Source organism: Maylandia zebra, linkage group LG5 (assembly GCF_041146795.1).
Source record: "Maylandia zebra isolate NMK-2024a linkage group LG5, Mzebra_GT3a, whole genome shotgun sequence".
NCBI classification, from domain to species: domain Eukaryota; kingdom Metazoa; phylum Chordata; class Actinopteri; order Cichliformes; family Cichlidae; genus Maylandia; species Maylandia zebra.
The window spans coordinates 10,843,430-10,987,608 of NC_135171.1; the positions used below are offsets into that span (position 1 = coordinate 10,843,430).

General features: G+C 42.3%; 4 protein-coding genes across 11 annotated transcripts; 2 read left to right on the top strand and 2 right to left on the bottom strand.

Moving 5' to 3' along the window:
* Nucleotides 1-334: 334 nt before the first annotated feature.
* On the bottom strand, nt 335-8,181 carry ppp4r2b (protein phosphatase 4, regulatory subunit 2b). The gene is made up of 9 exons (XM_004567409.3): nt 8,012-8,181; nt 7,291-7,372; nt 5,352-5,522; nt 4,298-4,391; nt 4,179-4,216; nt 3,992-4,066; nt 3,762-3,902; nt 3,373-3,677; nt 335-1,779 (listed from the first exon to the last, which is right to left on the bottom strand). The coding sequence occupies exons 1-9, from the start codon at nt 8,043-8,045 to the stop codon at nt 1,409-1,411; spliced, it is 1,311 nt and encodes a 436-aa protein (XP_004567466.3). The 5' UTR covers nt 8,046-8,181; the 3' UTR covers nt 335-1,408.
* Nucleotides 8,182-11,063: 2,882 nt separating this feature from the next.
* gxylt2 (glucoside xylosyltransferase 2) lies at nt 11,064-28,867 on the bottom strand. The gene is made up of 7 exons (XM_004567407.3): nt 28,423-28,867; nt 20,317-20,515; nt 17,726-17,857; nt 15,235-15,486; nt 14,783-14,906; nt 13,792-13,964; nt 11,064-12,258 (listed from the first exon to the last, which is right to left on the bottom strand). Exons 1-7 carry the CDS (start codon nt 28,707-28,709, stop codon nt 12,082-12,084), a joined length of 1,344 nt encoding a protein of 447 aa, XP_004567464.2. The 5' UTR covers nt 28,710-28,867; the 3' UTR covers nt 11,064-12,081.
* Nucleotides 26,677-75,415, top strand: shq1 (SHQ1, H/ACA ribonucleoprotein assembly factor). Of its 8 annotated transcripts, none has more exons than XM_012923597.5 (13): nt 26,677-26,696; nt 30,757-30,923; nt 31,058-31,122; nt 35,651-35,779; nt 35,896-36,056; nt 36,131-36,243; nt 36,332-36,429; nt 42,802-42,959; nt 43,053-43,139; nt 43,458-43,511; nt 56,081-56,204; nt 64,199-64,319; nt 74,203-75,415. In XM_012923597.5, the coding sequence occupies exons 2-13, from the start codon at nt 30,781-30,783 to the stop codon at nt 74,840-74,842; spliced, it is 1,893 nt and encodes a 630-aa protein (XP_012779051.3). In that variant the 5' UTR covers nt 26,677-26,696; nt 30,757-30,780; the 3' UTR covers nt 74,843-75,415. The 8 variants fall into 8 exon arrangements, with proteins under 8 accessions (XP_012779051.3, XP_012779049.3, XP_012779047.3 ...); XM_012923595.3 differs by lacking the exon at nt 26,677-26,696 and adding an exon at nt 28,523-28,654; XM_012923593.3 differs by lacking the exon at nt 26,677-26,696 and adding an exon at nt 28,902-28,920.
* Nucleotides 75,416-103,362: 27,947 nt separating this feature from the next.
* Nucleotides 103,363-122,297, top strand: rybpb (RING1 and YY1 binding protein b). The gene is made up of 5 exons (XM_004567406.2): nt 103,363-103,540; nt 104,152-104,277; nt 118,155-118,460; nt 118,549-118,647; nt 118,980-122,297. The coding sequence occupies exons 1-5, from the start codon at nt 103,515-103,517 to the stop codon at nt 119,227-119,229; spliced, it is 807 nt and encodes a 268-aa protein (XP_004567463.1). The 5' UTR covers nt 103,363-103,514; the 3' UTR covers nt 119,230-122,297.
* Nucleotides 122,298-144,179: the final 21,882 nt, after the last annotated feature.

A 144,179-nucleotide genomic window follows, 5' to 3' on the forward strand; every position in this document is an offset into this window, starting at 1 on the left:
AGGATTTGCTTAACCAACTTATCACCAACACTCTGTGGCAATCTAAGCCATAGGTAGCAACTTCATTATTAAAAGGGCTGTAAAGCCGACAAGGATTCAGACAGAAATAATATACGGACAGTGTTAAGTCCAAATATTACACAACCATTTAGTGGGCTGGACTTCCTGCTCATTCACAAATGAGCACGCACACACACCCAAACTGGACCCTGGAAAGAACTCGCCCCTAAATTAACTAAAGCCATCAAATATATGCTTGTTGTTCACATCATCTACATATTCCTAAATAATTAATGCACAACATGAATGGTTAAGTGAGCAAGACCACCAACCATAAAAATGTTAACATTTATTGCTGTTTCTGAATACCCCATTGAAAGCAAAAGCATTCAGAGTATACACAGAAATTGTACAATTAGATATGGTTTCACAAAGGCAGTGAACACATACTGTATTACAATCTACAAAAAAATCTACTTTACAGAAATTTAAAATTCTAAATATCAAAAAGTACAGCTGCAGAAACAAGTGTAGAACTGGAACCAGAAAACTGCTCTGGATATCGGTTGGTGAAACAACATGGTGACATCACAATACAAAGAAAGCATCTGATCTTTGTACTTACAGCTGGTATTTGGAAACTACAACTGGCAGACGAAACTAAACAAAAAACAAATATACGTCAAAATAACTCATTGAAATGATCATAAATTATGTTGGTTTTATGCATCCGAAATATCATTTTACAAAGGACGCCTCTACAAGGTAGACCGTCATAGTACTGTTCAGTAGGATTGGTAGTGTATCAATGGGGGTGGGTTAAACAGGACACGGGGGGGGGGGGGGGGGGGGATCTCACATCTCTGGTGGAACACACGTTGGTTAGTTGGTTGCCATAGTTTAGGTCAGGAACAGATTTGCTGGTTTGTTTAGCTTACATGTGAAATTCTTAAATAATGAAGATCTGATGCAGCTCTGTTCTGACCCTGGCAGTGTGCTACACTACGGTTAAAGATTACCAATCCTGTAATAATGTCAAAATGGCTGGAGTGAGTGGCATTAAACAACCAGACCACCACAGAACTCAAACAACCCCAGTGAAAGAGACAAAAACAAAAACACAGCTGCAGAAACCAACCCCTTTTAGGGGAAACTTAAAAGCAAACTTAAAAACAGAAGAGAGGAAGATCAATAAAATATTCCAGTTAAAAAGAAGGAAAAGAAAAAAAAATTTTGGGATGCCCACATCAGTGCCAGGTAGCCATTTTGGAGGAGTGTCCAAAGCGTAACGAGGCGTTCTTCTTGTGTTTGAGGTGCTGTCCTCGTTCCCAGTGACAGTCAAGCTGGAGTCAAGGACAAGCTGGTTTATGGTCACACATGGCTGCAAAGGGAGGGGGAGGCTCTCAGTCTAGTCCTGCTCCATAGGCTCCTCGGTGTTCCCAGTGTTTAAGATGGCACTTCCCATATCGCCCTCTGTAGGAGGTTCACTTGTACTGCTGGAGGGAGTGAGAGCTACATCTTCACTGGCCGCTTCTGCTCTCTCCTCTATGCTACAGCTGCTATCGCTGCTGCTACTGCTGCTGATGACTGGGTCACTGTTGCTCTCCTCACTGTCTCTGCTGGTCTCGGGGCTTTCCAGGTCGCCTGTGGGTGCCTGCTGCTCTGTCTGATCCATGTCGCTGCCCTCATCCTCTGAGCCACACGGCACTTCCCTCTCGGCCTGCTCGGCCTCCTGGCCCGAGTCTGCACATGCATCGGCCGCCGTGCTGCTAGTTGGTTCTGTAAAAAGTGAAAAAGAGCAGAGGAAAAACTAAATCAAAAGTAGCTCCAGAGGGGGAGGGATGCACGCGATCCCAACATTACACTGGCGAGTACAGTATGAAGATATTTACAGAAAGAAAATTATATATTCTTGAGAATTCACTCTCACCTCCAATAATGCTTCTGCATTATAATAAATGAAATGTTACCTTTTGTATCAGTAAATGAACTCTTTATGTGGTTTACATCATTTAAAACTATCCTTTCGTGCCTACAAATAATTCCTTTTTACTTTACTTAACCATCTGTTCAGGTCTTGCTCTACGAGTACACATGCAGAGGTATTTGTAGGCCACTCTGGTCTAAACTACGTAATGCAAGAACCACAGCCACCACATTGTCATTGCAGTAAAAGGTACTGACAGCATCTTCAGGTATCAGCAGACCTGGCCTCTTAAACCTGGATTATATTGTGCTGAGAATACAGCTGGAGACCCAACGGCCAAGTGGTCATTCGTATTATACTCGTTTGATATCTGCTTGAAGTCCGATGCCTGGATTGTAATGCAAGTTCACCACAAAAAAAAAAAAAAAAAACAACAACAACAACAGGCACAGAGACGTCTGCATGAATCCTTTTGCTAACTGCGTAATGACGACATTTACACCAGTGGAACTCGCAGACTTGCGGGTGCAGAGTAATCCCTGCTTCATCGTTAACAAATCCAGCACCACTCGGCCCTCAGCTCGGCTGTCCCTCTCTTCTGCCAGCTGCCCAAATTACACACACTGTGCATCAAATTATATGGTATTAATAGGACATGGGGTCAGTTTTATTTTCAACGCTATTCCTTAGTTAACTAGTTAAACTACAGCTTACATCAATGTAGTGACAATTTGTGAAACTGGACTGGAAACTGGTTACAATCTATATCAATTCCTCAGTCATGATGTTGAATATTGGGCAGTAAAGTCACACTTTACACAGAAAGTACTGCTTGAATTGTTCAACAACCAACAAGAGACACCAAAACATGTGTTTGTGAAAAGTACCCTTGAAAATCTAAAAGCCACAAGTTGTCCCTTTATTGAGATCAAAGAAAAAGTACCAGATGTTCACACCTTACGTGTTATAGTTATATATGTCAGAGTTTAAGCAAACTCTGACTTTGATGCTTCATGTTGCAGTGTAAAGTCAGAGCAAGCATGTCATTTGTAAGAAAGTGAGTAGTCTCGCTTTTCTTTTCTTAAAACATAAAAACAATTACTTTTTAACCAAAATAGTGACAAGCTGTTTTGCCGTACCACGACTTGTTCTCCAGGTTCCCTATGGTAAAGTTCTGAAGCATGTTTTTGAACAAGGTAAACTATCACAAAGCATCTGAGCTGTTTCTGTTTTTAAACTCTGCAATCTGATTGTTAACTGGGGTTGGTTTAGTACGCTAGAAACCTGAACAGCCAATACAGCCAGCACATTTGCACAATCGCTTGTATTTTTCATTATCTACGTTTGTAGAGTCAGCTCGACTTTGTAGCCTCAAACTGCTCAGTACTAAATTTATTGCCTTAACGTCCACAACCAATGAACAAACAGCACTGAAGAACACCTACCTTGGTCTTCAGTGGCAGCAGCACTGCTAGAGGCTTCATCCTCCTTATATGCAACCTTTTCTTCTTCTTCTTCTTCTTCTTGGACCATGGCTTCTGCTTCTTTTGAGTGGCAGGTGGCATCTGAAGGCCTCAATGCATCCACCCCATGCTCCTCCTCTTCATCCTCCTCCTCATCTTCTTCCTCTTCATCCTTGCTGAACTTAAGTCTCTTCACCTCTTGCTGTTCAGCTTCCATGTCCTCTTCTGTTTCATCGTGTTTGTTCTTTACCGAGCTTCCCGGGGATCCGCCTGATGCCGAAACCTCACTAAAAATGAAATAAGAAACCAGAGATACACGTGAGACCAGCAGCTTTGATTGCGCTCCTGGTGTGTTAAGAATTCGGACATACCTGGAATCTTTGTCGCCATCTGGGTCCGTGTCAGTGTCTTTGTTGTCTGTGCTGTCTGGCAGACCATTAGCTGTTAGTGAGCTGGCCAGAGAAACTTTCGGTCTGTTCAGTGGTCGTGGAGTTCCTGGACCATTCACTTTCCTATCACAAAAGCAAACCAAAACAAATAAATAAATGAAAATACATATTTATTTTTTTAAATCAGGTCAATAATCTGTCCTCAACACAACCTCTCTGTAAACGCAGATGTACTTCCAGGAGCCATTACTCCATTCATTCTATTCACAGCACTGCATCCATTTTTTCTGCAAAAGCATGAAAGAGAAAAAAATATTAATGCATTATTAAAACCCTCTGCATGGACACTGAATGCAGATAAATATTCTATTAAACTCTAAACTTGAACACATCACTTACTCTGAGATTGGATGGACACAGCTTACCACCATTACGTTCTAGAGGGAAATAAAAATTTCTAAAGTTAATCACAGACATTATTAGTTGAAAAATACCTAACTTTTCTGTTCACGTCTTACCTTCTCCACCCCCCGAAGAAACTTATCTGTTCCTGTATAGTTCCTCTTAGGTTCTGTAAGTAGCTCACACAGGCGCTGGATCGTGAATGGGATTCTACAAATGGAAGCAGAGCAACAGATTCACCATACAGTGACCAGGACAAGTGTCCTTCAGAAGGTCCATGAATCTATTTTATGTGGTTCGTAAGTGGGAAGTCACCAGTTATAAAAATCAACAGGGAAGGACAGATAATATTGAGAAACACTGTTCTGAGCTCTAATAGTCTCCCTTTAAGAAATGAGATTCAACTCGGTGTTGATTGATATACCCCCAAATCACAACAGTCACCTCAAGGTGCTTCATACTGTAGAGTAAAGACCCTATACTAATACAGAGAAAACCCCAGCAATCAGGCAACCCCTTACGAGCAAGTTTTATGGCAACAGCGGGAAGGAAAAGCTCCCTTTAAACAGGAAGAAACCTGTGGCAGAACCAGGCTAAGAGAGGGTCCAGTTGGGCAACCAGTTGAAGAAGAGATGAAGAGAAACAAACTTAGTTGGGTACAGCTCTAGTTGAATCAGGTTTTGAACAATCTTTGTACTCTGCTAATTTAATCTAGTTTTACAGCATGGTTTTTCATCTAGAACTGGTCTTATGTGGTCTAGATGGTGCTGAAGGGTTGGAGGTGGGCTAAATCCCAACTCTGAAAGTAGGTTATAAGTAGTAGCATGGTTCCTTTAACTATAGGTTTAACAGCAAAATTGTGCAAATAACTGAACTAGTTGCTCAGTACACTCATTTATTTAAAGCTGCCAACCACAAATTAACTTGAAATGTATCCAAAATTGATGAATAAAAGTACTGTTGACACACATTATGCAAAATTCTGAAAGAAAGTGCAAACTGACTGGCCTGAAAAGACTTGGGCAATAGGAAATGCTTTCACAACAAGCAAAAAAACACGAAAGAAAGAAAAAGTGTATATGTGCACATATAACACACAGTGTAACCTTGCTTGGCTTCTCTATTGATACCACTTCTGCCTCACGTGTTCCACTTCAGCTCAGTACCCACCCATTGTATCCCTTCACAATCTTTAGAATTCTCTCTTTCATATCTTCAAATGGAACTGACTCCACATTGGGATTTGCAGGACCTCTTTGCTCAGGTGCTGAGGCTCTGAAGTCATCCATCACTTTCTCCAATTTAAACAGGAAGTAGTTCTTAAATTGAGACCATTGAACCCTAAAGGAAATACAGTGAATAATTAGAAACAGGTCAACACACTGGCAGAAGACATGTTAGAAGCTTAAAACAAGTCAAAGTTCAACATTTCCACCACTGTGACAAATGGCAGATAAATTAGAAACTGCAATGTTGTTAAAGTTAACAGACCTATGCTATATGAAAGAAATGGACCCTTCCACTGTATTTTTACAGTCTGAAATCTACCCCACACTTTTGTATTTTTGCGATTATCTAATAAGACCAGGTAATGTCAGATACCACAAATCATTTTGGAAATCAAATGCAATATTTAAAAAAGGGTCATCCATCCATCCATCCATCCATTCGCTTCCGCTTATCCTTTTTCAGGGTCGCGGGGGGCGCTGGAGCCTATCCCAGCTGTCATAGGGCGAAAGGCGGGGTACACCCTGGACAGGTCGCCAGTCTGTCGCAGGGCTAACACATAGGGACAGACAACCATTCACACTCACATTCACTCGCACATTCACACCTAGTGGCAATTTGGATTATCCAATTAACCTATCCCCACAAGCTGCATGTCTTTGGACGGTGGGAGGAAGCCGGAGTACCCGGAGAGAACCCACGCAAACACGGGGAGAACATGCAAACTCCACACAGAAAGACCCCGGCCTGATGGTGGAATTGAACTCAGGACCTTCTTGCTGTGAGGCAACAGTGCTAACCACCGTGCCGCCCAAAAAAGGCAAAAAAAGGTCAAAAAAAGGTCAAAAAAAAAAAAAAAAAAAAAGGAAAGGTCAAACAATTTTTAAAAATGTTAAAAAAAAACAAAACTTTATTGATTACTCTGTGAAAAGAGTAATTTTAACATGGCCTTAAAAACATGTCACCCCTAGACTGAATATGTGTTTATGTGTGTAGTACAATTTTTCCAAGGTTAGGTCTAGCTGCAAAAAAAAAAAAAAAAAAAAGGCATTAGGCAAACACTGTGGTTGATGTTTATCTGTTGTGTCAAATCAGTTTGTACTAACTATAAATGTATGAAAGTTAGATACTCCAAAACATCTTTAGCTTGACACCAAAACTACAACCACACACACTGACTAGCTGCTTCAAATCCCTGCAGAGGGCCCTGGACATCTGACACCTCCGTTTGAAAAAGCTCTTACAACACTTACAAAAAGAAAGCTAGTGGTCATTTTGTGTACACCTCTTGTCATTTGCCACCGTTTCCTCCTGCTGGCTTGAGGGGCTGCTGTCTGCACCAGCATGTGGAATTTCTGGTAGCAGGTCAATGCTGACCCACCACAAACAAACTCACTTCCTATCCCCAAAATACAGGTGAATTCCCATCATAGGTCTTTGTTAGTACCTTAAACTTTTCTCATTACAATATTTTAATAATTGTTCTGTTTACCATTTCCTTTTTAATCACCCAACCCCACGTGTTTATTTGGCCCATTTTCTTTAATCTTATGCCTTATGTAAGAATAACTCACTTAGATTTCAACAGTACTTACTACAGGATACTGCAGTAAGAAACCCTTATGATTTTAAATGATCCAATTATAAAAACACATGTTAACTAATATAACAGCAAATTGAAATTACTTATAGTCATGAAAGCTTTGAGCCACACATACTTTAGGCTGTTATCTCAAGTCCAAAAAGTCTATAAAATGTCATCATACAGGGCCTATTTAAAATGATAACACTTGTGTATTTGTGTGTGTGTGTGAGTGAGAGAGAGAGAGAGTAAGAGAGAGAGCAAAGGGATACAATAAATAGGTCTGTAGTTTTCACCTACATGGCATCGCCAGTTTTGGCGATATGGCATAGAAACTGTTCCAGTAGAGGAGATGGCTCCTTCTTTCCTTTCTTGTCGAAATCTGTTAAGATGAAAAATAAAATAAAAAACCCTGAGTGGCTTAACATGACCATTTAACTAGTGGAGGTGCACAGGCTTTGATTTACCTCAGCTTTCCCAACAGTTTTGATAACTCTGCCAATAAACCTGGATATTTTGTTTACTTTCAGTTATAATCTACTCTAGCCGACACGTAAAAAGCTGGTACCAGATCCCTGAGGAGTCACCCTATCTCGTTAAAGTTATCTATTTACATAACCAGTGTTGCTAATTCGCTGGCTAGCCTAAGTTTAGCATGTTAAGTTAGCCAGAAGACCATAGCCGGCAAATAACTGTACAAAAAGCCGGTGACAGTCGTCATATACTTAATACATATCTGTGAGAATATTATCAGTTACTGAGGGCAAATACATAAGAACTTTACAGTAAATCCAAAGGAATAAGTTGTATTTTCTCGTCGTTCTTTCATGACTAAACCATTTCCGTGAAACCGCTTATAATGCTAGCCTTAGCTAACGCTAGCCTCGAGTATCAGCTAGCTAGCGCCATTAGCGTGAGAGATACAATCCGATCATTTGTTACAAAAGAGTAATCTGGGCCGGACACAAATATCGTGTGGTCTCGGCCGATGAAAGAACAAGAGGAATAAACTGAGTATAACCTCTGAGAGCTTCTTGAAGCGAATCAATTTCCATCACGTCGTTGCCCTCTGTCAGTCTTGTAGATGTAAAAAAAAAAAGCAGACTGGCGGCTAGCTGCAGCTGCTAAGCTACAACCTCACAGACAGGCAAAGAGGAGGAAGCATTTTAATATGGCGCCGTGAGGTCACTGCCTGTTCGCTGAAACACACGGGGGGAGACAAGCGCTCCACTTATGAATGGAGGTGGATTTACACAAACAGACGGAGAAAATGAGACAATGTTTTAAGGGGCGACATTCTTTTAACACAATATCGACTTAAAACAGAATTTATACCAAAACAAATTCATCTTAAACATAAAAAAGTATATCAGAAAAATGTGAACCAAACTTGTAATTTAAATGTCTTTATCAGCACAAGTTTTGGATTTATGCTATCCAATACAATGCATGTGCATTTCTTTTTATTCGTGAAAAAAGGCATGGTTGGCTGAATGCCAATCTATTTGCGTTATGTAACATTATGATATACACATTTAGACGTGGGAAATTCAAGCTCAGCTGTATAATTTTTTAATAACAAGTGAATCAGAATGATTTCTATAAAAGTACACTGAACATAAAAAGATGCTGCATGTGAAATATCGATACATTAAGATGCTATGCACAGATACAATCTGGGACTGAGAGGCACTCATCACCATTTGCATACAGAGAATATTTACAAAGATATTTTTCTGAATCATTAGTTATGATACCTGACAATTTAAAATGTCGATTCTAAATATAGATTTTGTATCTTAAGTTAAATTTAGACTAAATTTAGGAGGGGTGTCAAATTTAGGTTTACCCACTGTGAAGCTGTGAACACATGGACCAGATGTGTATATGTGAGTTTGACAGCTGACATTCTTTAATTAACACCATCCCTGCCAATGACAATATATTCCAGCAATATGTTTTGCATATTCTGGGAGGTCTTGGATGATTACTGATTCATAAGTCAATGGAAGGTTTGAAACAATACTCTGACTGAGAAAAAGTCCATAATTTAAGAAATCCTTGATAATATTGTTTATTGTCTCATATATTCTTCCTACATCCAATTGGTCTATGCACACAATGGCCTCTGTAAATAATTTTCAACATATTGCTTACCATTATATGATTTATTCAAGAATACCAGTTACCATTTACAAAGTATGGGAGGTAAAGAAATATATCCTCATGTAAAAACAAAATAATCTTTATTTCTTTACATATTTGTTAAGGGCCCAGACATGGCATCTCAACTCTTAAGAGAAACTGCCTTTTAAAAAAGAAAAGAAAAAAGATATTTCATCGTGTAGACGCTTGTTTACATATTCAATATAGCCTTCAAGTGTGAAAAAAGGCACATGATAAGCAACAAATCACAATCTACTTTTTTCAGGTTTCTGGAGCCCTGATAAGTGGGTTAAAAGGTCTCCGGGCCTTGAGTTTGACAGACACGATAGAGAGTTAGGTGAGTGTTAGCTTCACTTTCAAATCGCTAAGATTGGGCTGTATTATCATATTTGGATCAAAATATACTGACATCAGATACTTACTGATCTTGTTGAAACAAATCTTCAGTAACCATCGTCTGTACTCTCTCTGTCACCATTTAAAGAATATAATTCATCCCCGTTTATTGTTTCAAACATATTAAAACACAATTGATTATTATGCAGTCATGGTGAAAACAAACAAACACACACAAAAAAGCAACAACAAACATTTGTATTAGGACATAATTAAAACTATCTGGTCTTTAATAGGTCTTAAAATGAGATGAACAACAACACATGACATATTATTATACCGTGTTATTAACAAAAATAAGGCCAAAATGTAGACGCACTGTATAAAAACTAAGGACACCCTTGCTGCTTTCTAGTGGCCAGGTGCTGCTAATGAAATGCATTTGATCATTGATCATCAGCAACCTATATATAAGTTTTGGCAGTTTGCTGGTCTGAGATCAGCAATGTTCTTATAGTAGCAATTGGTGCTCTCCATCAGTCTTGGAAGGGGCCATTTACAAATAATTGTAAGAAAGATTATTTACCAGTGGAAAACATTCATTACAAATACCAGTCTTCCACTGAGTGCACATCCCAAATTCACCCCAAAACAGAATGTGCAATGCTTGGAGGAAGTTAAAAAAACCCAAGCTGTATCTCTACAGGCCTCAGTTAGCATGTTAAATACTAAAGCTCATTGCAGTACAATTAGAAAAAAACACTTGTTTAGTTTTTTTTTCTAATTTTTCTGCAATGAGTTTGTTTGGAATGATTGGCAGGAGAAAGTCTCCTCTCCATAATAAAAACCCCAAAGAAAAACAAGGCAGCACAGCTGATGTTTGGAAGATTGTATCTGAACAAACTATAAGACTTCTGGAACACTGTCTCTTAGACAGATGAGACCAAAGTGGAGGTTTTTGACCACAAGGTACAGCAAACACCAAACAAAGCACCTAATACCAGCTCTCAAGCATGGTGTTGGAGGGGTGATGATTTGGGGTTGTTTTGAAGTCCCAGTCATTGAGCAGACTGTTAACTCCTCTGCATACCAAAGTATTACAGAGTCAAGACCATCTCCAACAACTGAAGCTTAGCCTAAACTGGATCCTGGAACAGGATCAGAGAATGGCTGAAAGAGAAAATAATCAAGGTGTTTTAAATGCCAAGTCAAAGTTCAGACCTGAAACGTACTGAAATTAACAGAAGTGTGCAAACCTCTGAACTGAAGCAACACTGTAATGAAAACTGGGCCATAAGTCCTCCACAACGATGTCGGAGTCGCACAGGAAGTTATTACTGCTACTCAATTTTTTCCACACACGGCTTCTGCCTTTTGGCTTCATTTTTGTTAAATAAACAACACAGAGTGATATGTCACATGTTCCTGTCCTTACTTTAAGACCTGCTCAGAATTAGATACTTTTTTTCCTTTTATGATGTTGTGATGTGTAAAAACCTCAGAACTGACAGATGCGGTACGTTCTTTTCACCAAGACTATATGAGCATAAATGAGGCTAAGGTAAACTCAGGACATTGCATTGTTTTATTAAGAAACACACGCTGAGTGTACAGCTATTCAGTTTCCAGGTTGAATGATTTGATACATTTGGCGCTTTATACCCCTTTAAAAGCAACTTTAAAATATACAGCCCATGCGTTCATCATTGATCACATGGTACGTACACCACACATCAGATTACAGGCTCGGAGACTCTCAAACACACAAATCTACAGCACTTATTTTCTTCTGCCAGGAAAGAAAACGTCAGACATGAATATTCATACGGTACATGATCTGCTGTGGTTTGACACCTTTTTTTTTTTTTCTTCCTTTTTTTCCAAAATCTAGCACTTTTGGTTTTGATTTCAGTCGAGTCGTGTTGTATCTAATGGAGACATATGTGCAACAACAACAACCTTCCAGTCCTAATGTCAAAGTGCATTGTGACATTCAGTATTCAACACAAAAGTCTACATTTCTTCTGCTGTGCTGTGTGTAATACTGTCAGCGGCATTTGGCAACTGCAAAACAGACCACAAACTCATTTACACAGATTCACACTTCAAGTTATTTGCTGATAAAACATTCACAATTTTAGAGGAGTGGTTTATAAATCTACTACTTCAAGGTAGTAACGCTGTCCAAAGTTGACTCTGTGTAGCACATACACATCTCCCTAATGGTTAGGAGGAGAACTTCAAATGCTTGAGAAGAAAAGTAAAAAAAGACAAGACACCTTTGTACAAATCTTGACAAAAACACGGCTTAAATTTGTCTTACACACTTGAGATGAGCTGATACTTTCTAGTTTTCCAACATTCTTATACGTTACATCACTTGTGATGTCAAAATAAAGACGGTTATAAGGCAAACTTATTCGGCGACGTCACTGACCAGCACTGTATGCATAGGGTGATTACTAATTACCAGAGGCTCATAATGTTCATGAGACCCTTATTCCAGAAAGTGTCATGCGCTGAACACTGCAAATGCAGAGCCACCAGTTTCATCTGAGAATCCACAGGGACACCCACTTTCTCCATCAGTTATTTATGTGGCCTGACGTGGCGGACCACTTTGTCCTCAAACACCTTCCTCATTGTCTTTTCGATCTGCTTGAGGAAGACTTGGGGAATCCGACCACAGAGCGTGTTGACCGTCTCCAGGAACTTGGTCTGGATGGGGTAGAAGAGCGACTGGAACATGTTGTCCTCAAAGGGAAACTGCAGAGACGGAGACATCGGCCCATGTCAGTTCCAAACCCAAAGTTTTGTGCGTTTGCGCAGGTTTTTTTTGTTTGATCTAGAACATATCATAGGCTAAATGATATTTACACATTCGGTTGGCAGGGGTGGGGCGGGCCTCGGTATTAATCATAAATTACGACCCTGCTCGTCTTTAAGAGGCTTATCTCAGCAGAGCAGGGGGGGAACCGACTCTGCTGCCGGAGAAAACAAATTCTAATTTTAAACTGACCCAGATTGTTTCATGAGTGCAAGGGGAGAGAATTTGAAATCACAAAATAAATAGTCATAGCTGTTCTTTTTTTCTGAGCTAAACAATGCTGCTACAGAAACAGGTCTACACACACTTATATGTAGAATTGCTCCTTTAGCAGCTTGTTGGGACACATTTTCATTTGCATGACTTCCATTCTGTATTTTAGCAGCTTTATCAGAGCTAAGCAAGTATTCCTCCGATCATGACGCCAAGCTATGCTACAGCTTTCAGGCCTTATTGCAGCACAATGGAAATTTGTACTGAGCAAGTGCATCTACCTGAATGTGTGTTTTGCTCCAATGAATTTGAGGTATTTTCCAACAACTACCCACATGAGCCTGTGGTGGAAGTGCTATGACCTGTCATTGCTTCAGATCAGATTCAGCAACATTATGTGCCCCAAAAATGAGGTCAGCTGATTGCCTGCACATATTGACGGATCATGTGGTTAGCACCGTTGCCTCACAGCAAGAAGGTCCTGAGTTCAATTCCACCATCAGGCCGGGGTGGAGTTTGCATGGGTTCTTTCCTGGTACTCTGGCTTCCTCCCACAGTCCAAAGACATGTAGTTAGTGGGGATAGGTTAATTGGAAAGTGTAAATTGCCCAAAGGTGTAAATGTGAGTGCGAATGGTTGTCTGTGTCTATGTGTTAGCCCTGCGATTCACTATGTCCAGTTACTACTGGACATAGTGTTCCAACAGAGGGCACTGTGCATCACTGCCATACTGAGTCAGTAAAGCTTGATTTATATGTGTGAAATCAACATCCTAACTAATGTAGGAACTGGAAACTCCTTTTAATCCCCACACCACAACCTTAGTTATCAGTTATTTATTAGTTATTAATCATCTCTGGCTCTCTTCCACAGTGTGTCTTTATTCCATTCCTCCCCTCACCCCAACCGGGCGCGGCAGATGGCCGCTCCTTCCTTAGCCAAATTCTGCTGGAGGTGTCTTCCTGTTAAAAGGGAGTTTTTTCTTCCCACTGTTGCTAAAGCTCTTGCTCACAGGGGGTCATTGTTGTTGTTGTTGATTGTTGTTTTTTATTTTTCTGGTTTTCTTTGTATTATTGTAGGGTGTTTACTGTATAATATAAAGCACCTTGAGGCAACTGCTGTTGCGATTTGGCACTATGTAAATAAAACTGAACTGATAACGTTACGTAAGAGGTTGTGGCGTAGGGATAAATGTAATTTAAGATTTCCCTCAGAAGCATAAGTCACACATAACTTTCAGATCCTCCTGGGATACTCACATCATGGATTGCATCATAGACTACTTTAAACGCTGGCTGCTTGTCATCATGATATACGCCACGGTTGCCATGGAGGATGGACACGCCTTCCTCTTCAGCCCCTTTGCAGTTACTACCGTACATACAGTGGTCAGGTCTGTAGTTCCACTGGCATGGAAAGATGAATAGACGCTCTGGAGGGGGGAAACGATGAAATGGTTTATTTCTTAATCAGGTAATTGCATCAATGTGTTTCTTGAAGGGAAAACTAAATATGCATCCAGACATACCAGAAGATTATAGAATAAACAGAGTTGGGAAAATAGATCGTTTTAATGTCAGCACAAAGAACAAAAAACCTGCTTCTGCTGTAATAGAGGAGCTGATCATTGAATTGCATGATAAAAATCAATAGAAAAAGAAACACAAATATTGATTAACTTATTTGTTCTGAACCCTCAATAGTGGTGCATTAGCTTAAAGAACATGAGGTCCTTGATTGGTATGTACGCTACTACCAGGAGAAAAAGTTTCCTCACCAAGAAAAACACAGATCAGAAAAACGCTGATGGACCAACATGAATATATGAATATACTCAGACAGCAGAGAACACAAAGCGCTTAATATACAAAAACAAGACACTCCATTTGGCTCTGAGCAAATGCGAATGATGCCAGCTCTGCTGACGGCTCTGAGCATTTGATGCCTACATCTGGCGGCTGCAGCTGGATCTCAGTCTGCTTTCGCCTGCAGCCACAGCCTTGGTGTTTACACAGCCAGATTCATGAAGCAGACTTTAGCAAAAGTGAAAATAAGATGCAATTTTTGGAAACATGTTGATGGTGAGAAGCTGTTGTTTGGGCTGTCTGCAGACTGGTATTTCAAAGTGCACTCATATGCATGGATAAGCAGTTTGGATTAGGCCTTAAACATAACGTAACATAGTGCAATTAATGCATTTCTTATGTATACAGACAAACACACACACACACTTGAAAAAGGAGCTTGTACCTGGGTTGTAGTGGAAGATGATATTGAGGAGGTCCTGATCTCCCCAGGTGATATGGTTCTTGTATTTCTGGTAGAGTGGATGAAGAAGATCCTCCCAAGACAGGCCAGTAGGGATCATACTGTTCTGAAATACAAGGATTAATAAAAAGAACAGCTTAAGAGGAGCATTAAAAAAAATAAATAAAAAAATCATCAAAGGCGGAGCACATTTACATTCCCGCTTCCATGTGCAATCTGCTGCCAGTATTAGAGCTGTTAAATTGAGTTCTGAGGGCAGAAGTCTGTGATGCTGTCATGGTAATCTGGAAAGCTTTAATCACAGCCCACTCATAGCACTCTGCCTGTCACTTGAGCTCAAGGAAACAGCCCTTCAGAATGCAAATAGGAAATTGCAGCCCACTTTAGCTTTCTACCGATCAGAGTGTGGGGAAATAGTACTGTTTTGACCTTACTTTGAACAGCGTGCTGCGGATCCGTGTGAGATTCATCAGCATGACACCAGAGTTGACGCCCGTGACTCCGTAGAAAGGGTGGCGGGCAAACCGGCTGTACCAGCCAATCTTGGGTACCTCGTGCTCTGGGGCCATCGCTGCCAGCTGCGTCCTGTTGAAGGACTTCAGTAGATTCCAGATATCATCCATAGGGCGCAGAAACAGCACATCAGTGTCCACATAGAGTAAAGAGTCCACGTCCTTCAAGATGACCTGGAAGTACAATTTTAGACGTAAATACAATATTTATGCCAGCGGTCCCCAACCTTTTTTGCACCAACGGACCAGTTTATGTTCGACAATATTTTCACGGACCGGCCTTTAAGGTGTCGCGGATAAATACAACAAAATAAAACCGAAAAAAAGATTTATTCATAACACACGGGAAAAGACCCAGGGAAACCGAGTTAACGATAAAAACGACGGAAAATTACAATAAAAACTGATAAAAACCCTGAAAACCATAAATGTCACACCTGAGCCTCAACTCTCGCGGCCCAGTACCAAACGACTCATGGACCAGTACCAGTCCATGGCCCAGGGGTTGAGGACCGCTGGTTTATGCCACACATTATCAATATGTACTAAAAAAGAATACAGGGAAAATTAACCCCCAAATTCAATTAAATTTTATTTATATAGTACTAAATGCTAACAGCAGTTGCCTCAAAGCACTTTATATTTTAAGTTACAGACCCTACAATAATACAGTTTGTTCGTTTGTCCAGTTGGGCTGGAGGAAAATTACTGTTAGAGCGGTTGCAAAAAGACTTCGGGTCCTTACAGGTACTCCGGTGCAGTGGTTTGTATCATGTATATCTAATAGTCTCCAATTTGTTTATGTATATGGAGAGTCCTCTTCAAACACTGAAGTTAACTATGGAGTACCACAGGGTTCTGTGCTAGGACCACTTCTGTTTACATTATACAGGCTTCTCTTAGGCAGTATCATCAGACGGCACAGCACATATAAATGAATGTCAGTATTAATGAACCCCAACTATCCCAACCAACACGTGAAGATAGCTATTTCCTTCAAAACATACTGTAGTATCTGCTCTGTAGCAGCAAAACAGACTACTGCTTTATTTTTTCCTGGCTCAGCTGACAGGAAGATGCAGAGGAAGAACGCTAAAGAACAAAGTGGAGGATGCAGTGCACAAGTTTTAGTTCTTCAAGAGGAAATCTGGGTTTCATTACACTGCTACAGGAATGTTGCGAAGTCAAGCAACGTTACTTGGAAAAACAATTAAACCAGCACCAATCCAATCTGTACAAACTAGAGTTTACATGGAAGGATAAATGAAACAAAACACAGAACCTGTAAATATTTTTTTTCCTTTAAATACCTCATCCATTTGGATACTGGTAAAGATATGTAGCTGCTTTGACTGACACGTGCTTAAAGAAGATGCTGTAGTTGTGGTTAGACTTGAACCAGAGCTCTCCACAATGTTTTTTATGTTGCTGCCTTTTGAACCTTTTTGCACGGCGACCCTGAGCGGTCAAACGGACTGCAACTTAAGAAAATGTCCATAAAGAGAAAGATGCTAAAAAACTTCATCTTTTTCTCCCCAACAACATCAGTGAGTCCCCTGCTTATTCTAAGCATGTCACAGTGCCATCCTTCGTATGCCAAAATTGCTTCAATTGTGAGGTTTTTATATTGAACTTCCACTGTGCTTTTGAGTCCTTTTTTGCAGCCTTTTCTATTTGTTTTAATGCATTTGACCTCTCAGGGCCACTGTACATTTGAGCAGAATTAATTGACAAATAGTACAGTTTGCTGTGTGTTCCAGCAAACCCTACTAGAGGATTATACAGTGTTGGTGGGTGAAGTCCAGATATGGCAAGTTACGCCTTAACCCCCCCCAAACCTCCCAAAATACAGGAGACATGATGCGGTTATGTCCATACAGTCTGACTCTAGTAATGAGGGAGTTCTACAGCATTAACTGTAACATATATGGAAATATGTGATAACACTGAATCAAGAGGCATGTTCTATTTAATTCAGATTATTGACGAGGCAATAGAAAGGTGCTCAGTAGGTGTTCCTAATAAAGTGAATAGTGAATGTCTATTGATTGCCTTGCAGCAAGACAAAAAAAAAAAAACACCTATTGATCTGCCACATGTTCATTACATGGTAAGAACGCTGACTGTTACTGCAATGAACCGTGTCAGAAAAAGGAAATCAATAGGCGGCATGAGCCTCACTTGATGGAATTACTGGATTTGTTCTCTGGGGAATTCTTATTTGTTACATAATTGCTGCTGAGAAGGTATGAAATCATCAATAAACAAGCCAGTATCTAGCTGTAATCATCCAGTGAAGAGGGTAATAAGATTGTTTAAGTAGAAAAGAGATGGATTAACATTTTTTCTTAACACCGGCTAATGACATTAAGCATGGTGGGGATATTAGGTGAGATAAGTGTGGCAGGCTTACGGGGAGGAAGAGTCTCTGAGCAGCGCAGGGCTTGAAGAGCTTCTTCCACTCGTCAGCGTTTCCCACCGAGAAGGAGATGGAGTAGATTCTGTACTGGAACTTGGCTGCGACAGAGCGAGGCCACTGGTTCAGCTGAAAGTAAAGCAACATGCGGTGTGTTACACCAAAAAAAGCGTCTAACTGACTTTGAGTAAGGCAGGCTGCGTGAGAAAGAGTCAGGATAAACAACAATTAGACTGAAAGCTAATCTCCCTTTTGCTTTTTTCACAGACTTATCAGCTTGTGCAGGTGGCCATTTCAAACAATGAAGTCACGTCTCCGGCTGCTGATTGGCTCTTTTTGGTACGCGTGCAGCAACCAGCTGCTATTTTATTAAAACGCAATAATCTAAACAAGGGAAGGCACCATCTTAAAGCATGGCGAGGTTTGCTGAAGCTCGCGTTATCTGACCAGTTAGGCGTTAAATCTCTCCATAATCACCAGTTCAACAGTTTGGCCCTGGGAAGAGCGAGAGAGACAGAGAGAGCGCCACAAGCAGGAGGAGCATAAGAGATCAAGGGAGGTGAGACTAACCTTTCCTGTGGCTCCTTTCTGGCATATGTGTCACATTATTACAGGCCTCAGCTACCACGACTCCCCCCTCATGGGAATTTTCAACACATGGCAGTGATTCACCGCATACAGGAACGCTGGCTCACGGGGCTTTTAGGATTAAGATTTAAAGTAGGGCTGAACGATATATCGCATTTGCGATAATATCGCGACATGATCAAGTGCAATTTTCTAACCGCAAAGGCTGCGATTATACTGCGATTATATTATACAATTCATGGGCTGCATCCTCCTGAGGCCGCATTTGTAGACCGATTACGTCACAGCGACGCGCCGAAGGCTGTCCAAATTACTACCATATCCCAGAATTCATAGCGCGGCCCAGCCAAACTCCAGTTTCCAGCAATGGCGGCCGCTACTAAGTTTTAAAATTACTCATACTAATCTTTCTGGGTCACAAAATAAACTTTTAACATATTTTCAGGCGAGAAAGTAGTTGTGTAAACATCAAATATCTGCTCGGTTTATCAAGATATCCCATATTTGCAAAAGTGCTTCGACGTTTTCAGAGGCGTCTGCTACCCACCAGCTCGACAGCTAGCCGGGAGCTCGAGGGTTACTGATGCGGCCGAGAGCGGCACAACTCCCGGCACATCATTTTCAGATCACCGCGGAGTTTCGCTGCTCGGGTTAAACGTAATATATAAGTCACTTAGACAACCTAAAAATGTTATTGTTGGGCTTTTTTCAGTGTTTTGTTTGTTCGTGAGTAAATCGGTTTGGCTGAGATTAAAGTTATTAGATTAGATAAAATAAAACTTTATTAATCCCCCGGGTGGGTTCCTCCTTGGTTTTCACACAGCTGACTAAACGTCAAACAGAAAACTTATTAAACAGAAGTATGAGACAGTCGAGAATTTACACCAGTGTCTGGTTATATTTTAGATAGCAAGAAGCAGACGGCCGAGTTTATTAAACTCCACCGAGACAGCGGTGACGCTAATCAGAACTAGACCGTCCAATTTCACGCCTTTAAACTTTAAAGGCGTGTTTGTGTGTGTGTTTATACAATTGCTATTATGTTTGCACTTTATGTGTAATGTTACTGACTGCAGAGATCAGTAAGATGTGTGTATTTTTTATTTATTAGTTTTATTTATTTAATATTATTTTTTAATTGAATGACTGTCTAGTAGTTCACAGATGTCGAAAAACTGAGTGTGGTAAAGCCACTGATTTTTTTTATGTATATTTCTGCAATCTGCACATTGTACTGACTTTCATTTTAATGTTTACACCAGGGTTCCTTGTCAGCACTTTATGCTCAGATGTTTGTAAGCTAAAAATAAACTATTGTGTATGTTCAAATATACTGTTGTGATTGAAGAAGTTAAATAAAAATGTCAGTCATCAATTCATGCATCACCTCATGTCATCATAACAGAGGTCTGTCTTCCAGGAAAGAACAGTTTAAAATTAATGTAATATAGTATTGGCCATACTATATGATGTATTGCTTGTCTTTGTTTAATAATACAGAAGACAAATACCTTAAAAAATAATCGCATAACGCATCGCAATCGCAATATTGGGGCAAAAAAATCGCAATTAGATTATTTTCCATAATCGTTCAGCCCTAATTTAAAGCTGTTTAAAGGTACTTCTGCTGATATTTGTGGCCCATCAATTGAAGCAATGTTAAAAGGCTGTTAGTTACAGTATCAGTGGAACTAATCAAAGTCACGCCAACGCACCTCCGTAAAGGTGACTTTGAGGCGGGGGGAGGCGGAATAACGCAGCGTGTCTCGGTGATATATTACGCCCCGGCCTTGAGATAAAAGGGTACAAGAGTGAGTCTAAGAGAGGCTCCGAGTTACAACTGCTGTGATCTCGGTGTCATCTATTACAAAGAAAGGAGGAGTGTTTAACATGTGCTGTGGTAGCTCAAAAATCAGAGTAAGATCCTGAACAGCAAAGCAGACAGCAAGGTGCATTGAAAATACAGGTTTTTGGCTCAAAACACATTACAGGGTTCTTACCCTTTCTTTAAACTGCAGGGCCAAGGGGTCCTCAGCAAAAATGTGAAACTTGATCTTCTTTAAGCTGAACAGGAGGGCTGACTTTACCATGGTGAGGGTCTCGTTCAGACGGTTCCCACAAGCCACCACGGCCAAATGCATGACGTCCTCCGCCTTGGTGCGCCTGGTTACAGGTCGGGCTACATTACTCCGTGGTTTACTAGAAAAGAGTAAATGTAGAAGATGAAGCACTGGCAGTCTTGTATAAAATAAAAACAATAACACCTCAGTATAATGAAATTACTATATCGAGATCAAAAGCTGGCAGTAATTGCAACAAAAGATGTGCCGGATGTCGAGTTTTTCCTCCACCTAGCTGTCCGTTTTAGATTTCAATGGGCCAAGGCCACACGTTTGGGCGGGGTGGGGGTGTATGTGCTGACAATCACAAACCTTGTTCCCCTCACTCATCGCCAGCAAATTGGCCTGCAAGCTGCAGAGCCTGTGAAGAGCAATTTGTGCTCAACAGATGGACCACAGCACAGTGGAACCAAAACATACACAGAAAAATGAAATTACTGAAACGGACGCCATAATTTCAGACTTCCACAAGAGCTCCAACCCATATGGTCTTTGGAAAGCTGACACCTATATTTATATTTCTTGTAAGCCAACATAAACTGATGGCTTTTGGTTATAACTACACATATATCCCCATGAACACCATTTATGAAAATACCCCAAAATAATATTATACTTAAGCATGACACTTTTTACTTTTTACTTGGTGGGGAAGCCCATAAGTGAATAAACAGATAATAATTATTAAGATAATTCTACGTTTTTTTAACCTTATAAACCCTACGTAATTGTACTGCTAGAACATAGTTCATCACCAAGACAATTTGATGCTAGGTTTTTGTTCAGCAAGATAATATTCACATTTATGCCTTAAAGCAAACGTTGTTGTGATTTGGTGCTGTATAAATTAAAGTAAAAATGTTAAATTTTCAATGAAATATGCAAATGCCAGAAATAAAATGCTAACCTCGAGCTTTAGCGTCACCTCCACTTAGCTCCAGTGTTTAGCATGAAGGCTGCTTCAGCAGTTTGATTTAGCCACACTGGGCATTTAAAAATGTCCTTTATGTTATAGAAAAAAGCATTTTTTTAAATGTCTAAATATTCAGGGCACAATAGGGTCTGTTAACAACAGAGTGGTTTTCTAATATTTCACAAAGAAGATTTGCAAAACCCGACTTTAAAACAAATTTAAAAAAAACAACAACAACAAAACACTGCATATGTAAAATATCAACCCAATTTGAGATTTTTAGATTCATTCTGTCATTTATTTAGTCAGCGAAAGGTTTTTACTAAAGATATTACCGTTTATTTTCTACCAGACTCAATGGCTACCAAGCTAGCTGCACACAAACCACACCAAAAAAAAAAAAAACTTGAGAGACCCACAGTCAAGTGAAAAACAGCGTTTTCAAAAGATGTACTGTGTAGTCCTGTTATAAAGAAAACTAAGTATACCCTCACTGCTTACATAGGAGTTGTTTACATTTGATTAGCAGGTGCTGCTAATCAAATAAATAGCGCGGTGAGCGCCTCTATAAAAGCACAAGTTTTGACAATTTGCTGGGAGCAAACATTCAGATGTGTGTTAAAACAATGGCACAACCTTTCCAGGAGTCCACACTTCAGCAAATTCATCCCAGGCTCAGAGAAAATACAAAAAACCCCAACAAAAAAAACCCAAATTCAGACACTAAAGGCCTTGGTTAACATGTTAGCACATTTATCAAAAGACTGAACAAATCAAGGCAAATGTGAGGCCAACTATCTGACAGCTAAAGCTTGACTGAAATTGGGTCATGCAGTAGGCCGGTGACCCCAAGCACAGCAGCAAATCTACAACTGGCTGAAAAAGAAAAGAATCAAAGTGTTGCAATGTCCCAGTTAAAGTCCAGAGCTCAACCTGACAGACCTAGACTTTAAGAGAGCTGTGCATGAATTAATACCCACAAACTGAACTGAATCAATAATCAAAGCTTTAAAAAAGAAGCTAAGCAATAACATCACACCATATAACGTTTAAGCAAGGTTAGGTTCAGGTGAATGATGCAAGCGTATTGAGTAAAAGGTTGTGATTCCACTTTCCCTTCATTACAGCGTGTTTTGTTTCTATTCCTGCTGTTATCTTTTTAATAGTACCGGCTTCTTACTTCAACAACAAAAACATCATTTGGGATTTATATGGATGACAACAGGAGGAAGTGAAGAATTTAAAAAAAATAACAAGCAGCCATCCTCCTATCGAAATGAAAGGTCAACTATTTTTCTCAGTCATGTTACATGTGCGCCTCAGTATATCATTTAACAAACACCTTCACACACGACTACCTCTGCGACTGGACTTTGCTCTTCCATGTTCAAAGGGAAGGGGGTTCTTTATCGGGTTTAAGCGCTCTCTCTGCAGAGCAGCGCGGCCTAGCCTGCTCTATGATAGGGAAACATTTATGTAATGGGGCAGCCTAAAGTTAAGGTCAACATCATCTATTTTTCTTTTGTGTAAGCACTACATGGGGCCGCTTGTGATAACAATACCTTCAACATGAATGTTGACCTAGCCAAAGAGGAAAAAGTCTGGCACGAATAAAAGAACAAAGAACCTTTTGTTTCAACATATAGCTTTTTTTGCTTGTTTTTTTCTTTGAGGAGGAGAGCTGGGGAAGGCAAAATGGAGAAGACAGTTGTAGAAGACATGCATTTCCTCTGCGTCTGAAACAAGCGGGAGCCTAGCATAAAATGGATAGGAAGGGAGAAGAGTGAAACTCGACAGGTGGGTTGCGGGGCAGTCCTCAAGCGTGACACTTCGTTTTCTGCATGGGTGCGGGACAATGATGAACTGCAGATTAGGATGAACGAGAAGGTGCTGAGAAATCTGTCCGCCACGCTTCAGGGGCTGATGTTCTGTCAAGGTTGTTGAACACACAACCCATTTCCCCACAGAAAAATGCAATCCCTATCCCCTGCAAGGATGCAATCGCGTTGCACTTAGTCATGCAAAATAAATAAAGGCTTTTTTGCATAAACCTGAATGACAAGACAAAAAAAACCCCACATAAAAAATACGTTAATAATGTGTTTGCCACATTAAGCATGGGCTGCTCACATAATGGTTTGTGTCATGGCACCGCTCCTCACATCTGGAAGCAGTCAAAAAGCACAGACGAGGTACAAAAGGACTTGAATTCCTTATCGGCTGCATAGCAGGCACAAGAGGAACCCTTCGCCTACAAAAGCACCACCACCGACCCTTTCAAAGCACGCAAGGAGAGGAAAAAGGCAGCGCCTCTAGAGATAAAAGAAAAATGTACAAGCGATGTCCCAGAGAACACCTTGAAGACATTTAATTAATCCGAATGTAACTCTGTTTGGTGGACTTCTGACCGATGTGTTCGCATTGGTTTGAAGAAGCCCGTCTCAAGTGGTTAAACAGAATTCAGCTGATTAAAGTTGAGACTATACGACAGAGAGTGCCAGAGCTACTTCTCGGGGCTGATCCGCTGGATTCTTTGCTTGAATGTTATTCAGCTGGGGCACAAGAGAAAACAGAAGAAAACCTCAGATCGCATGTGACCACTCATGAACAATCACTGACGCAGCTGCCACAAGAATCTGGTTTTATGTGTTCATTTCAGCTGCCCTCTCAGAACATTTGCATTCATCAGCATGCTGAGCCGAACGTGCTAAAATAAACATGCAACGTGTCAGCGCAGTTCTTAAACGACCAAAACGCGCTGACTCAGGCCGGAGATATTCACTTTCACAAACTCTAAAACCCAGTAAGAGATTCATCAGAGAGGCCGATGCAAAGAAACCCGAACAGAGAGCGGCACGCACGCACTGCTGCCATCATCATATCCTCTTTTCTGTGTCCACCACAAACCTTGACCAAGTTCTCTAAAGTTAAATTGCAAATGCAAATCAAAGTATTATACAGCAGTAGGATGCACTGGTACTAAATATGGACATTTCTAATAGATTAAAAAAAAAGTGGGGACATTGGGACTGTGATGTGATTCCCACACATAGACGGTTAAAAAGAAGGAAACGGCTTCTGGGTCTGAAAACTGAAGCCACCTCACAAATGTCTAATAACCAAAATGGCAAGATGGTTGCAAAAGGTGGTTGAAAAAGGACTTGGGGTCCTCGGATTGATGTCTGTAAACAGTAAGTTGCTTATTTCATGCCATACTGAATCTTCTTCTTCATATTTTATGAACCACGTGTTTGATATAGCTAAGATTTTATGCCAAATGCACTCCATGACACAACCCTCTCCATTTATCTCTGCTTTGGACTGGTACTAAAAGTACACTGCCATTCTGCCTAATCATGTTTTATATACGCGCCTACATGCAGGTCAAATGCGTAGAACACCAAAGGCGGAAGAGAGCAGAACTTGTAGGCGTTTGTGTGCATGGAGGCAAGTTTTAATGCAAGCCTGCACCTTCAGACTCAAGATACGAAGGATCATACCAATGGTTTATCATCTGAAAATCAAAATGCAAAGGACAGAAACAACATGGCTGGCATCTGGATAAAACGTCACACTCTTCCTCCTCACCTCAAGCCTCATCTCCTGAACTGAAGTCGGGGCTCTAACACACGAAAACGACAGTTATTGTCAGCAGATTGGACATGTGACCGTTCCATCTCCGAGCAGCTGACGTTAAGTCGGCTAAATAACAAAAACAGCTTGATTACAACTGTTTGATTACATTCTCATACTGTGTGAGTTCTTGAAGTTTCCAAGTCCAGCAATGTTAGACCCACGAACGCCAGCTAACAGCAGCTAACACTGACAAAAACACCAGCGCTTACTGACAGAAAACGTTGAGGATATCCTCAACATCAGTATATCTGTCAGTGCACAGAAGCGAGCTTCGCTGACTCCTCGACTCCTTTTACCTCCTCCAGACTAAAAGGGCTCACTAAAGAGTAATGGTGATCCTACTGTAGCTACGACTACGCTCTGTAATCTATGGACGTCTAATGGTGAGATTTTCCACACTGCACTAAACGTTGGAAATACACATCTTGTCCCTGGCCTATAGCTTCAGGAGATGAGGTGGTAGTGATAGATATGTCATGGGTATGCTGCTGCTTCCTTCAGCAGAGTGATACGGCTGATGGATGTTAGTGGAGAGTTTAGCAAATGAGTGTTTGGTGAGATCTTTACAGCAGGTATCTCCATCTCATATCAGAACATCCCAGATCTTTAAGCATATATGAAATGTTTATTTAACTTTTACCAGTAAGAGAAACCAGTGGTATATAAGAACCAAAAAAGCACCACGCAAACACCTCTTTTACAGTGATAACAACCATCAAACACCAGCATGGTAAGTTCCTATGCCATGACTGCCTGTGTATCATACACCCCTGCAGCTCAAAGACACTTTGGAAATGAAGTGAAAGTGGGAACTACCACAAAAATCCATTTTTCTAACTTTGGCATGTGTAAATGCGATTAACAGCGTAGTCAGTCATGAAAATAAATGCAAATGCGGGGTTGACATTAAAAGATAAAGGACTTTCTGTGAAAGCTGGAATGTGCACACGAAAACTTCCAAAAATGAGTTGAATACACCAATCACCACCTCCCTGAGCCCAAAGTGACATCTTCAAATAGCTTTATTGAGTTGTGTAAAGGTATAAAAGATTTTTTTCCCTATAATGTCAAGCTGCCAGAAACGAATACAAAGCAAACATCTGGCATCAGAGTCCTACTCATCCCAGTAGATCAAAGTTTTTGCAGCTTGGCTGATCAATGAATCAGCTTAGTGCTCAGTAAATGCTTCTATTATTAATCATTTATTATCTTTATTTTTGTTGTTGCTGTCAAGTTCAAAGCTATGACTTTCAAACCCAGCTCTTTACAGATGAGGGATTTTACCCAGCCCCACGCTATCTTTCTGCCTCAGAATGACTCATTTACTGGCAATTTAAAAGTGAGTTAGCCAAACTAAAAGAGAAGCAAAACTCCCTCCGATGAGGCTCACACAAGCACCCTCTCCAGCCACGTCGGCTGCACAGGCAAGCAGGGAGATTTCAAAAACCACTCCGAGCTGAGTGAGTGCTCAGTCATGCAAGATGACATTTTTATAGCTATGCATAATGCCACCGCGAGGCAGTGACTTCTTTACTGGGAAGAATGCTGCTTAGCTATATCTGAAGTGACAGGGCAGGGGATTTGTTTCGACACAGAGTATCAACACCAGTCTCACCCTGCAGATTCACGCTTTAACGCAGTGCAACAAAGCATCTGGAACACACGCTGACGGTAATGAAGACGTCAGAGTGACGGAACGGGAAAGTTACAGGTAAGGATCGTAAGTCACAGAGCCTGGACCTAAACCCTAATTCTGTTTTTAATTAAGCTGAGGGTGGGGAGCACATTAACCAATCACGCTCTGTTTAAAAAATCGTAAAAAAAAAAAAAGGAAAAACACTTCACATTTTGGGTGTGTGGACCTCGCAAGCGTTGGGCGTTTGAAGTGATAAAGACAACAACGCATTATAGCCTCCAGTACGTGTGGGTTGGGGCGACATAGAGGATGTTCTTCGCTATTTTTGGCCACAGGAAACGGTGTGATGTGTCAAGAGGAAATTATATGATTAGGAAAAAAAAAAAGGCATGTTTGTCTAATAAGAAAGCTGCACAGGAAATCTGTTCAGCGGTTCAGACTCGCAAACAAAGGGAGAGATACAAGTTATGAAGCATGGATTGAACAGACAGTTGTAATAAAAGAGAGTGTTAACTTAACTCTCCGTTTGTGTCGTTATGATTCACTATCAGAGCTTTACAGTCTGCAAAGTGTGTCTGCAGACCTGAAAACGACTCCCAATTGTTCCCAGTCCTCTGGTCTGATACTCTCAGCTTGAGCAATGAGACAAAACAAAGTTGTTTTTTTAGAGGTTCTGGCAAAGATGCTCAGTGCTCTTCCCCTAATCGCAGCAGTCAGTCTTGAGCATTTTCCAACCTGTTCGTGTTTGTTTAATGGCCACCGGTGACCCCTTCCACCCCATCTTCCTTATCAGCGTGCAGCACACATGGAGGAGCGTGGTTTCTGCAAAGACGCAAAGGTCCTTTCACGGCGTAACGCCTTGATGGCGTTTATCTGCCGAACAGTGTCCCCAACCTTGAGTACGGCTATGGAGTGGAATACATATTACAGCAGCCTGCCAGCGTGGGTAATCTCCACGGCCACATAGTGGCCATTATGGCACAGCTGGCATGCAAGACAGGAGGAAATGCAAGGCTGAAATTAGAAAGCTGGAAGACAAAATGCCCTCAATCTTAAACACAAATAGCAGCTGCCGATATCTGAGATACTGCCACGGTGCTGATTTATTCAGGTCATCTGTCTTTGTGGCAGCTTCTTTGTAACGAACAAAAATAAAAATCACACCTGATAAGCTTTTCTGTAAATAGTTCTAGCAGACTACTTCCCATAATGTCTGACTCATGTTCAAGTGAAACCAAATGGGAGCCCGAGCTGCTCCGTACACAGTAGCAGCCTTTATGAAGTGCACTTTGTGTCTTTCAAGGTGACCTTTTACCCCCTTTAACACCAACAGAGGACTGAGACCATGCCCTGCTTTCACACATAATAAGGCACAAATGATCGAGATGTTGAGCTCACGTGACAATTCATCACCCTGTTGTGCTTTGTGTTTGATCTCCTCTTTGCAAATACTGACAACACTTCCACCTAACCACATCAGTCAAGCTCTCTGGCCATATTTCAGCCACATACTTGAGAAACTCATGTTTGCAACAGCGAAAAGCAGCCCAGCAGATGCATGATGGGGTGTCCCTTAAAAGATCTGGCTTTTGTGAAGCCTGCGTCCTTGAGCACAACGTAGGCAGTTTGATAGATGAGGATAAGGCTCACTCAAAGCACGATTATAACCCGACACCCTCACTTTGAAACTTCCCAGAGGCTAGGAAAGATGGGGATGAGAAAGCGGAGACGTTCATTTAGGGAGAGCCTTGAGGAAATCGGCTCTTAAACGGAAACACCCCCCACCCCCCTCACTCCTCACCTCTTTGCATTCACGCTGGCCCCTCTACTAATTGGTCTCCCCTGTTTTCGTCCCTTAAGAGGCTCTTCCGGACGCACGCCGACTCCTGCGGGCGATTTCCTCCGAAACTTTGCAACAACGTTGTGCTCGAGCTGGGAGGGCGACTGGGAAGAGCTGCTGTCCTCCTCCGGCTCCTCTCCAACTTCTTTCAACAGCGGATCATCCGCGGCGTTGCCCCCCAAAAAGTACAAAAGTAAGAAAACTCCAAAACACACGGCGATCACAACTACTTTGCAGTGGATCCGCATGGTGAGAGCAACTTGTTGCGGTTGGAAGAGGCGGTCGGGACTGCGCTCATGTCTGCGGCGGAGGGAGGGCAGCGCGAGCTGACATTTTCTTACCGCTCCCCGCTCGCATTTTTCCGCAGATGATGATGGAGAGCGGAGTGCTGCTTCTCATCGTCCATAGAGGATTATACGGCGGAGGCGTGGCTTCCCCAGCCTTGCCGTAATGATTGAAGTAATAGCGCCACACGATAGTTCGACCAGACCGAAAGTATCTGAAATGTTTGTCTGTTTTATTACGCCACAGCTTACCTTCCCAAGGCAATGCTAATGCTTATGCTTAAATCTTAATGAATGCAATAGATTAACGATGGTGTCAGACTAGCTGCTGATTTGGCCATGGGAGTAATTTCATTCAGGGGATGCGAATTTTCAGCGAATTTAACTCGCTGTGCTACACTAGAACTGAGGGTTAAATATTCAATTTAAAGATTCGTGCTGCTCTCTTTCTTGTGTATGATCGGCAGAATCCTTGTCTTTGTGTTCGTTATTTATGTATTTATTTTACATAGACATTTAATGTAAAACCATTAATGAAAGTTAAATCAGCTCTGACTTTGGGTTTCACAGATCCTGTATTTAAAACCACGCTTAGCTAAAAGTGCTTCAGATGACTGGGGATAGAAGAGGACAAACAAAAATGATCTGCTAGAATACTTACAAGTTTGCATTGACAAGGGAGTGTTTCTCTTTGTGTCACACCACCTACAGTGGAGGCTTTCATCATGTCCAAAATTAAGGGAATGAAAAATAGATAAACATGTGCGTCACTTAATAATAATGTAACTGCTTATTATTATTATTTATTTTAATATTTGAAATAATAATATTAATTAAAGTATCAAGAGTGGCTAAATGTCCTCATTGTCCCCAATTTCAGCATATATCTACTAATATATAAGTTATAAGTTATAAATGATTTTAAATAAATTGATTATTATGTCATCTTCTGATAAAACCTTAGATTTTTCATTTCAACTGTTGACAGTAATGATTTTTTAAAATCAGCACTTTTTAACTGCCGTTTTCAACTCTGTATTACGGTAAAAGATGGACGCCACATCAAAGAGCTGCCAGCACTGCTTTTTGGGATAAGTCACAGTATTTGGGGTGAGTGTGGCTGCGTGTTAACTTTTTTTCAACATGCGTTGTATCAGCGATTTACTTGAACGTATTCGCAAGTCAATTTTCAATAAATACAGCAGATTAAAAGTCGTGTTGTAGCGGCTAGTACTGCTGCGTGCTACAGCAGCCCCAGACATGTGTTAGCTTGCTATACAGGCTAGTAGCATGCTAACCACGAGCGGAACTTCGTTTAAAAATTTGTCAAAATTGTTTGGCATAAAGATTATCAACACCGCACTCGCCTCTTTGACTACCACTTAATGTCGCGTAATTGTTATGGTGTGAGGTTAAATTCGGGCAGTTAGAAAGCTAATAAACAACAAGTTTTTGAATAAAAAAATGTTTATTGTTTATACACTGTATGTACATACCCAATTCATAATTTCGCTCTTAGACTGCGGTAATGTCACGTTAATGAATTGCTTACAGATGATTAAGAAATGAATTTCAGCTGTCACACCGGCGACAAGTTTTTCATTCCAGCTTCAAGAACATGATAAGGCAAAATGTAGAGATCTCACGTGTTTGCCAAAAAGCAGTACCAGTTTAAATGTCCAGATTTCTTTAACGTAGTTTGGTGTGATACTGCGTCTAGGCGACCGAAAACATGAAGGAGGACTTAAAAGCTAGCATTAAGCCACCATAAAGACCCCTTTTGTAAGTTACTAAAGATACAAGAAGCTGCCCGTTATGTTTGACGTGACCTGTGTTGGCAGTTTTCACCGTCAGTGGGACGTACGTGGTCTGGTCACGTGGTCAGCAACATTTAATAGAGTTATCCACCAGGTGGCATGCTATAATCAGCTGCCCCGTGTTAACACGGTCGGGCATGCATTCCTATACAGTGAAATTGACGCTTATGTCATTTCTGTAATTTATGCTGCAGAGCAGTATTACATCATCATTCAAGATGATAACGCCTGCGTTTGACCTGAGCCAAGAGCCTGACCACCTGATCCTCAGCATCCGTGTGCCCTACACCAGAACGTCAGACTTTGACCTTTACATTGATGGAACAGATTTAAAGTTTTTTGCAAAGCCCTACTTTCTGAGGTGAGTTAAGCAATGTACAGTTAATTGTTTCAAATGGCACCACCTACACCGCGCCTAAATTAATATTCAGAGTGTTTGTTTGTTTTTTTAATCGCAATGTTGAACTTAAAAGGGACATGATATTTGATTTTCAGGCTAACTCTTCCTGGAAGAATTATAGAGGATGGAAGGGAAAAGGCAAAGTTCGACATAGATAAAGGTAGGTCGCACGGCATTAACAGTATGAGGCAAATCAAAAGCTTGCTTGGGTGTTTTAGCTGCTTTAATTGGGTACCAGAGGACCACCTCCCCCTTTGTAAAGTTCCTGCTTGTGAATGTCTCTCACTCTGCAATGAATAAAATATCAGCACTCGATGAGGCAAGAGGGGGAAAAAGCAACTGTTGTCTTTTCCATTGTTTAAAAAAAAAAAGCTTCTTGTTAAAAAAAAAACATGCAACATTTCTTTTCAGTATCAAACATCTAACCTGCTGATATTAACCACTGAATTATACCATAATTTCCAATAATCCAGAAACTGAATAGGAGCTGCGAGGAGGATTCGTAGACTGAATGACGATTCAGACACAAGACCTCTGGTATGAAACACAGTGTCCCTGTGTGGAGGGATACACAGAGTGTTTCAAGTACTTGGGAGAACCTGTCACTGTCCCGTTGCACATATTCACTTGTTATATGGCCCTGTTTTTCTTTTTGTAGGAGCCTGGCTGTGTGTTTGGGTGCTTTGTCAGGCTGCAGATTTTATTTGTGACCAATTAACTGCTTTCCAAGTTTAGCTGGGATAATGTTAGCTCATAACCAGCTGTTGTTGTTTAGCTGGCTTGTTGTCAGCTGTCTGGAGACAGGAGGGTCGCACGTCTAATCTGCTGACAATAAAAAAACAAAAAAAAAAAACTGCAGTAATATTGGGAATACATAAGCACGGTTTTATGTGTTTCAGCCCGACTTCCGTTCAGGACATGAGGCTTGAGGTGAGGAGGAAGAGGCTGTGGTAGAGATGAATGAGAGAGACATGATGAGAAAGAGATGATGAAAATATGCACAGATAGATGTTAAATGGTCATGTATAGCTTGAAATGGATACTTTTCATTTAAAGATCACAAATAACTTCTGAGTCATACTATGATTGTGGCCGGTGTATAGCTACATACATAAAATGCGATTAAATGGAACGGCGGTGTCCATCCTGCCCACTGTATGCGAGATGTTGGGGCAGCACGTTAGCTTTATGGATTCTTTCTAAGTTTATTAAAAGGCATCAGTTTGCTGGAAGATGTAATAATGCACGAATCAATGTATAAAAAAAACCAAGAAAAACTTACTGAACCTTTAAGATATTCACCATGGGGAATGAAATATCAAAGCAAAAATGTGGCAGCAGCATGCTATGAAATGTCTGTTTGAGGTGTCTATGTGAACACAACTTACAAGTGGTACTTTTGGTAAATGCTAAGGTTGTAGACTGTATTATGTATGTACATAGTTTACTACAGCCATGCTTTCTTTGCATTTACTGGCCTTACAGAGCCTTAGACCCTAATCAAGACTTGTGGAAATCTGAAATAAATTGAGGTGCACACATCCTGGTTGTCTGTGTGAGTTTTGTTTACCTTTGCAAAGGGGTCAGACAAAAGTACAGACAGCATGACAGCAGTCTGCATGTTTCTGACAAAGAGGGATTGTAGCCGTAGAATATTTGTAGACACAGGCTATCTGTCTGCCATGGTCACAGAATACATTCAGAACGTCGTGTACAAAAGATAACTTTTAGAAAATGTGTGATGTATCTGAAAGATAACATGGAGACAGAATAAGGCAGTATGGAGCTTTTCATTCAGCAAGGTCAGCTTGACACAGAAGTAGTGGTCTTACGATTTTTTTATTGGAGACATAGTTGGTAACACGACGTCTGTAGTTAATTCAGGATGTGATTTCTTTGTTTCTGCTTCAGAATGTGAGCGCACTTAAGGGGTTTTGACACATTGTTTGACCCTTCTGTCATGTATTTGCTTTACCCCTTTAGTGTGATTGTTTTTTAAGGATAACTCAGAAATTTGAGCAGAAGAAGAGGCTGGATTCAACATATAATCACAGACACAGTTCTAATTTAACATGGAAAACGTGGGAGTGATTGTCTTAATGTTCCCAGGGAAATGTTGTTTTGGTTTTATTGCTTGAGCAGTGGTGTTTCATGCATTAGAGCTCAGAAAGCCTCATTTAAACACGTTATGAATATGCAATTTTTCCTGTCAGCTGAGATCTAGATCACTTTTAGAACATGTGATTCTGTGACAATGTGGCACTTCCTGTAGATTTTAAACCGAACCTCTGTGTTCAGCACACGTTACCTTGTTAATCTTTTTAGGTGGAAAAAATGAGATTCACAGTATAAATGTTCTTGCTTTAAACCTGCTGGCTCTCTGGGGACTTTGCTGTGTGGAGTCTTCCTCCCACAGCCCAAAGACATGCATGCTAGTTTAGTCGGTGAGTCTAAAGTGGCTGTAGGTGTGGCCATGAGTCCGCCTCGCTGTGTTAGCCTTGTGATGACTGAGCAGACAGACCTCACATCTTGTGCTGTGACAGCTGGGATAGGCTCTGACCTTCTCCTCTCTGCATCTCCTTTTAATGACTCCAGATTGGGTGAAGAAGGGTGTTAAGTGGATATCAAAAATAACATTTTTTTCATACTTTAGAAAACCAATTTTGTTTATGTTTGATTGTATTTGGACTTCATGGCATATTGTGACAAAATTATTGCTGTGTTTGCTTCACATGATGTTGGTGATGATGTTGCACTGTCACAGTTCCAGTAGCAGTCACCGATTGTACCTCGGGGGCATCTCCCCTTTATGCTTCAGTCATTCGATAAATGGTAAATTAGCCTTAGCTGGTCATGTTATTTTATCCCATTTAAATGGATGCTGGAGCCATGTTTAATGTCATAATGATTACAGAGTGCAGGAAGCTCTGTTGCACTGACTGTGACAGCTCATGTGGGATTTTCTTTAACTCTTTAATGAGCAAATCATAATGCTTATGAGTGTGATGTTGACTACTTCCCATCGCTGTGGTCTGTCTTTGACGTTCCCTTGCCCATAATCAGTCATAATGAAGCCGTCTTTACGCAGACATCTGCCTTATGGACTCTGACACCTCGTTGCCTGTCTGTCAGCATGGCCCCAGTTAACACGCAGCGTCCAAATAAGCCTGTAACATCTGCTAATAAAGCTCCGCTAATGAGTGTCCTTGTTTAGACTTATAATGAGCAATCATTAAGATCCCTCTTCCGGGCTCTCCATTCTGCAAGGCCTGCAACTCGAGCAATTAGTCATCTCCCATTGTAAAGCACTTCAAAGCCCTAACGCTTGGGTGTATTGAAAGTTTATGAGGTCTTTAGGCAACCATCAGATTATCTCTGCGTCGTTGCCAAGCCGTTCAAATCATCAATCATGTGTTGCCTATTTAGTTTTAATAGCGGTTCTGTGAAGCAGCTCCTGGAGTATGAGGCACGGTGCGGACAGATGGCCTGGTTGATCAGCAATGGTTTGTTGTAGAAACATGCATGGAATCATTGACTTCAGTAATCCATGATTTGAGTTGGATTTGATGCTGTATGGTATCAGGTATTTGTCATGTTGTTATGTAGGACTTAAGATCTTCTCTGATATTTATTGTGGTGTCTCTTTTAAAATGTCTGTGATCTAAATTCTCATCTAAAAGTTACCCCAGCGCAGTGTGAAGTCTAAAAGCAGCTTTGTTTGGCTCATCAGCAGTCGCACACACTCAGTCTAAAATGTTATGAAATGCAGGAAAGCAAGTAAATACTCATTTGAGGAATGCTAATTATCTAGCTTTGCGGGTCAGCTAATCATAGCTACAATTTTAATCATTCCTTATTATGATTTATTTTTTTCCCCAAAGGAAACTGCAGGTTTTGAAAAATCTTAAAAAAACATTGAATTAAGGTACAGAACAGTCTCTCTCAGCCTGGGTAGGGAGTAGTGTCGGTTGGAAAACAGTTTTTGTGTCTGGCTGGAGGCTGTTTAGATGTTGTGTACTTCTTGTGATCTAAAGTATGGAGACATTGGACTGTGTGGGCAGTGGCTGCCTTTCCACTGCAGGGTGGGAAAAACAGTCTGCTTGCTGCGACTGTGGAGCCCTACTCAGTGAGTATTTCAGGCATGCTAACAAGTACATACCCCACAGTAGGTGCTTTTTCCTACAGCGGCGGTTCAAGCAGCTGAAACAAGCTACGTATTTCCTACCCCTTTCACACACTCTGCCAGATGCTGGGGGGGGGGGTCTCTGCTCGCCAGGAGGGTCGTGAGGTCAATGTATGTGCAGGTGCATCTTTGCGTTTTGGGTATTGGGTGGTTCTTGGGTACCTGGAGCCCTTGGACCCTGATCTCTGTTCACACCAGGGAGGGAGGCCCCTAATGGAGTCGGCTGCACATTGCCTCTGGGACTAACACCTCTTGGCGCCCTTTTAGGTCCTCCCTCCTTCTCCTGGTGGGATGGGTGCACAGATATCGCAGAGATGTGTGGTCTTAGGTCTCCAGTCCTCTTGCATCATGGATGGTGCAGTCCTCTCAGATCTATTTCTGTCTGCCTCTGGCTCCTGGGGGGTGTTATTGCTGCTTCCCGCCTTCATTTTCAAGTACATTTCATGACAAAGACACACACAATACATTAAACATGTGATCTCTTACACGTGCTATGTTGCTATAGGTCTTTTCACTCTTTGGGTCCCTAAGGAGACACCGGGAGAGCACTTCGAAGGTCTTCAGATGCTAACAAGTCTCCTCGCCCCAAAGGGCTCCCGTTCAGCCAAACCATTGGTGGAGGAAGTGAGTACTGGTAAGTCATTTATTCATTTGCTTACCTCGCTTGTCCAGACAGTGTTCAGTTTGTGCACACGGGTGGAAAAGATGGCATACAATCTACAATGTGGTGGCTTTTTATCATTTCTAAAGAGTGCAGTGAAAGGGTGGGAGATAATGAAGACGAAGATGAAGAAGACTTTGATTGGCAAGTTGAGCAGGAGATTTACACGGAGAAGTCTGAGGAAGAGCTGAGAGCCCTGCAGAAATACGGCTTTGGCAATCAGAGGTGTGGAGTATTTGCCCGACTGCAGGTAAGATCCATGGATAGATGAAGGTGCGTTACAGATTTGGACTTTAACTCACCCGTGCTGTAAATGTTCTTCAGAAAGAGCTCAGTGACGTGATCGACATCAAGAACCCAGAAGGAACATCAGCAGCAGAGAGGAGGCAGGCTCGGCTGGAGGCAGAAGCATCAGCCTTCTCTACTGACCATTACCTGTAAGTTTAACAAGGCTAAAAACCTCTCAGGTAAAGCATCTTTAATCCTCTTCTGTTTTTACTCAGTTATAGCTGCGTGTAATTGCAGGGCTGATTGGTTTGAGGATGGTGAGATAAAGGGGCTGCTGAAGTTTAGGCCATGGTGGACAAAGCTGAGCCCTTCTTCAGAGCAAGAGGGCGAATCTGGTGAGTTTATGTCATCATCTAAATCTGTTTAATTACTGTTGTTGAGATAAGTCTCTGCTTTGGCTGTTTCTAAAAAGGAGACATAAATTAATAAGATAAACGTGCTGTAATAAGAAGCATTGGGTGACAAAGTACTCATGTCAGCAAGTAAATCTCCTGCCTTTGAATCAAACTAAAGTAAAGGAACACGTGCATTACTCACTAAATGCACTTAAAAGTATTAAAGAAAGATGACTTGCTCTTGAGAACATGGCATGATACTGTTATGGAAAATGTTAAAATGTTCTTACTGATACATAACGATGTGTCAGCAGCGTTTCAGGATTGTAGCTGGATGACACACAGTGTTTTTTGTCTACTGTAGAGAAAGTCCTGCCACACAGATTTGTTTACATTTGTCTTTTTAATGTTAGATTTATTGTAAAATATGACAAAACCAGAGTTTTTAGTTGGATCAGGATCAATAATCCCACTAACAAATCCTGCAGATCTGTTGTGATTGGCCCACATTGGACATTTTTCTGTGATTGGTCCAAAGTCACAAATTTCATTTTTACATGGTGTGAAAGGAAACGAAGTTGGAAAATAAACCAGTAAAAGTCCCAGTTTTGTCACTGTACGGAAGTTTAACTATATATTTAATACTTGAGATATCTTAAGGCAAGGAACAGAGGTGGAGTTTTAACAGTTTCTATCACTCAGCCATACGATGCTGATGGGGTATTGTCATCACCGTGCAGAGTGGGCGGACGCATAAGTTTGTGAATGCGATAACTCAAGAACGAGGAACATAGGAGTTTGAAACTGATACCATAGGTATGTTGACTAAAGGTCACAGACTGGTTTGAATCTCAGTGTGAGACCCCTGCTCTAGGAGATGTAGTAGAGTGGAAAGGTAAAAAAACATTAAACTGAAATACTCTGCATAGTAAAATCTGAGTACTTTAAAACTGAACCTGCATGTGCATTTTAAATAAGTACTGAAAGTATCATGTTAATGTTTTCAGTTACTTTCCATCACTGATCTAGAAACACTCAGACCTGATACCCAATGTTTTGTAGTAGTTTAGTGTGCTGTAATGTGTTTGCAAGGTAATCATGAGCAACTCACATCTGCATTTTTACATATGCAGTGCATGCTTTACCGCCCTCAGTCTGCATCCTTTATGTCCAATTACTTAAAACAATGTCACACACATTCTGTGACCTGAATGCGGATCATTCATCAAGCTATTGGAACAGCAGCAAAGTAATTACTGAATGCTACCAGGAGGTGGCATGACATTTCAAAAATAAAGAGAGCAATCGTGCATTGTTTATTATATAAGTTTAACCTCTCACTGATCATTTTCCCATTCGCTGTATTTTAAATCGTCTCCCCAGTACTTCTGCGGATTGAATCAGGGCGAAAAAGAGTGTTACTGCTGAGCTTGTCAGACACTGACAGTATATGAAATCCTAAAGGACGCACAAGTCTCTGCAGCGGGCCCTTCTAACAGAAGGACAGACCTCAGCTTGTGCTCCCTGCTAAAAGTGCCGCGGGGCACTTGAACAGGAAAGACACTTGTCATTATGAAGGATTGAACTTGGACTTTCCCTAATCTCTCCATCCGTCTGCTGCCTGCTGACTAATTTAAACTATCATTTTTTTTCTCCTTTCTCAACATTTCCCGTCTGCTTACATTAATAGTCTATGAATTTGGTTTGAGAAGAGTTGCTTGTTGTCCGGAGGGGTCCCGGTTTCCTCTCTTTGTTCAGCCACTTCCACGGGAGTGATAGCTTGTGAACCCTAGCACTCTGAGAGACCGTGTAATTGTGCCATCCAGCCTCACTAACAGTCTGCTAATTCCAGACCTTTCACTGCGGCTCACAGCTACAGCCTGTGTGCAGTGAATGGATGTTGTACGCTTAAGGGAGGATTTAGATTAAACAGATAGCAGCGTTGCTGGAGGGAGTGCTGCCGGCCGTGCTTTTACCAGCGCTGACGAGCAGCCATCAGTCAGCGCGGCAAAAGCCATTAGCCTCATCTTGGAGTTTAGCCTCTGACGAACATTACGGTTCACTGTAGCTCCGCCGGCTCCCTCTCCTCATTCTGCATTCTAAGACAGAGTGGCTCAGTCGGGAGCCTGGGCGTAGATAAATGGGCCAAATTAAACTTAATGGCTTGATTGACAGCTCGAATAGCATTAGCCTCAGCCGAGTGTGAAGAATGGCGTCAGTCAGGAGATTTAAGCAGCTTGCCGTCAAATCTTGAAAGCGTGCTCATGATTTTAACTGTTTGCCATATTTTTCAAACGGAGATCTCCAATTCCTCTATCTGGGTTTACTAGACACCCCCCCCCCCCCCCCCCCCCCTCGCTTCTGCTAAGCCTGATATATATATATATATATATATATATATATATGTATGTATATATGTGTCACCTGACAGATGGATGTGGACCCAAGTGCTAATGAAGTAGAAAACAAGAAAACCGGCCCCTTTGTGCTCTCCAGTGTCAGGGCCAGCGTGCTGACAGGCCACAGCTGTCCACTGGAGGCCTGTATTAACGCACTGGTCCAGCTTAAATGCTCCTGACAGCTTGGCCTCTCTCTCTCTACCTGACACTCTTTGTGTCTTTGTTATGGCTAGATGTAGAAACCGGACCTGTGACCAGCTTAGATGGTCTTCTGCTGATTTAGGCCGCAACACTGCTCACGTCTGAACAGACTGATCATTAAATGTCCCTTTGATTCGATCTTTGACATCATCACAGTGTGAGTGCGCAAAATTAACCGACTCTCGTATGCACGGTCAAACTTTGACCTCTAGCATTTGTGTGATTCTGAGCATTTTCCAGCCCTCAGCAGTATTTTCACCAGGCATATTTGCTCCATGCCATCCGGCCATCTGGACCTGTAGAGAGCAGTGACGAGCCAGGCTTCCGTTCCAACAGGAGGATTTAGGTCAGAAATTAATTTGCAATCAGCAGAGGCCCTCATAGGCTGTGTGCTAATACCCACTAGAATCGACTGGCTCCGTAGTGGAGATGAATGAACGTGGCGGTGGGTAAATCGGGTACGCGGAGTTAATAGAAAATATATCAGCAGCATGAAGCTGCTGGGTCTGTGCTGAAGGAGAGAGAGGCTGCTTTGTTTTTCCTCAAGTGCTCACGCATCCTTGCATTTGCACGCACGCATGTGTTTGAGCGACACAGATGCGCATTCACTTAGATAGCTGTTACTTAAGCTAGTGAGTCACTTTGGTGTTTCATATTTATAGCTTCTCCCCTTATCTCGGTGCCTGTACGGTTACGTTAAAAGCGCACATGCACGCAGATCTTTGTGTCTGAGCTCTCCCTCTGCAGCTACACTGACGAGGGACTCGGGTAGTGTCTGCAGGGAGCTGAAACCTGACGTAATGCAGCAGGAATCTCCTTCGCAGCACAGCCAAGTTCCCACTGCAGCCAAGGAGATCACTCTGAAGCGCTGCCTGTGCGTGTGTGTCTGTGTGTGTTTGTGTGTGTCTGTGTATATCAAATGTGTTTGTGTGTGTGCATTTGCTCCAGCCAGCACACACCTTGCACACCAAGGGCTCGGAGCAGGGACTCTCTTTTTCTCATGCAGAGAGAGGGATTGCTTTCAGCTGTTTAATAAGCTGCTTGGTGGGGGGAGTTGGAGTTACAGCATGTTGCCGCAGACATTCAGCATGCCTTTCAATACTGAATGATCGCAGATCGCTTAAAATGGGATTGAAGTCTGTTTGTGTCGCCCCATTAGGCTTGCCACAGATCCCCATTAAGCAGATGTCTCTTTCAAAAGACAACAGTTAGCGAATTTGCAGAGAGAAAGGAAGCTGAGGTTTGGAGATATTTTCATGTTACAGAGCTCCAATTTTTCTTAATGCAAAGCCACTTTGAAACACGCACAGTACTAATAACATCAGCTCTGCTAATTTAGCTTATTTAATATGGGCCTATTTGTCCTATTTTGCTTCTGCTTTTCAACACAGAATCTAATCAACAATCACGCCACAGCCATGGACTGGGCAACAGTCAAAATGTGTGTGTGAGAAAACAGCGTGCAAACCTTCAGTCTGGGTTTCATCCGAAGACACCGTCACAGATGACAGATTCTTTTTCTCTTGTATAACCTGTGCACAGTTATTAGGCATGTCGTATTTTGGGGGATTAATTTGATTATCAGCAACTACAGCGCTCGCGATCAATCCAAAACGTTACATAAAGTCAAACCTGATTATTTAAGACAGTAAAAGTTTTGGCTTTTGTAGAGAATATCTGTGTGTATGTGAATGTTGGGCAGTTATTGGTGTTTAGAATTATTGTGCAACTAAATTACATTTTACAACTACATTCCACAAAGAAAGGACATGAGATTTTGGATATGTTGGATGTGAAATTGTCATATAGCATTGCAATTTTGCGAAAAATGTATCCTCAGAAAATGCATGAGAAAAAAATGAAGTCGACATCAAGCCATCGTGAGCTGGTCCTGATGTTTCCGAAGGAAAAAAGGAAGAAATGGAGATTCTGGATTCATTTATTTGTCGCAAGAAAGCAGCAGCATGGAGAATTTCACTGTTTGATCCAGGAGTCGAAGCTTTCGTGCATATTTCAGGATGTCAGTCTGAGCTCTTGCTGGTAGAGTTGGGACCACATTTGTGGAAGTGGAGAAATGCGTTCGGAGAGAAAGAGATCGACCCGGAGCAGCGTCTAGCCATATGCTTGAGGTAAAATAGTTATTTTACTGTGGAAAAACGTGGTTGGTGTGAACGCCCGCGTTGACTCTAAACTCTAAATTTACAAATAAACATTTAAAACAACATCTGTGACCAGTATAGCAACCCTTTTTTTTCTGTTTTTTTCCAGTCATCAGCCTTCCATTCATAAAGCCTGTCAGTTCTCGATAGGATTTTAGGTGAGGTGAGGCAGGGGACTGTGTCATTATTCTTTCATCTTTTTGCGATGGAGCATTGTCCTCCATAAAAACCACTCTCTTCTTGACAGATTCAGATCTTTTCCTGCACCTGCTTGAAGACGGTGTCTTCTAAAAACTGGCAGTAGTTTGTGAGCTGATTTTGAGGCGATCTTTAATCCAAAAGGTCGATTTTAATGACACCAAGATGTACCAGTACCCTACCTCCACCTTGCTGGCATCTGGCGGAGCTCTGTGCCTGTTACTGATACTGATCTGGCCTTTCAAGAATGATTCTCATTTCTTCAGTCCATAAAACCCTTTACAAAAATCTGTCTTCAGATATTTCTTGGCGCAGTCTTGATATTTTAACTTAACTTGGTCAGTGGTGGGAAGGTTTCAGTCTTGGACATGAACTAGAGCTGACCAATTCACACCACGAGCCACTGCTGTTTATATTGTTAGGATTTGGAAGCTACACATTGAAACTGATGATATAGTCAAAATGCTTACTTGCCTTATAATTGTGCGCACAGCGTTTATGCAACGAGACATAACTGTATATCAGTTTGCGGTAGGAAGACTATGACTTTTCTTGCCCTGACACAGTGGATGTAGTAAGACAGGGAGAGGAAAATCCATTTGATGCAGTCGTTTTGTTGTGTGGATTCTGGGATTTGAGGAGGTGGACAATGGTTCCTGCTTGTTAAGACTATCATTTGCTCTTGCTGTCCGATCTTTTTGAGTGGCACACTACACTGTGATTTTTATTTTTATTTTTTTTTGGTTAATAAAAATGGAAATCTAATCCAGCATCATCTGAATAAGAATAAATAAGACGGGTGTTTTAGTTTTCATTGACATATTCTCACACACAGCTGGACTGTAATCTCCAGTATTTCGGCGACGTGCTATGTCTATCACGGACGTGCGGTAGTGTGTGTATTTTATTTTCTCTTAAAATGCGTCAGGATTGGTCACAAATCTGTCCATATTTAACCCTACCTCACGTCTCATTGTAATTCAAAGGCTCTCTTTTGTGTGTTCAACACGACTACAACACGAGGTTAGCAAAATGGCATGCAGCTCATATTTATCCGGCTTAGTGTGGACATAATCTTAAAGACTTACTGCACTAAACCTATTTTTATTAAGCTGTTTATCCCTGCAGTGAGACTATGTGCCTCACCTCGATGCGTGCTGGTTTCAGTATGTATTTGATGTGAAAAATCGTTAATTTGCGTCTTTGACTTGTGGCCGAGGAGCTTTCTTAAATGATGTGTCTGTTGACTGTTTGTAAAGTCATTTACTGACAGTACGTTGCAGGGAGCTTACCTGTGAGAAGGAGCCTAACCACTGTGACCTCTTCTCACACCCACAGCTGGATTCTTTTTGTCTGCGCATTAAAAACTAGACTGCTTCGTGTGTTTTGACTGTCTAATCTTTGGTCTCGTGCAGCTGTACCGTTCACTGATGATGAGAAAGAGCAGCTGAGGAAATTCACCAACCGCTCCTACCTGCTGGACAAGGCGTCTCGTTACCAAGCGTGGCTAAGCCTCGTGGACATCCTGCTGGCTTACACCTACGAAGTGCGCTCGACGGAGGGGGAACACAATGTGAGTGTGTGTGTAGATATGTGTGAAGAGGAAACTCCTCCTGAGCAGCACTTATCCTTGGATAACAAAGCCCTCTATCCTCACATCCTTTAGACCGCCTTCCATTTTGTTCAGAGCCTTAAGAGATTACCAGCAGATCCTAAAGCTCAGTCCAGGTCTCCCTGTGTCACTTCACTAAAGGTAGCTGCTGCAGCAAGGCGAGAGGAACAAATCTGATTGCCTTGTTAAACCATGTGGTAAATATTTGATACAGCCTTAATGTTGAATTAAATCTCAGCTATGAAAACAAAATCTGTCATAGGTGAATATTTTAATTCCACTCGGTATTATAATGTGGAGCCTCCCCCCACTTTATTTCCAATGGTTCGTAGCCTGCTCTTTACAGAACTCTGAGCATCTGCTTCGCTGTGGTGCTTTCACTTTATTTCAGTGGATGTTCTTGTAGCGTTTCTTGTCTGTTATTGCACCGATGACAAGTTTCTCTCTTCTTCCCTGGAGGTGGAAACACCGTGGACTATCAGAAAACTCAGTGGGACTCTGTGCTGGCTGGAGGTGAGTGAATTATAACGCAGCAAGAAGCACTTCAAGAGCGCAAACCTTCACCAAGACAACTCACTCTCTGGCCTGTATTCATTTTTGAGGGAACAGTATTTATTTTGTATGTATTCATTTTATTTTCTTTGTTTGTTTGTTTTCTTTAAATGCACTTTAAGAAGTTTGCAGTGCAGTAAAAACCAGAGCAGGGCTTTTCTTATTTAGCCTGTTGAAACCCATTTCATATATTTGATGAAGTTGGCAGATGTGAAACGTTGAAAATGAGCTCAAAGGTTAATGTGATATGTAGAATCCCCGTATATCATTCTCTATATGCTCTCAATGCAAACAATGGCAGTAGGAATAGCTTTATATAGCTCTATGTAGCGTTATTATCACTTTGACCTTCAGATCACACCTTGACCTTGAAGGAGAGGTCAGAGGTCACGCTCTATATGTTGACGATACCACACCACACTTCTGATTTATAAGGCCTTTTGTCAATTTCCCACCAATAAATCATGAAGTTGACCTTGGAGACCTCGGTTGCTGTAAGCTAAATTTTGTTGGGTTGCTAACATGACTCCACTCTGCACCCCTACAAAGTTGCATCAGAGTTCATTCAAAACCTTTTGAGCTGTCGTGTTCACAGACAGAACGATTGGTTTTGAGATGTATGCGGTGCAACCTTCAACCGACCGCTGGACTCAACCCCAGTACTTTTTTGTTGTGCTAACCGCTGCGCCTCTATGCTACCCACACCCTCGAGAAGCACCGCATGCATTTGTTACACAACGACTGTCTGTAGCAGTAACAGTTGCTTCAAGGTGCTGTATGTTGTAAGTAAAGACCTGACAATAATACAGAGAAAACCCCAATCATCAGACCACCTAAAATGAGCAAGCACTTGGCGACAGTGGAAAGGAAAAACTCCCTTTTAACAGGAAGACACACTAGCAGAACCAGAAGAGGGGCCTGAAAGCTAAAGGCTCTGACTCCCATTCTACTTTAAAACTCAAGTAAGCCCACAGTCCAAGAACAAAGCGGCAGAAATCATGGCACAACTGTATTTCAGGTTAGGGCTGTTCGATATAACGATATATATATTGGATGACGATATAAAAACGTCTATCGTTTCATTTTACGCTATCGTTTGTTTCGTGGTGTCGCAAAATAAACTGTTTACGGCAATATTTTTTCATCGTTCTGATGGTCACTGTAGTGGCTATATTAATTTCTTAAAGTTCTCTCTTTCTCTTATATTTAATATAACCACACTACGGACGGACAAGCACCTGTTTTTATGCGTTGTCATTAGCAACAACGACGGTAACACCATCGCGTGTCCGCTTGTTTATGTTCCATGTAAACCTTTCACAATAAAGCTCAAGATCCTGTTGAGACTTTTCAAAATAAACTGAATCACGTGAAAGAGCAGATTATTTACGGATGAGAAGTAAAAAAGAGCCGCCAGGTGCTAAAAAATAAACCTTAGACTCAAACGCTAGAACAGGCTTTTCCCCGCAGCACGCCGTGTAATAAATACTCACAAAGAAAACGGCGGCCTTTACAACTTATGTCTTAAAATGTATTGTTTCATGCATCGGTTAAAACACTCGACTCCAGGTACATGACACGCACCTGGAAACGCTTCCCGCAAGTCGAGCTGCCCGAGATTCACAGAATTTACAGAAAACGTTACATTTTTGTGATTTATATCGTTATCGGGATGATAGATGTCTTATATCGGGATATGAGATTTTGGTCATATCGCACAGCCCTATTTCAGCTGCTATTTGTAGCTGTGTCTTTGACCAGCGGTCCCCAACCTGCATTGGGCCATGGACCGGTTTAATGTCAGACAATATTTTCACAGACCGGTCCTTTAAGGTGTCGTGGATAAATACAGCAAAATAAAATGATACGACCAAGACAAAAACTGTGGTATTTGTAAATATAATAATAAACGTGAATTCACTGTGTAACCGGTCCATGGCACAATAAAGGTTGGGGACCGCTGGTAACTTTTATCAGCAGAGTCCTCCTGAAATGCACCAACCACATTGAGAGTAACATCCTCCTCTCTGCCCCATAATGCTCTCTGGTCGCTATGGTAACGCTATGGTAAGTTAATAATGGCATTGAAGTTTTCTTGCAAACCCTCCTCCTGGAAAGTCAAGTGTTAAGAAAAAAGAAGTGACAGGCCAACCTTGTCTGGCATTTTCTGCAGTCTTTGTAAAACGATTAAATAAATAAATAAAATGCTGTGCCTGTATTGAACCACAGGCTGTTGTTGAAACAACACAATTTGGATATAACTAAGAACGCCATAAATAAATATAAAAGTTTAGCTCCTCTTGTTATCCTCTCAGGCTTGTAGCTCCGCAGCAGCTACTGTCTGGTGGGTAGGCTGGATGTGGTAAAAAGTAATTAGACTCTTGAGGGGAATGTCAAATGCATCTGCGAGTCTGTTGCATATAAAGTTTCACTTTGTGTAAATATATTGATACCCTGGCTGATTTTTCTTTTCTTCTTCTTCTTTTTTTTTGCCTTTTCCGTTACTGATATTTGCACTGAAGTAAACAGAGCGGGCCCAGGCTCCATCTATCTGTCAAACCAGAGGCATTTACTACAGCAGCAACAGGCGCTCCCAGCTGAAATTCTGAGTGTGTGTGATCTGTCTTCTACTGTCTGCTCTCACAACCTGCCATGAGACCATCGCTTTAGTGTACAGAGGGTGTTTGAACAGCATCAGACACAGGAGTCTAAGTTGTCTAAATTGAAAATCTCCATCCAGTCTGTTGTTTTCTGACAAGTTTGCTCTTCACATTGACACCGCAAAACAGCAGTGAGTGCATGGCAGGGTTTTAATAGCTTTGCAATTTTCATTAGTTTTTATTTTTATTTAGTTTTGACTTCAGATTTTCAATTTTATATCAGTTTTAATTAGTTTTTACCAATTGTTTGCTAGTTTAGTTTGTATTTTTTTTGAAAATCCTTAGTTTCAGTTTAGTTTTGATTAGTTTCAGTTATAGTTTTAGTTGTTTGCAATAATTAAGTGTAACAAAATCCCAGTTTCATCATATCAGTCATTCTCTTCTGCTTATCCTTGGTATGTTGCTATTCCAGCTACCATACCCTGCACCCTGCACAGGTCGCCTGTCTGTCGCAGGGCTAACACGCAGAGACAGACAACTCACATTCCCACCTATGGGTTCTTTAAACAAATAAATAAATAAATAAAGGCAGATGAACAACCATTGATACCAGGCAACTATAAAATGTATATCTTGGCCCCAATGAGACTATTAACTCTTGCAGCACCAGGTGTTTGTAATTTTGGTTCAAGTGAATTGATAAACTTTTTGAAGGCAATTGACTCACACAGTTATGTAGATATCCCCATCCTGTTGTCTCGGGATGCATCACGCTGCCTTGTTAGCGTCTGTTTCTGGGGATGAGGGTTGAGTGTGCTCCCTTACCTTCTCAAGGTAAGCTAGGTTAGCCTTCTTGTGTGAGCTTTTCAAGTGCACTTTAAGGTTTGTGGGATTTTTTTCCCTTTAGAAATGTCCCTCATAATTCGTCTCTTTCCACTACAAGACACTTGCTTTATCCAAAACACAGTCATATTCAAAGTAATCCCAAATTGGACTCTGGCGCTTTCTCCCGACTTTTCCTGACATGATTCTGCGCGTGGTCGGAGCAGCGACACAGACTACTCGACTAACGTACTGCCACCTGCTGGCATAATGAGACACGGCAAGAAAAAAAATCTGGAAACTAAACTTCATTTTCACTCTATTGTATGACACGCACACATCAATGAAAACTAAACACATTTTTGCTATAAATTCAGTTAATTTTAGTTAGTTTTGTGAACACTCATTACAGTTTTAGTTAGTTTTGCTTTTTTTATTTTATTTTTATTTCCGTTAACGAAAATGTTTTTTCACTTCTAGTTTTCGGTATTTCGTTAGTTTTCGTTAACGATAATAACCTTGGTGCATGGTCCCTGACAACCCAGCTCGGCCATGTTTGGGCAGAAATTCCATTTGCTGTATTTTGCGTCATGCAGTTACACCACAGTTAGTTATGTTGCTTTCTGGGCTACATTATCATATAAAGTATTTCTGTGAAATTGTGCAAATTCTAGATGTCTTTGTCTGTGTGCAGTTTAGACTTCACAAGTATGATATAGTACAATACTCTGTTAACCACTGATTCTTGATCAGACTGATAAAGTCATTAGAGAAATGCAAAATGGTTTTGACTCATTTGGCTTGTTTAAAGGAACCGGTTCACTGAGAAGTGTGCATAGATTTGCTGAGTAAATCCTGACCTGAAACAGATATGCTTGCTTCAGAGCTTTCACATTTTACTCAGCACTGTTATCCAGATTACACATTAACGCCGCTTCTTGGAACAAGATCAAGTATTTTGTTGTGCAATATATTGTCAAATGGGAAGAGGTGGAAGTGACCAAAAAGCCTCTTCTGTGAGGAGTCATTTTGAAGGTATAGTTATGGGTGCACACAAGTTAGTGTACTCCTAGTGCCTGGATAAATAGGGGAGGTTGTTTCAGGAACGGCATTTGGTGTGAGATCTTTGCTGAATCAAGCATGTGGATCATCTGAAATGAGATTTCAATACCGGATTGGTTGAGGCTTGGTAGGTGCTGCTGGAAACTGTGCTACTGGATGTGGCTGAAGACAGCCAAGAGGAAGAGGAAATGGGGAAGGCACAGCTAGGTTGGCTTTGACACCTTTTCATAAGTGACCCGCTTTTTCGAAATTTTAAGAAATGAAAGTCAAAAAGCATTTCAGGTCATATTAATAAACTGCTAGTACATACGCCTCCCATGATTATAGGACCAGTTTCTTGTCTGTGTGTTGAACTAGCTTTAGATTAGACACCAGTGCCACGTGAAGGAAGGCGCTTAACAATGACACAGAGAGACTGTGGACATACTTATATTGCTGCATGCAGCTACCTTGTTTCACCTCATCTCATTACTCAACGTGAGACTATTCCTTTGCAGTTTCAGTGATAGGTTTATTCATTCACTGAAATGCAAAGAAACCATTGTGCTGAGATGGCAGAGATCATTCCACGGAAAAGGGAAGTCTACTTACTCTTTTTTTCAGCGCACTTAACATTAGTGTGACTGCAAACAGGCGGCAAATCGTGGTTGTTTGGCTTAGATGTGGGCCGTGCTGAAGTTCATTTGTTTATTACAACATTATTACAACATCGCTAACACAAACCTTGAACTGGCTTCTTATTAACAACCAGCAACTATTTTACTAGTAGAGCCCGTTCAAGGAGACACTAACCAGTGTCTTTGCAGCTGCAGATATGCTTTAAATGCAGATACTCATAACATTACTGTGTTCCAAAGGGGACGTCTAGAAGGATGCACTGCTGTTTCTGAGACTGTTCCTGTTTAAAACATGGCTGTTGTGCATAACGAGAAGATTGCGGGTTGCAGCTTTCTTGCAACAGTTCTTCCAAATAACAGTGACTGAAGTCACTCGCCACAGGAAACTAGAGACAAAAAAAAAAGTAAAATGGAAACCTGTTCCGTTGACTTTACAAGAACCAGTTTGAATTTTTAGATCATCACAGCGATCAAGTTTTTGGAAAAAGTTGGAATTTTTTTTTTTTTTTTTTTGCATCCGTTTAGGTGTGTTGTTTCAAACTTTGTATGGCTCAAAGTAGGGTTGGGTTTAAACGTTGTTATATGGGGGTGAGAGCTTCATCAGTCAGTGCCCTCAGAAAGACACTCTAGGGGAAATGCCCACTCTCACTCAGCAACACATGAGCCAAGTTTGAAGTAGATTGAATAAATGTTTGTCGAGACTGGTAAATTATTAGTTAGATTACCAACAGTTGTTATTGTGTTAGCTTTGTTTGGCATTTTGGTTTGAATAAAGCGATATCCATCCATCCATCCATTCACTTCCGTTTGTCCTTTTCAGGGTCGCGGGGGGGTGCTGGAGCCTATCCCAGCTGTCATAGGGCGAGAGGCGGGGTACACCCACATTCACACCTATGGGCAATTTAGATTTTTCAATTAACCTATCCCCCGTAAAGTGATATCGATTCAGTAAATCCTGAATCGATTTTTTTTTACAAATGTATTTTGCCAGAAACACCAGAATCTCAGGTTAAACTCACAAAAAGACATAAAAATGGACACAAAAAGCCCCACGGCATGTACATGGACATGCCGTCAGGGCTGAAAGGTTGTCTCTCTCCAACCAAAATTGACTGAACCAGCAGCAAAAGAAAATCAAAACTGCGCTTCACATTCGAGAAACATCTTCATTAGTTCCCTCTTACTTTTGCTGTTTTGTTTCCACCATGATAAAATCACACTTCCTGCACAGCTCTCTCGCTCTCTCTGTACGTCAAGAGCAGTTTCTAATCAAAAATCTGTTTTCTGCATTATTTGCTTATTACGCACCAGTCTACCGTTGTGTGCAGCTATGTTGGCCGCACCATTTTGTTTTTTTACAAAATTACTCCTTAAAAGAGAACAATTTCTGCTGTTCAATACTGAAGAAATTTAAACTTTTTAAAATTCTGCCAAATTACAAAACACTTGGCTGTGTCTCTAATAAACCTTTGTAACTTTGCTCTGCTCCATTTCAGCAGCATCAGGTAATGTTGATTCATGGTTTTTGATCTACTGCAGAATATTTTTAAGGTGGTTATCTGCTATAAAAAGCCAGGCCAGGAAAATCTCCTTCATGTTTTATCCTCAGTTACTTTGACACAAAGACATCTGCTGTGATGCTCACACCTCTGATGAAGTCTCACAGTGTCAGCTTTGTTTTTATACATAGATATAAAAATATGGATATGTAGTGAGAAATGATCAGAATTATTATATTTCTGACTGTCTGAGTCAAAACTGAAACGAATCAAATCGGGACCTTGTGAATCAGAATTGAGTTTTAGAAATCGGTGGTAATATCCAGCCTTACTAAATACCCACAAGCCACTTCTTATTGTTGCCACAGAGAGTAAGTTTAAAAGTTTGTCATTACATTTGAGAACAAAACAACAACACCAAAGAGGTATATAATATAAGTTCTACACAGCCAGGTTTTCTTTGCATTAGCTGGTTTGACAAATCCTAAAACCCCAGGTGGAGATAAATGGTACCACAACAGTGGCTATCAATGTTAAGTCTGGCTCCTTGGTTCTGGCTCTGTGTGCACTCACATAAAAAAATAACTCTTCCTCTATATAAAAATGGTCCCTATAATTGCAGCCCACTCAGACAAGTTATGATGATGTATGATCATATGACAATGATAAGAAAATGGTGATTGAAAATCTCTAAAGAATGTAAAAAGTATAATGGAAAAATACACTGCAGTTCCAGCAGATTAGAGTACGTTTATGCTGTCCCACAACAATGTGACACTTCACTCAGTATTTTTTAGTAAGATATGGCTTAACAGCTTGCACATATAAAACACATTCCCCCTGCAGATAATCTGTAACACACTTAAAACCTGCTGTAAATAAAAGAATCAGTGACAACGGGATACTTTTAAGACGGTTTTAACTAAAACTCAGAACATAACCTGGTCCCGACCTGGTTATATCCTCACCGTGGTGATTTAACCAGATGAATAGAGAGCCATTCTATTAAAAGACTCAGCGTAGCTCACAAAAAACTTAATCTGACCTCACAGTACACCCCTCAGGGCAAAGTGAATAGCATATTTTAGTTTCTGTCCACCATTAACAGGACACATGACTAGATTTAAAGACGGGACTCTGTTTCTTGCTGAAACGTTGTTGAAGTCCACACTAAATTGTAGTTGGTTTGTACTTTGGATTAGAGGTGGGCGATATATCAAAAATACTCGATGTATCACAGGTTTTTCCACATATGATGGTCAAAATGGCTTTACCGTAACCATCGAGTATAAATTGCCATGGCAGTATTAAGTAGAGATGGACCGATCCGATATTACGTATCGGTATCGGTCCGATACTGACCTAAATTACTGGATCGGATATCGGAGAAAAATAAAAAATGTAATCCGATCCATTAAATATCACGAAAGCACCTCACAAAACTTGCAACACGCCGTAACTCACCTCAGAACGTTAGCACGTCGGAGCAGTATGCATCACGTGATAGAGCGGCTGTGGCATGCGGGACCTGTCGGTGGTCTGGATAGCTTCGCTAGCAACCCGGCATTTCATCTCCGACAAAGTTATCCCGAGAGAAGTAAAGCCAGTGTGTAAGTCCATCTCTGAATGTTTGTAAAGCATTCCTGCGTTAAGCTTACCAAACGATATATGGAGCGACTGCCTCTTCTGGCTGCTACTTCAATCATGAAACTGCTTAATGATCAGCTGATCGGCTTTTCTGTCGCGAGTCCGTCTCTCTGGTTTGTTTTTGGCCCACTTTGCACCAGAAAGAGGAAACCAGCGGCTGAACAACAGCAGCACGTTTAAGCTTGATCAGCTGTTGTTAGAATTTATTTAATATTACTTTCTACTCGAGGATCTTTTTCTACGTAGCTGACGGCTGGTAACTGTGCAGGGGCGGATCTAGCAAAGTTTAGCCAGGGGGGCCGATAGGGCATGAACAGGGAAAAGGGGGCACAAAGACATACTTTTCTTTCTTATTCTCATTTAAAATGTCTAGCTTTTAATAAATAATTATATATAGTAACTATTAAGTCTAATATACCCTAGTAAGCTATAGTACTTTTTCCTTTGGGAAGGTACCATCTGTGCAGTCTGCAATTTTGTTGAAGAAAGATGTTGAATCTATTTAATATTTCTTGAAAAAGAATTGATTTCTGTGCATTTTTTTTTTTCACAATGCATCAAATTAAGGTTGATTACGTCGATTAAGCATCATGAGGGGTGGTTCCCTATTTTTTATTTATTTATTTTTGTTGTTGCTGGGAGTTGGAACCCTATTAGTTAGGTTGCTTAATATTTACGCTAAGTACTCTTTAAAATACCAGAATAGGGAGGATGGTGTAGGTTTAAGTTTATTAGATTGATCAGTATTGCTGAACTATGAAATTTTTTTTTTTTGCATACAGGTATAACAGAATAGCTTTAGTGTAGTTGTTGTTTTAAACTTGAGTATGAACTTATACAAAATGCAGCAAGATATTCTAAAAAACAGTTTTGTTGATTAAAAGAACACTATATCGGATTCATATCGGTATCGGCAGATATCCAAATTTATGGTATCGGTATCGGACATAAAAAAGTGGTATCTGCCATCTCTAGTATTAAGCTGTCTCCATGTAATTCACTGTGAGGTTTTATTTTCTCCCACATTAATGCATCATTAATCACCCCCTCCCAACTGGAAAATTTCTACCTGGCACACTGCGCTGAGTGTGTGTGTGTATGTATGTATGTATGTATATATATATATATATATATATATATATATATATATATATATATATATATATATATATATATATATATATATATATATATATATATATATATATATATATATATATATATGAATGACCAGATTGGGAGGTTATTTAAACATATTGTGATATATTTCGTGTATCGCGATATAGCCAAAAAAATATCATCATATTAGATTTTCCTCATATCGTCCAGCTGCTCTTTGGATTATTTTCTTTTGAGCTCTTAAAATTTTTCCACCACTAATCAACAATCAGAACTCCTAAATTGTCACTTACATTGCCAATGGAGGGAAGAAAAATGCAACTTTATTTTAAAGTTACAGAGTGGAAGGATGTTATCTCAGTTGTCCAACACTACAGAGATAAAGTCACATTTTTGAGGAGGTGCACATCTGCTCCACTGTTATCCCTTCACACACAGCTATAAATCAAGCTTAAACCTCGACTGACAGTTGCTGCTACACACCCCGAGAGCTGCTCAGTCATTGTTATTGCGCATAGGGCCTGTGGGTTGTTCTTGCCAGTTGTCTCGCACTTAGGGCAACATGCTTCTATCCTACATCTGCCAAAACAGATGATTCACTTGAATATACGATCCTTCATTAACGCTAGGGACACACTACACTGCACATGTGGTTAAAGGGTCCCAGAGGGCATTTGACTGTTTAGTGAGTGACGGGATCCCAGAGCGTCCTCATTAGGCTTCAGGCACGCACACATGATTACCACTTGTGATCAAAATGCAGTTCTAAACAAGTCTTGTGGGGGTTCTTGGAGGCGTTTGGGAGCCTAGACCTAGACCATGGTTTGAGAGGAAGTAGTTTCCCTGTTGTGCTGACAGGGAAGCACAGAACAGTCTTCACCTGCACGACAGCCCTTTGCTGCTCGTCAGTCAGTCAGTAGAGCTGTCAGCTCCCATTGAGGGGCCACCTCACTCAGTCTCCCCCTCCTCCACCACTTCCTCGCTCTGTTCTGCTCTACAATGGATTCCTCTCCGTTAGAGCTGGGCGATATGAGATTTTTTCATATCACGATATGTTTTTTTCATTTCAGGCGATAACGATATCTATCACGATATAAGCCAAATAACTATTTGTAAGATTTAAATGTGCCGTTGCTCACAAGTAAAATGTGAAATAATCAGCAGCTTGTTTTTATTTAAATATTTATTTCCCATAATAAGTTCAACAGGGTAGATGTACTTAAGGAACATGAGACTTTTTCAGATAAATAAAGACAAATATTGCAAACTACACAAAAGGCAGCCGCTAAAGCGTTTAAGTTTCAAAATAGAACAAATGAAACAGACTAAATTGTCAATTCCACTTAGAAACAAAATATTAATTCTAAAAATAAATCTTAGTTTGTTTTACAGAAGAACAGACAAAACTGACTAACTTTTGTCAATATCAAATAAACTGAGAACTAAAAGGAAATTCTCAATCTCTCCTTGTTGTATAGCTTAGCTTTTCAAACAGTTTTAACAGTTACTTTAGTCTGACAAAAGCCGAATGACGAATTAGCGCTTCCAGTCAGAGACTGAGGCTACGTCCACACGTACACGGGTATTTTTGAAAACGGAGATTTTCCGTTTTCATTTTAAAAAATAATCCCGTCCACACATAAAGGCAGAAATGAAGGAAAACGCTGCTATGAACATGCCAAAGCAGCAGGTGGCGCTAGATTCCTAACCGTGCAGAAATGTTGGCCAATCAGAAGTCTAGAAGCCTCGGTGGGAAAAAGTAAACAAAGCTGGGGCATAGAAGCAGAACCGAGTCGTATGTGTGGAGGGACAGTAACTGTGTGTATATGTAAGCATTTAAACACTGCAGAGAGTAGAATTAACAGTATTGTAGAAATTCATTTCACCGAAACAATAACGTGGCGCACAGTGTGACGCATGCACCAGTTTATTGTATTTCCAGACTTGCTTTCGGCACAATTTACAGTGCACGCTACTCTGTTTTTTGTCAGACTTGAAATAGCCGAAATACCTTCACACTACGGAACTTCTATGGCTCTTCCGTTCGACAATCTCTCCGGCATTGGAACCATCATCTGTTTTCTCTTCGGTCACGCTCGGTTGATTTTTCTAGTCGGCACACTCATTTCCTCCATTACCCGCTGGCTGCTTCCCAAACAAACACACGTGCGGCTTGGCACTTGTGCTGTACGTAACAAGTCACGCGACGTGATGCTGCGGCTGTGATTGGTTCGGCTCTGCGCTACTTAATTTGGATTGGCTGACCTTTTTTTTTTTTTTTTTTTTTTTTTATTTTTTTTATTTTTTTTTTTTTTAAAGAGGACAAGAGAGGCGAGGTCTATCGCGATAGTTTAATTTCTCTATCGAGTAAAAGTTATATCGCGATACATATCGTTATCGTTCTATCGCCCAGCTCTACTCTCCGTCTCTGACTGCCTGTCTATCTGTGTGTCACTGCTGATACAGCTCTGCTGCCTCACTCCATTCTGCTGTCTGCTATCTTTTTTTAATGCTCTGACTTGACTCGCTCTCTCTTTCCTCGCTTATGTCAAACATTCCTCTTTCCCTGCCACCTTATCCCACCTCCCCACCCCCCATCTGCTGCCTGTTTATTTGTCCTCAGTCGACTGTGCTGGTGTGACTGTGAGTCCCCCCCCCCCCCCGCGGCTGCAGCAGACCTTATTTACACTCTTGCTAAACAAGCCCAAGGGAAAGCATGATCCCCAATGACATGCACTTGCAAGCTTGCAATACATCCTTAACAAGCCACAAAGAAAAAAAACGAGGGAATTTGAGGGTGGGGGTGGGGGGGGGGGGGGTGATAAAAATCTCTCGTTCTGTCTCCAGGCCATGTCCATTAGTGCAGAGAACATCAGAGAGTGATAGCAGTGATTAAAGAGAGGCAGCAATTAACAGTCCAGGGCTGTGGAGGTGTTTAAGAGTTGCAAGCCTCTATTTTGCCAGCTCTATAAATGAGTAGTTGTTAGGAGTAATTACAGAACCATCAACTGCAGTTCTCACCAACAAGGGCCAGTGTTCAGTCTAAGAATAAGAGGGGATGGAAAAACCTCAAGCCCTTTCAGCCAATTGCATCTTTGTTTCCCTTTCTGTGCTCTGGCTCTGTGCAGGATACTCTTACAAATGTCTTGTTCTCTTTCCTGCAGACATACAGCTCCCTGCAAGAGGTCCTGGTGTCATTTGGACGGAGGGTTTTGTGCTACCCGCTCTACAGACACTTTTCGTTGGTCTCTCTTGCGATTCATGACACGGCTAAAATTCTGCATTCAGGTGAGACACGCTTACCAGACCTACACCGGCAACACGCACACATATGCACAAAAGCTCATAAAGACCATTATTACCTCTGCAGACTGGTAGTGACCCTTTGACATCTGCCACATGATCTGCAGTGTTCTTTGTGGGTTTTGTGGTTTTGAGTTAAAACTAGAAGCTAAATCAACTCTAATTTCTTTCCACTGTGAACACGGGATCTTGGCTAATTAGTGTTAATTGATTCTGCCCACCCCGTGGTTTCTGCAGAGCAGCGCTTTCATATGTAAATGGTTTTAGCGTGTGCAGTCAGAGTCTGCTGCGCGTCCGTAGCCTGTAGGATGCTGCTCGATCGAGAGTGCGTGCTGCTGAAAAGGCAGCCTGATAGCCAGCGTGCTTTGCATGGAGTATTGTTTAGCAGAAGCAGCCTGCCACTGATGGAAAGTAGCCCATGAGAAGACAGCAGCGAGTGTTTGAAAATGATATTCCTCCAGCTACGCGAGAGAGCGAGAGTGGCCGGGCTCCCACCCCCTCAGGGAGCGAAATGTGGATTAGAGGAAAACGGACTGTTGACTTTGATATCTCAAAGCTGCACGTAATCTTTAAATCAAAAGCCCCCGCAGACAGCTGAGAGTCAGCAGTGTAAACATACTCAGGATGTGTGAGGGCTAAGATTATCCAGCTTGTGATGATTTTAACACTAGCAAACGACAGAAAATTAAAGGCCTTTTAAGCCCCAGATTAGCATTTCCTCGCCTCATTAAGTAGGAAGATGAGTTGATCAGGAGAGCCAGAGAAACAGCAGTTAGACTCGCTCTTTCCTTTCTGTCTTTTACCTCAGAGCAGAGATTTCTCTTGTTGAGCCCAAACCTGGAAATTGTTCCATCTCCTTACACCTCAAAGAACATCTTATTCCAACTCCACTCTGTGCATAATAAGAAGCCAAAGCGTCTGTTTATTTGTTTAAATTTAGAGGGGGGAGGGATGGGACTTAATTTTTTAATATGCAATAATGTTCCCTCCCGGCTCATAACCTTCATTATTTACAAGAATTATGAAGAATAAGTAAAAGGGCTTCTCCTTAATCAACTGTAACACTACAGTAATTCGTTCTGTTGCATGTGTGAGGCTGCCTTTCCTCCCAGCATTACTTTAGACACTAATTAATTTGTCAGGATAAGGCGAATGGAAATGCACGTTCCATTTTCGAGGTACTTCATTTAACTGTCTGTACAAGCAAACATTCATATTAGCAAAACAAACCCATTAATGGCAGCGAGCAGATTAAGGCCTCAGAGGAAGTGTTATCCAGGGGTAAATATTTAAACAACCTTCTGGCAGTTTGGTGAGCATTCTCAAGGAGCTCCTCCACCTGCTTCCTAAGAGGCTGTAACTAAAGAGCCACCGGGCAGGTATAGAAGAGCAGAAAGCCAGTCGGAGTTAGGAAGTGTCGAGGTGGGCACCACTGTCGTGCTGCTGTCGTGATCAAACAGAAAGGGCGGTACAGGAAATGTCAGATGTGTCCTTCGATAAAGGTCCGCCATGTTCCTGTGTTGTTCATTCACAACAGCACCTTTACAGCCAACGTTTCTTTGGAATTTCTTGGGAAAGTTTTACATTTGTGGAAGTCAAGTTTTAGGTCGAGTAAGGAGCTCTGGTCTGAGTAATGAAATTTTACATTCAGGCCAGGGTGATATTTTATTGGATGAGATTCAGGCTATGTCCACACCAACGCATTGTTTTCTCTCCGTTTTGGCCTCCCGTCCACACTGAGACGGCGTTTTCCCCAAGGAAACACGCAGCGTTTTGAAAACGCTCTCAAAAACGAATACATTTCAAAACGGAGCTGTTCCATTGCAGTGCGGACACTCGAAAACGCAGACTTGCTAAAACGATGACGCATTTTAGTCATGTGATGCAGTCATGTGACCAAATAAACAAAGATAGCGGAGTGCATTATACAGCAGTTGTTTTGATTGCTCTCAATTTTGATGAATATCAGTTTGTACATGCTCCAGATAGCTTTTCTTCAAATTCTTTAATTCTCACTCGCTTTTGCGCACGGATGTTTCAATGTGGACGCACAACTCTGTAAAACCGACTGAAAACGCCAGTGTGGACACGGAGCGTAGTGTGGACATAGCCACAAGAAGTGGATATCCACATGTGTCTGTGGGGGTGGGAGGAAAAGTGCCATCAGGGATGAATTGTCCCAGCACATTAGACCTGCCACAGGATGAAGCCTTTCAAGCATATCATCATTAGTGGTAAATCTGACAAAGGCAGAATGCTTCCGGCTGCTTTTGCTGCTTTTCCTGTTGCCTCTGCTCTTACTCTGAAAAGTTAAAAGCAAAAAAGATATAATTTAAATGTTATTGATATGAGCTAAAGAACCTTTAGTAGATTTCCTTTTCCCCAAGTTACTCATGATGGCAGGTCTGTCAAACAGAGAAAGTATTTACCCCCTTCCTCATCATTATTATTATTATTTATTTATTTATCTTGTCACACTTGCATTTTTCATATAATTAAACAAATTTTCATATTTGACAAAGATTCCCTGAGTAATTACAAATGCAGTGTTTAAATGTTGACTTGATTCAGGGAAAAATTATTTGAACCCCTGCTGATTCTGTAAGTTTGCCCACTGACAAAGAAATGGTCATTCTATCATTTTAATGGTTGGTTTATTTGAACATTGAGAGACAGAACAATAACAAAAAAATCCAGAAAAATGCATTTCAGAAAGTTATAAATGAATTCGCATTTTCATCAATCAGTAGGACTTCTAGCCCCCAGGTCTATCTTATACAGGCAACGAGCTGCGATTGGGAGCCTTCACAACTTGTTATGCGTATAAAAGAATGCTGCCCATTGGAGCAATTAATTTCTCCACCATGGCCAAGACCAAAGAGTTTTCCAAGGATATGAGGGACAAGATTGTGGACCTACACAAGGCTGGAATGGGCTACAAGACCATCACCAAGCAGCTGGGTGAGAAGGTGACAACAGTTGGTGCAATTTCTTTCATGAAAATGTGACTTAATTTATAACTTTCTGAAATGTGTTTTTCAGGATTTTTTTGTTATTGTTCTGTCTCTCACTGTTCAAACCCAAAAAACTTAAGCAAGTGTTAAAATGATTTTTTTCCTCTGACTGTATAAAGGGAAACCTATGTCCAAATCTACCTGGCTCTATTTAGGGAGCAAGTAATTACCTCCCTTGTTAAGTCATTTTACTTTTTCACAGCACAGTAAAATATCCACCTGCATAAGGGACCACTGGATGGCTTTTTAGTGTGAAAATTGCTGAGAAGGAGGGAATACTTGTTGGACTTTCCCAGCGGAAAATACACTGGGAACCATTGTGTTGCAAAGTTAAAATGTTTAATGTAATGAGTGTTTGTTCCAAGCCACAGGTCTGAGTCTTTCGACACAGTCTAGTTTTTCAACTTTCGTACTGGCTATGACATCCTCTGTAGCTGCCATACGACACCAGAGTAAGGTGGTTAAGCTAAGGTGCTGCACCAATTTGCCACTGACTTTTGACATTAGTGCTTCTTTATAATGCAAAAAAACAAAACAAAACTGAGACATGGTGCTGAAATTGCACTCATTTTCCTTTAAATATGAAGCTGCTTTGTTTTTAGTTGAAGACAAGGTGGCGAGGACCATTTTTAGGTTATCATGCAGTGGTTTTACTGGTCTTTGTGAAGTTTTACTCAACATGTTTTAAGCAATAAATTAAAAAAAAAATGCTGTGGGCTGTCAGTGTCCTTCAAGATATTTGAAAATAAGAATACTTTAAATTCCTCATCAGAAAAGGCTGTGACAAAGATGGCTGAGGTTGTGTTTCTCACATACATCATTAAGTGTTTATGTAAAAAACATAAAAACTGTTTAAAAAAAAAAAAAAAGATTACTTTGCTGCTGCAGTGTCTAGAAAACACAGCAGGCTTTTGTTTTTGGTCCACTTCACACCCACCACCACACTGCATGCCTGCCCAGTCTGCAGCCATGAAGGAATTACTGCTCTACGTTTTGAATGCGTCCCCCTCCCCACTCATTGGATAACCCAATGATACCTAATTGAAATGCCTCGCTCACTTGTGCTAAACCCTTCACCAACAATCAGTATGTTAAACTCAACCTTTGCTCCAGTTTTCTCCAAACAACTTAGAAAGCTTCTCTCTGGAAAAAAAAAAATCAAATCTTGGAAACAAGACCTTTTTTTTTTTTTTTGCTTCACACAATCCAAGCCTTGATTTTTTTTTTTTTTCTTTAAAAAAGAAAAAAAAAATTCTTTTATGTTTTTTCCTTAGGCCACAGTTCCCTGTATACAATGCCATGCTTTAAATGAGGACCAAATGTTTGTTCAAGGTTTTCCTCGCTGTGAGTACGCTGTTTATTTTGATTGGTCTGGAATGTCTCTGGACAACGCCAACAAGCTCTCTGGAGGTGGAGAGGAGCATTTTCTCTTGCCCTCAGCGGATTGTTGGCCACATCATATGGCTATATATATGCCTGATTGAAGGATAAGTGCTGCAGCACTAGCTATGTGCTTCAGGAGAAAATTCCTTTCAGAATAACACACGTATTCAGTGTATCGTCTTGATGCATGCTCAATCATGCAGGTAATTAAATCCAAAAATTTGGTTCTGTTCATCTGGACATTTTCAGTGGGAGAAACATTTCGTCACTCGTCCGTGCAACTTCTTCAGTCTCAGCTGACTGCAGGTTTCCCCAACCTTATAAACAGTATCTTTGCACAATGACTGAAACCAGCCCACTGAATAAACAATGGGCTGTGAGGTCAGGATCCAGGAGAGAAGGACAACTGCTGCCTAAGCGAAAACCCTTAGTGATTCCCTATGTGTCAGGAGTATCGGAACAGTTGAGACGCATTTTCTCCAAAGACTGCGTGGCTTTCAAACGCCAAAACACACTCCGCCAAAAATGGTCCATGCCAATGATCCCTTGACACAAACAGAGCAATGTAGGTACTGTTAAGTGCCAGGAGGATTGCCATGACTTATACATTGGGGAAACCAAACAACGTCTGGACACATCCTGGACAGGGAGGAACGCTGGTTTGAGCGGGGAGTCAAGGAGGCCATTTACGTGAAAAGGGAAAGACCGTCTCTGAATCGAGGAGGGGGCCTAAAGGTACGTCTTTTTCTATCAGCTCACTGTGGATGGTACTCATGGTCTTTGATCAGTGGTTGTTAATCAACGGCCATGGCAATTTGCAAAATAAGGAAGGAATCAAGGAACTGACCTCACATCCCATTGTTCCTTCAGTGGTGCTAGTTTCAGTCATTATGCAATGGACTGTTTGTAAGGTTGGGGAAACCTGCAGTCAGCTGAGACTGAAGAAGTCACTTGTTAGAGTGACGAAACGTTTCTCCCACTGAAAACTCTACGTCCAGATGAACCACTGTGGTTCTGTGTGTGATGCAGTTGGGGTGTTGAAAGAGGAAATGGTTTTTCTAAAACAATTTCAAAACACACTGTCAAAAATGTCAATAAGGACTGAACGTACAGATTCTTTAGTAGATAGTTTGACAGTAGACATTTTCTGTCACCATCTGTATGTTTTATCATTTGCATTAAATAAAGCACATGGTATCCTATTGGCTTAACATTAACAAATGAACACTTAAAAAGTTTATATTAAATTTAAATAACACGTTTAATGTGTTGTGGCAATAGTTATACAGTTAAGTGTATGAAGGCAAATAAAGAGCTATGAGGTGCTGCTATTCTTAGACATCAACTGCATATTGGGACTTTGCAGCTTACACAGCTCTGGTGGCTTCCTGGTGGATATTTCTGGTGGCTGTAAACATACATCATCTGTGCTCTTGCTTTGATAGATGAGAGCAAACATTTTTCCAAAGCAGCCTCTTGGGATGAACTCTGCAGTCATAATGACACACAGTCCTTCTCTCCAACATTAAATCAATCACTTAAATCTTTCTCCTTGTTGCTGATTGGCTTATTGTTTGTGGGTACCTCAATCCAGTCACCTCCTCTTCTGTCTCCTCCCAAAATAAACCAAGAATATAAAAATCAGTATATTTACGCACAGAGAACAGCCACAATATTAAACTTTTTTACTGTGTGTTGCGGTGTCTGACCACATTAAACCATTAAAAATGCAGAGTTTGTGAAGCCGGCATGTTGCCCTGGATTCATGAACAGTGACCAAGATGGACTTTTATATATGTGGCTAGAGACCGGTCACATCCGTAATACATCAAAGGTGGAAAAGAAGAAAGTTAGGAGCCATTCACATGCTGTGGAGACGTGTTTTAATTTGTCTCTTCACCTTTAGACTGAAAACATGCCTTTTGTTATATCATCTGATTAGGGCTCCCCTTCAAAAAGGCAAAAGGGCCAACACGACCGGCATCTGGATAAAACATCATGCTCTTCCTCACATCGAGCTTCATCTCCTAAACTGAAGTCAGAGCTCTAACTGTACAAAAACATACATAAACATTGTTGTTTATTAACAGTATTGTGACAGTTATTGTCAGCAGACTGGACGTGCGACCCTCCATCTCCGGACAGTTGACAGTGGCCAAATAACAATAACAGCTGGTTATAAGCTAACATTATGGCAGCTGATGAGATTTTTTTTCCCCCCCCTCAAATAACGAGAACATATGAGAGCTTATTAGCACTAAGCATCAGAGTCCAACAATATTAGGTCCACTTTTAAGACAGTTCTGCTTACAGCGGCTAACACGGGCAAAAACAACAGTTCATTCATTCTCACCAACTCACCTTTCATCAGACAGGAGCGAGCTTCACTGATTTATCGATGCATATTGGACTCCTTTTACAGAGTAAATAGACGTGGACACCAGCTGAGATAAACAGCGCACTGGCAGCCTACACTCATTACAGATGAACGGCGTTTAGAGTTGTTTGTGCAATAACGACCACCATAGCTGGGATTACGGACTTGCATCTGGAATCTACTGGCATCACTGCAACTTTAATGTTGTTGCCGCTCAGTGTTAATGAAAGCACCACAAGTCATTAGTGCAAATAAATTATTTTTGTGCCTAATTTTAAAATCTAATTAAGCATAAGCTTTAGTGTCATATCTGTTTTTCAGTGACATTTCTAAAGTTTTGCAAAGACAGATTTTTATGAAAGAAATTAGGAGAGAAAAATAAGAAACAAACAGGATTAGAAGGAAATGAACGACCACATCTGCTGTGTGCATGAAGAGCTGCATAGACGCGACTCCAGTGTCTCCTCCTGCAACCCCGCCTCCCCCCAGGCCCTCGGGCTTGTTGTAGTTTTCAGTATGAGAAATGTCAGTTTTGGAAGTTATAGCATTTCTAAGGTTAGAAATGTAAATTAAACCAAATGTACTGCTAACTGCCAAAGAAAGACTTTGAGAAAGTGATCCTCCTCCTTTAGGACCAGGCAGGATTTCTTGGAAAGAAATAGTTTTTCGAGCGCTGTGGAGGAAAAAAGGGGGGAAAAATCAACAAGATGCAGATTTCTAAAAAATTCAGCTTTTACATGCTACGTCTAATTAATTGATGTAACATCAAATCAGAAGCAAAATGGATACAGATAAGGATGCAGCGCAGTAGCAGAACAGGCAGGCTTAAGATTTATGTCAAGTGGAAAATCATCAGAAACATTCAGAGCTATTTTTGATAAATCAAGGCAAAGCAGTGTTTGACAGAGTTTGAGCAGAAACACTATTAATTTGACAGACTCCAGAAATAGAGTTGTCATCTTTGTCTCAGATGAACCACTTCTTTTTCCTAAAAAACAAAAAACCCATATGGATGAAATTACTCTGCTGCTCGCTGGGATTTCCCTCTGATCCTGTATCTTGGCTTTTATGTATGGAACAATAACTGCAAGCCTTAAGACACATGCTGCATCTGCCAGCAGCTGGAGTGCATTGTCATCCTTAATAGTGAGCACGAATAACACTGTTTTTCCATTTGCCTACCCCGGCTGTGTTGCCGTGCCCAGGGAAAGCCTGCGTCCTCAAATGCCTGCTGGATATTCACAGAGTCTTCAGAGAGAACGAGCCGGCATACATATTGAACGATCTGTACATCACAGACTACTGCATCTGGATCCAGAGAGTCAAGTAAGTCCACCAGCACACACAAATCCATTCACACACACATGCAGACACCTCAGAGGCCTCAATCTAGATAGAATTGCCTTCAGAGCCATGCACTGTGCCATTCAGACTGCCCCCTCCCGCGATGCTTCAGTGTCATTTTGTCACAGCAGGGCCAATTGCACGACCAAGCCTGCGAAAGATGCAGTTTATGTGGTCAAAGTACCATCAGTGGGTGTTAAAAGAGCCAGCTGCACTCAGCGGATTCACTCTGTACGAAACCTTTAGGAGCTCATGCGCGTCTGCGTGGGCTTCTCCAATCTATGGCGGATGCGACCTTTTCCTAGAACTGCAAGCCCAAAGATGCCAGATCTGCACTTTCTTCCCAAATGCCACAGGTCTGATGGCTCTCTCCTCCGCCTCCCCTCCCCCCGCCTAGTTCATATTTAACAATTAGTCACATTTTAAATGCGAGCCTGCGAGCACATTACAGAGTAATGAGCTCAGTTTTACTCCTGGCCAAGGTTCAGCAAAGTGGTGTGCTCGTCTGGAAAAAGCCCAGTTGAAAAATGCGCGCCTGATGTTGTAGGCTCAGTGCCCAGATGCAGACACGATAAAAGGTCTGCAGGGATTTAGCGGTCTCTACCTCCCTTCCTCGCATTCTCATTTCTGCATTTTTCCAGCACAAGTCTTGAATGCTGCTCTTTTAAAGAAATAGAAAATGCAGCGGATGCTGCGTTCGTAAAGGGTGGGAGGAATAAGGAGTCGGGTTCAGGGCTGTTTGAGACACAGAGCAGAGAGAAGACGCGCACTCGATCTTAGTCTGTAAGCGCACGGAGCTTCTGAAGCTCTTGTCAACTCACAGAGAAAGTCGATCAGTCTCTTCCGAGGCACACCGGAGCACTGCTCCTCCTCCCTTCCCTCCCTGCTCTACTTTGGAACTAAATGTCAGCTTGGCCAAACGTGCTGGCTGCCACTGCACCCTTCATCGATCATTAAACGGATTGGCCCCGTGATCTCTTAGCACTGACCTGTGATTGAATCATTACATTTCTCTTGTCTAAATAAAAGTGTACAGTATTTATTTTTTTTGTCATGATGTGAAAAAGACAGTAGAAGCACTTCTATCACCTCCTGCCACTTGAGAGAGCAACCAAGCGTGAACAGATTTTTGTTGTTGTCGTTCTTTATGTATGAGCGCGCTGGCTCACACTCAATAGAAACCTCATACAGTCTTCTCTCGCGGTTTATGAAACTATGTTCCCATGTTTGCAGTGTAATATTAAAAGGAGCCTGCAGTCAGAATGCAAAGCAGCAGCGCAGGAGAGCGAGGCGGCAGCGGTGATTTCCACAGACCAACCTCCTCTATCATACATGCGGTTTGTTGTGGCGGCCCCCTTTGTATCATCTGACAGGTTTGATGACAGATCGTGTAGGCATTGTTTTCCCACAGTGCGAGATATTCCCCCGCGCAGGATTTGTCATCCTCCGCTAAGTGAGTCGTCTCTGGGAGCCCAGGCGGTTAGATGAGATGCAATCTATATACCCCCCTTCCCCCCGGTGCAATCCCCGTATCCTGTCGCTCCCTCTCCGCTGCTGCTGCCGGGGCATATGCGATCAGCTATACGTGATGGACACGGCGATTAATGGATGTTTGCTGGCTGCAGGGGGGGTGGTTGATTTATTTAATCTCCTCACTGTGTCCCACATGCGTTTCTACTCCTAAAGTTCATCTGACTGCTGAGACATCGGTCTCAGATTTACAACCTCGTAAAGACTTCATCATGATTTAAGCCACGGGGCAGGCGCTCTCCTCTACGCTCTCAGACACTCGGAGCAGAACCCCTTTGCGCTGAGATCAAGCGTGCAACCTCAAAGCAAATTGCGCTTCCCGTTGTTTCATTAATGAGGAACTTTTTTTGTTTTGTTTTGGGCTATATTTTTTTTTCCCCTCACTGGAGCGGTCACCATTTCACACAAACACACACAAACATCCTTTTGTTGGGTATGGTTTTTAATCCGCCCTCACACATCCGTCCAATCCTAATTATCTCTGAATTGTTAGCAGACAGTATTATTTCAAATGGAGCAGCAGCCTCTCCAGTCCATTAGTTTCACTGTATGCTTTTGAAGGTCTTCAGCTGCCAAAACCCCCGCAGAGTTGCTGGACTGCACAGGAAAAAAAAGAGGGGGGAAATAAGCGAGTCGCCTCACTTTCTTTCTCTTTGTTTTGCCTGCCTTTATCAAAAAGCTTGGAGACAGGCCAACACAGATCCACGGCAGCCAGCGCACACGAAGCTTTATAAGCCTGTTGTTGTGTTACAGTACCTCAGAGAATCAGAAGGGCCGCAGCTTCCTTTTACCACACAGGTTTCTCTCGCAGCCACCCACCCACCCTTATTAATTGGGTCAATTATAGTCTATAGCAGGACAAAAAAAAAGAAAAACGCGGAGAATACAGAATACAAGCGCTTCAGGGTTAGTCTGAGGAGAGGATGAAGTGATTAGCAAGAAAATTTAGTCTTTTTCTTTTGTGGAGCAAATGTGTGAATTGCCTCTGAGATGTGTGAAATGGACATTGACACATTGCTGCAAAAACTGGAAAATTGACAAGAAGCGGCTTAAGGATGGGCCGAGCCTCGCACCACAGCAGCTGAATGGACAGACTCAAATAATTGTGAATGGTAGGTGTGAAGTGAGCAGTCCTCAGAGACACAATGGGTGTTGTTTTCAACTGTAGAAAAGAGAGTGCATCACAGAAAAGCATGAAAAGCAACAACGGGCAACTGTCGAAAAATAAAGTTGTAGGCATTCTCCTTCCTCAGACCAGTCTTTTGTTTTTAGACAGCGGAGCAGCCCCTCGCTGGCTCTACGCGCTCGCAATGCCTCCCTCGCCCTGCCTCCCTCACCTTGTTCAACCTCAGCGTTGTGTCCTCGGCGGCAGCCGTCGGGGAGATTTGTCAGCAGCTCTGACAAAAGCTCCCCCGCGGGTGGGGTGGGGGAGTTTCTGGAGCTCTAACAACTGCAAGTGTCTCAGGGCAAGGAGGTCAAGCGTGGGGTCAGTGTGTCAGCTGAGGCGTGTGGGTCAAACACCTTGAAAGTGCCCTTGTGCTCAGTGTCAACACTTTCTCCCCACGCTGCCTAGGACGACTGGTGGTTTTTACCTCAGCGTAACTCTGTGTTATTGTAACACACAAGTCAAATACTACCCAGGTTTCCCCTTCAGCCTTTGGCCCTTACAGATGTTTTTGTTTCACTTGTGCTCAAAGCTTTTCTGTTCACATTAACACAGCTCACGTGTCAATCTCCCAGCTGATCTGACACCCAAATGTTTGTTGGGAAGGGACTTCCAGCAGACAGCACCACACAACTGTCAAACAGCTGTCCTGAAAGCTTTGAAACAGATAATGGAGCTGCTCTATCTGCCGTTAGCCGCATCACTGAACGAGATCCTTAGAGGCCCCACCGGGCAGAACAAAGACACCAATGTCTCCCAGCTAACAGGGATAAGTAGTACAGATTTCCTCTCAGCAGGAGTCCACTCCAGATTTTTGTCTTGAACACACAGCTCATCATAAACACAGAGTACTGTGTTTGCATAATTTCCTAAACCCTCGTGTGGAGTGTTCACTCCAGTTAATTCAATTGATTATTGTATTTTTTTTTTCTACAGGCGTATCAGAAAAGGATGTCTAACACTGAATTGTGTCACATTGTGAGATACTAGAAAGAGATGTTAGCAGTGGGATATGAAGCAGACAGGCTGGAGAAGTAGAGGACTTGAACGTTTTTTGTGATTACACAAGTCAGATGGTAAGTGAGGAGACAGTAAAAGCAGAGAAAAAGTAAAGAGCTGAGCATTTGTAGTAAAGATCCCATAATCCCAAAAGTAGAGAGTAAATCCAACTGGAACATTCTGACAAAAAGTTTCAAAGTCAATCCTGAGGTCTTTAACTTCTTTGAGCTCAGACCAAACTAAAGCCTGCAATACTTGGAGCTTTTTAAAAAAAATCCTCCTTTTAAACCTAAGTGATGATGTAGGAATAGAAACTTGTCACTTGAGACGCTTCTTTTTATCTGCCACCAAATCCACAAAGGACTAAGAAAGAGTAAGAGAATGCTTTTTCTAAATCTGCATCTTGTGATAGATTAATTCTTGAGATTTGGGAACATGACAACCCAGTGAGAATCCTTATGGATTCTAACTGGTTCCGCTTTAAGAGTCACCACCATCTCTAAGCAGTAGATCACAGACAAATTAATTACATCCTGTGCGGTCTAATGTTTGTGCATGTTGATGCTATTTAACCTTTTTGTTGTGATCAGTTTTGGTGTCATTACTCAAAAAAAGTAATATTTAACACCATTTAACATGAGGCTACAGTCCGACACACCAACACAAATCCCTACCCAAGTGAGGACACACGATCTTTCCTTTAGTATCCTGGACACAAAGCCAACAGTACAAGCAAAGATGCAAACCAGCACAAAGACTATTTAAAGTGATCGTCAGGGCGATTTCGACTTTAGAAACATGAACAGGCAGAAATGGAGGCTGCAGCCTGACTGTTACTCAGTTTGTTACCTGTTGAAGTTCAGGCTCTGGCTGCTGGATTTGGTCAGCATTCAGTCCACTTTGATGTCACTCTTGGGTCTTGGCTAGCTTAGCGTTAGCACGCTGTCCATCCAGGTGCTTGCAAAGAGCTGAAGTTTCTTTAGTAGTGTATTGTTTCTGCATCCTGTTCCTGGATGCAGTTTCTACTTTACCATTGTGCTGTCATCTTCTTGTGGAATAAAAATAGATGTAATGTCCATATCAGATGAAATCAGCTGATAGTAGTACAAGTGGAGCCAATAAGCTGGATTGATAGGTTAGCAGGCCAACAACTCCAAGGAATTCAACTACTGGGAACTGGTTCTCGATTGCCATCCCTAATGACAACCCCCAAAACCTTCACAAAATAGTTTCATCATTGGCTGATCTCCCTTTCAACATGGAGTCTTTGTGCAGTACTACACCACTCCCAACGATCCTGCGTTTTTTGTTTTTTCGTTTTTTTTAAATCCCTTCCTGTGCTCTTGACCAAGTGGTCAGAACAGGAAATAATTTTCCAGCTGGATTTAGAACAGGATAGAATCTTTCCCACCTATCACGAATGTGTCAAACCAATGATTTTCCAATATGAATTTCAGTTTTGGGAACATGATGTAAATGGATTATTTGCACAGAATCTTCATTGATGTTGGAAAAGAAACTACAAGCATGCTTCTGATCACACTCGTGACCTGAGGGATGTGATGCACCACCTTCGGGCTCGGACGCTGGGGGCTCTCCCACTAATCGACTGATGTTTGGTCTCAGACTGTGACATGGAGACCAACCCTCGCAACCACGGTCGGTTAGAGGAAAAATGCGTATACCCTGACCAGCTGTTGAGTGGTTGCTGACTCACACTTGGTGAAATTGCCTCCTCTGTGACACCAACCATCAATACTTTCACATTCCTGGCAAGCATTCCTATTGTCCTCCTTGTGATTGCTTTAGTTGTTAGCAGATTGCTACAGTTGGCTGTAATTTGCATGGAAGATGCCAGCATGACTCTTGATGAGTAACATCTGAAAGACACAAACCAGAAACGGAGACCGCAAGTCAAAGTTCTGTCTTACCACTGACACCAACATGTTTCAGAAGGTGCAACTTTTACTTTGAAGGCAAACAGTCTCTTTTTCTGGTTTTTGCAGAAACGTTGGTGACTTTCCTACCAACTATGGGCAACTGTGGCAATCACAAAAGGGTTTTCAGGGCAGCAACTTATACCTGTTTGCAAGCAATTTGACATAGCAACCACAAGCAAGCAACCACTCGCCAACCAGCCATGAAATGCAGTGGAATAGTTACCAGGCAGTTGCAACCAGTGTTTAGGGTTGAAATTTTCTGTTCCCAGTTGATACAATTCGGTGGAACCTTTTTATGATGTCAGCATCTGTTGCTCTGCTCTTCTCACATCCTTGCAGTAAATATGTTGTCTTCATAAGCATTTTAAGCCATTATATGACCAAAGAGAAAGAAAAAGGCAAAAATAAAAATTAGAAAAAGTTCCTCCACACCTGTCTCAATTGTGTGAACCATCTACCAGTGTTTCAAGGGTCCTCAGGCAGCTGTAATTGGGGTCTCAAACACTGGTTCCCCGGATAAATACATCTGTGTTTCTCGTTTCTGGAACGGGAGAGGCTACAGCGCCTCGGACCGTTTCAGCATTCAGTCACACGGATCGCGTCTCCCAGCATCGGCTTTTATCCCCCCCTTCAGCCGGTGAATGATGCGTTTGCGAGTTACTCTGAGGAAATCTGGTGCTTATATTACCGTACACAGATTTCTGCGTCTGAGGACAAGCTTTATCTGAGATGTTTTCAAGAGCACAGACACGCTGAATGAGCTGCTCTTTCACTGAACACAAGCCTGATGAAAGAAATGTCAGATTGTAATTTAGCTCGGCTCTTTCACAGACAACGCACAGACACACACACACTCTCTCTCCCTTCACGTTCTCATCTAAAGACTTTGGCAGATGGAGGCGTCTTTGTCTCGCCAGAAGTTTTCCAACCTTGAAAAAAGGCGCCCCTCCTCAGTTTAATGAAGGCAAGCCACAACAGCAGTATAGTAATGACTGGATTGTGTACAACATTATCCCTCCCCCCTCCTGGACAGGGCCTTTGTGTTCACTGCAGGCCGAGCTTCTCCCACCACAGAGCAAGGGAGGGGAGAGAAAACAAGCGCGCCTCTCCAACGCTAACGCAATAATGACTTCCCACGGGGGAAAGAGAATACAGGGCAGTCTTTGAAGTGGCTGTGCTGCAGGAGGCTTCTCTGCCACAGTCTCACTACAGGAAGCGCTCACGTGGGTTTTGCAGAACCTGGGACCCTGAACAGGCTCCATCATCATCATCATCATCATCATCATCATCATAATTATATGAGGTTACATTAAGTTATTTGTGATTGTTTAAAACAAAAACAGTGACTTTTAAACTCGGCTTTCCAAAGAATGCAGTGGTTGTCTGTGTTCACACATAAGTGACAGCTTCAGACAGCGTATACTTAGAGTGAGCAGTGCCCACAACAAACAGTTTCTGGTGCTCGTCTTGATTTTTTTTCAATTTTCTAAACGCTTGCATGTATTTAGAAGCTCTTCTCGTGTGGTGCGTTTATGTGCTACTGCCCAAACTGGAAAATCATCTTCAATTGCATTAACCAGACTTCAGTCAGACGCTTCACATTTGAAGTAATTTATTAGTTACAGCAGAAGAATACAGTTAAAGTTTGGCATGTTGGCTCCTAGCTCGTCACTTTTCTACGTGTCTGTGTCTGTAGATGGCAGCTTTAGTGAGTTAGACCCAATCAGCCTTGAAAGTTTGTTAAAATGGGTACTGAAGCATTTAATATGTTACAGGTGACATTTGTTTAGTAGGATCACTTCCTAGCTGGGGTTTTCTTTTCATGCAGCTTTCTTGACAGTGAAGATCATCACGCAGCTGTCTTGCGCTCGAGTTGCAATATCCGCATCCACAAGTGTTTTAGGTCTGAGTGACGGATTTCATCATCATCGGAGGGTGAACGCGAGGCTGTGTGTGGATGTCTGTAAACTCCAACTACACATGCTAACTCCAAGACGACAGGTGGTCATCCATGGTTTCCTTAAGCGATTTTTTTTTTAATTGCACCTGGATCTTGAAATTCCGGGGACTTTTATTAATGAACTAAAAAGACCCTTCTGATAGTTTGCCTGCGGCTCCTCGGTGCTGTGAAGATGAGGCGAGTTGAGACTACACAAAAACAAAACGATGGCATTACATCTGCCGTCTTGTCTCTCTGCTCTCTGTGGCAGAGCTGTGGGTCCGTGTGTCTGTCTGGTGGGTGGAGCTGAGACACATCTGGCAATGTGGTGCCTTCTCACAGAGATGTGGGGTGGTGTGGCTGTGTTTATTTGTGATTTGTGGATCTGAAATGACACTTATTGCCAACACCACTTCTATTCTTAAGCAGCCAAGTTCTGTTTATGAGAAGAGTCTCTCAGCATACGTTGGCAAACTGATTTTTGCGAGGTATTGCAGAGATGACCGTGAGACGAGCTGAAATGTTCAACCAGACTGTCACCTGGCGAAAGCCCCACTCGAATGTTCCTGAACTTTGACATTTGCCAACATGCTGGCACCAGCTGGGCATAATTGCTGGGCTCAAAGTTGGAGCCACTGACATTAATGACTCTGGGATGGGCTTCTGCAAGAAATCCACCAATGATCACAGCCCTCAGAGTCTGTCCACCATGATTTTCACTCCATTGAAATTAGAACAACTTCTGTTTTTAAACAATCAGTTTAAACGTTACCTAAGTGTGGACTGGGAAGGTGCAGCTGAGAACAAGTGGATCACTTATCCCACCAATCTGCAGTTGATTCTCTTCTGGCTGTCGTGGTGCCGAGAACGGGTGTCCTCATGCTACAGCACAACTATGAGATCTGTTAACATAGTTCCTCCTGAGGTCCTAAATGAATGCAAAGCCCCTACATGCTTCCATAAACACTTTACTCACCAGAATGGGGAGCTCATTAGGAGTGCACGGTAATGAGGAGCCATCCTGGTGCTCAGCAGTGGGTTAATTGGGCCAGAGAGAGCAACAGCAGCCGTGTGTGAGAAAAAGAGTAGCCCCTCTAAACATACACACACATGGTTTCTCCCACCCTGAATGGACATAGTCTGAATCGCAGTAACCCGCAGAGGTCAGCTCGTAATCACCATGGCAATGAGAGGAGGGACAGGGGATGGGGGCACACACGCCCTAACTGCACCGGGGAGCCCAATGGCAACCACTTAAGTTTTTGGCAGCATGGCATGCTTTCCCAGCGTGAATAATGTGCAGGCTGGGGCCTCCACACAATCGTATGCCTTTACACAAACGGGGCCTTGTAGGAGGACATTCATCAGCAATAAAAACGCGTCTTTCTTCAAGCAGTCGCAACTATAAAACTAAAGCGGCGGGATGGGAACTCTGTTAAATGTACTGCTTTATGAGGGCATTCTCTTCATCTTAATCTTTGGCGACATTTAGCTGTTTGGGCCTCAGCCTGCGCGCTCTCTCTATCCACGCTTTTATTGACTGTATTGCAGTGTGACTGGGAGCACAACTCCACCGTCTTTAGCCTCTTAGGGCTGATTTGCTTCCGCACAATGCACAAAGCGCTCGTGTTTATTCTGGTTTGTTCCAGCTGCAGCATTATTATTGGATGTTTCGGGGGGTTTTTTGTTGTTGTTTTTTCCTTTTCCTCTCCAGCATCGAAACACTCAGGATATATTGACCTCATCTCGACTAATCGTGCCATACGCAGCGGTTGACTTAACCATTTCATATTTATAGGTGGAAGTGTGCATGTGATTTTTTGCATGCACGGACTGAGGTAGAGAAGGAGGAATAGGAGGGGTCTGCCTCCCTCTGTAATCCCTCTCGGTCTCTTATCACCTCTTGCAGAGAGCGCAGCAGTTGGGGGAGGGAGGAGAAGATCCCAAGGCTCGTGTATCAGCAGCGCTCATCTTCCTACATTATTAAACATCCATATTTCCATATTTCATTGAGCCCCCGTCGCCTCTGCAAATCGCGGTCTACTTAGCATTCATATGAGAATGGGCTTTGGTTAATGGGTATTAGATTTGTAGATGGTTATCCTGTGGCTATGTCTTTAGTACGCAGAGCCAGTCGATCAGTCAGTTGTCATGCCGCTCTCTCTCCCAGGTACCACTGATGAAGTGGTAGTTGGATCTCTCTCTTTTTTCCGTTCCCTTCCCTGTGTGTAAGTGTCGTATTGAGTTGAAACTTTCTGCCTTCCTAATTACTTTTTTTCCTCATCTTCACAGGTCCAAGAAGGTGGCAGACTTGGCAGCAATGTTGGAAAAAGCAACCCTGCAAAAAACCGACTTGGAGCTGGAAATCGACGAGTTAGAGGACGCTGCGAGGATTGTGGCGGTCGAAGAGGAGCAGCAAGCTTCCAAGAGGGCTCCCGTATCCAGCGACGACAGCAGCAGCTCTTCTGACAGCAGCAGCACTTCCAGTGACAGCAGCAGCGAGTCGTCTAGTGAGAGCGAGGAATCTGAGGCTGAAGAAGACTGCACCGAATCCAAGGAGGGAGGAGGAGGAGAGATGTTCAAGGACAACCCTCCAGAACCCCAACCCTCCGCCTCCGTCTCTCCCACCCCCCAGGCACCCACGAGCTTTTCAGCAGAAAAAAGGAGAGAGGATGCCCTTCCCTCAGCCTCAGAAGGCTTCAGACAGCTGATTCAGGTGCTGGGAGAACGGGTGACGGAGGAGCTGAGAATCTCTCCAGACTCCAGCCACAAAGGAGCGAGACAGCCGAGCAGCGCTGCGACAGAGACTGAAGGCACGTCTGGGAGGAGCAGCGGCGGGACTTTGTTAGAGCCGAGTCCTTGTAGAAACCCTCTGCTCATTGTCCAAACACAGCAAGATCCCGATGATCTTGAAGGGGACTCTATCAGCTGATGGAAAGGAATTTGAAAGTTCCAGGATTTCATTTTAAACTCCTTGTCAGATGATTTCAGGAAGTGTTTTTGCTTTTAAGGATTTCTTTTCTGTTTTTGAAATTACTGCGTGTTGTTTTTGTCGTGTAATTTTAGGGTCTTAACCCTCTTAAAGGAATATTTTTGTACAGTGTTTGTTTTTTGTTAATGATAAAACTGCAAAGTCTCAATTCTTCTTTAACGCTGCAAACGTGCAAAATAATCTTGTTTTATTAGGATAGTTGCAGGCAGCCGAACCTACTTTTTATTTTGTTTGTTTTTTTGTTTTTGGCCTGTTATCTGTCTACTATCCAAGCGGCACACTTGCTATACAAATACATTCGTGCTCTCTGAACATAGTGTGTGATTTTATATGAATAATTTCTGCTTCTTTTTAATTATTCATGGAATTTAACAGCGTCTGCGAGCTCAATTCAGTGCGCTGACATCTGCTAACAGTGGTCTCTATTAACCATGTATATTTACATATTTACACAGTCAATCTGCATATTCCTGTCGGGCTTGAATAAACAAAACACTGCAGGAAACTGACAAACTTTGTGTGTGTGTGTGTGTCAGTCAGCCAGAGCTGCTTTTTGAGATCTTTTCTTTTCCTAACAAATAGCAGGAAAAGCGCTAACCTCTTCCTAAACCCTCGGCATTGATTGAAGTGGAAAAGACTCTGCCTGCACTAAACAGGGCAGCGGAGCACGCCGGAGTGATTGATTCATCTGGTGTGAACGGAAGAGTGCCGTCGACACAGCTCAATATCATCGGCCGCGTCTAACAGGCGAGACAAAACAAACAGGGAAGCACATGTCATGCAGATAGATGAGGTCTGCGAGCGGGGCTGCGGCACAGGAGCTGTTTGTTTGAGAGATAACAGCACCCTGGGGCCAGAGGGAGCTGCAAGATAGAGGGGCAGAGGGCCAGCGGAGACTAACTGACGCTCCGGACTCTTAGCCCTGAAGATGTCCGCATGCGGTGTCCTCTCTGCTTTAGCGCTCTTTGTGTGGAAATAAATTTCCCTCGAGTGGGACTTGATTAGTTTAATTGCAGAAGAAAAAATGCAGGAATGACCCACGTTAGCAGAATTCATCAGGCTTTGTGATCCTTTCGGATTATAACTGAGCAGAGTGACTGATGTGGCACAGCTGCAGCGTTGCCCGAGGCGATTTCATGAGGAATCTCATCCAGTGTGATTGGAGGCAACTCTAGAGCCACCGGTGCTGGTGGCTCCTTTGGTTGGAGCTGTCTGTAGTATTATGTTACAGAGATGGATGCTGTTGTTAAGCACCTCCCAAGACGGCATCGCCTCCCTCGCAACCACCCCCTTGGGGACGAGCGCCATCATCACTGCGACTGAGATGAGTTACGGTGTGAAATTGGGCCCATTTTAAACACCCCATATCATTCTGGGGACATGAGACCTGGGACCGCGTGGCCCCTGCAGGCGGTGGTTTCCTTCTCCCCACTGGCTTTTTCATATTGATTAAGTGACACGGGGCTCTGTTGCCATTTTTCATCTTAAAGTGGCCTCCGTATTCCTCCATTAGTGCCGCCGTTCTGGAGCCTGACTGAGAGACCTGCGGCTGAGCTCGCAACTTCAGTTGGTTCTTTTTGCAATTAATACTCTCGGCCGACAGACATTTTTCAAGAGGCTAGGCCGCGGTTAAGTGAACGGATCTGATTAATTAAACAAGGCAATAATTAATGTGACACGTGTGCTTTATTTTGACTTGAATTTGATGAATCAGCCACTTACCAGTGTAGTAAGTGTGGCCCTTTGACTTGCAGGGCTCTAAAAAAACCTGCAAGACTAATTAGGATGGTCTGTGTAGAGCCAATTAGTAACATCCGATGACTAATAGTGAAGGTAACTCTATTAAAGCTAGTAGTATAAGTTTAAGTAAGAGGATCTTGCACAAGCACCATTTCTCATGCCCTTATCACTCGACTTATCTTTTTAAGTAAAAAAAAAAATCATCTGTTCACAGTCCAGACCTGCTAGGCTTTAAATTATTATCCCAACATGAACATGAGCAGTAAATGGGAGTGGGAGCTGATTCTAACGCACAGATGTAGTCTTGAAGGAAGAGGTTGCTATTTCTGTTTATTCACTCTGTTTCTGAGCTTTAGAGGGTCACACTGACCTGTCCAGTGCTTCCCATCCAGTGATTGCGTTCATTGAGCCATCAATGAAAAGATTGAATGTCTTACTCGAGTACACCCTTCCTGTGCAATCATTGGGAATGACTCGTCCTTCACGTAGTCTAAGACGGATGGCAGATAACATCACGTTCCAGATACCTCAGGTGTTGGAACTTGGGAATAACAACACTCTGGTGTTAAATCCATCATCTTCTGGAGCCGGCTGCCTGGATTCACTTAGCTGGAGGTGTCAGGGGTCAGGCCTAGACTAGGAAGTATTTTCTGATTGCAAAACTCATGTAGCAGGGGCAAATATCAGTGTCTTCTTGCTGCAGCCTTCAGCAGGGGCAGGTACAGATGGAGCTTCCCAAAACCTCCATCTGATCTCCTGTTCCCAAGCTCATGGACTTTCTTCCCAGTAATCAAGTGCCTGTCTTAACTTTAACTTAAAAACATGCCTGCCTTTTTGACACACTCATCAGCTTAGTAGTTGTTCTCCCTGCTTCTAGTCTTTATGCTTAACCATCTCCTGGCGTTATATTTGGGGTAGCGTTATATTTAGTGGGCAGATATGATGTTGGACTGATCTTTCCAAGAGCAAGAAAGGAAATTGAAAGTTCTTCTCCAGAATACCCCTTAAGGATGAAGTCGCAAAGGTAGGTTTGGAGCTTAACTCCGATATATGTGGAACTTAAATGCACCATCGTGTACCTTAGTTCCTGCTCACATTGACATCATGCCTTGACATTTCATGAAAAGTGACGCAAAGGCTAACAGTAAGTGTGAGAACCCTAGGTGCCCTCTGTAGAAGACTAGAGCTAACACGTGAATTAATTTGCAGTTTAATCTGTGAAGATTAAACTAACCATGTGGCATTTTATATAAAGAAGCTCTAGAGCAGCTGGTCGTCAGTGACCCTGCTTGGCCTTACTGTGAATACAGATATAAAAATAATCTCACTAATGTGGTAGGGATTCCTTCCCTGCTTTTTGTTTTATGTGGGAAAGGCAGCGCCAAGGACAGTGTTGTCACTGGCCCCCCTCTCCCCGTGACACACTGCCTCTGGTTGATTGTAATAGAAAACTCAATCTCCACTCCTGCTCCTGAGAGGCAAAGCGATTCTGGTGCTTGAAAAGATTAATAGCCCTCTAGAAGAAATGAATCAGGTGCTCCTCAGGGTATGACTCCTCCAGTCGGCGTGCAAATAGAAACCCCTTTTGTGTACCGTCTCCTTTCTGTCTCGCCCGGCCCACCGCAGCTCTCCCGTTTGTGGCCTTCCATACTGACTGGTGTCGCTCCGAGGCTTGGCAGGCGACGAGAACGGGAACGGCGGTCGGACACTACCGCAAGAGAAGCATTTCCCCTTCGGCTGAGTCTTCCGGCTTTGTGCTCGGTCCTCTTAAAATGACTGGCGTATGGTAATGAGGGAATGAGTGCATGGGATGTGTCTCTCAGGCTGACAGTGCTGACAGGGAGGGATTATCTAAATGGGCTATTTTCATGCTCTTAATCACAAAAGAAACATTGAAACACCCCCCTTTCCGCAGTGTGTGGGAGCGTACGTGTGTGTGTGGCTGTGTGTTGACAGCGCCGGCATCCACTTGTCGTCAGTAGCGTTGCCTGGCTGATTCACTCTAATTGGTGTGAGCAATGTCCGTTAAATCACTCCCTAACTCTCAGTGGACATGTGCTATCAGGCAGCTTAATGCTGCAAATTGCCTCTACCACGCCAGAGCCGTGTTTGTGTATGTGTGTGTGTGAGAGAGAGCGAGAAAGCCTCTCATCGTTGTACCACCTTGTTAAGTGCGTTGGGGTTGCAGGGATGTTGTTAAGGTGTTAAGGTAGAGGAGAGTTATCTGGAAGAGTAGCCAGGCACGAGGCTCGACTCCGACCCGCTGATACACGAACATAAACGCTCGACTCCTCCGCTTATTGCATTACAATGCTCCCCCCAAGGACATGACAGCTGAGAGACAGTACAGCTTGTCATAATTTCACACTTGTAAACAACAGCACATTCCTAATGAGGCTGCTTCCACATTGTGCTGTCTCGAGCCTGCTCCTTCTTTTGTCCACAACAGTTGTTCCTTATCTGAGCCAGTCCACGCTCGTGCATATGTCTCTGCGCTTTCCAAAAAAAACAAGCTTCGGTCTTGTGTTTGTTTTCGGAGCTAAAACAGCTGTCAAACACGATTAATATTTCAGTGAGAGACTGTGCCTGAGGGAAAGTCTAAGTGCTAGGGGAGCTGGAAACAACAAACCAACACTGTTGCTTTCTGGTCTTCTCCCGCTTTGTCTGCTGTATGCGTTCGCCTTCGACCCCCTCCTCGGTTCGGCTTTCATGGAGTTGAGCAAGTCTTTCGTGACTCCCCGAAACGAAGAAGTGATGTGAAATCAGAATAAGCCAGGTGTATCACTTCATACGCTGTCGATTGAACGATCACAGGTGGAGGGTCTTTGATATTTCCTTCCAGAGATGAGGTAAAAAGAACTTCTGAGCTGAACCCCACCCCCACCGTCGAAACCCCTTCCACAAGACGGTGTTTGCTCTGTTCACAGGACGTGCCCTTTGGCCTCTCTGTGATGTCCGTGTTTCTTCCCCGTCCCGCTTTAGAGCGGAGCGAGCTAACAATGCCTCACGGATATAAGAACGCTGACAAACAGACGAGGAACAAAGATTTCTCATGATTGTACTCCGAGACAAGCTCCCCTGCTATTGCCTGCAACAACATCTTGACACAGATAAAAGCTTCTGCTTACATGTAAACACAGAAACACACTCAGGTACTTTTTTTAAAAAGAAATTCCCCGTTGGTTCCAGTGCCTCTGCTAGCATGCACCAAGCGAACACGTGCATAGACTGTTTGGCCTGAAAAATGAATGATTCACAGTTCAGAATAATTGAATATTTAATATTGATCAAAATCTGATTTTTTTTGTTCACTCTACAAATAAAATGTGACAGCAAACACACTCTAGTGTGAACCCTCAAAGCGGTCTGCATGCGCAAAAGAAGACGTCACACACAACGCGCTCTGTTTAGATCCAGACCAAACACTATTGTTTGACTGATGGCCCTTAATATAAAGACTTGTTTCAGACTTCACGTTTCCCAATTTTGCTTTAAGTTATAAAGTTATTTTGTTCTTTGCATATGGCCTAATAATGATCCTTATTGCTGTTTTAGAGGAGCGGTGCTTCAAAGGATAGTTACAGATTTCTGTCACAATCTGCAGATTATACAGTACAAATAAAATGTTCACATTCCTCCAACGTTGTCTTCCCAACAGTTTCACTGACATCTACACTGGATGGCCAGGAAGCGTTCGCAATGTCTTCTCGGGCGCTGATAATTGGCGTCTGTCTTGTGTCAGTGACGTAAAAGACGGATTTAATGCGACATGACCGTTCAAACAGCAGTCGCTTTCTAAAACATCAGATATGTATCAGATTCGGTACCACATACGAAAGTGACCCGGGTCGGATTTGAAAATACCAGATTTGCGCTGTTCACACTGTCATAGCATGATCGGATATAGGTCGCACAGGGTCAAGAAAGTCGAATTTGATGCGCTTTCGCCTGCAGTGTGAAGCTGCTTTGACTTCTCTTTAAGTCCCTCCCACTGCGCGGTGGACGGGGCTTAAATTAGGAGTTCTCTCTCTAAACCCATCCCACTTCGTGGTGGGAGGGGCTTCTGGACTGACAGTTCACGTTGTGTAATCACTGCGTTAAGGACAGCGCCTCCTATTGACATCACACAGATGCAAGACAAGAAAAAAAAACTCCCTAAAGCCAAGTGACATTACCCGCACATGAATTTGACCCAAACTGTGACGTGTGACAAATGATCCATTTGAGCAGGAATAAAATAGCAAACAGGAATGAGCTGGCCGACCTCCCAGAATCCACACAGCAAGCACGATACACTGTCAGCTTTTGCCATAGGCTCCATGGCAGGTGGGTGTGGATGTCAGCAGAGACTCTCAAGTCAAGTCATATGACATCTACTTGCTTCACTGCTGAAAGTTACACAGTGAAATGGACCGTCACAGAAAAAGAGACCATAGCGAAAGAGAGACTAAGGGTGTTTTCACGCCGGCTATGTTTAGTCCGTTTAAATCAAACTCATTTTCCACTCTGGTACGCATTGCAAGTTCGAGATAAACACCTTCCTGGTTTAAACACATATGCTTTGTATTCTGGGATGCTGCAGGGTACCGTAGATGTGCAAAGGTCAGTACAGACTAGCAACGAGCCGTGAAATAAGCGTAAATGTTCTCCATGTTCTTCAGTAGTCCAGAACACAGTGCCTTCTTCCTATTTATATTTTTTGCTCCAGCCCAAGACTGGCCAATGAGCGGACTGGGCATTCTCACATGGTTTCTAGTGACGCACTTTGGTTTGCTTGGTGTTCACTTGGATTTTTCTCTTTGTGAAAAGCAACCAAACCACAGGATAAAACTCCAGACTTACAAAGCCTGAGTCAGTAACGGTAGTTAAAACAAGATGCTTATCTCCACTGCAATGATGTAGCATATGTTCGCTTTAATTAAAATGTTTTTGTGAAGTTGCTTTTTCTTTAGGCTTCTGCTTCATGCTCAGTCATGCTCATTTAAGCTTTGTGTGTCTTGTAGGCTATCCATGTTAGTCTAATAACTAATAAACAAAGTTTTTTTCCAGGTTCAACTACGGACTGGCGACCTTTCCAGCGTGTACCCTGGATGGATCAATAGCTAAAGCATACCTTGAAAATTCAGCATTCGTATAGGTTTCTTGGTCAGTCAAATTATTGTTTTATCATCAGGATAAGTTTCTTCTTACAAAACATTGCAGACAAAAGTATAGGTAGTCTTGCATCAACCTCAAGATTTTTTTATATAACTACACATAACCATTGTTAGAGAAATGTGTTAAATCACTAAACATCTGTAACAGCCTTACAAATCTTATATTAGCCACGCTCTATTAACTAGTGAAGATTAGTGATTGATATTTCACAGTATAATACAGCTGTTTCCTATGGCGACATTAATTGTGTGGTAAAATCAATGCATAGATTTAGTTCTACTGAATTACCAGTCAGACTGGCTTTGCGTGGACTGCTTGAATTCCTGTTGCAGGTCCCTTCCCAGAGGGTTAACATTACCGTTTCCAATTTTTAATTATCATGAACACTGTGTTCAATTATTGCGCTTTTAATAACTTGCGGTAAACACTACCCTAAGAGCTTGTCAGTAATATAAACTGAAGCCTTCATTGTTCCCGGCTCATAAAAACAGAACATCTCGGTCTGCTGCTGTATGCCTTAGCTGTCTGCAGGCTCTGCTCCCCCGTTAGCGCATCATAACACATTACGTAGTTTAGTCATTCTAACAGTATATTTTGTTCATTAAAAACTGGCGGTCTCAATTCAATTGGTTGCAAAAGTGTTTCACGCAGATAAACACGGCAGACTCCGGAACAAGACCCCTGTTAATATTGATTATATTAAATGTGCAGGGGATTATTTCATGTACTTAAATCCAGCCCATTAGGAGAAACAGAAAAGACTTGTAGTATATGTTTGTTTTCTATGATTGTCTCAAAACACTCATGTATCTAATACCACGATTCACTCATAAAAGTAGGCCCTCTTGCATTTTTCTCACTATAGCTGAAATGTGATGGACTTCATCTCTGCCTATGGCCTCCTTACTTATCCTCTCCCATCTTAAATTCGCTCTCGTTCCAAATATCTGTAACACTGATGTCAGGCGAAGCATGTGCAGTCCCACCCAGTTGTGCAGCACCTCTTCCTTTCACCGCTATCGCAATGACTTGGCCTCCCCCGGGATGTGTCGCATGAAAGCAGATACCCACATGTGCTGCTGTGCCGATCCTGTCAGCATGTCACGGATCGGCAGCCCGCCGCGTTTCTCTGGCACGGAGAGGTGTAGATTACATCGTCGTGGTATCGAGCCGTGCCTCCCAGTTGACACGCGGCATCAACGTAGGAAAAAAAGTGGGGGCTTAGGTGGGGGGGAAATCACTGTCGGGGTTGCACGCTTTAAAAAAGACATTCTTGCCTGCACTTTTCTTGGAGAGAAATTTTGCTGCTTCTCACAAACGATTTGATTTGAGGCTAAAACATTTCAGAAAGCATGTTAACAAAGAGCAGAGCATCACTAAAGTGTCATTAGGTTTGCAGACTGTGGCGCTTTGGCCCTGACGAGATTTCTACACTTGTGTGAGTGGCAGCTTGCTGGACTGTCCTGCGGTTGAGCTACAGAATATGCGTGTTGCACGTTAATGCTGTGTCAACTCTGGGAACAGCGTCTGATCAGATAAGAAATGATAATGTGGTTAAAATGACCTACAGGCTGAGTGATTCAGCACTTAAAAAAAGATAAAGGCTCCATTTACTTGGACCCATTTACTTGTACACTAGGAGGCTGTTGACCTTTGCACCCCGGCAGAGTGTCTGCTGTAAATGACCTTTAGCTAGCCCAAATGGCGTGGGATGATTATAGAGTACCTGTGTGTGTGCTGAGTGGGGACTTTGATCTCTCTGAAAGTGTGCTGAAAGATTTGATCTGATAGCAGCTGAGTGTTTTGCATTGGTTTTGTGGGAGTTTGAAATGAAGAATTATCTCCGTCTTTATTTTAAGAATTTCTAACAAAGAATATAAAAGCTAAGGTGATAGTATAAAACAATCGCTATCATGTTGGAAATCTTTAACTACATGCTCCAGCTGAAATTGCCCTCATTTCTTTCCAACGTTGGAATTAATGTTGAGATTGTGTGCGCCTGTTGAAGTGAAAAAGTAACCAGTAGTTGAGCTTCTCTGAAAAGCTCGTGTGTTTGATTCTTCACATTTTGTCACCTTTCGCCTGCACCCCCGAGGAGCAGCAGCACGAGGAATGGCTGAAAGTGTTCGAATGACTGCTTTGCCTCCATGGACGTATTAAAGAGAAGCAGAAACCAATTATGCTGTAATTTCTAATTCATTCAAATGGCTTGCTCGTGGGCACATACCCTAGAGTTTACAAAGCTTCCTACACGAGGCGCCTAGATGTTCAACACGCTTTGCAAATTTGGGCCGTAAAGCTCAAGCCCATGCATGACCAAGTCTGGCTGACTTCCCATTGGCTTCTTGCACACATGGATGGACTGGTATCAAATATCCATAAACGGTGTCATCATAAGGTTCTGAAAGACTCAAAACCTCCCTGATTTCAACTTGTCCAATGTTGCTCGGTGTTTCCCTTTTAAGATCATCTTCTCTCGCACCTCTAGACTGTTCCCAGTGCTGCTTGAAGACTGTTCTTTACTCTTCTTCATCACTGCAGACCTTAAACCTGTGAAGAAAACCGGTTTTGTGTCACACTGACCTGGTTTCCAGTTTCCAAGTTTCCAGTTGAATGTTCCAGATGTTTGTGGGGGCAGAGTTTATGGTTGTACCTCCGATGGCTCGTCTTCACTTCTCATTAAACTGTGGGGTTTACAGAGCTCAGAGAAATGCTCAGAGAAATGGATTCACCAGCTACACCTTCTTCTTCTATAAGTAATGAATGCAGATATAGATATAGTAACATGTTTTGGCCCATATGTTAATGCTACCACACAACCCTGCACTTTTTCTAATACCTCTATATACTGTTTGTTTTTTATTCTCATCTTTCTGCCTTTTCCACCATTTTTTCTTTTCTTTTTTTATTAGTCAGTCAGTATTTTCAGTTTATTTGCCTTTTACTGTTCATTATGTATCTCTGTCAGTTGTCTCTGGAAATCAAACTTGTTGCAATCAAGTTATCCAGTCACTAACTCAGTTTGAGTCCTTGTTATTTTCCTAGTTTATACCCTCAGTTTGTTCCTCACTCTCTTCTGACGATAACTTTTTGATGCGTTTTGCTAATCTGGACTTTTGGACAGTTTCTGGTTTTTGCCTCTTTGGCTGCCACGTTTGCCTCGCCGACTGTGTTTGATTGTGCCTTTGGCCAATAAAGTTTTTGATTTTGTATTTAATCTCCCTCTGGTGTGTTGTGTTTGGGGTCTCCTCTTTGAACCACTGCACACCTATCTGTGATGTTGAGCTCTTTGCACCACGTTCAAATGTGGGCATGTGGAGCAGCTACAAAACATGCATGTCTTTGATGAGACTACATACAAACGTATGCTTTTGAAGCATAATGAATGTCATACAGATGCACTGCCTCACATGCCAGAATTCTGCTTCAAAAGCAACATCATATTTTGTGTAAACCAAATTCTAACTGAAATTTCCACAGCAGCTGCACAATCTAGTTTACCCCCTTGTTTTTACTCCATTTTTATTATCATGGCAAAAGAGTGAATGAGAAAGCAAATGCAGCGAACATTAGTTTTCAGTAAGAACCAGACCAAAAGTTTCATGTCCCATTTGAAAACAGTATACAGTCTTCCAGGTTAACAGTGGGGTTCATTGAGATGGTGCAAGTGGCTTTGCGTTACCCAGTCATCCATAACATCTATAGAAACCATGGCATATTAACAGGGCATTGACGACCAGGAAGCGCAAGCTGTTTAGATTCAACATGCGAAGCGTGTTAAACACACCACCATTCCTGTTTAGAAAAAAACTACTTACTAGGGCTCAACGTAGGTCTAGTAAGGAAGAACTCCACGACCTAATTATTCACAACCACCATAAAGCAACATCCATGCAAGACAGAGTTAGAACTTTTCCCCATATATGATTTTACTGGCTGGTGCTCATCGGCTTTTCAATGACCATTTGCTAAATGAAGGTCATAAAATGAAAGGTCTGAACACTGCTAAGTAAAAGTGTAGTGTCCTAAGTAGCTGTGATAATATCTGTTTTGCACCCAAACAGGATGCGACTTGTTCAGCCAGCTTGCTACTCGTATCCAAATGTTATCACTTGAGAGTTCAAAAAACACCATGGCCATGTCAGTAACAATGAAAGTCCAGAAACCAGTGGGTGACATGACAACCAGCACTGGGGTTATTACCCAAAATAAGTATTTATTGCCTATATACTCCATGGGAAAGTAATTTATTACACTACTTGTCATATTACTTTATTGCCTAATATGACCTGAAATGCACTGTGACATAATTGCCAATTGGCAATATAAACCCTGAGCTTCATAGTTTAAAAATAAGTTAAATTTTTTTATCATAATGAGGACACACAGATTTTTCTGTAAGTGTTTCAGTTTGAACACAAAGCCAACAACAACAACAACAACAACAACAACAACAACAACAACAACACAAAGTAAACAAATCAGCCCAAGGAAACAATCAACAGTACGATTCTACTGGAGAAACATTTACAGAAGAAATGGAGGCAACAGTGTTGCAAACCTGACTGCCTTTGTTACCTGTTGAAGTTCAGGCTCTGGCTGCCGTGCTACGGTCAGCATACACTCTGCTTTATCTTCACTCAAAGCTGCTTTGTGTTAGCATGCTGTCTGTGCAGATGTTTGCAATTAACCAGTATTGTGTTAGCAGTATAATGCTGTTATCTCTTTCCTGGACAAAGTTGACACTTGACATGTTTAAAGTTTTTTCCCCTTTTTAATTGTCTAATTTCTCATTTCTTTCATAGTTGTAACCATAATGTGGCAACTGAATTGATTATTTGTTTACTTACTTGGATTAGAAAAAATGTAATGTGGTTAAGGGAATGTATTATTTTATGCAGTGTTACATCCAACATATATATATATATACATACAACATATACAGTGGATGAGATCATGTCTATGTTTGTTTAACCTATTTTGTTACATTTACTCTTTGCAAAGGCCAGAGAGAACGCATCATGCCCAAAGGATCTCATTTTAAATGAGACACATGAGAATTCAACCCACATTTTCTAACATTAGCATTCACTATTTGATCAAAAGACTTCAAAAGTATATTTTTGGTAATCCATCTACTTGCAGCCTGGTCCAACCAGCCTCTGATGTCAGTGAACAGAGAGGAAGGCTGATGGGCGTGCAGGATTCAAACTAAAAGTATATGCCTTTTTTAATGCACCCCAGCCCTCGTGTGTAACGCTAACCTGCACTAATCTTACCAACAGAAAAATCAATGAGGCACCCGCCCACCATTCATCCCCGCTGTCAGCTCAGGAGACTCCAGCCTTCACGTATTGTGGGATGTTAGCGTCACTCGTGGATTTACTAGGATGCCAACAAACCATGCACTTTCATTCACACACCTCTCCCGAGCCTGGGGGTAATATCAGGACACACTGCATACTCTGCTGTGAATCTTATCAGAAGACAACAGGACCTCCCTCAAGAGCCCACAAATATGAGATAATATGTCACTTCCCCAAGTGGAACTAACGACAAATGCTGATTATTTAGAGCAAACCGCTGCTCTCTCTCATCCATGCAAATGCGTAGTGCGGCAGGGCGACCTTTTCTGCTATTGAGCAGAAGTAAAGGCACCGTGCGCTGCCAACTCCATGGCAGTAAAAACCAGCAAAATCACCACAACATAATGACTTATGCAAATGAAATCATTAAGCTGATGAATGACCTACTGATGAGCTAATATTACCTTGTCAACATACTTATCCTCATTTAATGGGTGAGGAATGGTTTGACACACGCTTGTTTTTATTGCTTTTCAGCGTTAGAGCCAGGAGGGCTGGAACAGCTAGCCTGGCTTGCTTGCACCAAAGGTGTTTCTCAGAGGACGATACCCTTTAAGTGTTACTAAAACCGAAATTTCTCCCATCCACACCATTTTGGATCTTAAGACCTGTGTGACGTTCCTCTCTGTACATGCGGGGGAGTTCGATAAGTGCTCAGCGTTGAACTCGACCAGAAGCATTCCTTCACTCTGAAGGGTCAAGAGGCTGCGGTGAATAAACACGGGAGTGGATGATTCTCAGTATTTATCTGAGGGAAGGAAGGAGAAAGGTGGAGAACAACATATAGTGGGGAATCTACTGCTAGCACGATCGTTCTTGGAAACGTACGTCTTGACAAATTTATCCAGTATGCTGGAGGTTTCAGGATTGTGACAGAAGGCATCGTGACAGCCTCTAACTGAGAACAGACCCTGATTTTGGACAGTTTTGAGTGGAAAAAGAAAAAACGTCTTTTCGTCATTCAAACTGTGAGATTTCTATTTAGAGGCTGTTGGAGAAAGTGCGCTGTACTCGTGTCAGCTTGTTAGTGTTTGTTCAGCACGATTATTATCAGAAAGCAGGTAGGCTGCTTGGCTTGTGGGCACTTCTTTATGAGCATATCGTGTGGCCACTGTGTTGGAGGTTCATTTCTCCTGACAGCATCACTTAGCAACAATATCGAGAAAAGCTGTTTCCTTTATGACTTGGCCATTTTAAAATTATGACTCAACCGTGTCAACAGCGTGCAGTAAAACATAACACTCTCTGCAGGCTTTGAACGGATGGTTTCTTCACCCATCCATCACTTTGATTTTATGTTTAGATGAAGTTGTTTAGCTGAAACTTGGTACATGATTAAAGGCTTTCAGGGCACCAACAGGAGCTTGTCAGAGGCAACCAAGTACAGCAAAGGACATGTTTAAACAAGCCAATAGCCATCTAGAGCGGTTTGTAGGCACTGCGATACACTGAGCATGCCACAGTGTCACGGCAGTGTGTTCACCACCTGTTTGTTTGCTAACTTGCACTAAACACAATGCAAAGCTGATCTTACGTGTGGCAAACCATCAACCAGAACAACACATTCTCACTTATCTGTGAGAACGCTTCATAACCCCCTTTTTTCACGTTTTATTATACTTATTTCTTTCAGGTTAGTAAACCTTTAGCATCACCTTTTGAAGATGTCAAATACCAACAGAGATGTCAGTGCAGATAGAACAACAACATGAACTCCCGCTGCTATTTTTACGCGTCCATTCTACTTCCATTTTTACTTTTGACTTGTCTGTTACTGTTTAGGCATCAGAAGCACACGGTTAGGCTCAACAAGTACTTGTTTTAGGCTCGGGCAAAAACAAAAAAGAGCACTACCTCACACCTTTAACCACGTGTTATAAGTTGAACATCTCTCATCTGCGACAAGCATCTTTGCCATTTCCTTGATTGTCAAAATTCTGTGACAGTGACAACAGCAGCAGTGCACTTTAGCTTACACTGTTAACATTGTATTATTGTATTACATTGTGAATCCTAACCAGGCATCAGTGTGTGACAGGTTTGTAGTGAGAACAGGCTGACCGTAGCTCAGTAGATCAAGTGAAAGTTAAGTTAAGTGAAAGCTTTGACCCATTTGTAACACTGGAGTAAAAGTCAAAGGATCAACATGTACATTTTATTTCATCCTCTGGACAGGAAGGATGTCAGAAGCACAGAATCTAAAACCTCATCCCAGTTGCATCATTCAGTTTTAGAAAGTGGGAGCATAGTGTCCGTACCTCTCTTTCTGTGCTGTAACACATGCAGCTCTCCTATTTGACAGAGCTTACAATGGATTTGTTGATAAGAAAGTCATCCTGCCAGATTGTAATCTTCACCCTAATGAACTCTAACCTGACATAAAGCCCTACTGGTGGATGCCTTCAGAGTAGTTGCTAGGAGATGTCTGATTTAACTTACATCAGTAAGGCAGTATATATATCTGTGCTTTCAAATGATCAAATGATTTTTCCTCATGTCATTGCGTACTTTGCATCCAAATGACGATTGTGTCGTCTGCGGGACGAGCCACGCTTCGTGTGCTCGGCACAAGCTTCGCGGCGATAACGCAGAGATCTCGTTCCACCGTGAGACTGCGATTACATCTCAGCCACATGAGCCTCCACGCTTTACACTTACTCACAGGGCAGAAAAGTAGAAGCACCGTGGAGGATTTTATGTGTTACAGTCACATGGATGAGTGGAGCACACACAGCATGCCCTGGGCCTGTTTCCACTGTGCTAACACTCGCTTCAGTGGACAAGGACAAGCTGCAACCTTCTCGTACACGAAAGCAGCGGGCAGCGTAAAAGTCTGATCTGACACAGCTGCTTGAATCTTAATGGTGCATTTCACATCGCGACAGCCCTTCACACAATGTTATGACCACAAATTGTTCGTGTTATGTGAGACCATTAGAGGGATGCACACATACTGTATGTGGAATTACCACAATGACCTCTCTGGTGATAAGCTATATGTTTTGTGCTATGTACAGAAATGTGCAAAAAGCTTATGGATGTCTTTCCCCTTGAAACAAAACTCAAGAATCTATTCTGTGTGGGAATCCTTGTAGTCCAGTCTTTGATCTGGATGATGGAGGTTTTCTAGACTGTGAAGGTCCCATAAGATAGATTCTATCACCTTATCTCTATCATCAATATGAGGCTGGCATTGATTGTGTTTGATTGTTGAGTGGAAAACCACTGAAATTCATCACTGGCTTTTTGTCCGTAGCCAAATGTTAAGCTACGATTAAGACACAGAAGGTTTAAAAGAAGGTATAAAAAGAAAAAAGTGGGAACTACTTTGAAACAGAGGACACCTCTTGTGACTGATGCTAGTCGTCAGCAATAAGCATACTCTGAATAACTCTCCTCTCTGACTCTACCAAGGACCATAATTTACAAAATGTATGTCATTTTTTTCTTCATTATAACCTGGAGCAAGCAGTCAAAGCCATAAACTTATTAGGAAAATGTCTACAGCGGTCACAGTACAAGGGCGCCAAGGGCTGTTTTCCCAAAGGCTTCCATATAACCAGAAGTCTTGTTGCAATGTGGTGGTACTGGTTAGCTAGCTTGCTACTCTGAGCCTGTAAATTTAACATTTCTCATTTTCTTCCCCCCAAAATGAACTTCTCTAATAAAAACAAAACAAACAGAAGAAGAACAGAAGAAAAGTTATTTAGGTTTGACGTAAATCTGTGACAAAGCCAATAACGCAAAGCTTCCTCTTACCGAGTCATTTCTTGTGTGATTTCAGGAGTCAAAATGTCAAGAAGCTGCCTCAGAAACCGAGTTACCAGTTTTGGTTTTTGGCCTTACAGTTTAGCTTTTTTAAAGGGTGTTCAGACTTCTCAAGTCTACTGCAAGTTGTCAACACTGGACGTTGACAACATGAAGCAATAACTCGAGAAAGAACAGCGAATCGAAGCTGAGCTGCCCAGTTCTTCAGTGAGGCTTCATCCAGTCATAACTTCCTTGGTCACAGGAGGTTTATGCCAACGGGAGACGTGTAGGCATCCCACAGAGTAACTGAACAATGAGCCTTACTTGTTTAGAACGTAGTGAACACATGCTACATGGACAAATATACTGGTAAACACCACACCTTGTTATCTTTTAATTCAGTTTCTCTCAGTCCCATAGCCACAAGTGTAGAAAATCAAGCACCTAGCCATGAAATGTGACTTTATGAACATTTGTGAAAGATTGAATCGATCTTTAGAGCTTTGAATTCGAGCGTGGTAGTGTAATAGGATGAAATTTGTTGTAAAAAGTCAGTTATTCGACAATCCGCTGGAAGTTGTATTATTACAAAGTAGAAACATTTAGGAACTCAGATAAGAAGGCAGACCACGTAAAGTTACAGACTGTAAAAGAAGCCAATGCTCTGCTGACTCAAGTTTGTTCCAAACTGCCTCATTAAAATCAGCACATAAAACTGTGGACCAGAGACTTCACAGCACGGGTATCCACGGCTGAGAAGATCTTGTAGACGTCAAGTGTAGGTGGCCGAGTATTTCTGTCTTGATCAGTTCTCTGAAACTGATTTAAAGTGCTTCTACTGTTGTTGTCAAAGAGATTGTTGAGCTAAAACTCCTAAAATGTGTATTATCTTGTAGTTTTTTATTAGTATTACCAATAAATACACCGGCAAGCGATTCAGAATAGCTTATAGTAGGCAAACAATTGAGTCGTTGAAGTAGTTGAAGAGGTCTGCTGCACGGCAGTGAACAGGTTTGTTTTAGCCTGGATTTGGTAAAATCGTATCATTTATTTAATGAGTGTGCACACATAAAGAAACGTGTATCAGTTCACATCAAACATTACTGTAAGATAGTTATTAGTTATTTTAATCTACAGCTAATATTAGTCTGACAAGGCAGAGCCAATTCCTAAAGGGCGGATAAGAACACGCAACCTCCGATGGGGATTGAAGCACTACAATCTTCTCTATATTGATTTGTTTTTGCCACTTGGCTTGTTAATGCCATTAGTTTTATTTACATGCACGATTAACTCAAGCGCAGAGTGTTATCAGCAGCCTTTTAATTGAATCAAATCCACAGTAGCCACGTGGTGCACTCTCGACTACCTCTCCCCCCTGGCAGACAGCAAAGGGCAAACTGTCACCCTGGGCAAGGAAATCAGGTGTATTAACAAGTCAATGAGAAATTCATGTGTGTATAATTTCACAGTGAGCACATCTGACCTTTGTTAATGATGCCACTCAAAGCTGCAGGTGGTGTTTTTCAAATGAAGTCTCAGGGGAGCGGCGTGCACGGCTGCCGCACTAAAGCGGCTCATTGCTCCTGACTGGTAGGAAGGGATGGAGGAACACACAGTCAATCAAAGGACAAAAAGTGAAACTATAGGGAAAGCACGGTCCAAATCATTTTACATCAAAACTCAGCGGGTGCTCCCTATTGATTTTTTTTGTTTGCGCCATCAAAATGGAGACCATGTCACCGAATTCCTGCGTGGCATGATAACATGTTTTCATTGGAGAGCGCTCATCTGTGCATATACCCCCACCAGCAGCACCACCTCCCACCAGCAGTAAAGACAGCTGAGAGGGGGAGGGGTGTGACTATACTTACCCTTTCATAGGCTGGCTTTCTTCTCCACCAGCTAGTGCGGAAACAGAGAAAGAGAGCGCCGGGCTTTTACACTCACAGTTGAAATCACTCATGTGCTTCCACTGTGATGTATCACTCTTGAGATCCCCCCCCCCTCCCCCTCTGAAAATTACCCTTATATTGTGTCTACTCCACGTGGAGTACTGTTGGTTTTTGAGGTAGCGCTCTTATTCAGGGGGGTTAGAAAGTCCTTGAAAAGCAATTTATCCTCCTCCATTCACAGCCACCTTCCTACCTGCTCGCTCTCGCAGCTATTTTCAACCATCTCCTCCTCTCATCTCCTGGAGTCCTGTTACTCCATCTTAATTTTCTGCTCCTTTCATCACCTGCTGACTCACCCTTTCCACCTTACAATCCTTACCCTCCCCACCTTCTGTGCCTCCTATATTGCTCTTTCTCTCTTTCGCTGCATCGCACACTTATCACATCCAGTATCATAAGAATCAAATGTGAAGGCCGGCCACGCTTTTCCTGCTTAAATCTCCCCATAATGGAGCCCAAGGGTATCTGAAATTGAGTGTGAAGACTGCATCAAGGTCATTTACTCCACCCTATAACATAGTGATGGATGTCTTGTCTCATTGCTCGATTTGGCTGCCCTACTTGACGAAGGGGGAGCGTATCCCATTGCACTCTGGAGAGAGTGTTGCTTTTGCGTGGAAAAGTGGCTGAAAAGTCGTTCCAAAGAGGTGAGGAAAGAAAATCAAAGATGAAAAAAGGTGAGAGAGATGGAAGAGGTGTAACAGGAGGATGCAGGTACTGTAAACATCCAATAGGAGGCTGATGAGACAGATGTTCAGTGTCCAGATTCTTGAGAAAACAATTGAAGGGATTAAAATAAAACATATTGATTGCTGGATGGATGGCTCACCATCTGTCAATACACTAATCTGCCAAATTGACTTCACCTCCCAGAGCACTGTGCGCTTCCAAACAGCTGGAGTCAGTCATAGAAAACCATAAACACCAGCCATAGTCAGCTGAAACCTTTCCCAGGCGCCTGTGATTTATAATCCCTTGGATCATGCGTATGTGCACACTTGTGGGAATTACCATAGCCCGTGGTTGAACATGTAGGGCTCAACCCATGTGCTTGTATTGTAGGGGTATAAAGGGTCGTACACTCTGATAAGCTTGGTCAGAGAGTGGACTCAGTCATGTCTCTGCAATTTTTCTTGCTCCATCTACTTTCTCAAAGGCTGCACAGCAAAGCTAGAAGAAATGACCCATGAAGACCTTTTTATCCGATCAGTCATTTGTCAATTGTCGCCATCTTTTTGCATGACAATTATGAAGTCTTTTTCATTTGATTTACTTTTAATAGACTGCTGAATGGCATTTGGCTTTCAATCCTGAGTGTGTGGTGGCACATTTCAGGTTTAAAGTCTGTATTTTTTTTTACGGGCATATAAACAGTTTGTGAGGCAGCGCGGTGGAGCAGTGATTGGCGCCGTCGCCTCACAGCAGGAAACTTCCTGGTTCAAATCTGCCGGCCAGCTTGGTTGTTTCTGTGTAGAGTTTGCATGTTCTCCCAAAGACGTGCATGTGAGGTTAACTGGTAATTCTAAATTGGCCACAGTGAGCTTGCTGTGCTGCAGGCATCAGTGATTGTCTGAATCTCTGTAATTAACTGGTGACCTGCCCAGGGAGTTCCTAGCCTCTTGCCCAAAGCTCAAAAACTTCTTTGACTCTGAATTTGATTGGAATTTGGATGAATGGATGGATGGATGGACATATGGATGGATGGATGGATGGATGGATGGATGGATGGATGGATGAATGAAAATTCCTCAGATATCTAGCTCCTGCTTCTAGGTACTTCACCAGCTCCTGTGCTGATTCAGGTTTATATACAAAATACAAAGAATCAATAAAGCAAGACGTGTTATTATTGTTTAAGACTGGATTCACCAGGGAAAATTACAGAAAGTAATTAAAATTGTCCCCAAAGGCAGCTGCAGCATTAACGCTCATCCTTCCAACATATTTAACATGCAAGGACTGCAGTCCCCGGGGACACTAAGAATTAGCTACTGAAAAAAACACACAGCAAATAAAACTATATGCACACAGTAATAATCTGTTATTCTAAATACTTAAAATATCTTTAAAATGACAAAACACAGACTGCGAGTTAACATGTCACTTGTCAAATAAATACATTAGTAAAACAGAATAATAATATTTAATATATACCTTTATTTTCTTGCAGAAGCCCAATACATTACTAATTTTTAAGTTTATATTCAGTATTTTTTCTTTCAATCTAATTTGAAAAACAAATGTGAGGAGAAGGTTAAAATAGTGTAATAATTTAGAAGCTTTATCCTCAATGATAATTTCCATGTTGCTTTTACACATTTAGAAAAGCATTTCTTTAACCAAAAACTAGCACACAGGCAAGCAAGATGAAGTTACAGCAGACACGTCAAGGCAAAAGGACGGGGGGCATAGTTATTCTTTAATAGATAACTTCTTTATGAAAGATAATGTCTGCAAGTTAAGCACAAATCTTTTTCAGCCTTTAGTTATCAGAAGACTGAGACATGAACGCAACGCTGTAAAACTCATAAAAAGCTTTCAAGGGGATGCAGCGCAGCCGCCAGACGCCGTGTCCTCCAGTCTGAGGTGTTGAGCTGTCAGATTTTTAATCAACAGGCAGGTAATTGACAAGTGAGGTGTGACTGTCTTAGTCTTTATTCAGTGTTATGTTTGAGAGTTAACAAAGCGTGAGATTGGGCCGTGCCTCCACGCTGCACATTCTCAGCTTGCGGGCCTTTTGTTCTGCAGCCCTTTGTGGAGACTGCCCCGGATTCATTGAAACTCTCCACTGCTGAGTGAGCTGAAGGAGCTGGAGCTTTTTTTTTTGTCACACTCTCATTCTCTCCTCTACACACACACACACACACACACACACACACAAAGGCTGAAGTTCTGCCAGCATTTCGTGGGATAATCTACCTTCCTGAACGTTTGCTAAAGCACCCCTGCTTCCCTCCCTCCCTTCCCATCACAACCCCACTTCTTCTCTTCCTCCCCTCTTCTCTCCTTCTCCTCCTCCTCCTCCTCCTCCTCCTTATCGGCCCCAGTGTAAGCAGCATGTGGTTTCCTGCCAACTTCTGGGAGCTGTGAGCAGCCTCTCCAAACAGGAACATGAAGACATTCCACCACTGAAGGAAACAGTGTCCTCAACCGCAGCTCCCCTCTCACTCCCCTTTTTTCCCAGCCCCTCCCAACCAAGAGTCTTCCACACAACCCACACAGCCCCGCCGGGGCTTGACCATCGGACAATCAGCACACATAAACACACACAAACAAGCACAAAAACCACAAGAGCGGGCACAGACTACAACCATTCAGCACAGGCATGGAGATGGAAATGAAGAGGGCTGCAAGTCTGGGTGTGTGCATGCATCTGTGTGTGTGTGTGTGTGTGAGAGAGATAAACAGAAATTGTGGGAGACAGAGTATGTGCATAACTATGCATGAGAGGGGTGGGAGAGAGTATGTGCATGGGAATGTATGAGAAAGAGAGAGCATTAACCAGAAGGATTGAAGATTAATGTTGTAAAGAAATCTGTGATAAGCTTATTCCACATGATTTATCACCATGTGCTCACACATCAATTTTTTGGCTTGAGAGCAGGAGTCTCAACTTTTCTTTAGTGTGCTCATTCACCCCACTTGCGTGTAAGATGTTGGAGAGGTTCTTCCACTATATGTGTTTTTCAAAATTTATTTCTTTTTTATTAGTAGTCCATGAAAGCGCTCGCAGAAAAGCAAGCATTACACTGAAGAGCGCTGAGAGAGCTGTTGGAGGGCTGTTATGCGCCTGTTACAAGAGTAAATTTGTTTAACATCGCACGAGCGCTCTTTAAAACCAGACGGCAGATCTGGGTAAAAGCAGTAATAACAACGGCCGTGCTGCCGGTAATTTTGATAAATGGGGCGAGTTAAAGAGAGAACAATACAGAAGCAGAAACAAGACTCACCTGGGAACTGCCTGCAGGTGATGGGTCAACTACATGCAATCGTGGTAACATAGTGGAAATGGAACAGACACAACAGGAGTCCAAAAGCTGTTATGGCAAAGTGGGAAGAGGACTTGTGGTGATATCCATTAAGGAATCTGCACTAAAGGGAGGTGGGGAGCAGAAAGAAGGCTTTAAATCACTTAAATGATTATGTACTAGTGCAGAGCCTGTTTGGAGAGTTTACGTCTGCTTAATTTAGTATAGCCACAATTTACAGGTGCGCCCTAAATGCATCACGTGCAAAAAACGTGAAGTTAGTTTTTTGAAAAGAATACCGCCAGAAGCATACACTCACTGCATGCATGTTTGTACTTTTTCTAAGTGCGATCGTGCAGGAGATTGTGAACTGCAGGTTTCTCAAGAGCCTCTCGTCCAAACTTCATGACTGAACTAGAAAGTTGATTCTGGTCATCTGGATGTTCACAGGGAGCAAAGTTTCGTCACTCAGCTAAGTGGTTTCTTCAGTGTCGGACTGAGACTGGACTTTTTTCTTCTTCAGTTGCTTTGAAACGCTACGTCCAGATTACCAGAATCAATTTCCTGGGATTTCCTTCTCTTGAGCATGCATCGAGACTTTTAGCAGAGGAAACCAAGGATAAAAACAATTAAGCACAATCTAATAAAAACCTATATGTATTTTCTAAACCTATATTTTCACACCTCTTCAAAGACCCGTTTAAATGCTAAAACTGGCCACTCACTCTTTGCACCCTTGGCTCAATTTCCTCTTTTAAAAGGCTTAACGCAGCTTAAAAGTCATCCCGGTCAGACGGGTATAATTTTTATGTTTTGTGTCATTTGGCTCAGTTTGTGTGGTTCCACTCTGCTTTTTGGCATTGGCTGGTATTTGTTGTAAAACACTTTGTGACTTCCTTCCCCTTCAGAAGTGCTATGTAAAGAACCTCATTACTAAAGCTTGTATTGGATGTTATGAAACTAGAATTAGGTTTAGTTTAGGTTTAAAGAAAAGACAAAAGGCTTGAACTTCATTTAAGTGAACATCCTGCGATAGCTGAACACGTATGTGTGTATGTGGGCCCCTCCCCCACACAGAGAGTGGATCAGGCAGCAGTCACTGGTAACAGAGAACAACTTTTAGATAACATTTCTTGAATTATGAGTAAAATAAAGTTCTCTTCAGGGATGCAAGGTGTGGATGACTGAAGGAATGCTAGTAGGGAATTCTGTGATAGATGATCATTAGTCACTTTTCTCCTCTATGTGAATGGAACAGTGCCAAAGCGAGAAAGAGAAGAGGTGTCCTTAATCTGCAGTCCCATGGCCTTTTTTTTTTATCAGCCATTTCTCCCACTTTGTCCCTCTATCTCAATCTTATCTTTTCTCCCACTTTCAAAATGTTCTCAAGGAATGAGTAAACAGAGTGAAATGGCCCATACAGAGATTTTCAGAAACTGATTTCTGGTGTGTTTTCCTGTGTGGCTGTGCTCACCAGCGTGCACGTCTTTCTGTGTGCCCACACATAAACGGTTCAGTGGCATATTGAAATTGCACAGTGGGCTCCTGTGGTGAAATTGCAGAGGAGTTTCTGATCCTCGATGCAAACCGAAGTGCTTGAGACAAAAGAAGGTTTATTTTTCACTAAGTGCAATTGCAGTTGTTGTGCGATGGTGTTTTACTGCTACTCAAGCTTTGGGCAGGTTTCCTGGAGACATCTGATTTGTTTTTGTCCTGTTAATAAAGGTGTAATCTTTCAGCTTAAATACACCGTGACACGCAGGATAGTCTAAGGATTCAGTGAACAGGACTTCATCTCCAATATTTCTTTTACAAGTGAGAACTTGTTCTGTTTTTCTCTCGTGCACTGATATCTTGTCCAGCCTTGAATTGACATGCAGAGCTCCAACCATTACATCATAGTACACATTCACCTTCACCCTAACGGTACCACTAACACACTTTGCAAAGCTGTGGATTACATTCGATTTCAACATGTTTTACTGCAGCCATGCCAGTTTGTTTTTTTATTCTCTCTATATGCAGTATCTGGCCACAGCAGCTACTATTTGGTGTCCCGTAGGCTTTCCTCTTGTGTTTGTTGGATAGCGGAACATCTGAGATCCCTGACCCCCGTTTTGGTGTTTGAACTGAAGCGTTTTTCACTTTTCAAATATCCAAATGGGCAGAATATTGTGAATGCCTATGAGGAGAAAAACCTTCTGACAGTTTATGCTTTTATCCCCGTTTAAATGCATATCATGTCTCACCACTCTCTCTGACAGCAGGGTTTTCACCCTGTTTTTGACTGTGAGCCATTTGGAACAGCTATAAACATCTTTTTCTTAAGATGCGGTCGGATGACACACTGTACAAAGTAGTTCACTTCAAACATGGAGAAACCTTTAGGGTTAAAGGAAAACTGTTGCATGATGATTAGATTAGAGCTAGGCAATCACAACACCGGGTTAAGGTCCGACTGTGGCGAGGGGAAAAAAAAGGACAAACGAGAACAGCAGGTTTGTGCAAACTAGAGTTTTCTGGATGAGTGTGTTTGGCAGTATGCTTCACGTGAGTGATGGCTGGTTGGACGAATAGCTTCTAAACCACACTCAAATCCACATTTTCAACAAGTCGGTTGGCTGCTATCTGATAGGTGAGAAAAGAGCCAGGATTCAGAGCTTTTTCCTTTTTTTTTGGTCATAATTGACACAACTGTTTCTTTCTTTTTCCATTTTTACAACCTCTTACACTGCTGTGAACAGCACAAGAGACATCTACTAAACAGAAGGTTGGTGGTTTGCTCCCTGGCTGCTCCAGTCTGCATGCCAAAGCATCCTTGAAGATACTGAACCCCAAGTTGCTCTCCGATGCTTTTGCTGGAGTGTGAATGCGTGTGAATGTTAGAAAGAAAGCACTTAGGTGTAGATAAAAGTGCTTGGGTGAATGAGGTGAATGAGTGAGTTGTATAAAATACTCTTGAGTGCTCAGGTGGAAAAGTGCTATATAAGAACCAGTCCATTTGCCCTTTGGATGGTCCAAAAATGTGCCCATTATCCATCCATCCGTTTTCTTAACCATTTATCCAGTTTAGGATCCTAGCAGGGCTCAAGCCTATCCAAGCTGTTATAGTGTAAAAGAGCGGGTACACCGTGGACAGGTCACTGCACTGTTAACCCTCTATCCCATGTCCTCATCTTTCTATCGTGGCTATTCAGTCCACTTTAAGGATGAGTATTTGCATCAAAAAAGTAGAACATCAAATCTTACAAGTGACTTTTTCATAACCTATCATTCCACCTTTTTACATAGAGAATACATTGATTTCAGCCATGGCAAGAACTCTTAGTGTTAGAGGTAAACAAAGAGGTGTGGAATTCTTCAATATGGACATCGTTGTTTGGGGGTTTGGGCGTGTATGTGTCTTTGTGTATTGTGTCACAGAGCAATGATTTTTGATGAGCATGTTGGCTGCTGCAGAGACTGAACCCGTGATTCCTCCAAACACCCGACATTACTCAGATTTTACACATTCATGCCTAGAAGCAGTACAACCCCAATCTTTTACTCTCAGACGCTCTGCAGCTCTCTGGAGTTATTGGAATTCAAGGCTGCTTCACGCTTCAAACAAAGTGCTTGTTTGAGATGAGGGATGCAGTCAGATCGAGTCTCAACAGTTCTGAGTTGCAGGTAAACCAACAATCTGACAGCGATTCGCACTTTCTTCGAGCCTGGTGGAATTAGATTTCTTGCAGTTTTGCACCGGCGTGATTGGCATGACTGTCATCCTCCTCGGCATCATAAAATGCCTTCAAAGTTCTTTCTGCGTAGCTCACCCCTGATTTGTTTCACCACCTTAATGCCATGCTGTTCAAACTCGGCTCCTCACCTCTCATAAATAATGGATGAGGGCTAACTGTTTGTTTTGTGAAATCGTCTGCGAGTAATGCAAGCGCCTTGCTTAAGGTTGCAGTTGATGAGGGAAATTCAAATTCAAATTCAAATTCAAATTTTATTTGTCACGTACACAGTCATACACAGTACGATATGTAGTGAAATGCTTGGACAACTGCTCGTGACCTAAAGAAAACAAAAAAAGGAAAGGCTATGAATAAGATAGGAAATAAATATGCAAAATTAAAAAGGGTAAATTTAACTAGGAAGGAATAAAATATAAATTAAGGTTAAAAATGAAATAACTGCACAACACAAATTAGAATGAAGGGTAAATTTAACTGGGAGAATAAGATAAAATATATAAATTAAAGTTGAAAATAAAATAACTGTACAACAAAATACACAATACACAATATAGAACTATATAAGAATGTATGAAGAAATCTAAATATAAATAAATATATACACAATAACAGCAGCTGTACAAGTATTAACTGGAAATGAAGAATATAGTGACCAGTGTTGTGCAAAACCAAAGTCCAGAATGTCCAGTGTGTGTGTAAGAACCATATGTGTGGGTCAGTACTGTGTGGTGGTGTGATTGAGAGACCGTATCGCCTGCGGGAAGAAGCTCCTCCTCAGTCTCTCTGTGTTGGTCTTCAGGGAGCGGAATCGCTTTCCTGACCTCAACAGAGAGAACAGTCTGTTGTTGGGATGGCTGAGGTCCTTCACGATCTTCCTGGCCTTGGTCCAGCACCGCCTGCTGTAGATTGAGTGCAGGTCAGGGAGCTCGGAGCGGATGGTGCGCTCAGCTGACCGCACAACCCTCTGTAGAGCTCGTCTGTCCTGCATGGTGCTGTTCCCGAACCAGGTTAAGATGTTTCCCGCCAGGATGCTCTCTATGGTGCACGAGTAAAAGTTCCTGAGCACCTTGGAGGGCAGTTGGAAGTCTCTCAAGCGTCTGAGGTGGTAGAGACGCTGTCGGGCCTTTTTCACCACGGTGTTGATGTGACAGGACCATGACAGGTCCTGCGTGATGTGAACTCCGAGGTATTTGAAGCTGTCCACTCTCTCCACTGGGCACTCGTTGATGACGGGGGTCTGGTAGTTCCTCTCCTGCTTAGTGCTGAAGTCCACTATCAGCTCCTTTGTCTTACTGACGTTTAGAAGGAGGTTGTTCCTCTGGCACCAGTTCTCCAGATTCCTAATCTCCTTCAGGTAGGGAGGGAAGAATCTGCATCATAAGAGCACTTCTCTCACCTTCAGGCCAGATGTTCTGTTCCTAAACACCTCCTTTAATATGCTCTTCATCTGTGTTGTATCAATAAATTAGCTGGGCCTGCACAAATGTTGTGGTCTTTCCCCCCCAAAAAAAGAAAAACGTTGCTCCAAGGAATCATACAGTGAATACAAATGAACTCGACTCACTACACTCTGTGCGAGTGAGCGGTGTATAACTTGCAAGTTAAAACAAACAAACAAAAAAACCCCAGTTTTTTTCCAGGAACTCATTACAGAAGCAGCGAGGCAATGCGTAATGTTGTTTTGACTGAATTGTAGTTATCAGTAGGCCACCGTGATGAAGCTCAATTAGAGCAGCATGCTATGAGCTAAGCAGAGGTAATCACTGGGCGGAGGGCAAACTAACGTGGAGGAATGGATATTCACTCCAAACAGAAAAGGCGAGGGATTCACAATAGGACCTGGAGTCGTGGAGAGCAGCTAATGAGCCTACATGATTCACGCTTGGCCTCCCCCACAGAGAGCCTTGTCCTGGGCAGAGTGGAGGCGCGCAAGAGGTGCACTGCTTGCTCCAGCACATTCCAGGATGCAGCCTGTTAGAGCCGGGAGGGTACAGTGGATAAAAGTTTCTCTTGTATAAGGATTCTGTGTCTTTGTATAGTTTAGAATCAGTCAGGAGACCCAGAGAGTTACTTGTGCCTGCATGAGTAAACAGTAACTTTCCCACTTAGGCACTTTCTGATGAGGAGTAATACGGTCCATGAGACTGAATGATCAAATGTGGCTATTCACAGTGGATGTATTTTAAATGCAAGAGCATTGCTTTTTGTGACAAACAGTGCACATTTAAGTGGACATAATGTATGTGAAAACACTTTTTATAGAGTTTAAGTGTAGGGCTTAATTACGTGATGATGTTTGCGTGCCCATGGAGATTCACCTGCACGTACCTGGGCTTCTTCATTCAGATAACAGCAAGCAGTCCTGGTGAAGGTGAAAACTGATTGAAATGGAGCAAATATCAAATTGTTGACATGATTAAAGAAAAGAAAAAAGAAAAAACACACATTTGTCTATTTGGCAAACCTATGTCGTGTATATATATGTTTTTTTCTGTGAATAGCTTCAGTGTAACGTTTCTTTCCGTTTCTTTATTGTTTCTTTCCTCATTTAACTTCTGAAGCGCTTTTAATGCGCTTTACAAGTTCTGTGTATGTTTGTTTAATCACAAGAGTTGCAAGCTGTATCAGCGCTGCAACGCTGCAATCTGTAGATATGTATGTGTGTGGGTAAAGGAGCGGTCTGTCAAATATCTGTAGTAGTTATTAAAATAGCTACTAAATATCCAAGCCAGACTTTTAAACCCATGGAAGATGTGATTGGCTGTTTGCTGGTCACGTGCTGAAGTGCAGTCAGTCGCTGTGCCGTGCCTCGAGCCATCACTGAGTGGAGCCTGTCTGCCAACAGCTTCAACAGCGGCTCTACCAGGACCATACTACACTCACTGACAATTAAAGGAGGCCCTTTTTCTTCTTATTTTCGAGGACTGTTCTTCACCATGGGTGACAAAAAGAGCCCTACCAGGTAATGCGACCGCTCGCTGTCGATTTCGACTTGTTTTGAGCGTTTTGAGCTCGATATTTGGATGCGTTTCTCTCACACAGGGATCGTTTCTCCCTTTTTCAGTTGGTATGCCACAGCTAGCTAGAATAGTGCAGTCACTATGGCGGCTACTCGCTGCTTTACAGCCCAGTCAGTTAACAGACAAAGGGAATTTTTTCCGAGGATACGCCTGGCATTCCCTGAAACGCTCTTGCGTCTCGACGAAGCCTTTTGCAGGGTCAATGTCGAAATGGGCATTATTTGATATTGGTTTTGTTAGCCGACATGCTAAGCTTCGATGCCGAAATTTTTAGCAGTGCTTGCCTGCCCGCTAGCCTAGCTGGCGATTCAATCGGACGTTGTGGATAGTCGCTCGCTCCGCCGCTGTGGAGATTTATGAACCAAGGAGCTCTAACTGCCGGGACTCGAACCCAATATTAATGACAACACCACCATGCCCCGGGCTTTGCTGAGGAGCTCGTTTATTACACAACGCGCTCTGTTTGTCACAATCCCCTTTCTTGTTTATTCGTGAATTATATCTGTGGTATTTCAGAAACTAACTTGACCTTAACATTTGTGTCGTTTGTAAGGCCAAAAAGACAAGCCAAACAAACCGCTGATGACGGCTACTGGGACTGTAGCGTCTGTACCTTCAGGAACACCGCCGAGGCTTTCAAATGCAGCATCTGCGATGTGAGGAAGGGCACATCCACAAGGTAACGTAGCTCTCGTTCTCCCTCGCTCTCCCACTCGTCTGAGCGTCTCGTCTCCCCCTCCTCCCCCCCTTGCCTTGCCTTGCCTGGCTGCAGCAGCATTGCATCGCAATTTATGGGAATGACAACTTTGATCGACAGCCTATTTGTCCGTGAGTGAATGGGGACTTGTTGATGGACAGTCTTTGCAAACGCATCCCGCTGCTGTCTGGATTATCTGTAGTTTCTCGTCTTATGCGTGCTAAACATTGTATTTCGCGTTTTTTTTTTTTTAATGCATCCGTCTAGGTAGGCTGCGTGCTTCACTAGCCAAAGGGGGTGGGGTGGGGAAGAGGGACCGTCCTTGATGATAGCTGTACAGCTACGATGCATCCACAACATCGAAGGAGCTGTATTTTGTTTTTTTTCCCTTGTTAACCCCCCATCGAGTCAAACAAGGTGAATGTGTCTGCGCGCCTTTCACCTACCTGTAGGATTGCAGATTGTCATTTAACACTCATACAGTCGGATTTATTGAGCCTGAGACTGATGGGAAGTTTATTTTTGTGGTTATGATTGGCGTTTGGATGCAAACTAAACATGAATTTTTGGCATTTCAAAAGTCTTAACAGACTTTTTTTTTACTGCCTGTGCCAAGTAGTTTAAGGCACTCTGATTTCAAAGCATGGCCTTGTGTCTTGAAAATCATATTTGTCAGTCTAAAACATGTAAATTATTAACCAGAAGTCAAACTTGTTTTATTTCTCCTTAATCTGCTCTCAGATATTGCTCTAGATGAATGTCAACATTTATAGTAACGGGTTTGTGTGACTGTTCCAGACATTTCCCCTAAGTTTAACTCAGAATAAAATCTGTGATGTCAGCAGAAGGCATTGTTTTATGGGAAACTGAGATGAAATCATTGTGTAACTTGAATTTCTTGACGGGATTCCCTTTCGTTTTTGTGTATACTCACGCCTACTCTTTCTGTTCTGGGGAATGTTTTTGATGATAAGTTGCGTGTGCCGTGACCTGTGTTTGTGTGCTAATGTCACCAGTCGCATGGTGGTAATGGAGAGACAGATGAGTCATTTGTGGGTTTGTTGACAAGTTCCCTCGCATTCTAACCTTTACAGCTGTGGTTTACCATAAGCGGCTTGTCTGACACTCCTGGCACATATGGGGAGAAAACACTAGACTGGTTTGCTGAGAATCCAAAAGATTGAGCCCGATCTTAATTGTAAGTCTCCCCTCCCCCCTGATCTTTTTTTTCCCAGCAGCGTGTAGTTTAAGACCACAGCTGATGATGTAGGCTGAGCACGCTGTATGAAAGCAGGAAGCGGAGACGAGTGTGTCATAGCCTTCCTGTTCCATCCCCATTTACCAAGCTTTGGCAACAGTCCAGTTTTCTCTATTTGGTAAAGCGCATGACATCATCGGTGTGGTTGTCACACATTCCTGTTTGATCTGAATAGTTAACCTTTGATTAATGCAGCTGTGTAGTTGTGGGGCTGCCTCTTATTCTAATGAGTACTAATTAGCCATCTTTTTCTTCACTGTTTGATGTATTCCGGCAAAGCTCGGGACGAAGCAAAATGCTCTCAGCTAAATGATTTACACTTAAGGCTGTGTGTGGATGTTTGTCTTGCTGCTTTTATCTGGGGCTCTACTTTGGATGTGTGTTTATGCATGAGGACACACGTGTTTGCTAATTAGAGCTCCTCGCTGCTGAAGTTTGATTTGGATCGCCGGTTTGTGTTTGCTACAAGATGAGCGAAGCTGGGTATTGATTTATTCAGTCAGTGTGACATGATTGTGTTTTAAAGCAAGTTTGAAAAAGCTTGTTCTGCGCAGGGTGATTGTGCATAAGCTGGTTCTTTTCACTCCTTCCACGATATAGAGTTCCTTTTCTGTGTCCTGGCCATCAACATCTGGTCAGTCACAAAACTCTCTGTTATTGAATATGTTTGGGTACAACAGGTAGTAACCAGCTAACAAAGTATCTATTTCCTAGTTACGTATTGAGTCTGGGGGGTCTGGGAATCCAGTATCAGAAAAATTCATTCTGTTGAATTTGATGCATCCTATCCTCACAGTGTGCACGAAGCCAGACACCAGAGGGCTGTACTACAAAGCAGTATCGATGTTGGGAGTTTTCAGTGTCATGCACGTGTTTCTCCTTTTGCCTGCTTAGATCACCATAGCAACTTATGCTGAGCATGCAACCTGGTCCAATGCAGGTTATATTCAGAGTTTCAGTGTAAAATTCAGAGATAATATGTGTTTACGTAGATTTTTAATTTGCTGCCAAGTCCATTTTACACTGCAGGAATTACAGCTCATAAAACACAGATTAGAAATTAATCAGTTTGTTTATAGGCTATTTATCAGCAGGATTTATAAATCACTTTAAATTATTTAGCTACGATCTGGCAAAAAAAAAAAAACCTTAGTGATTTCTACATCTCTTAACATTCAGCTATAAGACCGTGTTAGAGCTGAATGCACTGATGTTTAAATGTGTCAGTTTGAAAGTGTCAGAGCTCTAATGTGCAGCTGTCAAATCACAAATTAAAATCCAGCACTGACAGTGCACTGAGTGAAGATATAAATATATTTACGTATTAATATTTTTTTCTGCTCTGTTGCCTTCTTTCCTTACTTGCAGTACCAGTGTTGGCTTGGCTTTTGCCATTTTTTTGGGGGGGGGGGGGGGTGTAGGCTATTCATTATAAATCTGTTAAATACGCATAGTTGATCCATTTTGTGTTACTTCTGTGGACGAGTAAATGACGCATAAGACAGCCCCATTAATGTGAGCACCCACAGACAGTGAAGAAGAGTGCCTGGGTTAACAAAGTTATTAGTCACTGTTGTGATACATGTTATTGCACATGTGGTTTTACGGTTTCGTTGAACCGGCTAATACAAAAAATCCTGGCCGTGTCAATCATGTTTCGTTATACACCCCTCTGGTGTTGATGGGAGACACACAAGTGACATGGGTCTTGCAGATTTGGAGATGGTGACCTGAATCACACTTTGTCCCCTGACAGCGAAAGGAAACGTAGTTAGCTGTGAGATATTCACCTGTGATTCATGCTAATGGAGACAAAAATGTGCATTAACAAGAGCAAGACTGTGGCATCAGCATGCAGGGAGAGGCCCCGTCTTCCCCAGTCGAGTACTCGAACCTGTTGACCCAGTTCAGCTCAGTGTTGAAACATGATACCCAAGTAGGCTAAATGTACCCTCTGCCACTCTTGACTCTTAAACAAAAAGCACCCCTGCTTTTGCACCTGACCTTCTGCTAATCTACAAGTCCAAACAGCCCGGGTGTTCAGCCTCTGCATTCAGTGCCCGCTCCTTTGGTAATTGGAGTAGGTCTTGCATTAGCATCCCTTGTGGTGGCCGCTATCATATTTAAATGTTTCTGGCATCTGAACCTGATCACTGTGTGAATGTGACACTGTGTTGCTGTGCATCAGTTTGCTTTGTGGTTGTGTTTGGTATGAACCTCTGGCAGCCCCGGGGCCTAGAGAGAAACCATTAGGAGCCCTCTAAAGTTGATTGATGGTGGAGATCACAGGAAGTCTTGAGGTACCTCAGTCTCTGACTGCTGCGCTGTTATCTCCACTCTGTAGTCAACCATTTCAAGCAGCTTTCATCTCTGCTTTGTATAAAACAGGATAAATGGGTGTCTCTGACACGTAAGCAAAATGCAGTACTGCGTTTTGGTTTAAAAAAGCTTAAATGCAAATGTGCAGCTTATTTGATGCGTAGACTCAAGCAAGGCGGCAGAACCTGAACCTTTAAAAGTAGTTTTCAAAGGTCTTACAAGTTAATTCTCAAACTCTAATGAATCATTTTAAAAGAAAATATTCAACTTGGGTTAAGTCTAGTTAAAACGCAGCGACTGCAGATGGACAAGTTAAAGCATGAAAGTAAAGAAAGTATAGCACTGTAATTAAAAATTTCATCCTTTGTGATGCGTTCCAAGTAAAACATATCTTTGAGTCTAGTAGCCAGGTATTTAGCCTAAAATGTAAACTCTTTTGAACACTCCTGTTTTCTTTTAATTTGATTTAGCTAAAAATATGACACACCCCCACACACACATTTACAAGTGAGGCTCTAAGTGAAAACAAGCTAATTCTCTCCAGTCAGCTGCATTTCATGTTACCTCGTCTTGTGTCTTATGACTGTTGCAAACATGCTGCATTTAAGTCAAATGTTCTCAGTTATTGTCCTCAAGGAGATTCAGAGTGGCTGGAATATAAATGATATCTAGCTCTAAAATCTTAATATAGGGTTAAAAAATGAGGAAAGTCCATCAGTGTTTGTATATGTATATGTTATACACACATAGTATAATTATGTCAGTGCGTTTGCATGTGTCTCTGTGTGTGTTTTGTCTGTCTTATGCTATGACGAAATGGTTATTATAAAGCGTGGATTTTCGCACTGTCACATTAAGGCAGATTGTCTGGAATAATGGAATTACATAAGAGGGCGCTCAATTTATATCCGCACTCCCTCGCACAAGCCCCCACTGCAGCCCCCACTCAGAGGAAACTGCTTTTGCTTATCCAGCATTATCAGCATCTGCACCAAAGCCCTGAGCATGAGCGGGTAGCCCTAATCTTTACATGTTAATTGCCGGATTTAAAAGTTCTTAATTACTTCATGGGATTTGGCAGTGTGAGTGATTAAATACAATAGCCAATTTGGCAATCTGACAAAACGGAGAAATGTTGAGAGAGCTGTTGAATCCAGGGGCTCCTCCCATTCAGGAAAAAGACGAGGCACGCAAATGACTGTGACAGTGAGGGAGCGAGGAGTCCTCTGAAAATACAGGAATGAAAGCATGTGAGGACAAAGAGAGGGGGAGTTGTTAAGTGTAAGTAAGGAGAAGGAGAGGACAGGAGAGAAATGGACCAGTAAAGGGACAGAAGGGGAGCGTTATGTCTGGACATTTATGTGTGTGTATTAAGAGAGAGGGGGTTTGGCTGTAAGGGGGATGTGCTCACTGAGCCAAGAGTCTCCGGGGGATAAAGTAGAGTGAAGCGCATCATTACCGAGGGAGGGAAAGACTGGACAGCCTATTCCATTTCCACTAGCACCACTATTCATCCATGGGAAGAGAACAGCAAAATTTTACGAGTTTGAGAGCGAATTAGGAATCGACTGCCTTACTAGTGGTTTGATCTTGTTGATTGTTTGGTCTTGCCAAGCCACGGGTTATAGTGCATAATAAATCCTGCAGAAAGAGTCCTGGCTGCCGTGCTTGGCAGAACCTTTGCCCTCTTGATGTCGGGTTTCCCTCACATCTTGTTTTTGTTTGCTTGATAACTGTTGTTCCCTTTGTAGAACACAAGGAGAACACAAGCCTGCTGTGAAGGTGTTGTGTCCCCTTTGGCAGCGCAGTGATTTTTTTTTTTCCTCAGGAAATTCCAAACCAGGCTGTGTTTTCTCTAAAGTGAATGGGTAAGAATATGATAGGACAGCAGTAATGATACAGTGATCCAGTTGACGGGTAACAGTCGTGGCAAAGCAACAGAAGAGAGGTGAGGTGAGGAAGAGACGTAGTTAAAGGCTGCAGGATTTATAGAGGATGGGAGGGGGATAATGGACGAGGAGAAAGTGACGAGGAAGTGGGGAAAAGAGCAAAGAGAGAATGATTGAGAGGTGGTGGAGAGGAAAACAAATGAGTGATACAGGGTAATGTGACAGTGCTGCTGATGGAGGAAGCTCATATGTGCTCAGTGCTTTTGCAATGTCTTGCTGTCAGTCTGCTTGATGCCTCGCTGTTCATAGCCTGAAAGGTCAGTCATGGAAAGGCTAGTTAAAGTGAAGATAAAGCATTATTTGCACATATTAGACTTCTGTGCTTTAAATTTGTCCATTATATTATCTTTTAAAACACACATAAAGGTATACAGACTCTCTTTGGGCTGTTGGGAGAAGCAGAAATGCCATGCCCACAGCAGTCAGCATGGTGCAAAACACTTGTTGGAGAAAAGTTGAGACATCTTGGAGTGATTTCAGTGAATTCTTCTCAGAATGTCATTTCTTGTTGTTCTATTGTTGTATGAGGATGAAGGTGTCAGTGCTTTCAAGAAACCCAATGTCTATATAGAACACCTAATAAAATTTGATAGAAACACAGTGGCAAATCCACAGAGGACCATGAGTAGATTATTTTTTTAATTCATAGAAACTAGGGGGGTAATGTCTGTGGTTCTGAAACTGAGACCAGACCCACAATAAAAGCATTCTTTGTTTCACTGTGTGTACACATATATATGTGTGTATATACACAGAAAACAGCAAATCTTCAGGTATTTATAGCAAAAGAAAATACAGGACACCTTTAAAGTTTTCAGTAAGGTGAGAAATCTGATTTTAATTTAAGCTATAGATTAAAGTTAAAATTTAAAAGAAACTAGAAAAAAAACGCTGATCTGTTGCTCTGATTTTCCAAGTAACAGATTTTCTTCTTCTGCAAAGCTCTTTTGATTTTTTCCTTGTTATAAATCAAGTGCATGCCTTTCCTTCACAGAGGTGTACTTTGCCCCCTACTTAAAAGCCTAAACGTACTCTATTTACAGCTTGAGTCAGGCTGACTGAAAGTTAACAAGATGAGTCTAGAGGAAGTAAAACTCTCAGGGTTTCGTAGCTGAACCCGAGGAAGGATTTGTAGCTGCCTGCAGCTGTCTTTGTGTCTGGATCGCTCAGGGTCTCTCATGCAGTCCAGTTTAAGCGGTGCGCAGCAGTTGGCTGCCGGCTCATCTCTTTCTCTTGCCCCATGGCTACAGTGCAGGTCTCCTGAGGAACACAAGCCTTTTGTAGCCTGGGATTCTCATCATTCCTGTCTTTACCCTCAAGACTCCCCATAACAGAAGCAGATTGGGTGGGATAGGCAGTTGCCCTTAGGAGATGCTCTTTACTGTCAAAAAGACCTGCTAATCCAGGACTAAAGCTCTCTGCAACCATAATCCATTCATTTACTTTTCATTTTAATTATATTTAGAGAATTGTTTAAACATCAGTAACTGCCTGAATTTTAAGTTTATGAAAAATTGTGCTATATCATACCATTTATGTTTTTTTTGCCAAAAACAGGCAGCCTTATTCTTAATGCATGTCTAATTGGGCTTTTGTGCTAATTTATCTCCTAGTTGTGAATCAGAGGCTTTTAAAATTTAGATTAATGGGTTGTGTAGAATTTGTTTGCAAAGTCTGTATGTTCCAGCTTAACTATCAATAATTAACATTTCATATCTACTGCTCTTCGTGTAATTTCAGATTGTAGCTGCAGGCTGTAAAATATCATTGCACTAGCTAAATAATGTTGGGCAGTTCTTTGTGTGTTCATGTTATTAACAGTTATCACAGTGTTCTGCAGGAACGTTTTATTCCTCCCTTTTTATTGTCTTCTCTGTGTTTATTTTTCTAATATAATCAAACAAAACTAGTTATGCTTTATGTGCCAACACAAAGTGTGAAATTTAAAAGTAGTTGAACTGAAAAGTAGTTTTAAGTAAACTGAATAAAAACAGGTATTCACTGTATTCAGTCATGTTCAAATCTGAACACTTGCTTGTGTACACACACACAAGCTAGAGTCAAGTCAAAGCTGACTGAAAAACAAGTGGGTTGTTGAATCAGAGTTCCTTGTGATTGTTTGCAGCCTGTAGTTTAACTGACATGATATGGCATTATATGGTAGCTACCACTGGGAAAAATACTATTTCTGGCTGCTTGCTTTTTCTTAAGATGTTTGTGGTAGAGACAAGAAGTGAAGAAGTGATTCGAACATTAAGCCCTCAAAATCCTGAGTGGAAGGAGCAGATGAAGGGCTGAATGCTTAATGCTTCTGGTGGGCAGTGAGAATGATTTGAGAAGTGCTATAGCCCCAGGCTCTTCTTGAGGTGCTTCGGCCTCTGCAGCACACTCACTTACACACATTACTTTACCCATGGATGGCTGGAGGTGACAGCACTGCTCCAGTCTCTTCAGGTACAAAATTTCATCACTGGGAGCCTAAGCTCTGCACTTCAGTGGAATTTGTATATGTAATTTCTCAATTTAAATTCACATTAAATAAGGTACGTACTGTATTTGGGTCAGTTAAGGCCAGTGTTTCTCACACATTCTTTACCATGGTGGGCTATGAAGCTATATTAAAAGGAATCAAATTATATTCAGTGTCCCACTTTCACATATTTATGCAAGAGTGTCGTGAGCCGAAGGCATTATTTTTCAGGTTGCTGATCATTCTTGTCAATGCAATATCTCAGAAACGTCTTGAGAGAGGTGTTCTTGGCACCAAGGTTCACTTGTACTCGCAGGCAGGGAGGTGCCGCCCACTTCCAGTTTCTGCTGATAAATGATACTGTCATGTTTTTGATAAATCTGTAAGGTCAAAAGTCACGTTCTTTGTGAAACTTCACTGGAATAGCCTTCCAGGGATGCGTGATCCAACAGTTGGATTTACTACAGCAACTAAGGAAAACTACATATTTTGCAATTGGTGACAGATCTTGTGATTATTTAGACTGAAAATGCCATTTTTAGTGATTGCATAGATTTTCTGATCAGTGTTTAGTCAGCTGCCTCTTCAGTCGGTCTCCGTCTGGTTACTGAAAACTTCACTGCTTCAGAACCTCTGAAAGATTTGCTGTGAGTTGCAGTTCCCGTCTTAACCTGTAGCAGGTTGGGTTCTGGTTCATGTGGTACCATGCAGTGCTCAATGGGGGCAGCTGTGCGGAACAAGAACACTATAAAGCATGAGGTGACTTTAATAAGTGCTAAGCAGTGAACGTCTTTGGGTTTTGTTCTGACATCTGAAGCTGTCGCCCTGTACTTTTACTTATTTATTACACATTTTTGTAAATGTTTTTTTTTTTCTTTTTTGCCTGAAGGAATTATTTGCTAGTTAAAGTAAATTCTTTCCAGCCAAACAAAGTGACAGTTCATTAAAATAAAAAAAATCTTGCTGATAGATTTTATGTTTGAATTTGCTTTAACTTTCCTTAAATATAATGGTGGGATGTGCTATAGATGAATAACATGCAATCCACAGGAATTATGACTTTTTTTCACCTTATCACCTTAGACATCAGAATCAGAATCAGAATCAGAATACTTTATTGATCCCTGGGGGAAATTATTTAATGAAGATACCACTTTACGCATCATTTCAGAGAAAATCTTATTAGCAGTTAGACCAAACAGTTTAGTAGGCAGGTCCCATGAGCTGCTTGTCATAGAAAGTCTAGAGAGACTGACGAGCATTAAACAACAGACTGAGAAACTGTGCAGACAAATCACCATCTTATAGTAACCACATTCATGGCAGCACTGTCACCTCTTGGCCTGTGCTTACTCTAGTCAGGGGTGGCAAACACTGAGTCTACAGAAAGATCCAAGCATAAAGGAACTGCTGAGAAATATGTGTGCATGTAGAGCATCAGTAGGGCTATAATTTCCAGGTCTTGGGGTTGATTACTTGGCAGTATGCTGTCATAAGCTGTTATTAGTCAGACAGTTGTCCTTCTCATTTTCACAAGAATAAAATGGATGGAGCCTTGCAGGATGATTGTGTTACTTTTCATTTTGGGAGGAGCACAAGATTTTTTTTCTCCTGTCAGTGTGGCTGCATTTTTGTTAAAAGGGGTTGTCTAAAAAAAATAAATAAACTAATGAATAAAACTTTGCAAGCAATTTGCATGCTACAGTCATATCATCAGAAACCTGTATACTAACTCATCTACTTTGAGTGTGAACATCCTGTAATTTGCATATTTGAATATGCTTTGGCTGCAGCAGCTATCCTCAAACCATACTAGTTCGAAGCCTCCTCTCCCATCAAAACGTGAAGGTGATGTCACAGGATGATTATTGGAATTTGTTGCTCAGGACATGAAGCCTGTTGGTTATTACTCTGTGGTTATAGTGCTGGGATAACCAGTTGATGTAGTTTTTATTTTTATAAAAGCACATAAAGATGTGCATTCGACATCTTGTTAGTTCTGGGTCTATTATCATTTATGTATAAAATAACTAGAATAATATGATTTAACGTGTAGCAAATATCAGCCTCTTAATTGTGTTTGTGAATCATTTAGAATAATGAGGTTAACAGAGTGGGACAATCGATTACTTAAAAATAAGGTGTGATTTCCATTGATCGAGATGTTAAAAGCCCGTGACATTCTCAGATGCAGGATCTGAAACATGTGCTCCAGGCTGAGGCTCTCTAGTCTTTCAGCTGTGAGTGGAGAAACTCAGGTTGGCCATGAATGTATGCAGGATTCAAGTTGCAGAACAACTTTGTAGATCACTGAAGAAAAGGAAGCCCCCATTGTTGCTGCGCTGATATCTGAATGAGGGAGTGGGTGACGTTTAATAGCCTGGCTCTTTAGCGGGCTGGCCTTGGCCAAAGAACTCTGTTGTCTCTTAGTTGTCTCACTCTCTCTCTCCTCTTCGCTCAGCTGTCTGCCGCTGCTTTCACTCAGTTTGGCAGGAAATAATTGCTTGTCCTCCACAGCACTTCAAATAAAAGAGCTGTGTTAATGAGGGCTTTCCTCCTTCTCTCTCTCACTCTCTGTGTCCGTCTGTATATCGCACTCTCCATCGCTCATTCCCTCTCTTCATTAGTCTCTCTCTGTGAAGTGCTCAGGCTCATTGTTTTTAGTTTCTGTAGAAAGAGTTGCCTCTGAAATAGCAGCCTCAGCTTTTGCTCCTGGCTGGCAAGTATCGGCTGCTTCTGACCAGTGAGAGCACCAGCTGAGCAGAGGTGTGTCTGCCTCTGTGACAGTTCAGGCTGAGTGGAGCAGTCTAACTATGGGTGTCAGTCTGACTGAATTAGGAGCTTTTAAGCATGATGATAGTTATTTCAGGGCATCCCGTAGAGGGAGGCTCCCCATTCCTCCCTCCCCCCCGGTCTGTGGAATTTGGAGGCAAGCATGGGAGGAGCTGTCAATCACAGCCTATTGTTGTGTGAAGGGGAGGTAATATGCTGTAAGCCCTCACAGTGGGAAATGATTCAACAGCAGGCTTTACACACTTGACACCTACGCACGCACACACACACACACACACACACACACACTTTACCAGGAATATATTGGCAGCAGTGGGAGGTTGGAGCAATTTCTGCAATTGGACCCTGGGGTTTACTTTTGGTCCTACTCCCAGTATCCATTTTCCTTTGTGCTATATAGATGCTTCTTATTTGATTTGGATATTCACTTGTAAAAGTAATTTTAGCAGTGTTGTAGTTTAATTAGTACACTCCCATGTTCAACAATGTGGAATAATTCAGTAATGAACCGTAATGGTTTTTAAGCAGGAGACTTTTTCAGGGCCTCTATTATTTCATGAAATCCAGTAGCACACACCGTAGTGTCATGCAGAGCGGCGTGTTAATGAGCCACAGAGCAGCAGTGTGCAAAGTCACGATGTATGGTCAGTGAATAAATAATGGGGTAAAGAGAGCAGTGGCTCTGTCATGCCAGCAACAGCTCATGGCTGACTTACAGCTGGCACTGAATCACCGGCTAACCAGCAGGACGGCTTCTGCTGCCACCAGTGCTGTCGACACAAATCTCAAGCTCTGACCAGGGCATCAATTCTGCAATGGGCTTATCAGTCACTCACTCATTCACCACCTCCTTGACTCACAGCACTGGCTGCCACAAAGAATGATATCTGGTCCTGTTGGATCCTGTCTGTTTACTCGTGGCGGTGGGTTAAAGAAGTAGATTTAAAACCTTCAATACGTTCTCATATTTTGTTAGCTGTGCATATTTCCAGCATGATGATGATACTGAATGAGGTCCAGAGATCTGTTGAATTCCCATAGAGAGAACCATCGAGACAGGACAAGGAAAATCCTATGTCAGGAATTCATGTTAATGTCATCGAACATTACGCTTTATCTCCTTGGAGATGTGACACACAACATCCAGTCCATTACTGTAGTTACTAAATTCATCACTTTGTATTTAAAAGCTTTGCTGAGTTTAGTTTGGCTTTTCCAATTAGGACCTCTCATACTCGGCACAGGAAGTAATTACTCCAAATTAAAGTGGAATTGGGATCTCTTTGATGGGAATAGGATAGGGTTGGCAATTATAAAGATGAGATTTCTCCCAGCTTTAATTTTCACCCACAGAACACTCCCAAAACGAGGCCACACACAGGGGCAGCAGGTAGGAGGGGAAAGAAAACGGGCTCCAGAGAACCACAGCAGCTAATGGATCCTGGATCAACAGCCCAGGGCTCATCAGCATTCAGCACAGCTGCTGTATTGATTGAAATGTAGTGCAAGCATTACAACATGATGCTCTATTATACCCCAATTGATTGTCTTCTGATCAGCTGCGGGTCCCCACCCTCTCCTTCTCACTCTGTAATAGTTCACAGCAGGAGGAGAATAAACGAGCTTGATGGAGCAGTTGAGGATTGGGAGCGAATCAGCAGAAAAAAAACAGAAAAGATGGACACAGCTCTGAGTTTATAAGCAGCGGGCCACTAAAAGGTTGGGAGACTTGGAGAGCGGAGATTCAATTGTGAAAGATGTGCGAGGATTTAAGTGCAGAAACAAGAGTAACAGGAGTGGCAATATGATGTTGCTAAATTGAAACACTGAGGCCTGCCACTTAAGCTGCTGTCTGAAAACCACTCTCTACTGCAAGCCACTTAAAACAGTCTGACACACTACAGCTTCATTTTCCAGCAGTAACCCTTGTTTGTCTGGACTGATACTTGGACCAGCAGAGTTTCTACAACTTTCAAGCCTCACTCCGTGACCACAGGTTTACTAAAGCAGTCAGAGGTCAAGGGATGAGGGCTGCCTTCTGCTCTGCTGGAGTATTGTTGCAAAAAAAGAAGAAAGAAAGAAAGAAACTTCCTGCCAAGATTAGAAATGGTTTTGGAAAGGTTGGGTATACACATCTAACTAGTAGAACTTGTTCCTGTTGAAAGGGCCCCTGAGCAGCCATTAAGCTGTGCCCAGCTGTTTGTTTGCACGCTAAGCTTTTCGAGTGCATGTTTGTGTGTGTGTGATCGTACTTGTGGTTTACTCCTCACCACGCTTGCCCAGTGCTGGCTTGTGATTATGCATGTTGCTGGCTGCGGTTTGGTCTCTGCTGAGTCTCTGGAAGACTACAGGCATCTTTCCCTCTCCCCCGAGTGCCCCCCCCCCCCCCCAATGCTGTCAGCTGATGTTCATCATGCAGCAGGTGTGTGTTTTGGCTCAGTCCCTCCGACTTTGGGTTACCTCACAACTTCCCTATTCAGCAGTTCTGTGGCGTGAGACCACAGAAAAGATGTTTTCAGGAACAAATTGTTTTATGTGAACCTCCCTCTCTGGTTAATTAGAAGTTGCTTGTGACATTTATCTTCCTTGTGTTTATTGTCTCTGCTGAATAAGAATGCTCAGTCAGATTGCGGTTTGTGATTATTTGTGTTTTCAAATGAGTTATAAAAAAAGGGCTCTGTGGTTGCTGGTGAGCTCACTGAGAGGGAGCAGCAATACCACGTCCAGCTGAATCTCAATCTGTGACAAATTGGGCCAACCCTACAGTAATCAGATTAGAGGACCTAAGTGACGTGCTGCAAATGTCCCACCTTGTGATCCTGTGCATTCATTTTATTATGACCGTGAGCTAATGAGATTAGTCCTAAAATAGAGCTGCTCCGCCAGGAAGCGGCTGCACAAACCTGCCTGTGCAGCAGCTGGGAGCAACAAGCCTTCCCCCCCGCTGACCTCCACGTTCAGTCGCTTCTCTTCGTCAGCTGTAGCATGACCACGTTGGTCTGTGGCCAAAGTCAGTTCACAGCTCTACTACAAGGCTAATCCATGTTTGTGCCTTGGATCTCCTCCACAGGAAACCCCGGATCAACTCCCAGCTGGTTGCCCAGCAGGTGGCTCAGCAATACCCGATGCCTCCCCCACCCAAGAAGGAGCGGAGAGAGAGGAGCGAGCGCATAGACAAGGAGCGCCCGGAGGGTGAAGGAGAGCGAGCCAACGGAGAAGGACGCCCACAGGTCGAACGTCCAGAGAGAGTGAGGCCAGAGGGAGACACTCCTGAGAAGGAAAAGAGCGACAAGGAGCAGCCAATCAAAGACAAACCCGACAGAGAGAAGGAGATCAGCCCAGCTCTGACGAAGAAGCCCAGCAGCAAAAAGACCAGGTCAGCGTACGAATCACAGCGCATGTTTCTGCATGCCTGCAGTGGTGCTGATATCAATCCTCACTTGTGTGCGTTTGTTTTCCTCCAGACCCAAATCTGACAGCCATCAGAGTTCACCCAGTGACAAACACAGCATACAGTCTGGCAAATCAGCAACCAAGACCAACAAGAACTCTCACATTTCCAGGTGCGTAGCCCACTCCCCTGCTCTGCATGTGTTTCACAGAGCACGTGGTTTAACTTGTATGACTATGCAGTAGTTCTGGTCAGAGAAACTCATCTAGCACAAGGTTAGTGGGAAAGCTCAGCTGATTCACAAATGATCTTTTACACTAAACGCCCACTCTTACTTTTGATGCACTTGTTCTGACTGTGCATGTGTCACCCGATGAATTGAGCAATTTAGTGTAACCACCCCCACAGTGCTGGAAGCCTCCCATTGTTGTTGCTGAGATGCACATGTTGTAGTTGGCAATTGTGACTACTAATATTTAGTTTTTCTCCTTCTCTTCTCCTCAGGCCCAAACTGAAGAACATTGACCGGAGTACTGCCCAGCAGTTGGCTATCACCGTAGGGAACGTCACGGTGATCATAACAGACTTTAAGGAGAAGACCCGCTCCTCCTCCACATCTTCATCCACCGTCACATCCAGCGCGGGCTCCGAACAGCAGCACCAGAGCTCCGGTTCCGAGAGCATGGACAAGGGCTCGTCACGCGCCTCCACCCCAAAAGGGGATCTCTCTGTGGGGCATGACGAATCGTTCTGAGGTCCCGCTGCCATCCTCCACCACCTATGACCCACCCTTGCACCGCTCCCCCCTTTCCCCATGTTTCTGGACACTATGGATCCCACAGGGGGAGGGATTTCACCTTTTCCCATCGCCGACCCGCCTTCATTCCACGATCTCCCCTGGATGCTAAGAGGAACAGTGAGGTGCCATCTTTTACGGAAAACAAGCGCCCCCCGCTTGGCGAATATCCCTCGTGGTTACACCTGTGGCACAGGCGAGGAGAAGTGGCCTACACGGAATAACACCCTCATTCCTTCCCCTCAGCCCCCTCCCCAGTAGCATCCAGACACTTGTATGTATTGTTTTATATTTGTACGTGGATGTGAGGCCAAGTCAACTTTTTTTTGTTTGTTTGTTTTGTTTTGTTTTTGTAAAGAAGAATTCTCCGCTGGGCACAATAACCACCACTTTTTTTAATAACTTTAAAACTATTATTACCTTTATTTATTACCTGTTGCACCTGTATACTTTGATATTCTCCTTTTTATGTTGAAGCTTTGCTGTGTAGCTCTGCAGATCGATCGTTCCTTCAGTGTTTTTACTACAGTCTGAAAACAATAGGACAACACACACACACGTCAGATACAACACACATATACACTCACACACATACACACACTGGTGCTAGATACACTGTGAAGCGGTTTTGCAGATCTGGGATTGCCCATTCGCTCAATGTGACAAAGTGCTGATGAATCAAATTCTCATTCACTTTTCTCAACAACACTGTCTCGCTGAACACTGTCGGGACCTCCAGGTCCGTCTACTTTTTCTGTACAGGTCATTGTGCATCAGAAGAAGGTCACCTAAAGTTCAGACACCTGACTTTTTCAACTAGATTGTCTATGATTTAGTATGCTATAGCAGATCTCTTATACAGTATCTTATGTCTTTAACTGTACAGTGTAGGCTGTTGTGTAAAACACTAAAAGCTGTCAATATTTTTCTGCATTTGGTACTTAAATATTGAGTTTTCTGGCTGCAGGCAGAGCTGTCCTCTCAGCTGGTGAGGAGCCAGAGCATTTTCTGTTGTGACTGAATGATGGTTAAAAGCAGTTCCACTTGGTAAAACCATATCGAGCTGTAAAAATAGACCTGTTGTGTCAAGCTGTTGTGAGTCGATTTTATTTTATTTTTCCTCCTCCACCTTCTTTCTTTTCTTTTTTTGTGGTCCTGAAGTCCACCCAGAAAACAGAGTGCAGAGACGAGAACAATTTACAAAGACTGACAATTCAATTGACTTGTTTTTATTTGTATTAATTTAAGACTCCTGTCATTGAAGGCAAAACAATATTGCAGTAGTTAAATAGAAGACAATTGTTCTTTCAATTTTAATGCAGCAAGGCTTATTTAAGGGTTTTAATTCACGTTCACCTTAGCTGATACTAGACCAACATAATTTCCTTTTAACTGTATGAAATTGTATAAAGAATAAATGTGTATATGATATCTTAGTTTTATTTATTGAAGGACCAAAGGAATTTCATAATGACATGATACATAGACAGATGAATAACAATTTGAAATGCAATTATCTAATGTGTGAGATGAATAACAGTTTAAATAAAGACTAATATAATCCATGTAAATGGTGTTCTTATTGTCCACTCATCTTTGTGCGTGGCTAAATTGGGGCAGAGGTCATCATGCTGTGAGCGGAGTCGAGGGAAAACCACAGCTCCACACGCAGTGGTGGATGTTGCCTCGTCGTGCACACAGTGAGAAGCAGTGTGGGCGTGGGAAGAGCTCTGGGTCTTAAGACTTTGGCCTTAGCGAGCCCCTCTTCGCTCTGCTGGACTACCATTGTACATGCAGCTCCCCTAACGGAGGCCCCAGCTCACAAACTGAGCCGCTCCCAGAGCAACTAAAAGCCAGGTTACGAGAGGTAACCGTCCCCTCCTTTACCCCCCCCCCCTCCACCCCAAAACTAAAAAACCCTCCTAGGAAGTGAGGGGCAGGATTTGATCTGTGTACACTCAAACGCTTTCCAGAGTCACACGTAGGGATGATAATCATGTGTGTTGTCAGTCCAGGAGATGTGTTTATTTTTTTCTGCTTCTGAGCGATGGTTAATATGTAATTATGTACTTTATTGCATTCAAATATGGAATCAGTGTTCAAAGTGAGGAAAAGCAATGTGAATAGAACTTTAAAAAAAAAGTGGGACTGCTGGTCAGAGGGGAAATGTTTTGTCCAATTTTTACAGAGAATGAAACCCTGCTTTGTAATGCAATCGGTTAGAAATGGGCCTAAAAAGCCATCTTTTCACCTGCCTTATCTGCAACCACATTCACTTTGACTGAGTACTCCCAACAGAAAGGATTCATGGTTAAATTATTGACAAATGGGCCATTTGCTGAGTATATGAATTATTGCTTGTATATAGAATTTTAAAAAGGTGCAAAAGCAAACACTATGAATACTGGCATTGGAGCTGAAGTCTTTTTTTTTGTTTCCTGTTTCCTTCCCGCGCAAGCAGTTCTGTTCTTGTGTGCGACCAGTAACCTTAATTTACTGTGTAAAGATGGTTACATTTTTTAGCTTTGTTTGTCAGACCCAAATATAGAATGCTTGTTTACTGACTGTATAAGCTTAACCGTGAATTCCAATTACGTGTATTATACAAACTCATTTCTTCCTATAACGATGTCTTGTACAATGCTTTTAAAGTTATTGCTCTGTTTAAAAGAAAAATGAAAAAAAAAAGTAGGGAGAGAACAATAATCCATTCTTTGTTTAATCCAGTTTTAGTTTTTTCTTTCTTCTTTTCTTTCTTTCTTTTCTTTTTTTTAAACTTATAGCTGATGTGTCATTGTTTTCCCTTGTGAAATGGTCACATTATGTTCCTGGTGTGGAAATGTACTCAGCATTTTCAGCAGATCACAGCTCCTTGTCTAGCTTATAATGTTGAACTAATACATGTTTCTGGCATGTGCACGACTTTGCGCTTATAGGCTAACCCGATCATTTTCCTCTGCTTCAAATAGAAATGTCTATTTATGAATTTTGCTTGTAGTTTTTCACAAATAAAATTGTTAAAGTTATCTATTTTCTGGCTGTTCTGTGTCCTTTGTATAGTGTTCGGGGTTACAAAGCGTTGTAGTCACGTTGCAGTGCTTATGTTACAGCAAATGCACGACATTGCTTTTCCTTAAGTCAGTAATCAGATTTCATTACATTACTTACTGATCTAGTGATTATTCAGTTTTTTTACTTACTGGACATTAAAAAAAACCCTTTCATGCAAGTTTGAGCAAACATCAGCAGATCTTAGTTTGTTCACGTGACGGGAACAAAGCACTCTACAAACTCTGAAGAGTGGCAATATCGAGTTGATTGGAATTTCTTGAGAAAGGACAAAAAAACATGTTGGCTCTTTGAACACATTTTTAAATGTGAGAAAAGCCTAAAAGTCATTAACCATACCAAACTTAAACATTGGCCAGTCTGCCATTAAAGATCATCGTTTTCAGTGCTGGTGCTATCTTTAGATGTGCCTGTGGAAAGCCAGCGTCTTCCTTGTTAACTTGTTCCTCTGCACTGTGTCGCCTCCGTTGCCTCAGAATCCTCCAGCTTCCTTTTATCTTCAAGAAGCAGACAAAGTTGCAGGGATTCAAATCTGGCAAGTCCAGCAGGAGGAGAGCGAACGTAGCAGTGGTGTGGCCAAGAAACTCCAATGCACTCACACACTGCCTCAATGACGCGCACCCCATGTTCTTCCTTAAATGCTTCAGGACATTACAGCAGAAATCTGCTTGATAGTCTTGGCCTGAGGGATGATTTCATACAACACATACACGCAAATATTCTCCTGGTCTCCATCCTCACGTGATGGTGCTGCCTTCTGGCTTGGAAACTGAAAACTGCTCATGCGTAACTGGAGACCAGCGCTTCCATGAACTCCACATGAAACTCGAGTGGGTTTTAAGCACACACCTTATATTCCCTCTCTGTACAAGTTTGCAGTTTGTGGTGGTAAAACGGTTCTTCCAGGAAAAGACCTAAAAATAGCAGCGGTGCTGGAATTCATCTGGACGTGCCCATGAAGGTGACCCTGACTGTGAGACCGGGCCGATATATTTCAGTCTAGGTTCTTGATTTTTATGAAGATGATCCTAAAACGTTTTGATCGCACCTACTGCTTTGTCAAAAACATCAAATGATGTGATATTTGAAAAATAAAATACACCCTTGGCTTCAGAAGCTTGTAACTCTGCCCCAGTTCACAGCAGTAACTTGTAGGTGCCTCCCTACCAGTTGCGATATGTCTGACGATTTTCAAGCATGCACCGCTGTTTTCACTTCAAATCTGTTTTTTTTCTCAGTTTCTTTTCTGTGTTTTCTTTTTTAAGCGCACCTCTCATGTGGTTGAACTCTGTAAAAATATCTTTGTGACTGTAGATGAATCACCACCAAGATCAGCTGTAGGAGTTATCTGCAGATGCTCTAATGAGATTCTGGGATTGTTGCAGACTTCTTTTTATAGTCTGCGATTGGGCTAAATTTGTTGTGGCAACCAACCAGTCCTGAAAACGGTCACGCTTGTGAAATCTTGACCTCTAGTAGTTCCTTAAAGTTATTTATTTCAAAATATTCTGAGATCTTATAAAATCTCATGGGCATTTGCAGCCTTTTCTGAGGGCCTTAGAGAGCTCTTTGGATCTTGGCATGATCAGTATCTGCAGTGGATGTGAGAAGAATCCCGCTGAGTGTGAATATGAGCAAACCTGCTGGGCATGAAAACATCTCTGGCTGTGTACTAAAAACATGTGCCGATCAGCTAGCTGATGCTATTGCCGGCATCTCACCTGCTTCCAGGCAGTCACCATTATCCCTATACCTGGAAAGTCTGCAGTGTCTTGTCTAAATGAATACTGCACTGTGGCAATCACCTCAATTCGGATGAGTTGTTTTGACTGGCATCCCAGCCAGCCTGGACCCTCATCGCTTTGCATTTATAAACAATCGATCCGCAGAGGATCCAACTCCCGCTGCCCTCAAATCTATAGTCCCGCGCTTTGAAAATAACACCTATTTCTGAATACAGTGATTTGAGCCCAACATTCAATAGAATCTCCCTGAAGAAACTAATTGGCAAACTGAGTGCCACACTTCCTGGTGTGACAGTTGGCAGTCACACCTCCCCCACTGTGGTGCTCAAAACTGGAGCTCCCCAGTGTTGTGTGCTCAGTCCCCTCCTGTTCATGCTGCACACCAATCACCGCATCCACAGACATAGCGAGAACATCACAGTGATTTTTGCAACTGGATTGCAAACAGCGGTGAGAGCTCCCGGGAAAGAACAGTCTTGCTGAGGAAAACTTGCTGCTAAACGTGGAGAAAAGATAAGGAGCTGGTGGCTGATTTTGAGCAGGTGTACAACCAATTCCAAGCAGTCAGTATGACACAGAACATCTCATGGTTGTCACACTTCTTCGTAACGGCACAGCCACATGGCATTTCCACTTGATTGATCTAAACAGCCAAAAAGTCTTTCAAAAACAGCGTAGACATTTGTGCAGCTGTCTCGGGATCTCCTGGGAGCGTTACTATCAGTTATAGCCTACAGAACAATTTCAGGATCTGGCAACAGGGGACTATGGGCATCCAGCCTGGTCATCTTCTCTAAGCACCGTTTTTTAAGGCCTAACCTTAAACAGAGACTTTAGAAACTAACTCCAACCTGACAGCTTATCCTAACCACTAACCACAGGATCTCAACGCCTAATCTTAACGGTGGACATTTGGAGGACTACACCTGAGCATGTGGGTTCATTTGTTGACCCTCCCAGCATGACCTGTGGGCCTGCCCCAGGACAGTTATTATCCAGTGCTGAGGTTCGACCAGACAAATGCATTTAAACTGAAACGAGGATGAGTTTTAGTTATTTTACTTTACCAGGACAGCTTAGTTTAGACCGAGTTGAAGAGGAACGTTCATGCCTTTATCTCTCATGCAGGCCATGATTGACACGTGCTGGTCTGTGAATTATCTTTGGCCCTCTACTCGAAACCAATATCAGTTGATGAACTGGATTGCAGAGGGTCTTCCTGACAGTCTAAGCCTAAACTCTGTTATTTTTGGAAACTACAGCTCAGTTATGATGCTGCCAAATGTGGGTTTTATGGCAAATGCTACATAGGCCTGATATCACCCTAAATGCCATAACACCCCTGACATCTGGCCTACATTATGTAGATCTGTGGCAGAGTTGAGGCATCCAGACTCTGAGCCAGCGCTGACAGTCATGGCCAGATGTGACCCATAGATAACTGCAGATGTCAGCCTCGTTCGCTGCCAATGTTGCTATCTGGTCTGATTCTAATTTCAGAGGTTTGGAGATGTTATTCGGGGATATTGCTGCTTCTTTTTTCGTGACGTACATCAGCTCTGTTTTATGTATTGAGAATTTGACTACTCTGTATTGTTTGTTTGACTATATCAATATTTATATGTAGACACTGTTCAGAGATGTCAAACAGTTTCTATGGGATGTACTTACCTGCTCACATGACTGCATTGTTTCATTGTTTGGACAGGGATTTCTGCTGACGTGTGGGTACCTGCATGTCGCAAATGCAGGGCAGAGTGTGCTAACAGAATACTGCATAAAGTAATACACACCTTTTTAAAAAACAAAACAAAACTGCCCTGTGTTTACAGGTGCTTCTTAGTCCACGTCTTTAGTTGCGCTCTCTGCCAGATAATGGGACGTGTATATGGATCAGAGTTGGCTACTATTGATTGAGATGTCGCAGGGAGCGTGTGTTTGTAAGAGAGGAAGCAGCTCCCACTGTGTAGCGACACATGACTTGAGGGAGCCCTCATACTGACAACAGCTTTCAATCTCCATCTCCCTCCAGGGGCAGGTTAGCAGGCGTCTAATGTAGCATTTAAAAGCTCCAGCCCACGACTGCTTTCCTCTGTCACTGCTGGTGATCTGTACAGATAAGAAAGTCAGCTGAAGTGAATAGCTCACGTTTGTTTTAAGGGTAGATTCACTTTGGTGATGAGATTACCCATGAAGGGAACATGGCTCATTCCCTCTGGGTAATGCAGAGCAATGTTTGTCCAAAATCTCTTATTATTTTGTTATTACAATTTTTTGGGTTCCTTAATATTTCTTTGTTTAAAAAAAAAAAGTTACATTCAAAAACTTAATTTTCTCTTCATGAAATTTCATTTTTTATTACAATAGTTTGTTTTCATATAATACAAAAAATCTCTAGTGTTTCTACTGCTGTCCTGGGGTCAAATTGAATGTTCTGTTTGAGGGCTTACTGATCTGCATTATGCTGCAGTCACACTGGTGAAAACAATGGTTGGAGACTGCAATATGGAAAAAATGATTGCAACTGTTTCCCGTGAACTTACGATCTCATTGCCTTTGAAATGGTTGCTTCAAAGATGGGGCCCAGGTCTGGAACCATGCAGTCAGTTATCGTCTCCGAACAGTCTTTGGTGTGTGAAGACAGCAGTTAGCCAGAGCCAATCAGCTATCAGCTTACAATTAAATGGGATCACGTTGGCATCTCACATGTAGCGATGTAGTTGCTGAAAAACTGCGATTAACCTGCCACATGACATAAATGCTCTGAAATCGTGATGTTTATGGGAATATAACTAGAACACAACCAGTTGAGCAAAGTGAAGCGTTGCAGATGAGTTGCCCTCGTTAGTGTTGAATGGCTCAGTTTGAGTGCAACATGGTGGCAATCTGTCTGCACTTATAATTCACATGGCAGTTATTTACAGACTCCCTCAGTCTGTGGTTGAAAGTGGTTGTTCAGAGGCTGACGGTTTTGCATGCTCAACCTCGGAGCGATCACTTGGTTGCTACTGCTATTTGCAACAGTTTTGCCTAAAGTGAAAAAATGCAATACAGTCACCAGGCAACCACTGATTTCTTCTGCTCGCTGTCCTGCTATTACTCCAGTGTTATTAGGCAATGTTTAAAATGATTATATAATAAAGTGTTATCTAAGAAATCGTTAAGAACAACATGATGATACTAACACCCTCTCATTCTTTTTTTAAATTTAAATTTTTTACTTTCTTTGTTTTTTAATAATTGGACACCTCATTATAATAGACATGTTTCAGCTGCAGGCAGTTCAAATGAACAATGAAATTAGCAGCTGGTAAGTGTAATGGCACCCACAGACAAATAGAGCCAGTTACTGCATGCAGCAACAAATACCATAAATCATCGAGAGGCATCGTAGAGTAACGTGACATTAGCAGATTTGAGAATCACAGTTTTCATGTGCTCCTGTCCCTTTAATCAAGACCACTTAAATTCTGAATATTATAACCTTTGTATGTAAAATCATCCTCGAGCCCCAGTGCCTAAAGAGAGCTGTTTCTTCCTCACTAGTTTCTATGTTTCCAGTTTGTATGAAAATACTCCATTAGAAAGATTTTCTTAACAGAAAACCTCATTTTTGAAATATGCAGTCTGGACTAACAAGGGTGTTTCTTCTTTTAGGGTTTTTTGGACCTTTTTCCACAGAGCCACAAAAACAACTTCTCTCTTTGATCTTCCCATGAGCTATCATTCATACTGAGCTGTTTTCTCCACCTGTATCTCAGGCATTGTTTATCAGAAATTTGTTTATGCAGTAGTGGCATTTATTACTACACAGAGTGGAGAAGAGCTCAGTTAATGATGGAAGGTCTCCTGGGAGACCATGGCAACATAAATAAGGTGCGTGGTTCAGGATAACCTAATCCAACCGTAACTATAACCCAAAATGTAAAAGTACAGAGGGTGTTTAAGGCCAGACTGGAAGCTGGATGCACCAGGAGAAGTAGCTAGATAGCTTTTTATGACCTGATATTTTTTTAGTACCTCCTTCATGACCTGCTTTTTTCAGCCTTTTCATGACAGTAAATTTCATGACATAAAATGTGATTAGAGTGTCAGTTCTTCAGCCAAGGCAGGATAGATTTTTGGTATTCTTTCCAATACCAAAAAGCTATATATACGAGCTACATGTGCTCATCTATCCTTGAGCCTTGAGTCTTAACCTACCTGCTCCAGCGATGCTTAGGAAACAAGACTCCCTTGAGGGATAAATGGGGTATTTAATAAAAACATTGCTCTGAGGTCACTTCCCAAGCAGCAAGGGCAAAAAGTGAACATGGGATGTGCTTTATTTTGATGTTGCTTCAGAAGATTTTTCCCTCACATATTGCAAAATGTATCCAAACAGAGCAGACAGGATATTAATAATCCATTTGTGTATTCTCTGGAAAGCAAAAGAAGAAATATGAGGTGGAGAAATCTAGGTCTTAATTTTTTGGCTCTTATTTATCCCCCTCTGTCTTTCTTTCTTTCTTTCTTTCTTTCTTTCTTTCTTTCTTTCTTTTTTTCTTTCTTTCTTTCTTTGCTTCAGATCAAAGACCTTCTTTCAAACTGTTTCCATTCAGGTCAAGGTCCAAGCAGACTTAAACCGGCTGCCAGCTCAAACTGCCATACTGTGACTAGATCCATATGTTGAGGAAGGGTTAAACATCTGCAGATAAGCAAACCACTTTTATGTGAAAAGGAAATCAAGACGCCTGGTGCAGAACACTGGCAATGTGTGAACCAGAAGGTGAAGCGAGCCATGTTTCCTCTCACACCACAGAATCTGAGATGTTTACAGTGGTTTCTGCGCTCACGCGCCGGAAATACTCAGGAAAATAGACGATGTAAATAACTGTGCAACATCATCGACGACTTCAGTGCACTGCTGTTTATTCTTATTGAGCCGCAGTCGGGAAGAGGAAAATTTGAATGACTCATTCAACCCACTTCTTACTCACTACGCTACTCTAGCTGTACACCACTGAACTGATATTGAAAAATTTCAAGAATCAGGTGTGGTACGGTTCTAGTTGTGCATTACACGGGAAAATTCAAACTACAATATTTCCAGGAAGATGGTAACCAGCACCAACAGCTGTCAAAGCTTGTGCTGGTGCATTTTTGTCAGGCAACACTAAGAAAGAGAAAAACGCGCAGTTCTGATCTTTGCTGCACTTTCATCTTTCAACCAAGCTGAACGAACAAATCAATATTTCCTGTGTTGAACTGTCAAAATCATCTGAGGAACAGCTGACAAAGCACCCATAAACTGTATATAAAAGATGGACATAATCACTCTGGCATGAGCTACTAGATTCAGGACTCCACAATTTAAAGCATCGACAGTGACATGTTGGCATTTCTTAAACCAGAAGTCACACTAGATGTACGGTTATCACATTTAGGCCAACAAGATTAGTAAACACGCTGCATATATAAACTGTATGGATGCCTGTTTTTAGTAAAAACTTACAAGCTAATACAGTACTTGAATTTCACTCACCGAAACTGGAGCAGAGACGCCTTGGATGGTCTGTACTGCACAGAAACTTGTGTTATTTTTCAAGTAATAACACTGTAGCCTAGCAGACAGCGATCAGCTACAGCTGCCTGTGGATGCACGTCCAAAATGTCCTCGCTACATGTGTTACAAATGGATAATTAGCTACAAAGACCCTAAAGATAAACCAGACTCTAAATGCGTTATTTTCATAGCTGAAGTGGAAGTGGGGATTTACGGCATTGTACAGCAGCTGTTTTGTTTACTCTCAATTTTGATGGCGCTATTAAAGATTAATATCTATTTGTAAATGCTCCAGATAGCTCCAAATAAACTCGGCGCTTTTCCTTAACATTTTGCCGCGACGTTTCAAAGAGCCGGAAAGTAAATAAACGGCAGCTGGAAATGACGCAGGTCGAATGGTCTTACGTTTCATGCATGCGCAGTACAGGAACGTAGAGTTTTCAGCGTGGATGAAAACAATTGAAAACGACAGAGCATTTTTAGACATTTTCAGATGTATCCGGATGGCTAACGCAGCAATGCAGAGTCAAATGAGAGCTTTAGCTAAGTTCCTATAAAATGTGCCGCACCTCCTTGTTCTTAGTCTGTGTTCTTTTTCTTCCACTGTATTCTGCGTTCACCTGCCTCTGTCATCATATTCAGTGTTAGTCTACTCGTGTCTGTTATTTCTTGCTGATTTAAATCGAACATTAGTGTTTTTCTATGTATTGTTTTGGTTTTACTCTTAGACTTTCTATCCCGCCCTCACTCTTTCACCTGTGGTTCATTGTTTCCTGCTGAACCAACTGTTTTGAACACTTCAGGGACTTCTCATTTGTGACACTTTGAAAGTTGAGCTTTACTACTGGTTCCAATCTCAGCTCCACTTGTTCACTTCTCCCAGTACTTTAGAAAACGTTAAACAGTCCTCGCACAGGTCCAGTCTGGGTTTGCTGGCAGATTGGCAAGATGTGACATTTATTGACGGAGGCTACGGAAACCTTGGCAACAAGTGGTGGTAAAAATGATGGTCGCTCTGTGGGCAGAGCCCTGTTCATGCAAATTTGCATGCACGTGGATAACCAGTCAGCGTGTGCGTTTTCAACACTGCAGGGTGTACCCTTGTGAAAGGGCAGCACTGACCCCTTTTTGTCAAAGCAAAACTAAACCAAAAAAGAAATAAATAAAAATGATAAAGCAGCTCACCTTGCTGTTTTTAGGCTTTTTTCCGATGCTGAAAGGAAAGGTTCCCTATCATTTACGCCGTCCGCGCCTTCCTTATCAGCGAGGTCCAGCTGTCCAGAAGTGCCACAGCAGATCCACCACTTACAGTCAAACAAAAGAGATCTATGTTAGTGATGAAGACACAGTGGAGTCTTCAAAAGTTTCAAATCTCCCGGTAAAATTTGTGTAAAGATATCGTGAAGTGGACACCGCTGCCCTGCCTCTGAGGGCGACACTAACTTCTGAGTGGACGCTTTGGGTGTTGCCACAGCGTGTTTGTCAAGTAACCGCTGTTGTGCCTGATACTGAAGCATCTTAGCTGTATGCTTGCTCACAGTTATGAAATACAAACACCCCAGGAATACTGTTAGGTAACAAAAACATTTTCAGACTTCTGTTGTGTTCCTTCTGTTGTTGAAATTGATTTTTCTTTCCTTTTTTGGGGGGATATTTCAGCAGGTAGCACCAGCCAGCCTGGCACTTCTCTCCTCTTTAAGTGCAATAAGTGTAGTAGTTTCTAAATAAAGCAGGGATGGGAAATAAACTAGTATTTTAAAAAGCCACATTAAAAGTTGGATTTTTGTTCTATTTCACATAAACTAAACTTAAAGTTTAAGGACTTTGAATGTGCCATGGTTGTTGGTGCCAGTCAGGTTGGTCTGAGTATTTCAGAAACTACTGATCTACTGAGATTTTCCCCATACAATCATCTCTACAGTATCCGGAGAATGGTTCAAAGAAGTGAAAATTTCCTGTGAGCAGCAGTTCTCTGAGTGAAAGTGCCTTGTTGATGTCAGAGATCAACAGGATAATAGCCATACTGCTTCAAGCTTACAGGAAGGCAACAGTAACTCAAATAACCGCTTTTTACAAGCAGAGTATGCAGAAGAGCATCTCTGAGCACACAACACACGGAACATTGAAGCAGATGTGCTGCAGCAGCGGAAGACCTCACCTGGTGCCAGTGCTGTCAGCTAAGGCAAGGAAACTGAGGCTGCAGTTCACACAGACTAACCAGAATTAGATGATAAAAGACTGAAAAGGCAGAAGTGGACAAAACAACACATCCAGCCTTGTATCAACAGTCCAGGCTGCTCCTGGTGGTATGGGGGATTTAATTGTTACAAACTATCTGAATGTTGTTACATCTCCATCCCTTTATGCCCACCATGCACCATCTTCTAATGGTGGCTGTAGGATAACCTGCTCTGTCACAAAGCTCAAATCATCGGTTAATAATAGTTTTTTTTTTTGCCTTCACTCCTCAGTGGATGTGGTGGAACGGGAGATTCACAATCTGGATGAAGCTAACAAATCTGCCGCACTGTCTGATGCTGTCGTGTTAATATAGACCAAATTCTCGGGGGAATGTTTACAGCTCCATGTTAGATTTGTGCAATGAAGAGGACCCAAATGCTGTGGAAGTACTAGCAAGGTGAATGTATTCATGTGTTGGGAATCTTTTGCAATTAACGTGAGCATAGATGATGATTCAAATAGGCACCCAAAGGCACTAAAGGGTGGCTTACTTGCAGATGGACTCTGATGCAGGTAAAGAGCAAAAAAGGATGACACTTGGAGATCACATCCATAATCACAGGTTATATATAATGGCTATATAAAATGGCTTTTCAAAAAGTACCTAAATTCATAACAATGATGGTTTGAAAGTGTTGATATCAGCTGGCTACTCCAGAAGCACCAATATCAGCCATTGTGCCCAGAGGAGCATCAGCAGACTTGCAGATGGGTTCCCAGATTAGTTATTCATAAACCCATTACTGAGTTTGTTCATACTACAGCAGACTTTTATTAAACAGGATATTACTTATTAGCAGCTGGGATGTGACCATATTTTCCTCTACCCTCGCAGCATCTGGCAGGTGTAAGTATATACTGAAAGCGAGGAACTCACTTGTGACGTGAAACCCATTTTTATTTGATAACGTGCACTCATTTAGCAGACACTCGGGTACCAGTCTAGGTCTAAACCTATGAAAAACTCAACACTTTGTACACATTAAAGCCTGCCCACAGCCAACCCACCCACCTCCATAAGAGGGCCAGACCAAAACAAGCTAAAACATGTACTACTTTCCCCTCTCCCACTGCCAATCTTTTAATGTTTTATGATAAAAATAATAATAATAAAAGGTGGAGGAGCAGTGGATTCTTCATGTGAGGTGGCTATTGTGACCAGCAGCTTGTTAGACAAGCTTTATATGGTACTTAAAGGTCACATCAGTGTGTTTAAACCATTGAAATCAGCCCTTCTTTCTGTCATTGAGGATCAATGTTGTGATAAGCAGATTCCCAATAAAGATAAGCTGTAAAGATCACACATATAATCACTGCCATTGTTACCAGGCTCACACGAACCAGCTGATATAAAAAAGTGCATTGTGAGACATAAACCTCAGCTGTCCCTGTTTAACCTTTACAGCTGTAAACAATAGAGGGAAACACTTATTTGGCGTTCATCAATCAACGTGACATCGACCTTCATTCTGAGGGAACGGATCTCTCATTGCAAACAGCGCTGTGCAATTGTGGCTGAGCAGTGATGATAGCTCATCCCCGAGATGTCTATTTATGGGCAGACGTCTGACTAAAGAGCTCCGTGGTGTAATTCTATTGACGTTGTTATGACAAAGCCCGTGAACATGTCTCAATCAATGACACACCGTGCCGCGCACCGGAGTCCAGGCGTTAAGTCGTGCGCTCACGGGGGTCCACGGGGAAGCTCCAGCTTCAGCCGTGATTGCTCACCGCATGAGTGAGCATCGCTCAGCCGTGAGTGTTAACCACACCGACACGATCAGAGTGGGCTGCCATGTACGATCGTGCGCCAGTACGCACGCGAACGACGCAGTAGCAGAACAAAGAGAACAAAGTCAGACTTTTTTTGTCTGCTGAGATCAAATCTCACAATAAAAAGTGGACGATAAAGGATTTATTGAGCGGCAGCCCGATGCTCATAAAGTGGGACAGTAAATCTCCGCTGAAGAACTTTCCCTCTTGTGTTTTCCCCTTCAGCCTGTCCACGGGTGGACATCCCCCCCCCCCCCCTTTTTTTTTTTTTACAGCTGCTACATATTTTCTTGCTGTTTAATGCCAAGAGCTAAACAGAAATGCTCATTGCAGGCAACTGTGCACATGAGGGAGTATTCAATATACCACCACCACACACACGCACAGGGACACACACCCCGCAAGCTTCACTGTAAACGCTCACAAGAGCGATCGGCCTGTTTGTTATTATCTGCGGTTTGTCAAGATGATACAAGATAATGAGGATCATTTTATAACCTCAGACCGATATTTATATGTGCGTATCCATAAGCGTCTGCGCGCACATATTGAAAGTGTGTGTGTGTGTGTGTGTGTGTGTGTGTGTGTGTGTGTGTGTGTGTGAGTGAGAGAGAGAGAGAGAGAGAGAGAGAGAGAGGGAGAGCACATAATGAGCACGCTTAAGGATAGTGTTAACATGACCGGCGGTGCAGTAAATTATTGATGAACCCCGGAGCTTTGGGAGGCTGGTAGAGACGCTTCACCTGGAGGTCAGAAATTCAGCTTCTGATATGTCACAGCTCGCCCTCAGGGCCTGCTCGCTGCTCTCTGACACCGTTTAGACATGATACTGAGGCGGGAAATACATTAAACATGACCGCTGTGAGTTTTATTTGGATTTGACTGTAGGGTTTGTTTTTCTTCCTAAGATCACATGACAAACTATGTATGCATCTGAGTGGAGTACGCTCAGATTTAAGCAAATAAACCCTTAAGCTGCACGGGCTGTTGTGGGTTCCTGTGCTTTTTTCCCCTTCTCCTGGATGCTCGATCTTCCCTCCCTTAATGGGGCTATATTACTTTATCATTTAGGCTAATTACTGCTGAACAAATGATTTCTCGCTGCCTGTCAGCCTGCAGTGTGTAATCATTCTTGACCTACTCACTGAACTCTATGTTTTAAGTATGCGAACTGTATAATATTCGCCCTGCTTAATTATTAATAGGATCAAACAGCGTGGGATGCGCCATCCATTTAATCTGTGCTCCTAATAACTGCAGTTGCACAGCCCAGTGAATTCATGGGAGAGAGAGAGAGAGAGAGGGGGGGGGGGGGGGGGGGGGGGTGAATTGGAGCCAGGATGACGGAGAGCTGATCCAAGCAGGCTTCTGTAATGAAATATGATAGACAGAAACACACGGGCCAATGCAAAACAGTATGGAAAAAGAAACTCATTTCTGGTGGAGCATCTAGGTTTTCCACAAATAAAGGGACATTTTTATTCCTACCTGCAGTAAAAGGTCACATGCAGACAGGTTTCCAAACACCAGAGTGCTCCAGGAGAGCTTATAGGGAGTTCACCCCCACAAGTTTGTTGCCATATACACGAAGAGTGGGGACGGCCATGTGGAAAATGTTCAGTATCACAAAAATGAAAACTACATGTTAGCTTAAGAGTGCAGAATTTATCTGCAGGAAATTAGGAATGTGGCCAGAAGGAGTTGCTTTAAACTGGGAATATTATCTGAATCAAATGTATGCTAAAAGTGATGCTTAATTGAGGTCTGATCAGAAAGTTCTGGGAGCACATCTCGAAAAACACAGTTTCAAATTTCTCATCTCCAATTCAAGGTAATCTTCTCAGGCATATCCAGGCAAAGTCCAGCATGCTCACTGTTTCTGCGTCACAAGTGTGTTTCTGTTTCAAGCTGGAGAGCTGGGCCTCCAGTTGTTTTAAAGAAGCCACTGGTTCCGAGCCCAAAAGGCAGCACATCAGCTAAGGAGCAGCCAGTGTCTGATTTTTCCAGGCTTCATTTAGCTGTTCACAGAGAATTATTCCCCCCGGGGTGAGACTGATTTCGTGGACTTCTGGGGAGTCCTGAGGAGTCTGGAGAGAACATTGAGCCAAAACAGGGTGAACTGTGGTGCGCAGCAAAGTCCTTTCAGGTGCCAGCTCAGGGGCTTTTGAAAATTCTTTGCTCACCACCTGGACCACATGCCTGATTTGCCTCCCTGCCACTTCTTCCACTTCTTGAAAATGAAATTCAAGTTGAAGGATAAGTGTTTTGCCTCATACAGCAGAGGCACGAGTCCGAAGGGACATAAATGGAATGATACAGAGGGACCTAAAAATAGCAGTGATGCTGAAAACACACCAGAGGCGAACAAGAATATGACCTTGAACTTGAGATCAGCCAAACTCATATCAGCTATGATGTTTGTTGGAAACAATTCCAACATTCAAATAAAAAATAATATATAAACATCAAAATATTGATGAGTATTTCCCTGTAGATCTCATAAATGTGGAACAGCTGCCTGGGCCCTGGACTTACGCTTTCATAGGAATTCTGAACATTTTGTGGGATAAACATTTTTTTCTCTGGGATTTTTCATGATCTTGCAAACAAAACTGTATGTTCTATTTTTGGATTTTTATGTGTTTTGAATATAGTAAAAATACCTCTCTGTAAGTATTAGGGACTCACAGAAACAGCACGTTGCTGTGAATGTGCCATTTTGATTTCACGCATTAAATGAGCAGTTGTTGAGAGTTTGTAGCAGCAGCACCCTGGGAGCCACAGCCAGCTGCTGCTTATGCACACGCACGTTTCCACTGTGATTTAAATAGTAGCACTTTACATTGTTAGCTTCTATTAGGTTTTAACATATATAGTTGCTGCAATCAAATTGAGCACAATGAAGTTCATGTCAGAAATCCTTAACGGGCCACTCTTTCTCAACAGACTCTGTAAGAAAAAGAAGTTATTTAATATTGACAAGACTCACTGATGCACATGGGGAGTGAAGGCTGGCCTGTGTGGTCCGACCCATGCCAAAAAAGTTCATGCTGGTTCTGATAGAAAGGTGTCAGTGCATCACAGTTTGTTTTGGACTGTGTCCTCCAATGGGCACATCATCCAAACTTAAACATGGAGCAATGGAAGAAGGTGGCCTGGTTTAATGAATTGTGTTTTCTTTGCATCATGTACTCTGTGTGTGTGTCCGTCACTTACCTTGGGATCACCTGGCTTTAGGATGCACTATGGGGAGAAGGCAACTCAGAGGGGGACAGTGGAAGGCTTTGGGTAATGTTCTGCTGTGAACCCTTAGATCCTGTCATCCATGTGGATCTTACTTTGACGTATAGCACCTACCTAAGCACTGTTGCAGACCACAAGACTCTTACATGGAAACAGTATTCCCTGATGGCTTTGGCCTCTTTGAGCAGGATAATGCTCCCTGCCGCAAAGCAAAAATGGTTCAGGAATGGTTTCAGGAGCACAGCAACGAGGTGTTGACTTTGCCTCCAAATTTCCCAGATCTCAATCCAATTGAGCATCTGTCGGATGTGCTGGACTTCTGCCAGATTCCTGTACAAGATTAATTACCAGTTTATACAACTGCTTTTATCTGGATGGGTCATAATCTGTAGACACATATAAGCATGCCCATAGAAATAACAAAGGTTTGTCCTTGTTAAACTTTAACATCGCCACCCAAAAGTGTTTGTGGTTTACAGACTAATGAGACAACACTTTCATGCGATTCAAGGCAATGTTATGAACCCATTGTTGTCAAGAACCGTAGTTCTAACACGCAAGCTGGACCCAGAAGCAAAACACAATACGCAGGAATGCACGCAAAATAAACTTTATTTTTTAACTAAAGGTAGCCTGGAATAACCAAAGAAAACACGCTATTTTAGTGTTACAAGAAGAGACCGGGAGATAAAGGATTCGGGGACGCTGTGATCAGGACCGTGGGAGGCTGCAGCAGAAAAGGGAGAGAATTACCGGGGAGCAGGGAGATAACAGCATACAACGGGGGTAGAGCTATTCTGAGAAACCATCCTACTCTGACAAAACATCCTACCCGTATTATAATTTGACGGTGACTTGCGACTAAACCTAACCCTACCCCCAACCTTACCCCTAACCATAACCCTAACCATAACCTTAACCTCTTAAGCCCCAAGCCTAACTGATCTCCTGCCTTTTGCCCCCGTATCAGGGGGAGTTGGGGCTTAAGAGGTTAAGAAGTATTCCGGATGGGTGAGAGAAAAAGTAGTTAATTTGGCGTTGGTGTTGTGCACATGCGCCGCATCTGCGCAGAAACATTGGGTAGGATGTTTTTCCAGGTAGGATGGATTCCCAGAACACCGGATCGTGGGAACAGGAGGGAGGGGTGAGTGTCCGCGGGAGAGGATTCCAGGGAGACGGAGAGGATGATGACGGGTGGTTTCTCTGAACTCCAGGCGGTAGTGATGTGTCGGTCGCGAACGAATCGGCTCTTAGAGCCGGGTCTTTGACGTGAACGACGCGAGCCGACTCCTCATTGCAAGCTGTGGGTTTGTTTTGTTTTCTTTCTCTCACCCTCTCTCTCTCGCACCTTTTTCCGCTTCACTCTGCATGAGAGCCTTGTGCTTTACGCTGGGATGAGGGGAAAGGGGCGGTAGTTACACTCAGTAGCACAGGAACAGAGCGGGAGGGAGAGACAGAGAAAGAGAGCCAGGGACAACAACGTCACATTAGAAAGGTCTAGTAATCATCCACAACTATTTTCAGTATTTTCAATAGTCCCCCTGATGATCGCCTGGGATGGGATGCAGGTGTGAAGACGACAGCCACACCGAAGGCGTGGGCATCCCAACCGCTCCTCAGACACCGAGCCGCAGACCATGACAGCTGTGATGGTTTTGTTTCCCCTTTTTTGTTCTCCACACAGTTTTTTTCTGCACGTAGCCAGAGCCTGCTACAAGTGGACTTGGAGTACAAGTGGACTAAAAACAGGAATATGAAAGTTTCTGGTACCCAAAGACTGGTTCCTTGCCCAAACTTATCTGCAGCTTTAGTTTCACAGATCTGTTTTCATTGGTTACCCACTCGCTGTGCCTCAAAACCATTAGAATTCTCTCCAATTTTCTTTTTAAAGGGAAAATATATCTTCAATTGGTTCCCACAGATAGATGTGTTAATATCAGGAAATCACTTTTTGACACATCACTGCACACTGAGGTTTCACTTGTGTTTGGTGGTTTGTTTTCATATCTGAGTTAAGACTGCGGCTTCCTTTCTGCATAGTGATGCGCACGAGTGAAGATTTGTGTCTGTAAATGTCTGGATTGCATGATTGGACGATAAGATACATGTTCGGTTTTTGCAAATTAACCCAGACACAAGTATCACCACATGTAACTGGTATGCTCAGCACACCCAAAGCATGCTAGAAAACAAAGAAGCTTTTACACATCTGTGAAAACCTGCTGGAGCTCACACCAGTTGCCTCAATATTTGCTGCTTTGTGCAACTCCTTATTTTCTGGATTGGAGAAGCTCAGAGCAAAGTTAGCATGATCCATAGAACCAATGTTCCCTCTAATTTTTCATGTGTCTGAGCGAACACACAAACTCCCTGAGCGGTCCCTTGGACCACTGTGAGCAACAGCAGACGTGTGCACTGTGGTCACGCCAGCATCGAATCCATCCAAGTTACATGGTTTATTAAAGTAATCAAATTACAGCATTTATGTTAGACTACTTTTAATTAACCGCTTTAGCCCACTTACAATGAAAATTAAAAAAAAAATCTTGTTCATGACCTGTGTAGCATGTTAACACTATTGGAAGTAAAAAATAACTTGAACTCCAATTTTGAAAACACAACTTTATTTATTTATTTATTGCTCTGACTTGTATTATGAGTCTGTGGTCTGTGAGAGAGTCTGTAACTCTCTGTCTGCAAAATACAGTAAATAATGACCAATGTTGGGCAAGTAATCATATAGTTACTTCTTCAAAAAAGTAACTGAGTTTTGCAAACAACAAAGTTTTTTGCAGCTGTTTACCTAAAAATGCAGCCAAGGCGTTTTTTTAAATAAACATTTCAAACTATTTACAGAACAATCAGCTGTTCTGCATCAAATCTGATGCCACACAGATTATTTGTGCCACTCCAAAAATAATTTCTGTCCACTATGAGATAAAGGAGAACAACAGCCTGATACCTGCAGGCCTGACAACAGGAGATGCATCACTCCTGTAACACCTGTAACATTCAGCAGTTGCCTCATTGTTCTGACACACACAACAAAACTATTGACTACACTACACACTAACTACACAAGATTTGTGCTAAATGTCGCAAATCTCTCACATCTTAAAACACCGCCGTCACTCCTAAAACTTCCCTCTTCCTAAACAACTAAATGCCATGTTGCCATGTCATTTTTTGATTGCTCCACATAGTACATTTTTCCACCAACAGGAAAGGCTGGGGGGCAGAGGTTTGCTCAGCGGAGAGCACTTTCGAGCGTTTTCCTTACAAAACGCCGTTTTTACCGTTTCTCCCGCAGTAAATATAAACAACGATAGTATTCAGGAAAAAAAAAAAACATTGCAGATATTTTTTATCATAAGTCTGGTTTTACATGGCCTATCAACACAATTTAAAAACTAAATTGTATAAAACTGAATTAAAATTGTATTTTTTATGTAGAAAATTGTATACTTTTTTTTATACAATAAAAACTGTATAAAAACTGTTATAGTTTTTAAATTGTGGTATAAAGTCCACACTTTTTCCGTCAATTGTTCCGTCTGTCCTGCTCACATCTCCAATGGTTGGACACGTTGTCATTAACGTGGCTTCACTCCACATCAGCCACGCCGCTTTGCTCGCTAAAACACCGGTGTCGACACATAAGGACGCTGTCATAGCCTGTCAACGACGTCGATCAGCTGCGTATATACGAATGTGAATCGCATTACTGGCTGGACTATGGGATAAGGTGGCATCGTTCCAATCCCATACTGGAGCAGCCAGTCACTTACTGACAAACACTGCAAAACAGTGTAATGTATTTAACGTATTTATTTTAATTTCAATTCAGGTTAGGTTTTTTTTTGTGCGCAACACAGATTTTCTGTGCGCAGACACCGTGCCAGCAGTGCACAATTGTGCACGCGCGCAGCTTAGAGGGAACTTTGCATAGAACCACAATAACCGCATGAAATAAACCAGAACTGTCCTTTTAAATCTGCCGCAGTTCAGTTTCAACTGCCTGGCTGAAACACACCTGCATCATCTATTATGCACCTGTCAGGAGAATGCTTTAAGTGTGAGGCAGGCATTTAACAAAAATATCTGCAAACTCACTTATGTTCTCCTATTGTGCGTTTGTGACACATTTGAATGAGTGTTTGTGTGCGATCGGGCTGCTCTGAGTGATTAGTGCTTTCCTCATTTGAACACAAACTTTGTTCCACAGACAGCCCCCTCAGGGCCGCTCTACCCAAGCAGCCGACCATCATTCACGCTGCTGCTCATGCACCGGGCTGACAGTTTGGCATGACTCCAAACTTGTGTTTCCATTTGGGAGCCATCCAAACAAAACCTTGAGTGCTCAGCCAAGCTCCTAATGAGCGATCCAGGGAACTAGAGTTAGGCTAACATGAACTCATTCACTCGGGGCGTCCCTGGGCTTTGGTAGGTCTTTTTGCTTTTTTTTCCTGCTGGAATTCAAACATCACAGCAGAGGAAAAGAAATTCACTCTGAGGTCAAACTAGTTCCCCCAAAATGCATTCACATCACAGGATTGCTTAGCCCCGAAGAACACAGTTTGACAGCTTTGCCATTTGTGTTTGAGGTAGAGATGGAATAATGAAGCGCTCAACTCTCAAATCCTCCTCCAACTGGGGGAACCCTTTGCTGACAGTCTACATTTGCAACTACGTCTTTGCTGCTACTGCTCTTACACCTGTCAAATTAAATGCTTACAAACACCTAAAGTCTTCCTCCTTTACAGTAGTATCCCAGATTTCCCCAGTCACGATAAGAACAAGCTAACAGTGCAGAAGATTGTACGCTTAATGTGCGGAAAGCTGAGATTGTTTACAGGAGCAGCTATCACAGACTGACACATGAAGAGACCACTTCAAAAAAAAAAGAAAAAACACCACCTGATGTGCTGAAAAGAAGAGCACCCTTATCACCTCACAGATAACATAATCTGCAGCTTTGGCTGGTGGGGTTTACAGGGATTTCACCTGTCAGCGCCTGCAAAGTTGCTTGCGAAACTCTGAGTTCTAGGTAGTGATTTCGGAGACTTGTGATCTTCTGATCTTCGCGACGGCGAACGCAGCAGAGGTGGCAGCAGCAAGCGCCACAGCTGCTGCCTGCGCTGCTGCAGCTGCGCCGACTGATAATGAAGAAGATGCAGGAGAAGAAGAAGAAGGAGAGGAATGAGAAGAGTTGGAGGAGGGGGATTAGAAATCTCGGGGGGGCAAAATAAAGGGGCTTCTGCTGAGACATTTAATTCACAAGTGAGAGGTTGTCGTGTTCCGGGGTGATTGAAAAGTGCCTTAGCTGCTGCCTGATTATTTTCCGAGGCTTATGTGTAGCTGTGAAAAGCCCTCTTCTCTGCAGCAGAGAGCATAATGAGATGTTGAGAGGAGATAGAGCACAATATGTATGAGCCCCAGTCTTATTTCAGGCTCCGGTGAGGATGTCGTCTGGATTCAGGAACGGGGTGGAAGAATGAGGGGGGGAGGGGGGGCATATGGGATGCTACAATCCTGTTGAAGATGTCAGTACCTACAAGGGCTGCGAGCGGTGCCAGCCGACGGCTCCCCGTTGCCAACTGGCACGACCAGCGCTGCATATTGAGCGTCTCTCCTGCAGCGCCCACAGAGCATCGTGGGCCCCTCGGAGTCAGCGAGCCAGTGAATCATTTATGTTCTCGCTTCAACTTGCCAACGCTTGTATGACACACTTTTTGGGGGGAGGGCGGAGGATGTACTGTAAAGGGAATTTAGGTGTAAAACAAATATAACAGGAGAGAGGAAAAGCTGTGGCTCAGCTTTGTTTGCAGCAGTCATGAATCGCATTGGTTGTTTACACCCGTCTCGCTGTTCCCTCGCAGCCTCAGTCAGACTGATGTTTTCACAGTCTGATTGAGATGCAGGGGGACTTACAGGCAGAAAAAAAAAAGGAAAAATCAACCCACTCTCTCCACATCACCTCGCTAAACCTCACCACACCACCCCAACCAGCCAAGGCAGAATGAAGTGAAGGAGGTGTCTGTTGGCTTTAAGATAGAAATTGCCTCTGCTCCTCTCATATATTTCATCAGCATTGGAACTCACCTCCATTCTTAGGAATTAATGGCGAGGATTTCTATGAATGTGAAAGCAGGCTGCTGTGCCGTTATGCACCTCTGCTGCTTCATGTGCTGCCGTGGAAACAGGGAGGTAGCCAGCCAGCCACAGCAAATAGACCCTAACCAAAAATCATTAATGCGCTCCGTATTGTCTTAGTGAATCCAGAGTCACTCAATAATGCTTTATGTTGTTTACATTTACGGGTGCTCCTATACAATGAGCGTTCAATAGAGACGTGAAGTCTGTGTAGTGAGTTTTTTCCTCGTCTCCATGCTCCACAGACGCTGTTTATCAAAGCCCAGGGCTCTTTGTGTTAGACACTGGCTAGATGTTTACTTATCAACAGGTACCAGCATCATTTTCTTATCAGGACAAAGTGGGACGCTCTCTCCTGGGTGAACTCCAGCCGCTCAAGATTAGACGTAGTTGAGAATCAACCCGACGACGGCCGCTCTAGAGCTGTGACATTGTGTGTTACAGCTGAGCGGCGGCAGATTTTGATTTAACGTCAGGTTTTGATGAATCCTCTCTCTGCGTAGGAAATAATTACCAGTTAACATTAAAGAAATGAAGTTAATGCTCTGGTTTTGCCAGTCGTCATAGTGATCATGCTGCTGTTATGCTACAGATTCAGTAACTCTGAGGAAGGACCACAAACCGCTGAAGGCAACAAACCAGGATTCATTGATTATTGGTGAGTTAATAACCACTGACAGACAAGTCTAGCTGCACATGTTATGATAGCAGGCAGCATGAAGGATCTGAATCACAGATACTGCCTCAATGCATTAATTCAAACAACCATGTTCATCTGCAGGAACGTGCAGAAAGCACTTGATGATCACAGGCAATGACGATCCAGTGGTTTCTGCAGTATTATACTTTCACTTCATTGTAAAGTCATTAATCATCGATCATTGCAATGACTGCTAGTCATGAAGACATAACCTCATTAAAACTGCATGCACAGAATCACAATCAAAGCAGCATCTCTTTGAGGTCCTCCTGCACCTGCTCCTTCCTGCCGCCACACACGTTAAAATGTTTTGAGCCTCAAGTGCGCTCTTGCATCAGAGCAACAAGACAATGACACTGATATGCTTCCAGGTTTAGACATTATGAGACAGATTCGTTTTTAGTAAAAGGAAGGGGAAGGATGTCAGTGTCACACAGCT

Excerpts from the sequence above, each read along its gene's own strand:
- ppp4r2b (XM_004567409.3), bottom strand. The coding sequence starts at position 8,045 with ATGGAAATTGATTCGCTTCAAGAAGCTCTCAGAG. Across the intron at positions 7,373-8,011 it reads GCTTCAAGAAGCTCTCAGAG|ATTTCGACAAGAAAGGAAAG; the intron begins GTTATACTCAGT and ends TCATCTTAACAG. Across the intron at positions 5,523-7,290 it reads GCCAAAACTGGCGATGCCAT|GGTTCAATGGTCTCAATTTA; the intron begins GTAGGTGAAAAC and ends TATTTCCTTTAG.
- gxylt2 (XM_004567407.3), bottom strand. The coding sequence starts at position 28,709 with ATGCGGATCCACTGCAAAGTAGTTGTGATCGCCGTGTGTTTTGGAGTT. Across the intron at positions 20,516-28,422 it reads GCCAGCGTGAATGCAAAGAG|TAAACCACGGAGTAATGTAG; the intron begins GTGAGGAGTGAG and ends ACTCTTTTCTAG. Across the intron at positions 14,907-15,234 it reads TCCGCAGCACGCTGTTCAAA|AACAGTATGATCCCTACTGG; the intron begins GTAAGGTCAAAA and ends CTTGTATTTCAG.
- shq1 (XM_012923593.3), top strand. Across the intron at positions 30,924-31,057 it reads GCAAAGCCCTACTTTCTGAG|GCTAACTCTTCCTGGAAGAA; the intron begins GTGAGTTAAGCA and ends TTTGATTTTCAG. Across the intron at positions 36,244-36,331 it reads TTCTCTACTGACCATTACCT|GGCTGATTGGTTTGAGGATG; the intron begins GTAAGTTTAACA and ends GTGTAATTGCAG.
- rybpb (XM_004567406.2), top strand. The coding sequence starts at position 103,515 with ATGGGTGACAAAAAGAGCCCTACCAG. Across the intron at positions 103,541-104,151 it reads GACAAAAAGAGCCCTACCAG|GCCAAAAAGACAAGCCAAAC; the intron begins GTAATGCGACCG and ends GTCGTTTGTAAG. Across the intron at positions 118,648-118,979 it reads AAGAACTCTCACATTTCCAG|GCCCAAACTGAAGAACATTG; the intron begins GTGCGTAGCCCA and ends TCTTCTCCTCAG.